At 37.6% G+C, this 121,896-nt stretch overlaps 3 protein-coding genes, 1 long non-coding RNA gene and 1 pseudogene across 10 annotated transcripts; all 5 read left to right on the forward strand.

Moving 5' to 3' along the window:
- Nucleotides 1–2,155: 2,155 nt before the first annotated feature.
- Nucleotides 2,156–7,894, forward strand: LOC127951839 (uncharacterized). The gene is made up of 3 exons (XR_008152751.1): nucleotides 2,156–2,323; nucleotides 6,462–6,567; nucleotides 7,624–7,894. It is a non-coding gene; the product is annotated as an uncharacterized LOC127951839 (long non-coding RNA).
- Nucleotides 7,895–11,100: 3,206 nt separating this feature from the next.
- Nucleotides 11,101–26,823, forward strand: LOC127951759 (serine/threonine-protein kinase BRSK2). Of its 3 annotated transcripts, none has more exons than XM_052549758.1 (19): nucleotides 11,101–12,405; nucleotides 13,786–13,880; nucleotides 14,255–14,340; nucleotides 14,508–14,648; nucleotides 15,613–15,729; nucleotides 15,811–15,844; nucleotides 15,962–16,030; nucleotides 16,229–16,375; nucleotides 16,900–16,931; nucleotides 17,512–17,676; nucleotides 17,909–18,006; nucleotides 19,918–20,068; nucleotides 21,606–21,666; nucleotides 22,130–22,733; nucleotides 22,811–22,859; nucleotides 24,786–24,909; nucleotides 25,017–25,230; nucleotides 25,311–25,400; nucleotides 26,392–26,823. In XM_052549758.1, exons 1-19 carry the CDS (start codon nucleotides 12,318–12,320, stop codon nucleotides 26,607–26,609), a joined length of 2,583 nt encoding a protein of 860 aa, XP_052405718.1. In that variant the 5' UTR covers nucleotides 11,101–12,317; the 3' UTR covers nucleotides 26,610–26,823. The 3 variants fall into 3 exon arrangements, with proteins under 3 accessions (XP_052405718.1, XP_052405719.1, XP_052405720.1); XM_052549759.1 differs by having other exon boundaries at nucleotides 11,102–12,405; nucleotides 22,451–22,733; XM_052549760.1 differs by lacking the exon at nucleotides 14,255–14,340 and having other exon boundaries at nucleotides 12,389–12,405.
- A 23,883-nt stretch (nucleotides 26,824–50,706) lies between these two features.
- LOC127952278 (carnitine O-palmitoyltransferase 1, liver isoform-like) lies at nucleotides 50,707–81,392 on the forward strand (annotated as a pseudogene).
- LOC127951856 (uncharacterized) lies at nucleotides 75,227–77,065 on the forward strand. The gene is made up of 8 exons (XM_052549934.1): nucleotides 75,227–75,779; nucleotides 75,890–75,960; nucleotides 76,064–76,240; nucleotides 76,409–76,449; nucleotides 76,520–76,582; nucleotides 76,666–76,716; nucleotides 76,788–76,923; nucleotides 77,022–77,065. The coding sequence occupies exons 1-8, from the start codon at nucleotides 75,610–75,612 to the stop codon at nucleotides 77,030–77,032; spliced, it is 720 nt and encodes a 239-aa protein (XP_052405894.1). The 5' UTR covers nucleotides 75,227–75,609; the 3' UTR covers nucleotides 77,033–77,065.
- Nucleotides 81,393–84,444: 3,052 nt separating the features above from the next.
- LOC127952366 (uncharacterized) lies at nucleotides 84,445–109,076 on the forward strand. 5 transcript variants are annotated; one of them, XM_052550753.1, is made up of 15 exons: nucleotides 84,445–84,614; nucleotides 100,322–100,408; nucleotides 100,633–100,704; nucleotides 104,010–104,069; nucleotides 104,408–104,515; nucleotides 104,616–104,739; nucleotides 105,003–105,023; nucleotides 105,386–105,424; nucleotides 105,969–106,019; nucleotides 106,572–106,610; nucleotides 107,060–107,080; nucleotides 107,250–107,270; nucleotides 107,847–107,886; nucleotides 108,046–108,069; nucleotides 108,235–109,076. In XM_052550753.1, the coding sequence occupies exons 2-15, from the start codon at nucleotides 100,379–100,381 to the stop codon at nucleotides 108,353–108,355; spliced, it is 771 nt and encodes a 256-aa protein (XP_052406713.1). In that variant the 5' UTR covers nucleotides 84,445–84,614; nucleotides 100,322–100,378; the 3' UTR covers nucleotides 108,356–109,076. The 5 variants fall into 5 exon arrangements, with proteins under 5 accessions (XP_052406713.1, XP_052406714.1, XP_052406718.1 ...); XM_052550754.1 differs by lacking the exon at nucleotides 84,445–84,614 and having other exon boundaries at nucleotides 94,642–100,408; nucleotides 108,239–109,076; XM_052550758.1 differs by lacking the exon at nucleotides 84,445–84,614 and having other exon boundaries at nucleotides 94,644–100,408; nucleotides 107,188–107,270; nucleotides 108,239–108,343.
- Nucleotides 109,077–121,896: the final 12,820 nt, after the last annotated feature.

Consider the following 121,896-nt stretch of genomic DNA (forward strand, 5'->3'; position numbering starts at 1 on the left):
ATCGCGTAACATCTTTAGTTAGACAGTCGGGTATTTTTTTTGATCATTATAATTCAAGGAACAATAAAAAACAATACGTTGCAATGCTTAACTTTTTAAATAACAGTTGAGGAGGTGTGTTGATGAAGAGATCCGTAAAAGTTTCAGATCTTTAGAAAGTAACAACTGCTTTTGTTGCAGTTAAACGTATCCACATGCTCTCGGACACAATCGGATAGGCAGCTAGGCTAATACAAAGATAGGTACATTTACGAATTTTTATTTAATGATAAAGCCATTTTAGCCTTGATATAATAATAATTTTGTTTATTTAGAGAACATAATAAAAGAGGAAAAAGTGTAATAAAAATACTAAACACTAAAAATAAACTGCAGCAATAAAAAGGTTAAAAATAAAATAAAATAAAATAAAAAATAAAACTGTAAAACTTGCATTTAGGATACTTTAGGATACGTTTCGTCCCGCGGAATTTTAGTGTATTATTATTGTATCCAACTGTAATTTGGACTTTTTTTTTTATTTAAATTAACCAACTGTGAAGTGATTAGACATTTAAAGTTTCTGATCTGATTTATAGTCTATGTGAAGGGGTAAAACTGTTTGAACAGATGAGGGGTGGGTAAGTACCTAATGAAAGACTCTTATCTGCCGTCGAATAACAGTATGTTGTATCTTGTTTTTTATTCAGTTTTCTCTCGAAAACCTAAATGTAAACAGGTTACTATATTAAAACCTATATCAAATCACCACTATTTTGAATATTGATTCAAATGTGTCCCCCTTTCTGGCATCAAAACTCTTAAAAGCCAAATGGATTTGCTTGATTTAGCTTTTAGTCAGGCTGGTCTGAACACCATATACAGTAGCTGAGAGTTGGAATATTAGTTCATATTGAAACTTTATTCATATAGAAATAGCTTATTGCATTTTAATTAGTGCTGTAAAACGATTAATGCAATTAAAAATCCAAAATTTGAATAAAAAAAGTTTTTGTTTACACAATAAAGCCTATGTGTGTGTAGTGTATATTTATTTTGTATATATATAAAGATATATATTTTATTTTGAAAATATGTTTAATTACATCATATTTATATTCATATAAATATATTTAATAGAAAATATAACATTTTCTTATACATGCATGTGTGTGTATTTATATATACATAATAAATATACACAGTATACACACACACACACACACACACACACACACACACATATACTGTGTAAACAAAAACTTATTTTGGACGCAATTAATCGCGATTAATCATTTGACGGCACTAATTTTAATGATCTCCTATATGACATCCATTTAGAGTGAATGTAGTGCACAATTCACAATAAAAATTAAGTTTAAAGGTAAAGTTATAAAGGCAGAGGAAAGTTGTCAAATGTGTTCATTTTTATGTTTTCATTTAACCATTTTACATTTATTCATATATCTCGATTTTACACTTACATTTAGTCATTTTGCAGATGCTTTTATCCAAGTGGCTTACATTTAGGGATTACATAAAGAGAGATTCAAACAGACACAGGAAGTGCTTGTAATACCAAGTTTCAGGTATTGTTCAAATAAGTACAAACTAGAAAGGAAAGGAATAAAGGAATAAGGGAAGGATTTTTTAAAATCTCGTATTTATTCCAGTGTACTAGTGCCTATATCCATTTAAATCTTTAAGAAACAATAAAATAAGAAAGGAAATTATTTGCAATTTAAATGAGAAATTTAAATGAGATGAAAATAAATATGATTAATAAAGAAAGAAATAGTGTAAATTGGTGCACGTCATGAAAACATGTTGCCATTAGTGGGCGCCCGTGCACAGTACGTGATATCACACAAGAAAGTAGTGCAGCTTTTCTGTGTGTGGAAGCAAGTTAAGTTTCTCTGCATACTTTCCATTGGCTCAGCACACTTCATTACACACTGTTGCTTTAGGTGCAGAAAAAAAGCACAATAATTTGCTTTTTCCATATTAAGTACCATTCTTTCAAAAGTTTTTTTTTTTTTTTTAGTTTTTTTTTTATTTGTTTTGCTGAATAAAGTTGAACCAGATCACTGTTTGATCTCTTGCTCATATACATATGTGCCTTCTCACGTTCCCCCCTCCTTCCTCCCCCGTGTACTATGTACACTACCCCTCCCTCTGGCCAACTCTAACTCTCCATTCTCTCTTTTTCTCTTGCACATGCAACCACAGGAGCGCACGGATCACACCAACACCACAGAATCATGTCTGACTCAGAGACTGCAGCTCCTGCCGAGACCCCTGTCCCAGCACCCTGTGTGGCCATCAAGACAGATCTAGACAAATGGTAAGTGACTGGATGGTGTATGGTCCATAAAACCGGTCCATTGCAACTCTGTATAGACCGAATTAAAATGTATTAAATTCTCATACTCCAAAATGTGGATTTATTTCCACATAGATTTATTATAGGCTAATTCTTAATTAGTTAATATTGGTGATATTCAATAGAATTATGATACGCAGTGTTAATACTGCATCGTGATGGCGATCCAAAATGGAGGGAAGAAAGGACCTTGTGGCGAATATGAGGTGGAAGGTTCGCGCAAAGGGATCCAGTGTTTTTAATAAGATGTAACTTAATTAAGCTTAGTGAGTTTTGTAAATGGTTTGATTGGTGTCAGTTTGATGCGAGTTGGCAGCAGCAGTGGGGCCGCTCATTAAGAGCATTCTGGGGTTTTTCTTCAACTTCAGTTCTTCCTCACGGCTGATTGGCTGTTGGGAATGTGTCTACGTCATGCTTTTCCTCCTGCTCGTCCTGCCATCCCTGATTTCCCCTCTCGGTCTTCGCCATTTCTGTCCCTGCAGTTTCCCTGGCCTCGCTTTTCACGTTTGAGTTTTGACCACTTAAATGAGAGCAAAGCACTGATATTTACAGGTGAACCTTTTCTCTGGTTTTCCCTGCCCTCCCACTAATGGGTTTTGCTGGTTTTATATCCTGCAAATGAAGGAGATTGTGAACAGTGATGAACATTCATGCAGTATGCATACGCTGTCCTTCCTCCTATGCAGGGTTTCATTGTGTTCCCTCTCTCTTGACCACTGACACCAGCCATTGCTCAAGCTGTATTTTGACCCTAGTCCCCACAACAGCCTAAAAAATGTAGACTGGCTGCTTTTGGTGTTTGTAGTGTCGACAGGCCTGGGCAGCATGAGAAAGGAGATAAGGTTGCACATACGCTGACCTTTGGTGTGCAAGGACTAGATAGGGAAAGGGTGTGTGGGGGTGAGAATTTGGTTGAATAATGTGTCACCGTTTCATCTGAAGCAATGGCCATCACAGTCACCTTCATTTACAGCAGTGCTTCTCAACTCCAGTCTTTGAGACCCACTTCGCAAGATATTTCAGATGTCCCTGTTCAACACACCAAAAAGCTGATGAGATGAATCAGGTGTTTTAATTAGAGAGACATCTAAAACATTCTGGTATGTGGGACACTGCTTTAGTGCATATAAAACCAACAAAATCCACTGTAATCCAAAATGGATTTAAGGGGGGGGGGGGGGGGCATTGAAAAATGGAGAAAAGATGCATCTGTAAACATTAATAGTTTCCTCTCACATGAGCAGTCACCGCTCAAAATCACAAATCGAGACTGGGACGCTGCAGGGACAGACACAGTGGAGACTGATGGGAGAATGGCAGAACTATTAACAGTTAAATGATGTAAGCAGGTCAGTTTCTCATTGACCTTTATGTGACCATTTTGACCAGCAACTTGCATGTGTTGCTGACTAGCTGAATGTTTAACTTTACAGAAGGCGACCTTAAGTAACGTACACCACATTGGTAATTATAGTGCCCTCGTACATGGTAATGCATACGTGTGTGTGTGGTGTGTGTGTGTGTGTCATTCATTAAACAGTGTGACGTACTATTGACTGGATCACTTTATACCTGGTCTAAGCATGTCACAGTGGCCATTTTGTCAGTTTTTTTGTCATGTTAGTCCACAAAGGGGATTCATTCATCATGTCTGGGCTTTAAACCCAGAATAAGATTAACCCCACAATCTAGCAGTTATTCACTAGGAGAATACATATACAAACATACACATACAATACATATGCCTGCTTATTGTGGTACAGTGTACAATTTCTGACCTTATGACCTTGAGATGTTCTCCATTTTGTATAGTTTCAAAGTCTGTGACTGAACATCAGCCTCAAAGTAACCGTACCGCAATTGGGTCCTATAAACTATCCTTTCAAGAATGTAAATGTAAATCACAAATTAATCTTTTACACTTTAAGCTGATTTTTCCCTCTCATTTGTGTTAGCATGCCTGCTCTTGTAGCGGTTGGAATGCATTGTTCTAGTTTTGTAGAAGCCCCCCTCAGGGTAAACAGTGTTACTTGATCTATCAATAAACAAAAGCATCTGCTTTATCAGCATAAGATTGCTTTTTTACAGGATTTCCATGTGGAAATAAATCAATTCCATATGGATTCAGTATTTATTAGATTCCAGTTGAATTATTCTTTGGGTCAAGTAAAAATATTTCCTATTTGTTGTGTTTATGATCCGAGCACTCCTGAGCCGTGCCCTTTTTCCTTTTGCATTATATATGGGAGGACTGGCCATCATGTGAATTATTCAGTCTTCATTTTGGGATACTTTTTGGTATCAGTCTAATTTTACACCTCCAAGACTGACAGATTTCAATATTTGACTGGTAATAAATATGGTTTGGTTCATTTAATGCACATTTGTAACACATTTTAAGATCAATTTATCTATAGTTCACGCCAAAAAAAATGAAAATTCTATCATTTTTTACTCACACTCATGTTATTACAAACCATTTATTCTGCAGAACACATATGTGACTCTGGAAATTTTAGGTATTTCTTTTATGCCAAAAATCGTTAGGTCATTAAGTAAAGATCATGCTCCATGAAGATATTTTGTACATTTCCTACTGTTAATATATAAAAACTAAATTTTTCAATTAGTAATATGGATTGCTAAGAACAACTTTTGGACAACTTTAAAGGCGATTTTCTCAATATGTAGATTTTTTTTTTCTACTGAGATTCCAGATTTTCAAATAGTTGTCCTAATAACAAACCATAAATACATGGAAAGCTTATTTATTCAGCTTTCAGATGATGACTGGTTTTGTGGTCCATGGTCACAAATGATAATGTAGGGAAGAATGTTGGTAACCAAACATTGGACAAAAAAATATTTTATATTCCACAAAAGAAATCAATTCATACAATTTAGTGGAAAAGGTGTGAGTGAGTAAATGATGAACTATCCATAGCACTAGCTTTTAAAATGTGCTTTTGACACCAATTTTACACCACAGATATAGTGAAACAGATATAGTTCAACATTTGTCTCCCAAATCAAAAGGTCTTTAAACACACCCATGCTCTGGTTCATATGACACAGTTTTCCAGAAATTCATCACCTTTTGAAAACAAACTAGCTTTTAAATGGACCATTCTTCGAGCCAAAAAGAGGGTGGTTTTCCAGTTGACGAGAAATGGTTTTGTGATCTCTAATCATTGGTTGTTGAGGATAAACACATAATCTGACCCTGATTGTTTTTTTGTCAGTTAGTCTTGTGCTTCACAATGGTCCATTCTCCCTTTGCATGTCTTCTCTCTGAATCTAGTATTAGTATTAAGATGGCTGCCTATGAAGAGGAAATGCCCTTGGCTCGTGAAATCCCCTCGTACATCCTCACACCAACATCACGTGGCTCATCTGAACCAGTCTGCATATGGCGCTTTATATTTAAATCGACCAGCTGTGTGTTACATCACCGCTCTCTGAGAAAAGACAGAAAGCGAGGAAGAGCATGCTTATGTCAGCATGCGAGATGCAGCAGATGATCTGTGGGGGAGGGAGAGACTAAAATCATTTTCTCTCCGGGGGAGGGGCTCTTTTCCTCATAAGTCACGACATCTCCCTCTTTTAGCAGGAGGCATGTCTCTTTTCCATTACCTGCTTGCTTTGTCACGTGGCTCTATCTTTCACTGGTTCAGCTGGATTATCCACCTCCCTCTCTTTGCATCTCTTTCCCCCTTTACTCTGTCATTCCTACCCTTGTTTTCGCTCCATCACTCTAATGCAGTGTGTCAGTGTCTGCCGTTGTTTGGTGTGGAGAGGCTCAGATAATCTCATTCTTACAAATGCATACATACTGTCTCATTCAGTCGAAGCAGAATCCAGCCTCTCATGAGTGCACATTTTCTATGACTTTGCGGAAACAAAAGACACAATCAAAGTTATGTAATTTCTTTATAGTGTGTGATACAGAACCTTGATGCTTGATCATGAAGTCTTGCATGCTTCAGAGGGACAAATCTGAATTTTTGTGTTGTATTTGTGATATGTTGATGTGAATCAGAGTGTAAGTGTGTGTGTGTGTGTGTGCTGACGTAATGAGCGTGTTTCCTGTGTGCTACAGTGTAAAGGAGAATGGCGAGGAAGCGTGTAAGGAGCTAATGGAGGCGTTTGCTGCCTGTGTGAAGAGCAATGCTGAGGCGTCATGATGAGCTCAACATGCTGGAAAAGTAAAGCACATTCACTTGCTTCATTTCCCTTTACTTGATCAGATGAGTATTTTATTTATGTCAGATCAGCAGATACATTATGTACTATGTTTTCTTTTCTAAATATGTGAATATGGCTGACTGATCAGTATTTCAATTTAGTTGGCAATTGTCTAATAATTAAGGATGCACAGATCTAATATATATATATATATATATATATATATATATATATATATATATATATATATATATATATATATATATATATATATATATATATATATATATATATATAACAACAACAACAACAACAAAAATATTGTTTCCACGTTTGGGTGAGAACCGATAATTGGGTTATATTTATATTTCATACACAATGGTAATTCAAAGTGCTTTACATAAAAGAAAGTAAAATAATCATGAAGAAAAATAATAACAAAAATAAAACAAGCAATTTCAAAACTTTTAAAATGATTAAAACATTTACTTAAAATGAATTTAAAAACAGTTAGAAAATTATGTTACATAAAAAAACAGCGAAAATATAGTGCAATCAGTTCGGACATTGCACAGTGCTTAAAATTAGTTTTGTTAAAGATAAGTTAGAGTACTGTATCATGGCAAATTTAAATGAAATGTAATGTGGGAAATAAAGTATTCAAGAATAAATGTCCAACATAGACTATAATGTTAAATTATATTCATAAATTACAATATTGTTTAAATTTCACTTTTAAAAAATGTGTCAAGTTTACTTTACTTTACTGCCTTAAAATGTATGTTAACTTGACAATTATTTTAGATTATTTTAGATCAAATTAATTTTAGTGTAGTCAATCTTTTCAAGTCAGTGTTACTTTATTACTAACCAATTCACTCCACAAATGTTTATGTTGTTGTATCAAGTGAAACTATGTCAACTGGAAACACATATTTAATATTCTTAATATTACCATTTTATTGGTTATTAATTTAATCTTAAGCACATTTGTTCTGCTCTGTTTTATGATTGTCTTCATAATTTTTCATCTTCATTTGAAATGTATGATTCTCTGTATTTCTGTTTGTTTTTAGCGTTTTACTGCACTGAGTCCTCCACCTTCCCAGCATTCCCTGCAGCTCATGGCACTGGACTAAATGATGGGGTTTGGCAGCAGAGACCATATTTGTGTTTCTTCCCTTCTCTACCCCCTGTGAAGCTTAAACAGATTCCTCCAAGCACCAACCTCCCCTTCCCTCCCCGTTCGTGGCTGATTGTATTGATCTGACCTGTAGACAGTTTGAGAGTTGATGTAAATGATGTGTCTCAGATGCTTTCAAAAATGGAATAAAGATTTTAAAAATGGTTCGATATTTCTAACTGACTTTGTTTGACAATGTTTGTTTTCGTACTTAGGGAAACCCCTAAAAACAGCTTTCATTAACTTTCTTAGCAGATCCTGTCTTGCCAAAAGTGACTTCTAATGAGTCCCTGTGGTTTTATTTATAAAGAAGTCCAAAACTTTGAGATGGATGCAGTGAACTGGACTGTAGACAAGGATTATGTAGGCTTCTGTAATGGGTTTAGGTGAACTAAAGTAGGAGATTAAGCTTTCCAGTGTCACTAATACTCTAAACTCCTCACTTTGACTCTTTAAGAGGCACACAAATACACCCACCCAAATCCCCAAATGCACTTATCTCATCAGTCAATCAATCAGATCTTATGCTCATTCATGAGCTGATCTATAAGCAAAGCTGGAAGTGTGAAGACTTGTTCTATAACCAAGACTAAAAATCCCCAGGGGTTGTACTACGCTCAAACATGCTGGTTTGGTGTAAATTAAACAGCACAAAACAAGAAATTCAAGCTAATTATCAAAGCAAAAGTCTTGTCACACCAATTTTACCGCTTGCATAAGCAGAGACAATTTTGGGTGATGTCTCCATGAATCACTGCTCAAATGTGATCAGATCATGCAACCATCTCAACCAATATCAGAGCAGTAGGCTGGGAAATATTGGATAAGGATTGAGGTTTGTGAACCACTGGGGGTTCATGAGTTGATGAAAAGCTAGTCATTAAATAAATCATAAAAATATAAAATTATGACATTTCAGAATAAAGTAAAGAATATTTTAGAATAGCTAATTCGAATTTTTTTATGTGAAAAATAAATAAAACGAATTACCTTTTTTTTTTACAACCTAAATGCGTGATTTGTTACAATTATACTTACCCGACATTACCACATTTCCAGCCAACATCCTTCTGCATCCTCCATGCTGAAGAGAGATTTCAGTTGTCATAAGACTTCAAGAAAATAAAGGGAGGACGGTGTGCTCCTGCTTGAAGCCCTGCCAGACAGGTAAGAGTAGGGGATAACTTTAGAAAACGTTTCAAAATGCACCTATAAAGGTCACTGAATGTGTTTAACCTTGAAAACATCACGTGAGGGACGATATGAAAATGTTGAGAGTTGGATATCCAGGTGAATCTGCAGGAATCACATCTGTCTGCTGATCTCTGTCAAAAAAAACACAATTAGAAACCCTGAACTGTGTCAGCAGACGTGTAATCTTGTAATGACTGAACACAGCATAGGTACTTTAACAGTTCATGTCTCAAATGTAAAATATAGAATAATACGACTCTAGAGCAACGCCCCCTGTTGTCTACAAATGCCAGATACAGATTGGAATCAAAGATACTCCCAGTACTTCGCTATGCCTAATGTTTTGGTGAGATTAAGAAATAATACCCCAACATAAATTGTTATTTAATAGATTGTTCAGTAACTTCTTGCTTGTAGAACACGCCCCATGTGTTTGTCTCTGCCCCCTTGTGTTCAAACATTACACTGCAGGGATGGTGCTAGGTAAAAGTGCATTTCTACATTTTCTTTTCTTTTCTGCTCTAGCTTGCTCCCTAATCTAACTTTCTAATAAACCTGACAGTGAAAATTGTTGGATCTCTGACGAATTGTGTTCCTTTAAGTCACTTTGGTTACTGTTTTTTTCAATCTTTACTTGTCTGAAACCTGACAAGTACACTAATTCTCGGCCTTTGACTCATTTTTCAATTTCATAAAACACTTTTTGCAAAACACAATCCTCTGTAATATTTTTTTCACTTGCTTACATTTTCAAAACTTTACATCTTTTTTGGACACACAAATGCAAGAATTGCAAACACAAAATGCAAAATGCCTCACATCTTTTACAAAATGAAGCACTGCATTAAAAATATGACAAACACATCTCAAAAGCAAACATTTGCAAACACCTTTCCCATAATATTACAGTTTTTTTTTTTCAATTTCTAAATGACAGTGAGCACAACTGGAGCTACATGTGCAAAACTTGAACTACAGTCTGCACTGTACACTGCACTGCACAGTTCACATCACCTGCAAAACTGATTCCAAGCAACACACTTACAGTTTCAGTGACTTCATACAAAGTCATATTTTCTTCAAAGAAAATAGGGGACATTCTTTCACATGAATTATTTACATTTTTAGAACATAATTCTTTAAGGTAAATGAAAATGAGCAGTTTGCTTCAATAGTCTGCAGTAAATTTACAGTAATTACAACAATTACAGTAATGAGAAAAAAAAGGTTGAAACTAAAAGTTCATACTGTAATTCGAACAAATAATGGAGGGTCTAACCCTGAAATTGCAATCAGCAGTATTTGAAATCTCTTCTGTTTTGAATGTGTGCTTCACAGTTTTGACAGCAGTGTGTTAGCATTTGAACAAAGTGCTGTAAATCCACAGTGTTGTGCAGGTTGTAGTTAAAGTGTGTAGAGTTTTGAAAACTGTGTTCAAGTAATGAAAAACGAACTAGAGTTTGGTCCACATGAACTGCTGCTGTGCAGACTGTAGTTAGAGTTTTGCACATGTGACTCCAGTTATGCTCACTGTCGTTTAGCAATCGAAAAAAACTGTAATTCCTGTCAGATTTGTGTGTTACATAGAGAAATATGTTGTGTTTTGCAAAAAGTATTTTACGGAATTGAAAACGGAGTCAAAGGCCGAGAATGAGAGTATGGTTCTGCAGATTTGGTGTGTGGTTCTGCTGTTTGAGTGTCAGCTTTCAGAAAGTGTGTAAAGATTCTGTGTAAGCAGTTGAAAAAAACTGTAATATTATGGCAAAAGGGTTTGCAAATGCTTCTTTTGAGATGTGTTTGTGATATTTTGAATGCAGTGCTTCATTTGTGCTTCATAAAAATCTGCTAAATGCATACATGGAAATGTAAAAAGACTGAAAACTACTATGCAAAAACCCAACTAGTCCCATCAAAGATGGATATTCCTGCAAGCCTGTGACTGCTTTTTTCTTCTTCTCTTTTTTCCCCCTAAAAACTACAATCTAGCCTAGATGGGACAGCTAGTCCATAAATATTATGATAACACGATCTGAAAATATGTACATTCATCAAACAATGGACAGATGCTGCACAATGACAATAATGGGTTCAATAATAATGTGAGGGGCGGACGTGGGGTGGGGTGGGGGGCTATGACGAGCATGTTCAGTGGGAATCTTGTGAGGGAGGGGACGCAAGCAGCGCGGAACCCGGATGCTGATGCTGCTCGTGTCGGATGGGGAGAAGCAATACAGGGAGAGTTCGAGCTAAAAACCAGAGAAAGGCCCACTGACAGAGGGACTGCTATCCTCGCGGTCACAAGGCAAGGGAAGCGAACGGATTAAAGCCAGGCGGCTCGAGAGGATGACTCCGCGCGCGGTATCCGAGGCGACGGGAGGAGAGCGCGAGGAGATGCTGTGATGCGCTGCACATAGCCAGCGCGAGGGAGGGTGGAGGAGGCTCCTGCGATAGTTAAAGATGCTCGCGGTTTGACCAGGAATGTGTTCCGTGCGAATAAAGCCGGGGATTTCTGCGCAAACACTATAGCGCAATGCACTCCTGGATTAACTGACGGATTCATGTGACGGAAGACGCAGAGGCTTTCTTCCCCGAAAGGGTGGCTGTTTTCTCCCGTGCAGTTCTCCCGTATTTCCGGATGTGAGGCCTGGAAGATACCGTAGTTTATATCAGGCACGGGACGCTCATACGCTGCATCCAAACATTAATTAAATAAAAACGAAACATTTTGAAGAGTCAGTGACAAAAGAAAGAGACTTAGAATAATAGGCGTAAGGTGTTACAAACCGGATGCGCGAAATGTGGCCAAGTTTTTAATTAATAAATAGATCAATTGCAGTTTGACAATAACGGGAGGCTACATGAATATTTATTTTAAAGATGAAATCCGGCGAAAATAAACCGATGACTGAACCAGGCTACCAAATACTCCTGTTAGGCTATCTTTATCTGTCCTCAATATTCATAATCATTGTGCTGTCGTCCGCAGCTATTATCTGATCTAGTCATAGTGTCTTCTCGTACCCTGACAGATTTAATCGTGTCCCCTCATCCTTCTTCCAGCAGCAGCTGCAAACACAGGCCGTGTGGATCGCAATAGCTGCTACAGTTTGGCGTGTAGGCTCGGCTGGACACGCATTTCTCTGTTCACTTTTGATATTTTCTGACGGAACATGTTACCGATCCGTTTCCACGAAGTTTAAGGAGTCCCGGCAGATGTTTGGGAGTAGGCCACGGCACTGACAGCACGCCTCAGCATCCCTGTGTCATCGCTCACCGTCTGTGATGTCTGCACGGCGGAGCTATTGCGTGAGCAGGACAGACGCCAGTGGATACATTGTGAGAATACACTGATCACCCCCTTTATATCGTGACACAAAACCGCGGTCGAACGAAATGTCCAGTAAGGAGGTGTCTGGGAGTCAGGCAGCTCAGTACGTCGGGCCCTACCGACTGGAGAAGACGCTGGGGAAGGGCCAGACAGGTACGAGCAGTTCCTCTTAGGTTAATGCATTGGAATCAATTCTGCCCTAGTTCGCGCGACTCATTATATTAGTAGCATAATCTATTGAAAGGCTGGTTCGTTCGGCAATAAGCAAAGCGGTTAACGTGGGTGCTTCAGCTGATGAAATGTAATGAGGCAAGCAAGCAAGCGACAGTAAGGGCAGTGTTTGATGAAGGAAGATTATTTCATCCTTCTGGCGTTTTGTTTTCGAGTCATGAGTGGCAGTGATTCATTCGTGCTGTTTTGAAGCTTGAATGCTTTTTTTTTTAAAAAAAAAAATTATATTTATGTTACTAGTACTTGTATTTGTTGTCTAATAGTGACCGTTAGTTGCATTTCTAACGTTCATTAGATGCTAGTACTTTTCCTAGGCATATCTATTTAATTATTTAAGGTTGCTAGTAGACTACTCTTTTGCTATCCCATTAGAGACAGATCACTGTTACTTGGATCTGTGGTTCAACTTGTCACTTTCCACCTTAGCTGGAACCTGTTAAGGTTTTACAAGTAACTGTTCAATAGGTTCTCACCAGTTACTTTCCCAATAGTTATATCTATTCTCACAGTTTTATTTGATATCATGAAAACTAGTAACTACCCAAACTGTTATACCATTTCTTTTTTTTACTTGATGCAGTTTTTTTTTTTTAGGTTGTACATGTTGTAGGTAATGAGTAGTCCGCTACTTTAGTTCAATTACACAAGTAACAACTTAAATACATACGAGGTAGTGTCTAATCATAAAGTACTAGGAAATCTTGAATTGGTACTAACTTAAAATTTGCTTACAAATTGCAGTTAGTTACCAGTAAGAAACAGGTAAAGCAACAAATGAGAATCTGTATTATAGTGTAAAGTAAAATGTAAAATAATTCCTGTCACTATTAGATTGCTAGTAGCCTAATTAACAAATGTACTAGTCATGTAAACCTAGATACTAGTTAGTTTTAAGGTATAATAATGGCTTGCAACCATTCTGTTCTGAATGCAAAGGCCACTAAGATCGTGTTTGTCAGTATATTGTTGCCTAAATAGGATATGAATGTTCACAAGAATGATATAGATCTACATACATTAAGAAGTAGATGCTTTATGAGACTGTCTATGAGCAGTATGTACTGGCGTTTTTATGTTATTTTTTTGGAGTGTGCATAAGTCAGTAGTGTTTTTCTTAGTGCTGCTTTTTTCAGGTGTAATGGTCTGTAAATGGGAATTGATTACCTAAAATTGTGCTGTCTGAATGTCGCAGACATATGCTGTCTGCTTTTCAGTTTTAACAAGCGCAACTCATCTGGATTTGAATGTTGTCCGTTTTTAAAATGCACCTGTAAAGAATGACCATCTGTGTTCCTCCTGCAGGTCTGGTGAAGTTAGGAATTCACTGTATCACAGGACAGAAGGTGGCCATAAAGATAGTTAACAGAGAAAAGCTATCCGAGTCTGTTCTTATGAAAGTAAGTTTTGTGCACTATGAATTTACAATGCAAATGTCTAAAAGTTCTAGTTTTTCTCGGTCGCCTCCTGCTTATGTAGCATTTTCTCATTTACAGTAAGTAGTAGCACAGAAGCTGCATAACTCCAACTGCTTTATTAACCACAGTCTTTGCTGCATCTGCCCTAATGTTCTGTGCTAAAGAAATGCAAGACTCTTCCTGCTAAGCCATTTTTGTCCGTGTCTACTGTTGATTGTCAGACTCTTGTTAACATATTGACTATATTAGTTCTAATTGAAAGAGATCGTCTTTGCTTGGTTATTTCCTTCATCAAAGTTGTTCCTTTTTCCTATTCAACTCTCATTCAATGTTCCTCGCTCTCCCTGTTTCTGCAGGTGGAGAGAGAGATAGCTATTCTTAAACTAATAGAGCACCCTCATGTCCTAAAACTGTATGATGTGTACGAGAATAACAAATATCTGTAAGTACTGCTCTGTTTCTCCACACATCTGAAGCATGTCTGGCCTTGTCTCGTCTTGTCTACTAGACTTATCACATCCTGCATTCTCTGGAGGTGTGATGTGTGTACCATTTCATGTGCATCTATCTCTGTGCATTTGTGTCATAAATGTCTTTCTTTTTCTCTAGGTATCTAGTGCTGGAACATGTATCTGGTGGGGAGCTGTTTGACTACCTGGTAAAGAAAGGCAGATTGACCCCTAAAGAGGCTAGAAAATTCTTCAGACAAATCATATCTGCTCTGGACTTCTGTCACAGTCACTCTATATGGTAGATGTCTCTTTTTACCTTTTTTTATTTAATGTGCGGAACACACAGATTCTTTAACAGGCACATTTTCTCATAATATTTGTGCATAATCAGCATTCTATAGATTATGTGAATGTGAGTGCAGATGAAAACTTAGTTATGAACCCCAAGCTGACTTGCATTTTATCCAAATATGGGTCATTCTATATGTACTCAGGAACTCTACCATACATAGATTTGGGTTCAGCACATTGTTTTTTTTATTATAGGAAATTAATCATTCTATTCAGTAAGGGTGCATTAAATTGTTCAAAAGGCATTTATAATGTTATACAATGTGTCTACTTCAAATAAATGCTGTTCTTTTGAACTTTCTTTTCATCAAAGTATCCTGAAGAATATATAATGGTTAACACAAATATATTAACCAGCACAACTGTCTTTAACATTGATTAGAAATATTTCTTGAGCAGTAAATAATCATATTAGAATGATTTCTGAAGGTCACGTGACACTGAAGACTGGAATAAAGATGATGAAAATTCAGATTTGACATCATTGGAATAAATTACATTTTAGAACAGATTATAATAGAAAACAATTTCATTTGAAATAATGTTTCTCAATATTACTGTTTATACTGTATTCTTGATCGAATAAATGCAGCCATGGTGAGCATGTTAAGAGACTTCTTTCAAAATTATTTAAGAAATCTTACCAACCCCAAACTGTTACCAACCCCCAACTTTAACGGGAGTGATGATAGATAAAAAAAAAAAAGAAAGTTAAGCATTTGTAATTGTGTTACAAAACTTGTGATTTATTTGATTTATTCTTGTTGCATGTTCTGCTGGGTATGCATTATGCAACGCAAAAATAGGTTATTCTCACTGTCTAAAATAATTATGGTTTCCTATACTTACGGAAAAATATTACAGTATACAAAAATATATTACAATGCTGTCATTAAATTGTTTTTTTTCAGCCACAGAGATCTCAAGCCTGAAAACCTCCTGCTGGATGAGAAGAATAATATCAGGATTGCTGACTTTGGCATGGCCTCCCTACAGGTTGGGGACAGTCTGCTGGAGACCAGCTGTGGGTCAGTAGTTTTGTCTTTTTGCGCTTTTAATACTGTATTAATGAAGATGAAATATTAATGCTCTATATTATGTATCTGCAGATCACCCCATTATGCATGTCCTGAGGTCATCAGGGTAAGGACAAAGCTCTTAGAGCAAAAGCACCATATGTTTTAACGTATAAGTCTCACAGATTCATATTATACAATCAGCCAGTGCTTATCTGTACTTAGTGTTTTTTTCGATTCACAGGGAGAGAAATATGACGGACGTCGGGCAGATGTGTGGAGCTGTGGGGTTATTCTCTTTGCTCTGTTGGTGGTAAGAAGCTTGCTGCATCTTATTTGTGTCATTTCTGACATTTCCACCCACCTTTAATACCTTCCTTGCATGCCTTTTTTATTTAATTAAAAAAAGTGAATGGCTGGAAAATATGTGTTTTATGTCTTAAGTTTTATGCCATTGACTGTGGGCATGTTGCAGACTTGATGCTCTCAGTTGTAACATCTCACCTCACAGGGAGCGTTGCCCTTTGACCATGATAACCTGCGTCAGCTGTTGGAGAAGGTGAAGAGTGGGGTATTTCACATGCCTCACTTCATTCCTCCAGACTGCCAGGCTCTCCTCCGTGGCATGATTGAGGTCAACCCTGAGAAACGCTTCACGGTATGCAACACTTCTTTTTATATAGAAATTGTCTGCACACTACTATTCACAGTGTTCAAAGGGGTTTTTAAGAGGCTGCATTTATTTGATCAATAATACAGTGAAAACAGTTATAGAGTGAAATAATATCACGATTTCGAATAATTGTTACCTATCCAAATATATTTTAGAATGTTTTTTATTGAAAATGTCATTACTCCAGTCTTCAGTGTCGTATGATCTTTCAAAAATCATTCTTATATGCAGATTTGGTGTTTAAAGAAACATTTCTTATTATGTTAAGAATAGTTACAGTTGTACTAAATATTACTATTAAATATAAATATTTTTGTAGAACCTGTGGTAACCTTTTAATTTAAAAGACCGTCATTTAAAATAAAAGTTAACGGTATACGTCATAAATTAATTTAAAACATCTTAACTGTCACTCTTATAAATTTAATGCATCCTTGCTGAATAAAACTATAAACTTACTGTATTGCCAAGGAATGCTAATGATAATTCTTGTGTTTTTCTTTTCTCAGTTGGAAGAAATACAAAAGCACCCTTGGTATCAGTAAGTATCATGTGAGGTACCTTGAAAAGTTCAAAAAAGAAAACTGTTCACTGACTGTCATGCCATGTCAACACAAAAGGAGAATTTGAAAACTATTTGAGCAGCATTTTTTCTTACATCAACAGTTTATAGTATGTCTGTCAAACTCCAAAAAGCCTATCATGATTGTTTTTTGCAACAATCAGACTGAATGTTCATTTTGAAGAAAAATCTTGCCGTCCTGTCTAGAGTTCAGCCAAATATCATCATTTACATCATCAAATGTCACAGGTTCTTGACCTTCTCATGATCAAATGTCATTAACATAGAGGTTTGTGTCATACGTATGAGGAGAAATAACTTGAGTCTGCTCTTCACACAAAGCTATCATATGTCAACTGAAGATCTGGAATATAGCCTATGCATCATAAGAACCACGTTTATGTCACTGTGGTCACTGTGCAGTGCAAAAAATTTACTGCCTTGGTTACACGGAACTATTCCAATAAAAGTGGATTTTATTTTATGTTGTTGCATGTAATGCCCACAATGTGCACTCCACATTGACTTGCCTGTGCGTCTGTGTGTCGTCCTGTCTCAGAGGGGGCAGGAACGAGCCGTGTCCAGAGCAGCCAGCCCCGAGGCGTGTGTGTGTGAAGAGGATTCTGTCTCTAACAGATCTGGACCCTGATGTTCTGGAGAGCATGCACTCCCTGGGCTGCTTCAGAGACCGTGTCAAGCTCACCAGAGACCTGCAGTGTGAAGAGTGAGTCTGAACTTCAACACATCTCAGCCTGTAATTCAGAAAAGAATAATGCACAAACTCAAGATTTCAAGGAGATGATCTGATGGTTCACTCAAAAAAAAAAAAAGATATTACTCATTCCACTCCTGTATGCCTACTTCTGTGAAACCCAAGAGAAGATATTTTGAAGAACGCTTCTGTCAATACAATGAAAGTCAGTTTGGTTTTCTGACTTGCAACTCTCCCTTCCCAGAGAAAACCAGGAAAAGTTGATCTACTATCTTCTGTTGGACAGAAAGGAGCGCTACCCTAGTTATGAAGATGAACATCTTCCACCCAGAAATGATATTGGTGAGTGAGCTTTTGCAGTTCAGGCCTGTGTGTGTTGCTGTCATGTTCAACACCATGAGAATAGCTGGTAACCTAGAAAGCACGCTGGTGCTTTAGGCCTGAAAGTTAGCCAGTTTTATTTAAAGGCTCTAAGGCAAACATCAGTGATTTGTTAATGTAACATATTGAGGGCTTGTTCCCAAAATAAACAGATCAAGACCAGACTAGGACTAAAAAGACACTTCAAGGTGGATGATCATCATCATTAGGAGGTTGACAGGGAAGTCGTAGCATGTGTTTGTTAGGGCAGGTGCTGCAGGCTGGATCAGAAAGGGACTTCCTAATGTATACAGAACAAATGTTCTGTAAAAAGTAAAAAAAAGTCAAAAGTTGTCCATCTGGCATTGATGCCAACATGATTTTTGACATTTCTATTTACTTGCATACATTTTGTTAATAAAGAGGCTTATTGTTTGTATGGTGTGTCTCTCCCTGGTAGGGCTACACAATTAATAATAATTAAAAAAATTAAGGTCCCACTTTATATTAGGTGGCCTTAACTACTACGTACTTACATAAAAAAATAAGTACAATGTACTTATTGTGTTCATATTGTATTGTAAAACACTTTTGCTGCTATTGAGATGGGATAGGGGTAAGGTTAGGGAGAGGGTTGGAGGTATGGGTAAGTTTAAGGGTGGGTTAAGGTGTAAAGTATGGGTCAACAGTGTAATTATAAATTTAATTACATAAATTAAATACAGATGTAATTACATGTAGTTTTTTTTTTAAATGTAAGTACAATGTAAAAACATGTATGTACACCATAAGTACATTGTACTAAATTATTAATTAAAATGTAAGTACATAGTAGTTAAGGCCACTTAATATAAAGTGGGTCCAAAATTAATAATCAAAATAATTCACTTAAAAAAAAAAAAAAAAAAAAAAAAAAAAGATCAAAGCATTGCTTATAATGCTCTCTGAGAAAAGCAACACTTTTATACATTTATGTAAATGTAAACGTTACAAGCATTTTTCCACGAAAACAAAAGCTTGAGGGTTTAACATGTGAAAGTAAAGAAATTAGGATGGAAATATATTACCAAAGAAATACAGTGAAATAATTACTACAGTCTTTAAAAATAAGCTAGTAACAAACAATGATATAAATAATAAAAATAATACTATTCTTCACATTGAAAATGATCCAAAAAAACCAAAAGTATGAATGTAAAGTCGACTGATACATTATCAGCTGAAGCTGACTAAAGAGATTTGAGTTGCCTTTAAGTTTCAGGTACAATGTGAAAATTAAGAGAAAAGATTTTTTATTGGATTTTTTTTCACTCAGTACACTTTTTTTTACTGAAATAATTTAGTCCCTTTTGCTTCAAAATTTAAGCTGCAATGAACTGTGAGATGTTCAGTGTTTATTGTATCACAGTGCACATCTGACAGAATCTTGCCAAAATTTGAGAAAATAATTGCAATCAGATTTTTGGACTAAAATGTGCAACCCTATTATGTTAGTCCATAACTTCACTGTCATGCCATGATTCGTCTCTCATAATGCACTTGTTGTATTCAGGTATAATTTACCCTGTTGCTTAGAAGCATTCCGTCTCTCATTAAGACATTGAAAAGGACTTCTTTTTCAGCTTCTATGCTAATTTCCCTTCAAACGCTGTAATACAGATAATCCGTGTTGCATTGCAGTTGTATATTTTATATATAGTTTTATATATATATATATATATATATATATATATATATATATATATATATATATATATATATATATATATAAAACAAACCTTAGATTCCATCATGGATATAGTAAGGTTTGTAATGTGAATTGTTCATGAAGAGCACACAGTAGATGTTTGTGTTACAGTGGCTGTGTGTGTGTTGTTGTGGTTGTGTGATCAGATCCTCCCCGTAAGCGGGTGGACTCGCCCATGTTGACCCGTCATGGGCGCTGTCGGCCGGAGAGAAAGAGTCTGGAGGTACTGAGTGTGACAGAGCAGGGCTCTCCAACACCTCCCCGCAGAGCACTGGATACCTCTGCACATAGCCAGAGGTACATGCCAACTGTTTGATAACTTTGTATTAACCTTCATCTGAAAGTCAAGCATGATGTACCACATGTGTCCTCTGTTCAACTTCAAGTGCCTTTCAGATACAATACTGGGTAAATTCACTGATGACTTGCACATATTTGGTGTGATAGGCCTATTTTAGCACCATTTTTTTTTACTATTACAGTAAATATTGCAACTTTAACCATGCGCTCTTGTGCATTTATATATTTTTTTTTATATGTAAGCTAGACTCATAATAGATGGAACTTATTCCCCCCAAAAGCTGTTTGCCTCTCATAATTTATTTAAAAAGAAATGTTTGTATGCATGTTCTATTGATCATTATTCATGGCAGCAGTGAAAAGGAATTTTACATGGATGGTACTGTTACACTCTCCCGCTAGAAGGGAATGAAGAAATGCTGGAGATAATAATCCGAAATAGAGAAAGGAAACCAAGGAGACATCCAACAAGTAGAACTGACAAAACAAACTGAAAGGACTAGGAATTTAAACACATGACAACTGGGAAAACACAGGTGCATGGAATGACTAATTAAAGGGAACACAGTATACATGGGGAGGGAAAACACAACAAAATGAGTCTGGGGCGTGACATAACTCCCCCCTCCCGGAAGGCGCATCCCATGCTGTAACAATTCTATCAGGGAGGGATGAGCGGGCAGACAGAGTCCATGGTGGAGCCGACGGAGGGAGGAGCCATGGAGGAGGAGTGGCTGCCGACCAATGGTGACGGAGCAGGTGGAGGAGGAGCCCAAGGCGGAGACAGATAGCCAACAAGCTAGGGGGATGCCTAGGTTCAGGGGGCCCAGGTTGAGGAAAAAAGGGGGTAGTTCAATCTCCAGTTCAGACTCCCAGTCTATTAGATCCACCTCCCAGTTTTGGTACCAACACCGCTCCATAATAAATACTAGCAAGTTAAAACATTCTTGATCTCAGACAATTACTGTATAAATATTGTATTTTTTTTGCAGTATCTAAGTGAAAGCTAATGAAACAAATTTAAGAAATTGAAATCAATGTATGTGTTATGTTTAGGCACATAGAGCTCAGGAAAATCTGCAACAGCAAGTATTATCTTATTTTCTTTCATGTTGTTTTTCGATCACGTAAAAGCAAAATGACAGCTGTGATTAAGGTAAATTGCTAAAACACCCAAAAAAACGTTTTAATCTTCCACAGTGTGCGCTGCTAGCTAGTACAACACAGCACCTGGACTCTTGTGAATGCCAAACATTGCTGGCCCCGTCTCTCATAGTCAAAATGAACTTGTGGTTGTGGCATACCATGTAAAATATTCCTAATTCATCAAATAAATGACCGAAGGATCAAAAATATATATCCAGAACCACAGAGCAGAAAATACAGATGAACAGCAGTATAAGTTGGTGCTAGTGAATTCCTAGTGAATTCCCTACTAAGACTTGTACTCACACTAGAGGTGTATATCTAAGATAATGAAGATATCTGTGAATATAAAGGGATGTTTGACTGATATGTCCTGGCGTTCTGACAGGTCTCGGTCAGTTAGCGGAGCTTCAACAGGCCTCTCATCCAGTCCCCTCAGCAGCCCTCGAGTAAGTGACTCCACATCTTTAACTGATACTGGATTAGAAGTAAAATACTACTATGTAGAGCTAATTTTACAATGGTGAAAGTTTTCGTGCTTGTTTTTGATATTGTGCTATGAATAGCAAAGCTGAACTGGATTCAGCTGCTCTTTTTATGTTCATCTATCTCATACTGTCCTCATACTGGAGTCATTATCCACACCAAACACACACACACAAATGTTAAGAGCTTGTTTTAACTTGCATTTTGCACCTCAATTAAAGACCTAACATTCATTACTAATTGATACTAGATTTCACGTGCTTCTCTAAAGAGCTTTGCATCATTTTCCTAACTCTTCTCAGTTTAATTCTAATGTTAATAATCATATACCATATCTTTCATTAACGCTCATGACCATTGCTGTGTCCATCTCTCCATTCCTCTTTCCCTCTCCATCCTTCTGTCCTTTCTCTTCCTACCTGTCAGAGCCCAGTTTTCACTTTCAGCCAAACTGAAGTCACCACTGCTTCCACCACCCAGTCCAAAGACCCCAAAGCAGGAAGTTCCACCACCGCCCGGGTGTCCCAACGCGTGCCTGACCAAAAAACCCAGACCCTACCCACAAAAGCGGCCTCTGACCGCCCCCACCTGCAGTCTATGAAGTCCCTCCCCCTGCAGACTCCTCCGTCTCCTTCACCCTCCCCCTCTCCAGTCCTGTCCCCCATTCCTCGTTTCTTCTTCCCTACTCCTTCTGTCCTGAAGTCTGTCACTAAGACCATCTATCCTAACTCTCCCCATGTGTCGCAGGTCACCCCACAGGGCTCCCCACTCCCCACCCCTCTGGGGACCCCTGTGCACCATCCCCAGCACCCCCCTCCCACCCCGCCCTCCTCCTCCTCCTCTTCCTCCTCTTCACGAGCTGAAGGAGGTGGTGGTGTGGGCGGTGGTTCCATGTCCCTAACCCCGCCCTCCAGTCCTGGGGGAAGTGGTGGAATGGCTGCCAGTAGTTCAGCCCACTGGAGGACTCGCCTCAACTCCTTCAAGAACAACCTGCTGGGTTCGCCACGCTTCCACCGTCGAAGGCTACAGGGTGAGAGGAGCATCGCCAAAGTATTGCTGTCATTGAGTTAAATGTCATAGTAAAAATGTTTTTATTTGTGTCAATAGTTCCTACGTCAGAAGATATGTCAAGTTTAACTCCAGAGTCCAGCCCAGAGTAAGTATTTAGAGGAATAAATCAGTATTTTCACCAACCCAAATTTTTTTAAACCAGTTATTTCTATCTTTTGCTGTAGTGTGTAAGAAGGGAATATCACTTTACTTTTACAAACATTGCAAATATTTCAAACATTTTTGCCGTTAATTGTAATGATCCAGTAATATTTTGGTTTGCACACAGAGTCTGAAAACAGCCACAGAGAGGATAATATTTCCAAAGTTTTCACTGACTAATGTAAATGTATTTAGTTTTTGATGGCTGCAACGCATTCCTAAAAAGTTGGGACAGAAGCAAAATAAAAGTGAAAAGGTTACAGAATATCCACGTTAAACTGTTTTGAAACAGTTGACAGTAAGCAGTGAAATGGTAAAAAGTCAGGGTATAAATATTGGGTATAAAAGGAGCATCTCAGTCTTTGCAAGCAAAGCTGGATCATGGCTCAATCGCTTTGTGGCAATTTTAATGAGAGAAGTGTCAAACAAATCAAAAATCACATTTCACTAGGCAAAATTGCAACAAATTTAGGTTTTCATCCACTACCATATGTAATATTGTGAAAGGATTCAGGGAATCCAGAGAAATCACAGGAAACCTCAGTTGAATGTGCTTGACCTTTGAGCCCTCAGATGGCATTGCATGCTGCAGTGTTAAATATAGCCACATGAGCTCAGGAGTACTTCAGAAAAACAGTCTGCTGCTGCATTAAGAAATGCAACTTGAATCTCTATGTGGCAAGTGGGGCGGGGCCGAGAGGCGTGGGAACGAGGAGTGAGGCCAGGTGTAGTGATTGAAGATGAGCTGCACCTGCGCCCCACCGCTGGTATCGAGTCCCACGTAGGAGATGGAAGGATATGAAACTGGAGCGACTATAGTGAAGGACGAGAGTGGACCAGGCCTGGGCCATATTTTATGTTTGCTTTTTATTTTGTGTACTATTTTTTATTTTAGTACTATTGACATGGAGGCATATATTGGGATTGTACAGAGAAATATACTGCCATCAAGATGATGTCTTTCATGGGAAGTCCATGGTTATTAGATCAAGATAATGCCTGCTCTCATTCTGCATGTGATAAAACAGTGTGGTTTGTAGACCCAGAGAGAATATGTCATGAAAAGGAGAATCAGACAACGATGATCAAAGCCTGCTGAGCTTCTGAAGTCTTGTATCAAGTGAGTTTGGAAACAAATGTAACTTGCAAAACTTTAACAATTAGTATACTCAATTCCCAAACAATGAAACATTGTATTAAAAGGAAAGTTGAGGTGACAGCATTAAACATGCCTCTGTCCCAACTTTTTTGGAGTGTTTTTCAGCATCAAAATCAAAATTTGTACATTTACAAAATACATTTATGTTGATCAGTGAACACTTTAGAATTTTTTTCTTTGTACTTTTATCAGTTAAATAATGGCGAAAAAATAAATAAAATAATGCAATTTTTTTTACTATATGTTCTATTATATACTATAATAGTACATAACACTGAAATTACACTGTGCATTGTAATGTGATACTAAAATTCAATAGGAGCATTTAAAACCACTGGTTTAACTTTTTTTTTGTGTTTAATTTTACATCAATTTACACAAAGTAGAATTTTGATAATAGACATGTATTGGTTATCAACCATATAATGAAAACAGTTACTGATTTTTAACATTGATGCATTTTATGTAAGCAATATGTCATACGCTCAATGTTGCTACAGCAAAAACCTGCTCCTATGATCTAGTGATCTAGTGTTTGTTCTGAAGCTTTTTCAGCATTATCTGGCTACTTTACCTTGAATGTGTACAGTTCTAGGAATGAAGGCAGATGAGAAGACTCTGCATTTTCAAAGAGAACATTCTTGTATAATATATGTATGTGAACTATATATTTTGTATATTTATCTGCATTTTTGTCATATTTTTCTATAGGCTGGCAAAGAAGTCTTGGTTTGGAAATTTCATCAGTCTGGAGAGGGAAGAGCAAATATTCGTGGTGATCAGAGACAAACCACTAAGCTCAATCAAGGCTGATATTGTCCATGCCTTTCTATCAGTTAGTATATTTTTAATGTTAGGTGTTTGCTTTCCTCACTTCAGATAAGCTTTGTTCATTCTCTTCTGAAGATTCAAACTTTGATGTACATCTCTGCTCTCCTCTAGATTCCCTCCCTGAGTCACAGTGTCATCTCTCAGACAAGTTTCCGGGCGGAGTACAAGACCTCTGGAGGTCCGTCTGTCTTCCAGAAACCTGTCAAATTTCAGGTTGACATCGCCTTCTCTGAAGGAGAGCGAGAACGAGAGAGGGAGAAAGAGAGAGAAAGGGAGGGAAGGAGGGAGACTGGCATCTACAGTGTCACCTTCACCCTATTATCAGGTATTTAGGAGACGAGAGAGCCAGTGTCATGAGTCTGTACATGCTGTCATTTCTACAGATGTGATGATAATGTTTTTCAGGTCCTAGTCGCAGGTTTAAAAGAGTGGTAGAGACCATTCAAACTCAGCTGCTCAGTACACATGACCAGCCCTCGGTGCAGGCGCTTACAGGTGAATGTTCCACGCACACTTCCACCCAAAAACATAGAATCATACAAAATAAATTAAATCAGATATTTTAATTCATTTTAGTTTAGTTTTTGCCACATTTAATCTTAAGCTATTTTTTTTTTTTTATTTACAGGGGTGCACGTGCGCATGCCTGACCAAAATAAAAAATGCGCTGTGTAAATGAGTTCAGACGGCTCATTTGCATAACGTACTTGACAGCTGTTAATGCACAATTACCATTTTAGGTGGACAAACTGTAATAATGTATAAGATTTCTATTCAGACTGAAAGCATACATCTAGGCTGCCGGTTTTAAAGCACAATGCATAAAATTCATATATAAAAAAGTAAATATTAGCATTTTATTTTTAAGTTTTATATAAAACAATTGAATTGTTTATTTAATGTTCTCTTTATTTTAAATATAATAGCATCTTCACACTTTTTATTGTTATTATTTATTTTTTAAATTTAAATAACGTGCAATTACATTATTATCATAATTATTAATCTTTTTATTTTTTATTTTTTTTTAATAATTTTATTTAATGGATCCAATGTGAAGACCACAATAAAAAGTCTCAGTGCTCTTGTGAGAACCAGGCTGAAAAACTTATGTGCGCCCCTGATTATTTGTGTACATTAGTTTTTAAGCTTAGTAGTATATTTTTTTAATTAAAATTTTCATATTTTAGGGCAGCCAAGGTTTATTATGGTAAATGTTATATTTAGATATTAAAACACATGGTTACGCATGCCATTTTAATGCATAATGCAGAAAAAATGATAAGGTTTATATACCATGTACCAAAATCTAAAACTAAAATTAATTTGTTGCCATTTTTAGTTTGGTTTTATAGATCTTTAATCTTTAGTTTTTTATTAGTGAAATGTGAAGGTTTCACATTTTAATGTACCATGTATACAAATCTGAACTTAAAATTAATTTCTATTTTTGATTTTAGTGTACTTTTATTTTTATTTCTCCCAGATGAGAAAAATGGGCTTTCGTCTCGCGCACCCAGCACACCGACCCGACAGAACTCCCGTCGCTCGGAGGGCGGAGGTGATCGCGGTGAGCGAGCAGAGCGCAGCGATCGAGGAGAAGGGAGCAGTATTGGCGGTAGTGTGAGTGTACTACAAAGAAAGGGGTCTGGGAAGGATAAAACTCGCCTCCTGTCCTCAAATGGGACCCAGTCTCAACCCTAAGTGAACTAATCAGACAAGCTGTCAAGCGGGTGGGAACAATCCCCGCTCTTGACTCCCCCCAGACATGACTCCCTCATAGTCCATCTGCACAGTAGACAACAACAGGTATACTCAGCCTTGATTCTCACATCACTAGCGGAAACCCTGGGATCCAACTGCGACAATAGGAGAGTCAGGAGTCTATCCACATGGAAGTGTTCTTTCATGCAAATAATCTTCTGATGAAAAAGAATTACGATCAAGTATCCTTGTTAGGAACAAAGGATTTGAAAAATGAAAGCAAGCTGTATCACTTAATAGAAACCCCAGCTATAAATTATTTCATACTCTACAAACAAGGAGATTGACATCCGGTGGACATCTAATGGCAACAAACTATACAAGGAGGAACAAACACCAAGTGGGACAAGAAAGAATGTCTCCAAAACGTATAATCATCCTCATCCTCATCATCATAATCAATGATCCATCAGAAAATCACAATGAGCTGTTTGAGGTAGAGAAAAGCAAACATTGTGGGAAAAAGTGGGAAGTTCTCCATTCCTTACACCACTTGGAACACAAAAAAGGATTTCTAGAACACTATGTAAAGAAAATAATAGGGATCTTTAGAATGGCGATCTAAATTTTGTAACACAAGTCCTGTGTGACTATACCTTCATGAGCCGAGGACGGATAAGGCCTTTAGTGAGATGTTACGTGTTGAAGATATAGGCTATGTTTAACACTGATTGTTCAAGCTTGTGTTGTAGATCCTGAACTCTGTGATATGTTGTGGATCTGAAATCAGTCAGTGTCAGAAATGCAGTGGAGAGCTGCCCACTGGAAGCTGCAGTTGGCAAAATTTCCAGTTCTGAAAGTATCTCAGATTCATCCCACTCACTAAGCAGGGCACGGAGGGATGAGCAGGCATCGAGATTTCCCATGACATGTTCACACAGAGACCGAACAAGAGGAACAAAATAGCCAGTCACTCCTTTGTGTCTTACAAAGAGATAGTGTGAGAAAAAATGTGAAAGCCTTCACCAGTTTCTCATGTGATTCCTGGTAGAACTTCCATCATAAATAGAAGTCCAAAAAAGTATTTTTTGCTTTACATTTGAATATTTATATTATAATATTTCTAGCAACAAAATTAAGTGAATTTCAAAAAAACAACATTTTAATTAATTAATTTATTTAAATATATTTATTTCAGTGAATATTTATTTATTTATTTATTTATTGGATTAGTGTTGATGCTACTAATGTCCAAACGACAGGGGTGGAATAATTTCTAACTATAAAATGGCAGAAAACTTCAAATATTTGATATCAGTGCTGCAAATGTCCTTTTGAAAACCATTTGAGTAGCCTTCGTTTACCCATCTCATTTTCATTTCATTTTCAATAAAAAAGAAGAAAACTCCCAAAGGAGAAAAAGCTGGAGAAAAACTTCATCCAAGCAATGGCTCCATGCCTTGGACGTCTCCCACAGGAAAGAGACTTCAAAACCCTCCAGGATGTATGACGTAAAGACTGAAGTGAACCTTATGAAAGCAGAGGAACAAAACAGAGGGAATGAGAAGAAGGCCCGCTGTGTTCACTCTTCATCTTTGAGAATGTTACTCAGACAAGAGCCCAAAGTTTCGGACTCGTGCGTACCAGGCCAGCCCTTCGTACGAAATGCGAGCAGTATTCTTTTTTCACACATGCACACACACACTCCTTTTCAAAACTGATCTTGTAAAACAAAATGAATGATAACAGGACTTTGAAACTGGAATGCAGTGTCCTAAAAAGAGAATTGTATTCAAAAAAATAGTTGTCCCTTTCCTCGCCTACCCACGGGAATCAGTGAAGTGCTGTCTTAAGTGCAGACTCAGGATCAGTGGGGCTTTTAAGCTCATTACATGTGTGAATGGGGGAGAACCTGATCCTGAATATCCACTTAAAAGCTCTCCAATGAGCCTCTGCTCTGAAGCCCAGAATCTGACCATAATGCTTCACTCTCTCTCTCTCTCTCTTTCTCTCTCTCCATCTCTCCCTCCATTCCACTCTTTTCCTGACGCAAGGAGCACTAAATGCAAAGCAAGGTTTTGCTCTGGTCCTCCCTCTGCCACCATCCCGCAGCCATCACATACACTTCTGCCCAAAAATAGTATAGCTGAAGACAAAGCTTCGGACGGTTCAGACATCGAGCAGCTCCTGCATCATCCTGAATTGATTTCCCATAGCACATTGAATATATTTCACTACTGTTGAATGTTTAGGTGCATTGTTCATTAGATATAATAGGGGGTATGTTCTTATTTTAGTACACATCAAATGCCTTAAAGCCACATATACAAAATGGTCAGCATGTGCGCTCTCAAACTTGCCCGCTTGCAGAGGCAGAGAAAACGCCAGAGCAAAACCCAGAAGATGTTCTTTGTTCAGTTCTGTTAGTTCTGAGGCAGGGTAAGTCTGGGAGTGTGCAAATACAGACTCTGAATGAATGTGAAATACACTTCACATGGTTTCTCTGTGTTCATGACATTCTCCTGCTCTATGTGTCCATCCTCTCCTCCTCCTCCCTTTCACATAATGCACTGAATGATATTCTGTTTTTGTTAATCGCCTCACACATACAGCACACGTATCACATTTCATATGTATTGTTAGTCTTCACTTATTACCATACATTATATACCTCGTCCTGCTCCTGACTCCCAGTCATAGAATTATACTTTAGACCACCCCCTTCCCTCTTCTCTCATTATATACATACACCCTGCCTGCCCCCAATGTATGCTCCCCCCTCCCCCCATCTGTTCGTTGTAAACAGAAAATATTACTCATATCTTCATTCTTTATCCATTCTATATTCATCTGATGATTATTGATTACCTTTGTCGTCATTACTGATAACTCCTCTTAAGATTGTAAAGCTGTACTCTTCCCCATCGCGCACAGTAGGAACTTTTTTGTAAGAAATGCAAGTCATTAAATTGGAAGGGAAAAAAATAATGATGAGAAAATAAATGTCTGTGTTATAATTCAAAAAATGAAAGTGCACTATTATTATTGCCTGTGATAAAGAACAATAAACAATACAAAAAAAAAAATCTCTGCCATTGTTTCCTAATTACCTTGTTTTGCTCTTCATTTCATTTGTTAATAATTAATATTTATGTTGTTCTAATATATACATCATTTATATATATATATATATATATATATATATATATATATATATTAGTGCTGTCAATCGATTAAAAAAAATTAACTAATTAATCGCACAATTTTTTTAAATTAATCGCGATTAATCGCAATTAAAAGACTGAAACTTTTTGGATATGTAAAATGTAAATAATTAATGTAAACTCAAGACAACTATTTAAACTATTTAAATTCAAAATATGATTGTTTATTGGAATTTTTGTTTAACTTGTAACACAGATTTTCTCATGTAAACAACATACCTGCAATAAACCATCAATATCCTCCAAATTAACTGTTGGCTTGAAAGCCATATTTATTACAGAAATAAAAACACAGGCATGTAAGTACCATTTGAATTTCAAAACAATCAATGCCAATAAAAAACAAAAATGATTTCTATGTTGAAGTCTAAGTGGACTGCAAAAAAATTCCAAAGTATAGTCATTGCCAGTGCTTTAAGTGGGCCAGTACACACCGGTACTCAGTACCGCCACTTCCAATATAGCTCTTGAGCGTACCACCACCTCTCCGTGCGCCCAGAACGTGCTTGTAGCGTACCGGTACGCTCATTTGGACATCTGTTTTAATAGAGGTTTTAATCTTTTACCTGCACTGCCGATTTTCAGAGCGCCCTTTACAATGCAAGCTTCCTAATTCATCCCACCCAGAGCAGAAACTACATTACCCATTCACCCTTAAGTTATACAAGTGAATAGCGCATGTGTCGCTTTTCCCACTGTTAAGTGTCAACAACTCAACGTGGCCGGAGAAGGTGTGTGAAACTCGTTGTGAGTTATACTAAAGCAAAATCTTGAGTATTTATTGTCTGATAAACATTAAAAACTGTCTGCGGAGGTTGAGTCGTCCTGCAGCCCCCGCTGGCTGTTCATTGGCTGCAGCATCTTTTTTCTAAGTTCTAAAAAAATACTGTAGACGGCAAGGCACAAATTTAGATATTAATTTATCTAATTAATCTATAGCCTATGCACAAAGATAATATGATCTTTTTGTCCCCTTTTTGTTTTAAAGCTTGATGAAGAGAGAGAGCGCAAGTTGCTGCAGCTGAGGAGGACATTGATGCACGCGTACAGGAGTGATTGACAGTTCACGGCACTGTGTACAAAAAAATACTCCGCTACACAATTATTTCGTTATTTTCGTTTAAGCTTATTAACGTTAGCGTTACAGAAAGGTCTGATTTACGCACTGTTACATTAGTCATTGTTTTTTTTGTTGTTTTTTTAAACAATGACATTTGAGTTCATGATTTTAATGTTGCTGTTTCTTGTGGCAGACTGAATGAAGAGTAATGTTTCTTGTGGCAGACTGAAGAGTAATCCGGCAGAGTTTTATACTGAAACTTTCCATCTAAAAGTCCTTCCTTGGTCTTATCCATATTTCTTTGCACGTTGAACACACATAGGCCACAACTGGAAATAAAAAAAACTGCAACCACGTTAATTGCGTTATTTTTTTTTAACGCGTTAAATATTTCAAATTAATCGAATGCGTTAACGCGCTAATTTTGACAGCACTAATATATATATGTGTATGTGTATATGTGTATATATATATATATATATATATATATATTATAACAACATTTTTGTTGTTATTATATACATTGCTGCTTGAAAGTTTGTGAACCCATTACAATTTTCTATATTTCTTCTGAAATATGACCCAATTCATCATCTACGGAGCCCCGCACATGACACACAGGAATAAATATAAGGCTAAATTGTGTGCACAATTTACTAATTTGTTCCCTCAATGTAATAAAAAGTGCACACGATTACTAGCATTCCCTCAATTTACTATTGCGTTCACTCGTTTTTTAAATTGTGTGCACAATTTACTAATTCGTTCCCTCGAGTTGCTAAATCGCATGCAAATTGAGTGAACACAATAGTAAATCGAGGGAACGCAATACTAATCGTGTGCACATTTTAGTAAATTGAGGGAACGAATTAGTAAATTGTGCGCACAATTCATTTATTTTTTCTTGCATGGCATATACGGGGCTCCGTAATCATCAGTTTCACACAGTTCTGAAAGTAGACGAAAAAGAAACCAATCAAAAATATGAGACAAAAATATTTTCTTTATCATTTATTTATTGAGAAAAATGACCCAGTGTTACATTTCTGTGCAGTGCAAAAGTATGTGAATCTATGATATCAAGTGTCCCCAACTAAGCAAGCCAGAGGCGACGGCGGTAAGGAACCAAAACTCCATCGGTGACAGAATGGAGAAAAAAACCTTGGGAGAAACCAGGCTCAGTTGGGGGGCCATTTATCCTTTGAGCAGACAAAACCAGTAGTTCAATTCCAGGCTGCAGCAAAGTCAGATTGTGCAGAAGAATCATCTGTTTCCTGTGGTCTTGTCCCAGTGGTCGTATTATTATTTTGTTATGTGTAAGCCAGGTTAAGAGATGGTTCTTTAATCTAAATGTAAGAGTTTAGGCGCTAAATAGGGAAAGGATCTGCCGCCCGCAGTTGATTTTGTGTTTTGAGAACACAGCTGATGTGGAGGATTATAATGTAACAAGAGCTCATTCAAATACTGAGGTGGTAAACCATTCAGGGCTTTAAAAGTAAAAAGCAAGATTTTAAAATCTATACGATGTTTGATAGGGAGCCAGTGCAGTGTTGACAGGACTGGGCTAATATGGTCATACTTCCTGGTTCTAGTAAGAACTCTTGCTGCTGCATTTTGGACTAGCTGTAGTTTGTTTACTACTGTAAGTGTGCAGAGCAACCACCCAATAAAGCATTACTATAATCTAAACCTTGAGGTCATTATCGCATGGATTAACATTTCTGCATTTGACATTGAGAGCAAAGGCCATAATTTAGATATATCTTTTAGATGGAAAAATGCAGTTTTACAAATTCTAGAAATGTGGCCTTCTAAGGAAAGATTGCTATCAAATAGCACACCTAGGTTCCTAACTGATGACAAAGAATTGACAGAGCAGCCATCAAGTCTTAGACAGTGTTCTAGGTTATTACATGCAGAGTTTTTAGGCCCTATAATTAACACCTCTGTTTTTTCAAAATTTAGCAGTAAGGAATTACTCATCAACCAGTTTTTTATATTGACTATGCATTTAGTTAGTTTTTCAAATTGGTATGTTTAGCCGGGCTGCGAAGAAATTGTAATGGAAACAGGTCAATTTAGCTCAAAAGGAATCATTTAATAATTTAAAGGGAATTTGAACAGAATCACTGTTTCACGGCTGATCACTGAGACGCCCTGCGATTCAGTGAACGAGCCGTTTAACATCAAATCTGCGCTGGATATTAATATCCAAACAATAGTGAAAACACTATAAATTAGCACAGCAACAAGATCGGCAGTTTAAGACATTAACTTCAATATGAATAAGGCTTTATTAGATAAATCTAAGACATATAAACTAATCTAAACATAAACGCACGCACACACACATTCACACAAGTTGCAGGAAGATCGAAAGGTAGGGAAAGATGAGTTTAAGAGAATGGAAATATGGAATCCCAAGTTTACAGCAATACGTTAAATTGCATAGACATGAACAACCATCAAGCACTTAATTAACGCTCACATTGAGTTCCTCAATGGGGTTAAAATTATATTAGATACACCAGCACAAATGTCTGAGGGTACATTGCCTTGGTTTCGTGTGAAAGGGAGTCGCTAAATTGTAGTCGCTGAAGTGACGTCTTGGGAAGCTCGTGGTTGTTGGGTGTTGGCTGAAGGTGCAGAGTCGTGTGTGCTGGTTGAAGGTGAACGGGCACCCGAGGTCAGGCGTCGGAGACTCGACGTTACAAAACTTAACTCAGAACACAAAACTCTCAAACGGAAAAGAAAAGAAATAAAGTTTGACGAGACAAGGTTGTGTTCCTTCTCATCGTGGCTAAGTAGCAGCAGGCTTGCAGGCCGAAGCACGTTGGAACCGCGCTCAGAGAACAGTGATTACTAAACAGCATGGCTAGAAGCTAAAGCTACAAGCTAAAAGCTAAGAGCAGGCATGAATAGTAGCAGAAGCAAAGCTAACAACTAAAAGCACAGACATGACTAATAGCAGAAGCACAGCTAGAGACTAAAAGCAGACATGGCTAATAGCAGAAGCACAGCTAGAGACTAAAAGCAACAATTTTATGGTGTCCTAAGTATTTAAACTGGCCTGTTGGCCACACCTCAAATGTTGTCTTGACCAATCAGATATTGTCTTGGCTCGGGGGTATCATAAATCATATGATTATCTTACCAAGCATGTGGTCCGAATTTTCCTGCCTTGCAGGGTCTAATTTTGGACATGATTCCTATAACACGAATATGATGTATTTGACAAATAAAAGATTGTCTGTGCTAATTCAAGCAAGCAAATTCGATCACACACATACCAAACATAATTATGAATCATTAAGCTATGCTGTAGTTATTAAAAAACATACACAATAAGTGATTATAACATGATAGTCAAATGTGTGGGTTACACATAAATGAATATGGAGTGAAGCGATGGACTGATTCATTTATAAGTCTTTTTGAGTTCATTCTGGTCCATATATATGTACAAAAAGCAGTTTCTTTGCCATTCTCATGACAAAGACTTCTGTGGAGACCAAAGGTTCAAAGCCCTTCCCCCTTCGTCCCCTTGGAATTATAAGGTTCTATCTGCGTTCTGAGTAGTTTTGAGATATTGAGCTTTAAAGTTTTTGTGTTCCATAGACTTCTGTAGATAGAACATTTTTGTTTTTTCAATAAAAAATCCCAAAATGTACACAACTTAAAATAAAACATCACATAATGTAAATAAATTGTCACAGAATAAGAATATGTGAATAACTCAATTTTGACAAAAATGTCAGATGTAACCTTATAATTCCAAGGGGACGCCTTAGGAATTTCAGTCTGGTTCTGCTAGGTGGGGGGAAGTCAATGGAAGTGTTTAACTCGATATCATGGGTTTACATGTGATGTCCAGCGTTGCATTTCAATTATGAACAACAAATTTGACAATCTCTTCTGCGAATTAAAATTGTCAATAATTGTTCTAGTGGTGTTAATGTTGAAAGCTGTTGTGTGAACAAGTTGGTTGGTTGGTTATCTTCCTTTGGACTTGTGGCACAGAATGTTTTATGACTTCCTGAGGAATTTGGCTCGTGTTCCAAACACAGCTTTGATAGACTCTTTAATTTTTCTGGTTCAACTCATTTCTGTTACAAAATATAGAGCTCAGTACCATCACCATAACAGTAAAAGCTAACACCATGTTTCCTGATGATATCTCCCAAGGGTATAATGTAAAGCATAAAGATTAACAGCCCTTGTACTGAGCCTTGAGGTACTACGTATCACTTGTGATCAATATGATACCTCTTCATTCACTGCTACGAATTGATGGCGGTCAAATAAGCACAATTTAAACCATGCTAATGCACTTCCATTAATGCCTTTAATGTTCTAGTCTATGCAAAAGAATGTTGTGGTCAATAGTGTCGAACTCAGCACTAAGATCTAATAGCACTAATAGAGAGATACAATCACGATGTGATGATAAGAGCAGGTCACTTGTTGTAACTCTAAGGAGAGCAGTCTCAGTACTATGATACGGTCTAAATCCTGACTGGAAATCCTCACAGATACCATTTTTCTCTAAGAAGGAATATAATTGTGAGGAAGCTACCTTTTCTAGTATATTGGACAGAAAAGGGGGATTTGAGATCGGTCTATAATTAACTAGTTCTTTGGGGTCAAGTTGTGGTTTTTTGATGAGAGGCTTAATAACAACCAGTTTGAAGGTTTTGGGGACATATCCTAATGACAATGAGGAATTAATAATAGTCAGAAGAGGATCTATGACTTTTGGAAGCACCTCTGTTAGGAGCTTAGATGGAATAGAGTCTAACATGCATGTTGCTGGTTTAGACGATTTAACAATTTATACAAAATTTCCTCTCCTATAGGAGACAATGAGTGGAACTGTTCCTCAGGGGGTCTATAGTGCACCGTCTGATGCGATACTGTAGCTGACGGCTGCTTGGTGACAATTTTATCTCTAATAGTATCGATGTAAGAAGTAAAGTAGTTCATAAAGTCATTACTGCTGTGATGTTGGGAAATGTCAACACTTGTTGATGCTTTATTCTTCATTAATTAAGCCACTGTATTGAATAAATACCTGAGGTTATGTTTGTTTCCTTCTAAAAGAGAGGAAAAGTAATTTGATCTAGCAGTTTTTAATGATTTTCTGTAGGATAGATTACTTTCCCGCCAAGCAATACGAAATACCTCTAGTTTTGTTTTCCTCCAGCTGTGCTCCATTTTTTGGACTGCTCTCTTTAGGGAGTGAGTGTGTTCATTATTCCATGGTGTCAGACTGTTTTCCTTAACATTCCTTAAGTGTAAAGGAGCAACTGTATTTAAAATGCTAGAAAAGAGAGAGTCCATAGTTTCTGTTATATAATCAAGTTGTTCTGAGGTGTTGGAGATTTTAAGGAATTCGGATACATTTAGTCTTTTGTGGTAGAAGTGATGGTTCTACAATACTTGTAACAAGAAGTAGAATTTACAGTTTTAGCTATATGAAGAAAATACTAAACTAAATCTAGATCTGAGATATCATCGCTTGGCTGCATAATTTCAACACCAACAACATCAATTCCATGTGACAGCATTAAATCTAGAGTATCAGTGTGTGCCCTGTTTTATTTAGAGAACAGAGATATATGAAAGTCTGATCATGTTTGCGGAAGTGAATCATTGAACCAGCAAAAGGAGATATCTGAGGACCTCAGAAAAAGAGTTTCTGTTTGTCATCATGCTGGAGAAAGGATACAAAACCATCTCTAGAGAGTTTGGACTCCACAAATCCACAGTCAGAAAGATTCAAGACCACTGTTACCCTCCCCTGGAGTGACTGACCAACAAAGATCACTCCAAAAGCAAGACGTGTAATAGTCTGCAAGGTTGCAAATGAACCCAGAGTAAATTCTAAGCAACTAAAGGCTTTTCTCACATTGGCTAATGTTAATGTTCATGAGTCCACCATCAGGAGCACACTGAACAATCATGGCAGAGTTGCAAGGAGAAAGCCACTGATCTCCAAAAAGAAAATCACTGCCGTCTGCAGCTTGCTAAAGATCATGTGGACAATTGTTTACTGAGGCCAAAAAGTAGTATGTGAGCACTTCACAATGTTAAAAGGCAAAAGTCATGGAATGGCTGGGTATTTGTATGCATAAACCCTATAGAGTATCTAACAAAATGGACCATAAAGTCAATATCTTGGTTAATCAAGGAGAGTACCCTTACCTGAATAGAGACGGTCACACCTGCATTTTTTCTTAAACTAAAAAGAGAAAAGACAAAACAATTAGCATTTATAGACATTTTAAGAAAGAAAATCAACCATTTACCTGTTGAGAGTGTGTTGACAGTCTGTGTAGTTAGATGGTTGAGCTCCAGAAAATCAGTAATGAGGTTCTTTGACAGTTACAGATTAAAAAAAAATGTGGGAATAAAGACCTCTAAACTTTAACAACAAAAAAAACCATTTCCACATAAAAGGGTGCTTCATGATGCTATGGTTCTAAATAAACCCATTACTGCAGGTAAAGAACCTTTAAAGAACCATCTTTTTTATTTTTTTAAGTGTACAAAACCAGCACTGGCTCTGCACCCCTTTACCTAAATTCAGTAGTTCAGACTTATGTGCCTCTAGAAGCTTGCCTTCTGCAAGTGAATGATGCTTTATTGTGCCAAGAAGCACAAATTCTCTTTCACAGTAAATATTCCCTTCTGGTGGAAGGACCAGTCCATCTTCAAGAAACGACCAAATGCACATCTTTTCTATCTTTATTTGACCATCTAACTCTAGCACTCTCTATTTTCTAATTCTATTTTATCTATTTGTTTTCTTTTTTATATTTCCTCTAACACTAGCTTTCTATATTCTTTTTCACACACACACACACACACACACACACACACACACACACACACACACACACACACACACACACACACACACACACACACACACACACACACACACTTAAACTTAAGCTATGTGTTGGGATAATTAAGACAATTGGATTTTATTGCTCTTTTGGTCTTGATTGCTTCTGTTGTCCTCATTTGTATGTTGCTGTGGGTAATGCCTTTGCTAAATGAATAAATGTACATGTAAAAGACTTTCAAGATGATAGATTTAATGCTATAAATAGCTGTACCACATATGTCAAGGGCTGTTGTTTATAAATGCAACACTAGGGGGCATTGATGTCTTGGTTGTACTATAGATTCATGAAGTTTGCCCTCACATTGCCACAACTAGCAGGTTTACTAGATGTCACTGGTGGTATATTGACAGCAGATTCCTTTTGTGATCTTCATTATATTGATATTTATGCCACAGATATTGTTCAAAGTTCTTTCAGTCCTTCTTGGGTTTGCAAAATTAGTTTTAATAAAAGGCGGAACAGGTACAATAAAACAGAACAAAAATTTGCGGAAACCAAATCAGACGAGTGATAAATTAAAAAAGTATATAATGTGTTACTATGTGTGCGCGTGCATTCGCCTGTGATTTAGAAGATTTACATATATCTAAGATTTACGTTTATATTTAAGATTTGGATTTAGCATTTATACTTAATTAAATTTGATAATTTTATCATTTAAGTTTTATCATTTTTAATTTAACACTGAGATTTATTTGCCTCTATATTTAATATTTAAATTGAAAATTTAGAGTTAAATAGAAGTTGCTTAAATAATACAGTTTGCATCATTTTTGTGTTAAAATCCAGAAAATCCTGCATTAAAATATTTTGTTCAATAGTTTTTATTTCTAAATAATCCTTCTGTTAAAAAAAGGTTATAAATATGATTTCATTCTCAATGATTGACACACAGCAACAGTACATAACTGTAAAATAAATGAATAGAAAAAAATATTTGTAACTTATTATTTATTTATGTGGTATTTTGGAAAACCTTTTTGTGACACAAAAATCTTTTATAAAATTAAAATGTCTCAATTTGTTGTACCTTTCAAGGAGAAACAATAGAGAAATCTTATTGGTTTGTTTAATAATGAATACACTGTGAAAAAATTGTCAAATTAACAGTAACTTACTGGCAACAATTATCCAGTAGATGCTGTATTTCATTCAACAGTAAAAATACTGTAATACTAACTACAGTAGTGTTTAGCTTACTGTAATATTGAATTCAGCATTTTACTGTATTTTTTGTACCATTACAAAGTACAGTATTATACTGTTGATTTTTAATAATACTGTATAGTATTATACAGTTATGAAATGTTATTTTTTATAGTGCTACTGTATAACGTTTAGAATTTGTAGAAAACCTGTAAAAGTGTTATTTCAACTGCTGATGGGAAAAAGGAAAAATAACAATTGAAGCTTTAATTGCACAAAACAGTTTATTTAAAATTTTTAAACAATACATTAGTAAAAAAAAGGCAAAAATCTAACTAACAAATTAAAAGAATAACAATTTATGACAAATCATTAAAATAACAGAACGACACATTAGTAACAATAGTATATAATACAATAAAATGTTTTTTAAAAACAAGACTAACAAAAAAAAAAGACAGAACAATACATTAGTAATAATAATAATAGCATATAATACAACTGTGGCGAGTGGGGCGGGGCCGAGAGGCGTGGGAACGAGGAGTGAGGCCAGGTGTAGTGATTGGAGATGAGCTACACCTGCGCCCCACCGCCGGTCTTGAGTCCCACGTAGGAGATGGAAGGATATAAAACTGGAGTGATGACCGTGAAGGACGAGAGAGGACCAGGCCTGGGATATTATTTTATGTTTTGGTTTTTATTTGCGCGCACCAGTCGTCCGCGAGGGGCTGGTGCGCCGTTTTGTATTTACTTTTGAGTATTAAAATGATTTTTGATTGTGCACCGGTTCCCGCCTCCTTCTTCCCGATGAATATGGAGATTTGCATATTGTTACAACAACATTATGTTTTAAAAACAAGACTAAAAAACAATTTATAATTAAAAATTGAAGTAACTGTGACAATGCAACAAAAATCTGTTTTTAAACACAACTTATTAATTTATAATTAGTAATTAAAATCAATGAACAATTCATGCAAAAATTAATAGGTAAAATACAAACTTACACAACACAGTAGAACAAAGAAAAAAGGTGAGGATGAAGGCCAAGTGAGGAGGGCTGGTGTCATGTGGAAAAAGTCACACTTCTGATAATCCTGCAAGAAATGATAAGCACAAATCAATCGTTGAGGCCAAACACAACTAATCTTCAAAAACCTCACATTATCAACACCTTTAAATGGTGGGATAGAAGCAGTTTCATCAGCTTCAAACTTGTTGGTATCACTCACTGCCATTATAAAATTTGGATTCGTCAGGATATTCATTAATATATCTCAGACTGTGTGTATTTTCAGTTGAAAGTGAACTAATCCGTTAAAAAGTAATTCACAGTGTGATGTATCTGGTTGCCAAAACAGAAAGCAATAATGTCAAGCAATTTTACACTTACCTCAGGAAAGACATTTAATGAATATATAAACTGATATGATATGACTGATATGAAACATTTTATCAAGATAATTTTTGTCCATTTCAATCAGCCCTATGAAACAGAAATGAGTGTAAACTCCATGAATAAAATGAGCACAGCACACCTGCAAATCAAATAACCCCACTGCTGTTTCGGTGTGTCTTTCAGAAATCAGGTATTGTTTTACTTGTTTAAAGAAATGTTACAATTATAATTTAATATATATATATATATAAATTCTGTGAGTTATACAAAGCATATTTGTTAAATGAAAACTGTGAAGGGGACAGAATTACATACCCTAGTCGTCTGATCTTTTTTTTTTTTCAAGATAGAGTCTCATGAACCTAATAACATCCCTCTCGCCTGGTGTTAAAGGGTTTATTACTCACCCTCATGTCGTTCTACACCCGTAAGACCTTCGTTCATCCTCGGAACACAGATTAAGATATTTTTGATTAAATCCGATGGCTCAGTGAGGCCTCTATAGACAGCAACGTCATTGAACATTGAACTTGAATCTTTTGTTTCGAATCAGTGATTCGGAGCGCCAAGGTCACGTGATTTCAGCAGTTTGGCACATAGACATCATATAGGTAGACGCCCTATTGGCTTCTGGGCGATGAGATTTGTGGCCGCCATCTTGAACCGGTCTTACTCCTAGTTTCGTTGCGTAGCAGCAGTTAAGATGCCAGAGCACTGTGCAGCATTTTCCTGTTCTAATCGGCGGACCATCGCAAGTACGGCTCGGGATTACTTTTCACAAGTAAGATTTAACATTACTATTGTACTATTGGTTGTAGTTTGTCCTTAAATCCATAGAATTGAGAAGGAGCAAGGATCTTTGATAGTACTGTACTGAAATCGTAGCTAGCTAACGTTAGTTAGACTATGTATCTCCCTCCCTCAACTCAAGTGTTTCCCACATAATTTACTATTCAGATCAGAAAGAAGTTCGAAAAAGCAGTTGTTAGATGCACGAAACTTACTTTTAGCGTTAGGTAACGTTAAGTGCCTATTACCAACACCATCCAATCTGAAGTTAATACATACATTGTTCGACAGAACATAATAACTGTTATTTGTATTTGCGCACTTGATATCAGGAAGTAATGTATATTAAGGTTGCTTTGTTCATATTTTCTCTGTTCTGTAAAGTGTATTTGAGTTCTGTGTAAAGCGCTATATAAATATGTATTATTTTTATTATTATTATAAGGTGCTGAGAGCTGCAGAGAGGGTGATCTGCCAAACTTCAGCAATACAAACTCCTCAGGTGTCAACAGTCACACACATTGTGTGGGAGGAGATTGGGACAGATGATGTTTTCCTTCCTGAGGAGAACATTGAGGAGACCCAGTTTGGCATTGACAAGCATCAGTCTGATATGTTGTCATTGGTTGTGTCTGTGTTTCTAAAGATTAGGCTCCACCATGTTGACAAACTCTACTCTTTTGAACTACAGAAAGGGAGCACGAGAAAGAAGCTCTGCAAAACAGTCCTCTTTCAGGGGTTTTAGTGTGTGTGTGTGAGTGTATGAGAGAGAGAGAGAGAGAAAAGTGTGTGTTTGTTTGCGATGGAGAGGGAGGGAGGGAGGGAGAAGTGTGTGTGTGTGAAGCCCCTTTCACACTGCCATTCCGTCATATACACCGGTAAAGTGTTCTGGCAATTGTTCCCGGGTCGCTAGATTTTGCACTTTCACACTGCCAGTGATGACCCGGGATATGTGCGTTCACACACAACCCGTGAAGATCCCGTAAGGACACATGACATCAGGGCGTGACGTTTAATGTACGAGTCGAAAAAAAAATTAGGCACGTTATACTTTCACTGAAGCAAGCAGACGATCTTTGTCAGCACGGAAATTGAGGAACAAACTGATCTCTGCTTCATTACAGTTTGCACATATTTTTCTGTCGCGAACGTTGATCTTCCTTCAAAACAGCCGGTAAAAGGGTCGCGCGATAACGCACGTCATCACTTCGACACGGCATTAGACCTGGCTTTTGTTCACACAGCGCTCGTTCCGGGTTGAACTCGGCAATGTTACTAGGTCCCCGACCCGGGTTCAATGCGGGAATCAATCATGGGACGTGGTTGCTTTCACACAGAAGGCGACCAGGCAATGTTACGGCAATATGCCGGGTCCAATGTGCAGTGTGAAAGGGGCTTCGAGAGAGAGAGAGAGAGAGAGAGAGAGAACCAGAGAGAGTGTATATGTCACAAATTATAATAAATTGTTTCTTCAACTTATTAAATATCTTATTTTACTGCAACTATCTGTTTCTGCTTCTTTTTCATATTTATAGTGTGTGATTTATAAATATTCTACCTCACATATTTAGATTTTGGGCGTCTGGTCACTTATATCTTATATCAGAATATAATATGTTACTGTAAAGCCTATTATGAATATTAAAATACGCTGAACCATGTGCCCTGTATCATAGCTGCATGAATGACCTTTACAGCAAAATAACCCACGTCAAAATAAGTTAGGTATTCAGTGAGATATGATTAATTTAATGCGCTGACAGCTCATTGCACCTGGCAAACAAGTTACACTGAGTGGAGCTGGCGACCGGTCCAAGATGGCGGCTCCACGGCTCGTTCGTGCCAATAGGCAGTAGCGTTCGATGGGGCGTCTACCTATATGATGTCTATGGTTTGGCATTTTGACACGCAATTCAAATCACTGCTTCGAAACAAAAGATTTGAAGGAGTGTTTTGAAATTGCCCATCACTAAATATTGTTGAAAATTCGTTATTGTATTTTTAGGTGCACAAAAAGATTTATCGTCGCTCTATAATATAGGGCTTGGGCGCCAAGTTGCATTCTGGGACGTGGCGGCCATGTTGCCAGCTTCGGGAATGTAAACATACAGCCAGTTGAACGAGAAGAGCAGAGTTGGGAGAAAGAAAAAAAATGTCAAAATCGCGAAAAGGTTGTGGGATTTATAGGGATACGCTAAATAGGGATGCCAGGGACCGGTATGTGTACAAAATCTGCACTATTAACGGTTTGGATCCATATGAAATTCCCAACAAATAGTGAAGTACAGACGAAGACTTGTCGCAGCACTTTTGCATTACAGATATCTTCGGCTACCTTGTTTGTTTTGTGAGCGCCTACACTTCAGAATAGTTCCGAAGCTACAAGTCAAGTCTCATGTACAGTTCACAAATGGATGGGTTCAGGAGCTGCAAATCATAGAAACGGAACAGCGGCAAAACAGTATACAGTAATGCGGTAAGCTGCACTCTGAAGTTACCTAGCTGCTAGTTTAGTAACCGTTAGTGCTAACAACCATTCACACATGGACTTGTGGTTATGGAGAAAAGCTCCATAACATCACCAAAGAGGCCGGAGGGAGCAACTGGAACGTTTAGGAGCGTCCTACGGTCCGCGTCTTTCAGGACAGCTAGGGTAAGCCATAGGTGCCTGTAAAGATGACCATGAGCTCCATGAAACGGCTGAGCAGAGCGCTTAGTAGCAATCTGCGCGAGATCAGTTGCCGCGCGCAGATCCCTGATGCCGCCATCTGCCTGAAACACCTTGAGTATTGCCCTGGCATGAAGAGCAGAAGCTGCACTCGCTCTTTCTAGACTGTGGTCCGAAACCAAAAGCAGAGGGAGACGGGCACAGGTGTGCGGTAACAGTCTCCTCAACAGGGGGGAGGGTTTCCGCCCCGTCCACGTGCGTGATATGGCCTGCGTAGCAGAGTGGGTGTGCGCCGATTGGGGTGCAGCCCACGATTTCACCACAAGCTCTTGCATGCCTAAATGCCGTCTGGTAGCAGCTCGACTGGAGGAGCCACGAGTCTAGTTACCTATCACAGGCTCGTCAGGTGCGTTGCAAGCGAGACCCAGCTCCGTGACGGCCTTTCCGAAGACCCTGACGAGCTCCTCCTGGAAGTCTCAGGGCCCTCTTGGTCGGGGCGATCCCACTGAGAGGCCCAAACCTTTTTCGACGTCGAAAGCGACATGAAGTCGTTTTCCTCGCCAGCTCCGAAGAGGACGAAGTTCGCGGGGCGGAAGCTATAGTCCACCACGCCGACGTCAAACTCGTCTTCAGGCGGGGGAGGGCCCACCAGCGGCCCGCTGTCTTCCAAGCCACTCTGGCTCTGAGGGCGCGCACTGGCAGCTCGGCACAGTGGGCGCAAGTGTGGTCCGTGTGAGAATCCCAGGCAGGTCACACAGAACTGGTGAAGGTCCGAATCTAGCATTAGCAGCCATCGGATGCGGAGAGGAAAAACAGGGTGAGTAGTCCTCTATTGCAACTTCCACGATGACTTAGATAAGACTTCTAGCGTGAATTCTGATGTAATTTTCGCGCCCATGCATTTTATACTGCCCGCTAACCCGCCAGTATTTGCATGCTTCATGTCATTTGGCCAGCTGTCCCCAGCTGGCGTTAGCCAATAAGATTTCAGTGAAAGTGGAGAAGGGAAGAGTTCGCTGACGTAATGTCTCGTTCCCGCCTCGAGAGGGAACAGATGTTTTCAAAGCATCGTTTGCTTACTTGAAAACAACCTTAATGTGATGTTGGGCTTTTTAAGATAGCGTGGTTGTTGTGAGAGCACGATTTCACGCCAATCTGTAACTAAAGTCACGTTAGACCTAGCTTCACAAATCGCTTAACGTTAGTTAATGCAGCAGTTTTATAGTACGAATTTTTGCACGACGAATTTTTGTCAGCAGAGGGATAGCAACAAAAAGATGAATGTTGAAATTTCCCGTATTTTGGATGAGTAACTCTAGAAATTTCCCTTATTTTCAATGTTGACTTAAGCTATATAAATTAATATTCAGATGTTATGGACTCCGTAGTCGCGCCTCGAAGCGGTGTAAAGTTAATCCATTCTCATTTTATTTTACCCATGGCGATTATCTATTTGGCAGTGTTCACACACTCCTGAAGGGAGTTTATTTATTAGGTGCAAAGTTTTATTAAGCCTAGTATGTCGTACCTTTAGCCTTGCTAAAATGATCTCCTCTTTATTGTTTCTTCTGGCTATCCTTCCTGTACCCACATTTTGCTGTAAAATATAGAGATGTCGCCCTGTGTTTCCTGTATCCCAACTGTTCTGCCACTCCTTAATGATGTTTCGTTTAATAATTCCATTTGCTTCAGACTTACTGAGTGGAACACACAGGACCTCCTCCTGCATCAGCGCCTGTTTTGCTAATGTATCCACATCTTCATTTCCTTTAATCCCTCTGTGTGCCGGAATCCACATAAATGTTACCTGCATGTTCATATTTTTAATTCTGTTCAATATTTCATAGATCTCATTTACTAAATCTTGTCTGCTGTTAGATGTAAATGACTGCAGTGACATTAATGCAGAGCATGAATCAGTACATATAATAACTTTTTTTTTATTTTATTTTTTTACTTTTTTTGCTATTACAATTGCCAACATCTCAACTGTATACACTGATAGATAATATGAAGTCCTTCTCTAACCAGAGACATGTAATGTAGGGATACTAAAACCAAAACCTGCTTTGCCTGTATTAGGATCCTTGGATTCATCTGTATATATTTGAACATATGTTTGATATAGTGTTTGTATTCTATCTTCCACCAGTCCTGCTAAATTTCCAAATCCTTTTTGACCCTGCATTTTTCCAGGAAATATAAATCTACTGACACTGGAGGAAACAACCAAGGTGGAGTCTCTGATAATGGCACTGTCGGGATATATCAACCTTGATTTAATGTCATGTCTTCAGCTATTTCTTCACATCTCCATGCAAAGTATCCCCGTTTAGCTCTTTCACTCTCCCATCATGGGAGAAGTATCTTAGTTGTAGGATGTCGATCCCCAGAATGCCCTTGTAAATTTATCCAGTAGTGCATCATTAACTGCTTACGTCTAATGTGCAACGGCATTTCCCCCATCTCAACCTGAAGAGCAGCCACATGAGTTGTTTTCATAGCCCCACAGCATAGTCTTAGAGCTTGAGCTTTCACCACATCAAACTTCTTTAATGACGTTTTTGCTGCCGATCCATAAGCAATGCAGCCGGAATCTAATACTGATCTTATCAATGCTATATGCACATTTTTACTAGCAGGCCTACTTACCCCCCATTCTGACGCTGTTAAGCATCTCATCACATTTAGTATCTTTTTACACTTGGTATTTACCCTTCTGATATGTTCATTCCATGTTAACTTATCATCAAACCACATACCCAGAAACCTAAAAACTTTTAATTGCTCTATTTCTTGCCCATACATCTTTACCTGAGCTTCAACCCCTCTCTTTCTAGTGAAAAATACTGTCTTGGTTTTCCCAATTGCAAACTTAAATCCCCATGCAATTGACCATCTCTCCACCACATTAATTGCCTCTTGTATTTTACCTTTAATATGATTAATGTTCCTTCCCCTTTTCCATAAGGCTCCATCATCAGCAAACAATGACTGGCTGATATCCCCCTGTACTTGTGAAAAAACATCATTAATCATTATGGAAAAGAGTATAGGGCTAATAACACTGCCCTGAGGAGTACCATTATCTACCATGTATCTTCTTGAAACAGCTGTCCCAATTCTTACTTGTATACTTGTCTCATCCTAGAATCCCTTAATCCAATTATATGTCATACCTCCTATTCCTATCATTTTTAATTGTATCATTACTCCCTCCTTCCAAACATATCATAGGTTTTTTCTACATCAAAGAACACTGCCATTACAGATTCTTTATTAACTTGAGCTTTCCTTATCTCTGTTTCCAAACACATAACAGGATCCATCATTCCTCTACCCCTCCTAAATCCACTCTGATGAGATGATAAAATTCCTCTACTTTCCATATAAAAAGATAATCTATCTGTAAATGATCCTTTCCATTACCTTTCCTACATGTGATGTAAGTGCTATTGGTCAATAATTCATTGGGCTTGACAAATCTTTCCCTGGTTTCCTGATAGGAATAATTACTGCTTCTTTCCACCCAGCTGGCAATTTCCCTAAATCCCATACTTTATTATAAAACCCCAGCAACTTTGTAGATGCTAAAACACCTAAATGTTCTATCATTACATAGCAGATATCATCTTTACCCGGAGATGTTAATCCAGATATTTTTATTGCCCTTCTCATGTCTCACATCTTTTGCTCTACCAATTTTGTTACAGAAAGTCTGCCAGCTTTGCTTTTTTGCTTTTCGTATAATTTTCCTAACCTTTGCTTGTGTTTCTTTATATTTAATCAAATTATGAAAATTATGTGTTTTTCTTAATACTCTGAGTGCTTTATTCCTTTCTTTCACTATTTTCCCACACTCCTCTGTCCACCAGGGAACTGCCTTTCTTTTCTTCTTCATTAGCTCATTCCTCACCTCCTCCCATGTCAGCTCCCTGATATCTAGGTGATGAACTGCTGCTTTTACAATTATTTGTGTTCTCTCCATTTTATATTTAACCTCCATAGTTGCATTTATCACCCCTGCTGTGAAAGTGACTAACTTCTTTAGATCAACCGTTACTATCTCTTCCTTATCTTGGTCTGGTACTTTTGTATTTTGTCTTTCCTCTCTGTTATCACTCTTACTAACCATATTCATAGCTTCTGCATATGAGATCTTATTTTAAATTTTAGCTCATTGTACTTCCATTTCCCTTCTCATCACCTCACATCCACCGTAAGCCACACTATGACTACCCCCACAATTACAACACTTTGGTTGCTCGTGATTACAATGACCGTACTCACGATCATCTCCACATCTTGCACACCTTCTTCTGCCTTTACATGTTATTGCTGTATGGCCAAACCTTTGACAGTTATAACACCTCATTGGCTTTGGAACATACTCTCTTACACTATAACTCAAAAAACCTAGTGTTACATTCTTTGGGAGCACTTCCTCCTCAAACTCCAGAATCACAAACTCACTGTCCTTCCTCACTCCCTCCCGAGTTATCTGCATCCTTCGGACACCTTTTAGTAATCCTCCTTTAAGATTTGCTTTGATTTCCTCCATTGTAACCCCGACTGGTACCCCCCATATCACTCCCTTACTCCACATGTTTCCTTTTTCAATTTGACTTGTACTTATTACTTTAAACCTCCCAATTTCTTTAATCCTTCCAGCCCGCTCTCTCTGTTTTTCATTTTTACAACCGATCATTAGATTACCATCTCTCAAATCCTTGGCTACTATAATATCCCCGAACTGGTTTCTCAATACAGTTGTTCATTTCACCGGACTTATTGACGAAATTCCCCTCTCCTCACCAAATATCAATATGATTTTAATCTCTAGTCCTTCCATACCATTATCTTTTATTACTTTCCCATAATCCTCATTACTCCTTGCCCTCTTTGTACTGATCCCAGCAAAAGTATTTCCTCTTTTGTCCCTCTTTTTTTTTTTTACCTTCTTGCAGGGCTCTCAAGTTTTGAACTGAGTTCAGAGTGAGATTTTGGCGGCGGCCGCGATGGCGGCAGGGGTTTGATGGGGATGGGTGTCTGATCTCATAAATGACACACATTCTTACAAATAAAATAATATTTATTTAATTCAGCATTTATTTGTGTGTGTGTGTATGTGTGTGTGTGTGTGTGTGCGTGTGAGAGAGAGAGAGTGAGAATGGTCAGTGTTGTTTATTGTAGGTGTTGTTAGCTGGTTTTGAGGCCAGGGGTTGGTGGCTCCCACTTGAAGCACTGTGGTTCCAAGCCAGCCATTTTTACTGTCATGATGGATGACAGGATTCCGTCAGGTGCTAAGCTGTTCCTGGTTTTGGTCTTGTTTAATCCCACCATGGAGAAAACCTTCTCAGCATAGGCATTTGAATGAGGGAGCACTAACACCAATGCAGCTATTTTAGAAAGCCTCCCTGCTTATGTCCCTCACACCTTGATGGACACAGGAGTTCTCTTGTCTGCAGACTAAGCACCAGTAAAAAGAGCTGGTGGTTCTCATTGTGATGAATGGCAATCGGGTTGACCACTCCTTCTTAAAGGAACACCTATAGGTGGCTGCTCTACTTAACCCTCTCCACTGTTTCCTCTATGGTGTCCTCCACAGTCTCTTCCATGGACCCATCTTCTATTGGCACCCTTACTGCCTCCTCCACTGCCTCCTCCACTGTCTTCTCCACAGTCTCCTCCTCTGTCCTAGCCACCTTTTTAGGGAGCTGATCTTTTAGAGCAAAGCATTAAAGAATGCTCATTTGCCTCTTCCCTTAAAATATAATGAAATAGCCTAGGCAAAACGTTTTCAAAATGGGGACCAGGATGTTGTGCAGTAAAAATAAAAGGAAAGAAAAAACTAAAAATAATTCAAACTGTTATAGGTACTGCCATACAAGTATTATGGATAGGCCCATTATAGAAGTCTCTTGTATAAAACTGTCAGAGTAGCCCCACATCCTCTTCAACGTGTAAAGTTAGATATAAAAAATAATAGTGGGCTAATAATAGGCGCAAAAGCTACGGTCGACCATGTACGATGGCCAAAATTGTGTGCGTGTCGGGGTCATAATAACCATCAGACCAAAACATATCTTAGACTGTTTTGAAAAAATTTAAAATTCATATATTGATAATAAAAAAAAACATATAGTCAAAATCGGGGTCATTGTCTTGGCAAGTCAATGGAGTTGGACAAATACTTGTGGTGGGGGGGGGGGGGGGGGGGGGGGGCATATGTCTGGACACATGTATTCCCCAGCAATGGTGAGATGACTTAATAAAAAAGATGACTTAATAAACTAAGTGAGATGACTTAATAAAAAAATACATTATTTCAATTTTTATTAACCTTTTATTATAAACATTAAGGGCATTAACCCAGGGTTCAGTAATGTACTTTCTGAAACATCCACTTAGAATACCAATGAAAAATTCTTAACCTCAGGAAGAATTATGAGCAAACGTGTGAAAATGTGAAACAAGATAACCCAGGATTCTGTTTAATCAGTGTGTAGAATGACCCAGGGGTAATTGTTTCAAGTGTGGAAGGACATATCCACCTAGTTTTTCCTGTAAGAGCGGAACACACACGTTTAACTATGACTCCTTCTCTCTCGTGTTTTCCTGTTTAAACCCTAGTTAGGTTGCTGTCCAGTGGAAAGCCATTACTGTGCAGCTATCAGACTTCTTTACCACACCTGGCTGTACCTCTCATTGAATACACTTTGGTTAATACAATGTAAATAAAATGTGTGTGAGTTATGTGTATGGATCTGTGTTTGCTGGGAATTGATGACTAATTAAAATTGGCAGGGTTTTGAATGTTTGGGCTTTGTTAGTTACCAGTGAATGCTATCTCAGCTGTTATTTCTGTTTCAGTATTTTGATTAGCCTCTGCTAGATATGGCTGGTATTCATTGAGTGACTGGACTTGCTGCTGAGTTTGACAAAAGTCTGGGTAAACACCTACAAAAATTCCTGAAAGTGAAAGCGATGTGGGCCACGAACTATGTACGTGCCAAAAATTCTGAAAAATTAATTTGAACACGAATAGATCTTCTGCAGTGAATGGGTGCCGTCAAAATGAGAGTCCAAACAGTTGATAAAACATCACAATAACTGAAATGGAATCAACACATCTCTAGTCAATCAGTTACCCTCTAGTAAATAATAATTAAAAATAATGAGTGTTTGTATTCATTTCACAAGATGTTAATTAATAGACGGTTGTGTGGATTACTTGCAATTTATTGTAATGTTTTTATCTGTTGTTTGGACTTCCATTCTGACGGCACCCATTCACTGCAGAGGACCCACTGGTGAATATTGAAATAAGTGATGTAATGTTAAGTTTCTCCATTTTTTTTATTATAAGGAAACAAACTCATCTGCAGCTTGAATAGTCTGAGGGTGAGTAAATTTTCTAGAAATTTTCATTTTTTGTTTCACCAAAACAGCTTTATCAGCTTTATGCCAATTGTTTTCTAATGTGAGCTGAAAAAGTCGCTTTAAATTGACTTGACCTTTTAAAATAGTTGCAAATGTATGATCCAGCCTTCTGTTAAATAACAACCCTCCAACAGAAGCTTTCAAGCATTTTTTAAAGCAATGTCCTGATACTATCATAGCCAACTGTATGATCATGTAAATTGAGTGTATGTATAAAATCAACACAGCAATATTACAACATTTTTTAGATCTTTCATTTGTAATAGAGTTATTTTGTTTTATTATCGACATTTGTTTAGGATAATTTAATATGTCTAATTTAGAGACAAAATGTGAATCATTTTTTTTTTATCATACAGGTTAGTGACTGGTGGGAAGAGTAAGTTTATCTCTGGAGTATTTATTATGGCATGGTGTACGAGTTTACAATATTGCTAATTGCACCTTATCATTCTTTCAATATCCTAATGATATAAAAACCAAAAAAAAGCAATATTTCATCCTGGGTAGATACAGTCAATCCTTCAACATTTGCTTAATGCCTATTATTTAGCCACAGGATTTCCTGTATGTTTCAGCCAAAGCTAATCAGAATCAGGAAGCTCACAATGGGATTACCCTCACAGCCCTGTTTCTGTATCGCTGCAAAGTCAGTAGAGAGGAACTCAATCCAGTATGTGACAAAAAATTGTTTTTAAGTTACATTATGTTTTTGTCATTATTTTGTTTTTTGACATCCATGGGTACTGTTAACTGTCAACTACCTAAATGTATAAAAACTATGAATTATTAATCAGTTGTAAACACAGCAACCACTGACATGCTGCTGTACTGTTCAACTGGGAATAGACTTTAAGATCTTGTACTTTGGTTCACCTAGAGTTGTATTCCTGGTACATTCATACCCCTGTGTTCAGCTCAGTGTGCATGCATGTTTAACATCACACTCATGCTGGGAGAGGAGACACACACACACACACACACAAATACACATAAAAAGTAATCTTATGTCTTTGACATAGTCTCTTGACCTCTCAAATATGCTGCAGCACTGGCAGGTCAGTGAGTTTGGTTTTACCAGGATGCCTGCTGACACCCAGAGAGAGATCTAGTACCAGATTCAAAGGATCTTAGATGAGCCCTGACCTCCTTCTCCAGGAGAGGACAAACTAGGGGCACTGAGAGCAGGAAGCAGGTCAAATCATCAGAAAATCTATGTCAGTGTCTGCTTTCCAGCAAAGGATGTCATGGGATTTTATGTCAAGTACAGGTAACCATAGAATATAATTATATATTTATTATATAATTATATATATCAATTCATTCTTGATTGCCCATTAGACAACAAATCTGAACGAGCATTTGAGCATCTGTGGATCTTTAACACATGGCTAGCATATTATATCATATAGTTTCATACTGAAACAGAAGCTTCCAGAAACTTTCAAAGACACGAGCACATTTTTGCCTGGATTTTGAAAGAACTGTGTTATATTTAATCATGCTCAAATGGGTTATAACCCTTTGAAGGTATTGAATTTTTTTTGAGTGGACTGGACTTTCCGGAGAAAGGCTCTGTCTGACTGGTTCATCATTAAAGAAAAGTGTGAGATTAAGTGACAATGGCCAAAAAGCAAATGCAATCTATTTTTGCTTATAATAACAGTTACATCAGATTACCTTTGCTCTCTCTCACTATACAGCATGTAGCCTATGAGCATTACTGTATATTAAAATACCAGGACAACGTGAATATTCCATTAATTCATAAAGAGATGGCAGTGTTTCTAGATAGGGTTACATTTGAGAGTGGTTGAGTTAGAAAACAGAGTAAATGAAGTAGGAAGGGTTGGGCAAACTTTTTGCCTCAAGGGCCACACTGGGTTTTTAAATTTGACAAAGGGCTGGCCCAGTAGCAGATTATAGTAGTTAAGTTATATTAACTAATATAAATAACATATGAAAGTCAATACATAAAAAAGTAAAGATTACCCATCTAGCTTATTTAGTTTCATTGAGAACGATGTTGATGATCACCCTTTTTTGGCAGCGCATCGCAGTTTGGTGTTACTGTAGTTTACCTGTGGCAATTCTCAGGACCGATCTCAGGTGTTCATCAGTTAACTGGGATCTGTGGCTTGCTTGATTGATGTCCAACATGTTGAACGTCTGCTCACACATGGAGGCAGAGCCAAACAAAACCAGTATTTTCTGTGCCAACTGTCACATGCTTGGAAACTTGGTTTAATTTAAAAATTAAGAGCTGTGCTGTCTTTTATTTCATTACTTTCATTCAGTGCTAATGAATAGACTACTGTATATTTGCTTGTCAAATCTTTGTCAATTAGTTGAATACAGTGACTCACTGTTATACATGATAAACTAATTTGTTGAAAAAATTGTTTTGCTCTCTGGACAAAAGAGCCTCGCAGACTCTGCCATATATTCTATTAAAAAACTCCCCTTCGTAAAAAGGCTTGCTGGCTTTTGCTAATTTGACGGCCAACAAATAATTTGCCTTGGTGCTTGACTCCTAAATAGTAGCTTGTTGAAGAAAAATATTTTACTGAGCCTGTAAATTGGCTGCTAACCTCTGAGCAGTAGCCATCCTTTCTTGCTCTGATTGGTTGCTAACATAGTAAGCATGCTTGGAAAAGTGGTGACTGATATTGTATTCTTTGAAAACCTTAACTGTTTCTTGGCAAATCTATCTCAATCTCAATTAGGAGTGTCAATGGACCACTTGAGAGATAGGTGGCGGTAGTGCACTTATAAGTCTGCGGTCCGCCATCAAACAAGAAGAAGATGCCTCACTGGCCTGCTGCTGAGAATGCGCTCAGGAGTACCCACTCGGGAGAGTTCTAACAGTTTGGACATTGCGTGAATCAGAGGTAAAAAAATGATATAAATACTGTTCAGTTTCTTGCACAAACTGATCGCTTTGTCTTTACACATCAGTCTATCGTCTATACATTATAAGACTGATATACTGCAATGGTTTGTGTTCTACTGAAGAAACAAAGTTACCTTCATCTTGAATGCCCTGGGGGCAAGCAGATAAACCTAAAATTTTAATTTTTGGGTAAACTATCCCTTTAAACTTTGTCGTCAGTCAGTCATTTCCCATCATGCTTTTGATCATGGCACCTGATGACTAATTAAAAATTTTTGTTCCCTGTAATTTTGCTTTATTTGATGTTTGATTCATCGCGGTTTCACTCTTACATCATACTCCGGGGTTCCCTTAGTTATCTATGCATTTGCACATAGGGCTTTTAGAGGGCACACAAAAATACAGATTAAAATGCACTTATATTTAGATTGTACTGCATGTTAACTTGCTTAATGTGCCCAAGATGCTCTTTATATTAAGCCCATACGGCTTACTAACAAAAAACTATGCTTCTAACCACAGGTCGAGAGCTGTAGTTCCTACCACATAAGTTTGCGATGCGGTTTGAAAAGTGTTCGTTTGAACATGGCGGTAAAGTTCTTCTTGGTTTTAATGGCGGCTGTCACCAACGCAAATAGGTGCATTACCGCCACCTTCTGCTCCGGAGTGTGGAAAAGAGTTTTAAATTTTATTTAAAAACCCTGTCTCTCTTATAAAATCAAATAATTCATTTATTTCACTTGCCCATTTTATTAAAACCTTAAACTTAAGGAGGAGACTGTTCCTGTTGGAGGCTTGACAGGGAACTGAGGTACGGGTGAGTGCTTTTATTGTGTAGTTGATTGGCTCTGTAATGCGGGGCAGGTGTGGCTGGTTAATAATCAGAGGATAGTGAGCGTTGGTGATTAGTGGAGACCGGGCTTGCCAGATCCCTGACAATGAGGGAGACCATTAGTTTTTCAACATAAATTTGAGTGCCATAGCAATATTCTTCTTTCCTTGACTTACCTATAAACTTTATATAATGACTTACTTTGTTTATTAATCTCCATTCAATTCCACTCCACTTACACATCACATGATGTTTAACACCTTCTGAAATTTCTCCGCTATTTTATTTATATTTTCAGTCTCACTTCAGTTCAAGTTTTGCATCAAAATAAATACCTAAAAACTAAAATACCTTCACCCCTTTATAATGATTTCTCATACATCTTCAAACTCGCTTCTGGAATAGCTCTCTTCCCTACAGAAAATTGTTTTACTTTTCTCCACTGAGAATTTAAATCCCCATTCATATGTCCATGCTTCAAAAAATGTTAACCTTTCCATTATCACCCTTTCCAATATTTTACAGACATTCAAAGTAAGAGCTATCGGTCTATAATTAGAGGGTTTTGATGGATCTTTTCCTGGCTTTCTTATAGGTACTATTATTGCTCCTTTTCAAACTTTCGGAAGTCTTCCTTCCTCCCTTACTCTATTATGTAATTCAACATTTTTTCCCACATCCCTATCTTTACGATATCTTATATATATGTGACCTGATCCTTTTCTTGGAGATGAACATCATTTTATTAGCGTTACAAATTGCTTTCATTCAAGCTTTCTTGAATAAACTAGATGATTATAATTATGCATTCTCTTAAGAAGTTTAAAAGCCTTATTTCTAGCACTCACAGCTTTAGTACACTTGTCTGTCCACCAAGTCGTTTTTCCTTTACATTTTGGAATTGATTCGGATGCTGCTTCTAGTATTACTGCACATACCTTTTCATTAAGGGTGTCAAATAGATAACTATCTCCTGCCCTCTACCCCATAACCCCACATCAATATATTCTTGATCCCTTCCTTTTCCTAGTATTCTATATGATATTTCATGTTTAATAAATGTTGCACACCCACCACTAATTCCCTCTTCCCTATCATCCCTATATCCTTGTAGAACTAAATCTAAACACAGTTTCAACAAAGTTTCTTACATCCGGGTTTATACTTAAATCCTCAATAAAATGCTTGAATTCCTGACCGTTTGCTATCAGAGATCTTGCATTCCACTGAATACTCCTCACCGGCCTTCACAAGAAGACTATTACATAGCTGCAGCTCACCCAGAACAATGCTGCCAGGATTCTGACTAGAACCAGAAAATCTGAGCTTATCACACCAGTCCTCAGGTCCTTACACTGGCTTCCTGTTACAGTTAGGATTGATTTTAAAGTACTTCTACTCGATTATAAATCACTCAATGTCCTAGGACCGAAATACATTGCAGATATTCTCACTGAATATAAACCTAACAGACCACTCAGATCATTAGGATTGAGTCAGTCAAAAATACCAAGTGTTCACACAAAACAAGAGGAGTCTGCCTTTAGTTATTTTTCCACCCGCAGTTGGAATCAGCTTCCAGAAGAGATCAGATGTTCTACATTATCCACTTTTAAATCTAGACTTAAAACTCATCTGTTTAGCTGTGCATTTACGGAATGAGCACTGTGCTATTTCCAAACTGATTGCACTGTATTTTACATATACACTGTATTTTTTGTAAAATCATTTTCTGTTTAATTGTTTTAAATTCATTTTAAATCAATGTTTCAATCATTTTCAAAGTTTTTAAATTCCTTGTTTAACTTTGTGGTTATTCTTATTTATTTTGTATCATGATTATTTTCTTTTCTTTTATGTAAAACACTTTGAATTACCATTGAGTATGAAATGTGATATATAAATAAACTTGCCTGGCCTATTTATAACTCTGGAATAAATGTTGCTATTTTTTCTTTGAAGTCATCATAAATTCTTCCGGAACTGAAACCACTGACTGACCTCTTTGCTCTTTAGTTTGTCCTTTAACCTGTTTTGCTGCCTCTGCATATGTTAGCTTCTTCTCCACCCTCCCTTTCTGAATCTCCATTTCCATTTTTAATGCTTCACATCCTCTGAATGCTGCCTTAAGTGCCTCTCCACGGTTGCAACACTTTGGTTGTACGCCTTCCTCACACTTGCCATATTCATGGTTTCCTCCACAACGAGCACAATTACACTATTCCCAACATCTTGTAGCAACATGCCTAAACCTTTGGAAATTAAAACCTCTCACTGGTCCCGGTATATACTCTTTTGAAATTCTATTACTACTGTTTCAGTGTCTCTTCTGTTTCCATATGTGCCTGATTTTATACTTTGACATTTATTGTCTTCCCTCCCTTTAAGTTACGTTTTAAACTCTTTCATACCTATATTAAGAGGAACACCAAAAATGATCCCTTTTCAACGCCCACTTTTACTTTTATCGCCAACTCTGCTTGTGCTGACAGCTTGAATCAATAAACCTACTAACCAACTGGAAAAAAATCTATACATATTATTGCCTATAATGCACAAGGCTTGGATTTCAAGATAATGCCTTTTTTGTTTTTATACACAGAATCCATATTTTTCATGTTTTATATACTATACCCACTTAAATTAATTAAACTCTGACACCATTTGAGATAAAGGTATCACACCAACTTGATACCTTTATCTGAAATAGTGTCGGTCTAACTTTTTGAAACATGTTGGTAACGACGGAACCTGCGACCATAGTTGACTAACGAAGCTTTTGGGAAACACACCCCTGGTCGTCTTGGTGTCAGATTTGTCACTGGCAATAATAAATATTTACACTGGAAGAGGTAATGAAAATGAGGAGTGAATTTGCACCCCTGAGGTAAAGCAAAATGTAGTACATCCTTTCATAAAACATTTCATGGTGATTGCACTTACAAATTATATAATTATTATCTTGATTACTTTTGTCATTTAAACCCAGTATGACACAAAATATTCAAACTGCTCTTTTCCAAAAAAAAAAAACTGACCAGGATAGGGGCTGTTTTACTCCATAAAATACCTGAATATATCCTAACAATAGTCTACGTAACTTATGCCTTACATTCAAATTATTCTGAAGTCATTTTAAAGCTTTGTGTGATGTTTATATATATTAACTATATTCCCCCAGTTCAAGTTTCTTTAGTATAACTTGGAGAAAAAAGTTTCCATCAGTCATGTGTGTGTGTGAAGGTCGATTGGGGTAAGAGGTCGGGGAGTATAGTGAACGGAGTACCATGCCTTAATTATGTGTGCAGTGTAGGTTGATATGCTGTTTTCAACAGGGCGCTCCACTGTATTAATATACTGAATTTGAAGACTCGCTGTGTGTGAGTGGATGAACTGATTTGGATCAATGCATTTTGTCCCGTGCCTTTTTCAAGCCATCCTCATTCTTGCACCTCTGCCAAGTTATTCTGCCAAGTTATTTAGTTATTCCAATTTTAATAAAGGAAGTGTTCTTTCCTCTGGTACAGTGGCTGGTTTTTGAGTTCTATTTGACAGACATAGATTTCAAAAAGGTTCATTACAATATGTAATTCATCTAATCACGAAAGCTCAACCCATCATCCAGAGAAAGTGCTGAAAGGAGGTTTTGTGATGATCACACAAAGCACTGTTTCACAGAGCCTAGAAATAGTGCTACAGAGATATACATCAAAGAGTTTTAAACAGCGGGTGTGGGATGCAGAACATCAGTGGCTTGAACCTGAAGAAAGCAGCTAATTCAGCAGCAAGATATAAGCACTCACTTAGTTCTGTTTAATGCTACTGTTTTTTTTCTCTTTGAAAGTCTATGCATGTGGGAAAGTAATGAGATGACAAAAGCCTGGGCAAGCAACTGTGCATCACGCTTAGACAGGAAATGCGAAGATGCTGTGCACTACTTTAAAGATAAAATGACCTTTGCTTGAATGCAAGAACGATACTTGCAATGAAAGCAATTTTATACTCTCTGTATTTTCTCTCACACTCTAATGCTAGTTTGTAACTGCTATATAAAGTACTCATCCTCTCAGAGTTTAATGGAGAGCAGCCATTCGCATCACCTCTATGAACCTCAGCCTAGAGATTAATAATGCAAACATGAAGCAGTGCTCGTCTCTGTTTTGACTATTAGGATCCATCCCTTACATAGATGTCTTTCATTTTATTTGAAAAGGCATACTATCTGTTAATTAATTGGAACTCTTTAATCATGTAATGATTACTTAATACATTACTAATTCCTTGCTGAATTGTGACCTAAAATGTGAATCATTCTACTGTTGTGATGGCATTTGTTCACAAGCTGACACTCACACTAATTAAGTGCTTTTCAAATGAATATTTCAATATTGCCTATAACGTGCCCATTTGTCAGTGGTCATACATGATGCTACACCTAACTGAACGTGATAGGAACCTTGACCAGAAGGTTTCAGATTTCATGATTAAGATATCATGTAAATACATAAATACAAAGATTAAAAGCAGCAAAATTTGTTAATCCTTCTTTATTTATTGATTTTAAAAATAAAATAAGAAATTTTACAAACATTTGCTCCTGGAGCTCAGCTAGAACAGTGAACTAAATGTTTTCCTGATAATAAATATAGTGAAGTGACATTCAGCCAAGTATGGTGACCCATACTCAGAATTTGTGCTCTGCATTTAACCCATCCGAAATGCACACACACAGAGCAGTGAACACACACACACACACACACACTGTGAGCACACACCCGGAGCAGTGGGCAGCCATTTATGCTGCGGCGCCCAGGGAGCAGTTGGGGTTCGATGCCTTGCTCAAGGGCACCTAAGTCGTGGTATTGAAGGTGGAGAGAGAGCTGTTCATGCACTACCCCCACCCACAATTCCGTCCGGCCCGAGACTAGAACCCACAACCCTGCGATTGGGAGTCCAACCCTCTAACCATTAGGCCACGACTTCCCCATATAAGCTTGAAAATATGGTAGTATAGGGTATGATAAATTGATATGTTATGATAATTATCACAATAAATTTCACATTTTTATTACCTTGTATTATATACTGTTTGATTTTCATTAAAATTAACCACTGGTCTTCAATAGTAGCATACATTTAGATAATAATAACCACTCAATACTGTGGTAAAAATGTATCTCTTTCTAGGTATTTTTTTATGAAAAACAGTACAGTACATGAATGCACAATCGCTATTACTTAATCACAAAAATACTGTAATTATATCCCCTTACTCCTTTAATACATTTCTAATGATTTTCCCACATTTCTGCCAAAATACCATGGTGCAGTTAGTGTTACATAAGTAAATCCATGTTAAATGAGGATGTTTTTAGATTGTGCACCGTGTTTCTTCTGTTTGTTAGCCTTGTTTCTTCTGGCTGTAAACTATTTAAGAGTCAGAAAAAATCCTATTTTTTAAATATTTTCAAATTCATTTTTTAGGACCTTTTACAGTTTATCAACAATAGATAAGCAGCATGGGAAAATGCATGTTCTTCCTGATTCAAAGTCAAATATAACCGTACTAACATTCTCAAGATTAAGATCTCACTGAGATGTCTACAAGGAAGTTTTTCGGTTATAAGTGCATGTTATCTGCGATAGTTCAGTAAAAATGCTTTAATGAGATGTTTGTTTTGTGTGGGTCTTTAACTGATTTTCTTTGTCACTGTCCTGTCAGGACGCCCTGGGCTCAGGTGAAGAAGCAGTTCTTCAGCTCTGGAGTAAATAAGCGATCATTGGAGTGCATTGAAAAGCGGCATACTTTGTCACACTGGATGATCAGGAAGAAGGCATGATGGGGGAAGATCCCCCCGTGAACTTGGACCGCTATGCCAAATCCCTCCTTCGCCGAAAATGCTATGACAGGTGGGAGAGCAGCATAATGTGTTTGCGTGTCCAGGACATTGCTTCACTTTTGTCCTCCTTAACTCAGGTGGTTTAATGAGTCATTTTCTGTTGTGGTTTATAAGAATGGAAAGAATGTGCTAAATGCAGAACATTCTTGGTCCGATGCTCCTATAGTGGCCCACCTGTGAGTAAGTGTGGGAGTCTCCGAGCTATAATGAACTGGGTGTTCATCGTACATCAAATGTCATGGTTCAAGTTTCAATATCAGTCACCAACCCACTGCCTGTGTCATTTTGGGTTCTGATATTAGAACATGTAAATCAAGTGTCCGTGGGTGTTCTTTTTGGACAAAGACCACTTTGATGACCTCCCCAGCAGCTTTCTGCAGAAGACATTACATTCACACCTCCTCACATACAAAGTGTGTGCATCAAATGTGTGATGTTCTTTAAGGAGTTTTAATCTTGTTTGGGCTGAATGTTTTTCAGATTGCATATTTCACTCAATTAGTTCACACTGGCCACAGACACATTTCATGTGGGTTACACGGTGGATGGGAACTGCAGGGGAGGGATTGAGAGCTCCTCACTGCTCCCCCCCCCCCCCCAATGCTTGAGCTGGGACATACTGAACCACTGGAGGCAAGATGAAAAGCTTTTTCTTTTCTTGCTGTACGCTTTCTGTGTTCCTTATCAAACCTTGGCATGTTACTCATGTCATGTCACACATCAGGTTCTTCATTCAATCTGCCAACCATCTGAGGAGGAGTGCAAACCATGCATGTATGCACATACTGTACACATAACATCTTCCTTCTTCCTTCTCCTCCCTCAATGTTCATGATGTTTTGAAGATTCATCGACAGATTCAATGCTATTCAACAGCAATGTGTGTCTGTGTCTGGTTAAGGATGATAACATGAACAAAACAACTCTAGTTCATTATCCTTATCAGTTGCTGCAAAACAGGCAGTGAGTTTATGCATTATTGTTTTAATAATCATATGCCCACTTTAGTCTTTGTTTGAACCATAAAAGCAGTGCTTTTTTCCTGAAAGCAACTATTATTTGAGAAAGTTCATGCAAAATTGCCTACTAAATCTCGTCAGATGGTAGATACATGTATGGAGGCACTTATGGTGCATTGTAATTTTAACTACAGTTGTGGTCAGACGTATTGGCACCCTTAGAGTACATTTTCAAAGAAGGCTGTGAAAATAAATCTGAATTGTTTATCCTTTTGATCTTAAAAAAAGAAAACATAAAAAATAAATTACAAAAATCTAATCTTTCAAAAAGTAAAACAATCAAAAAGTGTAGGAGGGGATCACTTTAATAAATAAATGTTTTGTTTCTCTAATAAATGATGGCAACAACTATTATATAACTAATAATATATGAAATTATTATTGGTAAACGTAAAATGTTTTGTTTGTAGTCAACCTGGGGCCTGTTTCAGAAAGGATGTTAAGTGTAAACTCTGAGTATGTTAACCCTGAAAGGAGAGAAACTCTGGGTTTCCCATTTCAGAATAGGAGGTTTGTCAAACCCGATAACACATCACGTTAGAATTTATTTTCAATAAAAATGAAGAAAATGTTCTAAAAGTGGAAGTAAAGTGCCTAACGAGTGTTAAATAATAATAAGTGTTTAGAATTTTAATAAATATAATTATTTACAATCTTTTACAATTGCATCCTGTTAATATACAACAGTACTGAGGTGCAAATAGTGTGTCTTTCAATATGAAATAGAATCTAATTATTATTTACACTATTGCAAAGAATTGTTACTTTTAAATGGTAAATAGAATATATCACGATTTTCATGAAATGTAAACAGCATCTAGAGCTCATTGTATGTGTTCCTGTAGCTCAAGTGGTAGAGCATTGCGTTAACAAGTGTAAAGTTGGGGGTTCGATTCCCCGTGAACACATGATAGGTAAAAATGTATAGCCTGAATGCACTGTAAGTCACTTTGGATAAAAGTGTCTGCTAAATGCATAAATTTATTTGTATTTAGCCTACTGTAAATAGGATCTATCATGAAGAAAGTATGTTAATTCCACTTATTGTAAATAGCCGCTGCCATATTTTTCTTACCCTATTGGCAGATCATTTGGGAAATAATACAAATGCACCTAAATTATATATATATATTTGTATATATTATATATATTTGTATATATAATATATTTGTGTGTGTGTGTGTATGTATATAAATATATAAAGCCAACACCTGGATACTTTAGGCAATTTAGAAATCCTAGAATTAATCAAAAGAATAGAAATGATGAAATATCAGTTGTGTTCCTTAAAAAATAATAATGTAAAAAAAAAAGACTTATTTATATACAAAAATTGCATGAACTAATTTAAATGCTTTTAATATGCTACATTTACATAGCATTTTAATAAAGCAATTTTTATGTCTGTTAATTAATTAATTTTTATTAACTAGCAATTAATGTATTTATTAATTTAATGTTTAGTTATTAATTTCATATTTTTTTATTTTTGACTAAATGCAGTAAAACAATAATAATAATAAATGGTACACCTATAGTGCACTAAAGTGATAAAGGTTTTGAAAATATTTGTTTAGTGCAGTGGCGCACGTATGAGTTACACAACTTTTTTTGTACAGTTCACAGCCAGGCAATCTTATCTTGGTGTAATCTGATGTTCCCGTATTGAAGGGAAACCTATATGAATTTCATATCTTCAAGGTTCAGTAATGTTGCACTGGCTCATGTATGTATGCAGGTTGTTTGCTTTTTTTATATAAAAATGTAATCCCTTAATCATTCTGTATATTCTGTAGTTCACATGCAAATAAGCATTGGGGATTTCAAACAGGATGTGTGCTCTCTCTTACTCAGATGTGCACCCTCAAACTGTCACGTTACACATGAGCACCGAAGGAGCAAGGAGAGGAGAAGTAAATAAATCAAAAGGGTTTTATTAACAAATGCTAGGTATCACAGGACTCAACACATCAGGAACACAGAATGACATTTGACAGCTGACAAAAGAACTAAAAACAAAACTCACTTAAATACACAGGGCAGTTGGGGAAGAACGAGACACACCTGGAACTAATGAGACAATATAATTGGAAACACCTGGGAACAATGAACTCAAAACATGAGGGACAAAAAAACTGGCCCAGAGTCTGACACAAACCTGTGCACTCAAATCCATAACTGACTGGTGAAATAACACATTACCTTTCAGCTGTAACAAAAATAACGGATCCATCTTTGTTAGCATTTTCAAGCTGATAATGGTCAGTGAATTCACTTTATTTTATTATTTAGCCTAATGGTCATTTTAATTAAGTGCTTATTGTCACAATCTGCTACTATGTTGGATTGAGGAATGAGGAGTACAGCACAAGGTACAGTTGTTGCATGACAACCTCATTTGAATAAAATGTTTTATTTGGTTTGGAGTGAAATAGAGTGTGGGCAGAAATATAAATTGGTGCCTATGCTAACCAATTTTCTGTTTTCTCCTTTTTTCGCTTCAGGCTGCTTGACAGATCTGTCCTATTCTTTATGTTCAATGTGTGTCATGTCAGGTCATTCCCAAATTAACTTAATTAACTTCCATATGAAATCAATTAAAAAAAGCTCTGGTTCCGCCTTCTGCTCAGCTCCAAATCATGTGAGGACACCTGTTTTGCATCCAGTTTGCATGTCTTACTATCAGCCATGATTATTCGGTAACACTTTTTTTTCCTAATACTGTTTCTTACTTACTACATAACTAATAAGGAATTATTGAAGAACTAACAGGTGATTATTCATTAACACTTAACTCACTAGTGTTAACTACTAAGAATGATGTGTTAACTAATCAGTATGTAATACAATTTTATGATTGTGTTAAGTAACAGTTAGCTAATCAGTAACTAATATATTCTGTGATACCTCCTGAAGAACTACTATTAATTATCTACTAGTTAAGGTTCAAGAAAAATAACTATGAAGTAACTACTAAAGTGTTACCGATTATTCTACTCTGTTAAATAAAAGGCTGTTTATATGCTGAACTGTTTTCCAGAAGCCCACTTGTAAGAGGCTGACAGCTAGCTGAACATATAGGCTACTTGTTTATTTAGTGACACTTAACCTAAATTTAAAAATCTTTATTTGACTGTGGCAATTAATACTTTTATTTCTAAACCTTTATTTATAAATGGCAACATAATATCACACTCTACAATATTTCTATAAATAAATTTATGACAGCGACCCTTCCCCTTTAAGCCCGTCACTGTGCGCACAGTTAGAAAGCATACTGACATCATCCATTGCAATGAGGTCAACCATGCAATTAGAGCATGCTGCAGTTCCACTTTTCACCACAGATTTACATTGTAAAATATGTGATGCACTATTGATTTCAAGAGGGCACCGGCGCGACTACCCACTGCAGAAGCTAGAAATGAATTTGAGTTTCAGTATGCTGAATACATTTACACTTTCTTATTTTTGAATTTTATATAGAGGTCTATGTTTTGGGTGAATATTTCTACTCACCTGCCCTTACAGATGAGCCGTGCCACAATACGTAGGCTACCTGAAGCAACATAATAAAAACACAGCAATAGCAATACATGCCTATATCAATGTAATAAAAAAATGCCAGGTTTCGCGTATTGAAACCATATTTTAGTGCACCTCAGAGGTCATTTATCTTTAAAACTGTGGTGAAATGTGCAGTAAGGTAGGCTACGTAGAAAAAGGTGTTACAGAAAAATACCACAGAGACATGCTCATTCAAACCGAGGGGGCACGTGCCCCCTTTTAATTTTTTGAGCCAAGTGGATTTTGAATGCAGCTTTCAAAAGAAAGAGAATAGGCAAATAAAATATTTTTATATTTGATACGATCACACTTGCGTGATTAATTCGTTTAGTGTGGCATAACACCAGCAGGTAAATTCATATCGGTGTTTGCTGGCTGGCACTGAGCCAGAGACAGCTGCTTTTTACAGCACTGTGCATTATATCCAATCACACACTATTCCGTTGAGCTTAGAGGCATTCGGATAGTGCTGATGTCCGTACGATGTAAGACATTCAATTCACAGTAATTATAATTGGAGTTTTTTTGCTTGAACTCTTGCTAGACTGAAATCAGTGAAAATATTCTTTGATAATGAAAATGTTCTTTGCTCTCATTCTGTACAATGAAAGTGTTATAATTAGTAACTTTACAAGGTTTTTATTAAGTTCATATTACAGTTTTTTTCAACTGCTTATACACAAAATTATTACTTGTCACACAATTTCTAAAACCTGACACTCAAACACCAGAACCACACACTAAATCTGCAAAACCATACACAAATTTTTGGCCTTTTACTTACTTTTCAATTTCGTTAAACACTTTTTCCAAAACACAACAATTTTCTATGCAACACTCAAAAATCTGACAGGAAGTTTCTTGATTTCCTTTTATAAACACAACCAATCAAAATGCCACACTAATTCATCAGTGCCTCACACTAACTCCTCACATGTGCAAACACTTGTTGCTTTACTTAACAACAACCAATCATAACTTTAATAGTGGCCTATAAATAGGCCAAAGGTCAAGTAATAGCTTTTGGACAATGTCCTCTTCCTCACCTTGCTCCCCTTCCAACTCCTCTTAGTCGAACTCGTCCTCTGGCTCTCCCTCCAACTCCTCTTACTCTGTCTGCATTGTTTGCATCCATTGTCCAAAAGCTATTACTTGACCTTTGGCCTATTTATAGGCCACTATTAAAGTTATGATTGGTTGTTTTTAAGTAAAGCAACAAGTGTTTGCACATGTGAGGAGTTAGTGTGAGGCACTGATGAATTAGTGTGGCATTTTGATTGGTTGTGTTTATAAAAGGAAATCAAGAAACTTCCTGTCAGATTTTTGTGTGTTGCATAGAAAATTGTGTGTTGTGTTTTGCAAAAAGTGTTTAACGAAATTGAAAAGTGAGTAAAAGGCCAAAAATGTGTGTATGGTTTTGCAGATTTAGTGTGTGGTTCTGGTGTTTGAGTGTCAGGTTTTAGAAATTGTGTGACAAGTAATAATTTTGTGTGTAAGCAGTTGAAAAAAACTGTAATGATACTAGAAGAAAACACAAGGAAAGAGGGAGAGAAAAAATATAGAAAAGAAAAAGAGGACACAAGGCAGTTCAAAACACTACACAATAAGAGAATTAGCGAGTGTTAGTAATAAACATGGGATACAGAAAAAAAAGGGTAATTTTGAGTAAGGGGTAATTGGCTGATGGCTTAATAATAAATCGTGGCTGAGGGTGATAAAATAATCAAGTAACTGGATCTCTCTCTCCCTCCATTATATTACAGAAATCTGAGATTGAAAAAGTATATAAATGGTTTCCGTATATATATATACACACACACACACACACACACACACTTTACCTTTAAGAATGTATGTTATACTTTCCATTGACAAACAAAAGGACATGATGTTGATACACTGTGCAATTGGTACAAATGTAATGGCTGGCTTTTCCACTTTCTTCCAATACATAGGTATTAGACGCTTTGCTTGAAGTATATATACAGGTGCTGGTCATATAATTATAATATCATCAAAAATTTTATTTATTTCACTAATTCCATTCAAAAACTGAAACTTGTATATAATATTCATTCATTACACACAGACTGATATATTTCAAATGTTCCCAAATTCAGTAACTCAGAAAATTAGAATATTGTGAAAAGGTTCAATATTGAAGACACCTGGTGCCACACTCAGCTAATTAAATGGTCTCTCCGTATAGTTCTGTAGGCTACACAATCATGGGGAAGACTGCTGACTCGACAGCTGTCCAAAAGACAACCATTGACACCTTGCACAAGGAAGGTAAGACACAAAAGATCATTGCAAAAGAGGCTGGCTTTTCACAGACCTCTGTGTCCAAGCAAAATAATACAGAGGTAAAGGGAAGGAAAAGATGTGGTAGAAAAAACTGAAAAAAAAAAACAGTGTACAAGCAATAGTGACAAAGTTATGTTCTCGGATGAAAGTAATTTTTGTATTTCCTTTGGAAATCAGGGACCCAGAGTCTGGAGGAAGAGAGGAGAGGCACACTGTCCACTTTGCTTGAGGTCCAGTGTAAAGTTTCCACAGTCATCGATGGTTTGGGGTGCTATGTCATCTGCTGGTGTTGGTCCGCTGTGTTTTCTGAGGTCCAAGGTAAACACAGCTGTATACAAGTTTTAGAGCACTTCTCAAACTCGCCAGTCTGATGTTAGTCATGATGTTAGGTGTGGGTAGACTAATACCTGTTTTGCCTGCCGCCTACTGCTTCATTATGCCAAAAAGTGTAGTTCACTTAGCCCTTTTCCTGTCAGGGTGGTAGCGGAAGAGAAATCAGTTGCAGGGATAACAAAGGTTTGAGTTTCAAATTCAAAACCGGAATGAAGCCACAGTCTGAGAGGATAACCAGAAGATATTCCAGTCGAATCCAAGAAGGTAAATGTCAGCTCAGCAGGAGGCCTCTAGGGGAGGGGTTCCTGAGCAATTGGCAGAAAGTAACAGCACAAGAGCAACAAGACAGTTCAGCTCTAGAGAGCCCTGGTTGCCCACTGATAAGCAGGGGCTCATCAGCCAGTAGGGCCCATACGCCAACACCGTGACCTATTCCAGTCGAGGCAACTCGGGCCATCCAATCACGTTGTTCCTCCTCTATCGGCCGGTAGTGCTCATCCGTTCCAATACAGTGAGGTGCTCTGGTTGTGCAACGGCTCGAGACCTCCCGACCGGGTGTCCCAAATCACATAGTCCAATACTAGCAGCCGGTAGGGCCTCTCTCTCCAAATATGTTGCTCCCACTGGAGTTCATAGGCTCTTCCGACCTGCCAACCAGCTGACTTTCTAAATATCAGCTCCGCCAGATCTCAAAGCTATTGTGGGGGGATCATTAGTCTGGCGGCTGTCCTTTCCGCTTTTGTTTTTTGGAGGGTACTCTAGGTTCGGGCCATTCCCGAGCTCGGAGCCCTTCCCCGGACAGCACGCCAAATATGCATTATAAAACTTCAGCTAATTATATATAAGTGTGAACTCGTGAATTTAATGCAAACAAACAATCAGACGAGTAAACACGGTCTGCCTTGTTGATTCAATTCATATCTAACTTCTCATAGTCAGGTAAATACTGAATTTAATTCCTCAGAATTAAATGCAGTTAACCAGTCAGATGAGTGAAGACGTCTGGTTTGGTAAGATTCACATCAAAACAGAAAATGATGTAATACACGCGTTGCCTCAGCAGCAGGCGAGCCACTTAATCACACAAACAGTATTAATCTCCTCGGAGATAAATAGCTGCAGCTGCGAGCTCACAGAGGGGAAGGAACCACTGCGCGTGCTTCCGAACCTCGAGGATGAACTCTAGATCTTTTAGAAAATGGGTGGATAAAGGAAGAGCCATCTTCAACCGGTCCCCAAATATGCGAGAAGTACAGTCAGCCCCCTTATTTTTCCCCGAGAGCTGACTGCGCGAGCTGTGTTCCTCGTTAATGCTGCGCGTTATAAAGTTAAGGCATAATATGGTTGTGAAACTGATGCTTGTGCAACTGATGTCTGTGCAACTAATGTTTATGCAGCTTATGTTTGTGCAACTGCGAGCTCATCGACGCCCTCCGTTTCAATCTCCTCGGAGAAAGAAAGGTGGTGCGTCACGGGCGTTACTCGGGGGAAGGACCGCAGCTCGGGCTTCTGAACCCAGAGATCGGGCAGATCTGGCGGGTGAGGTAGGAGATAGGGACGCGCCCATCTCCATACCCTCCAGCAGATCTATCTGCGAACCCAGCGAATGCAGCCACAGCTCCGCCTTGGCGAAAGCGGGACTGACACCGCGATAAATGTAATTTTATTAATAAGATTCGAGAGGAGCGTGTCAGATACTTAGCCTAACCAACACAGGTGGACCATAATCAAGTAATCAATCCCATAGTATAAATATCGCTGACTTACCTCTATCCATTGATGGTTTATCAGCATTTTGGTCCGCATGCATAGCACCATGTCCCAAAACCGAGATTCCTCGTCCGAATACTCATCCAGCTCTTCTCCGGCCCCATCACCGCAGCCAGCCGGCTCCAAGGCCACTCCTTCCCGGCGTGGCAACCAAATCATGCCCCAGACTCCAACCCGTGGGCGCGGTACGGCGCGAGCAGCCACTCGCCTCCCAAGACGCCTAGGCCTACCTTCGCCGCCTCCAGCGAGAACCGCGGCTGACTCCCCCATGTCTTCCTACCGCTCGGCCGGGCCTATGATTCCGCCAATCGAGAAATGGACGGTTGTCGAGTCTGTGGCAGGCCCTGTCCAAAACCAACATCATACCTTCAAGCAAGTTGAATAAATCCGAACTTTACGACTTGTATGCAAACTCTCTAAATAATAACATTTCTCCTCAGTCAACCCCAATACCAAAGAAAGGAAAAAAGAAAGGAGTACCTCGAAATACGCATCAAAGCACTCCACCATCCTCCGCCGCAAGGCCTAGCTCCGGGGTGCCCGCTATGTCGGCTGGAGCCCAGCCTCCCACTGCGGCTTCAATCCCAACAGCACAGGGCCCTGAAGCTCAAGGAGGCTCCTGGCCACCTCCTCCACCCATGTCAGCCCCATTGTACGGAACTTTTAATACTGACCCCGCAGCCCAGGCAAGCGCTTGGCCGAACAGTTCACCAAATACAGCGCCACCTCCCACTTCTTCCAGCTTCGGGCCCGAGGCTCAAGCTAGCGCTTGGTCGAACTGGCTGTCACATTATGCCCCGCCTCCCCCCTCTCCAAGCCCACTGCTCATGCTAACGTTTGGCCGAACTGGCCGCCTAACACAGCCCCGACTCTCGCCCATCCAAGCTTCGGGCCCACGGCCCAAGCAAACGCCTGGCCATGTTGCCACCATCCTCCTCCAAGCGAAATCCACCCATTCACTCTTCACGGCTACACCAATGACCGCCCCATCAAACGCCCTCGCCCTCGAACCTCTCCAAGTGACTCACAGCATCCGAGCACAGATATTAGCAGGTGGGGATGTAGATCTCTCGTCTCTCCTTTCTCTCCTGCCCACTACCGATTCAACCTGCCAAATAGACTGCGGGGATTTCTTAGTCACGCAAAAAAATCCAAATCCCCTTTAATCTCGATTACTCTCCTTCTACGAATTCACCATTGCATTCAACTGTTTCACCGAGATAATCTGTTCAGCCTTCCCCCACAGGTGATGCGAACTCAATCACTATTTGTCGATAATAGCCGAACCCGCGTTGTCCTATGGAGGGGGGCACTTTTACACTTACCACAAGCTTTTTTCCGCTAAATGCGCTATCCGAATCACTCAGTGGAACCAGTGCCCTTATTGGGGAGCGATCGACTCCGACTAGGACACCCGCGTATTTCTAGGCTGTAGGAGCATTTCGTGCGCAGGCTGCAGGTCCGTGGCTCACTCCACCATAACCTGCCCAAAATAAATCCGGACGCAACTCAACACTCTGATACTCCCCCGGCAAAATCCACCAGCTACATCCCAAGATCAGCGACCTCAGCAAACTCACGTCTAGCCCAACCAGGAGCAGAAAGCACGCAGCTATGCATCGCTTTCAACAGCGGGAGATGTATCAGACAGCACTGCCGCTACCTACACTGCTGCAAGTTCTGTGGCGGTGATCACGTACACATAGTTTGCCCTGTGTTTAAAGCCGTGAATAAAAAATCTAAAAATTACCTATCGACTCCTGTGAATATCTTTCGCATGACCATCGAACTAGCACACCATCCCGACAAAGAATTTACAAATGATCTCCTGTCTGGCCTCAGACACGGTTTTAACCTGGGCGTCATATGCGAGCTTTCCCAAAACACGGTCTGCCATAATCTCCAATCCGCTCTCGCAGAGCCCGACATAGTAGTTAACCTTATCAAAAGTCGAGTCAGGCTTCATGATCGGGCCCTTCAATAAACCCCCCTTCAAAACGTTCAGAGTCAGCCCAATCGGAGTTGCTACTAGAAAATTTTCAGGTAAGAAACGCTTAATAGTAGACCTGTCATCTCCGCATAAATCCAGTTCCGAGCATCAATAGTTTGATACCTCTCGATGAATTTTCACTCAAATACCAAGACATAGATCAGGCAGTCGAACTGATTAAAATGGCGGGCCGAGGAGCCTGGCTAGCAAAAATAGACATCATTTCTGCTTTCAAAGTGATGCCTATCCATCCGGACTTTTGGCACCTGTTCGGGATACGATGGCTAGAGAAGTACTATTTCGCCGTCCGGTTAACCTTCGGATGCAAAAGCAGCCCCAAAGTTTTTGATATGCTATCCGAAGCTGTTTGCTGGATCCTTTCCAACAATTATGCAAGCCCATATATTATCCATCTTTTAGATGACTTTCTGGTCATTTCATCGCCCAAGGCAAACCCAGCCGCCCATATCCGTTTGATGCCGCAAGTACCAAACACACAAATAAACCCTCCCTCCTTCCTACAGTCGTCAAGGCTTACCCGTCTCTTGCCGTGAGTAGCAAACCTCCCATAAGACGCCGACGACAGCCTAACGACCACACAAACCTACCTTTTCCATCCTACGGCCTGCGAGGCTCACCCAGTTGTTTTTGGGGAACAGGAAGGATGCTGGCAAGAGCCTCCTGGCCACCTATCGTTACGTTTTCTGTCCCACATCTGGAGAGACTTACCCTTTTGATGCATGTGCTCCCTTCGGACGCCGGCGAGAGCCTCCCAGTTAGACAACCTTACCTTTTCCTTTTCTGTCGTCAGTGAGGCTTACCCGTTTGATGCGCGTGCTCCCTTCGGACGTCGGCGAGAGCCTCCTGGACAGACTTCCTTTACATTTCCACTCTACGGTCGGCTAGGCTTACCCGTTCGATGCGTGTGCTCCGTTCGGACGTCAGTAACAGTCTCTCGGCCACGCAACTTACCTTTCCATTTGACAGTAGGCGAGGCTTAACCGTCCGGCGCTACGAGTCTCGTCCTCTCGCCAAATCCTGCTAAATAAAAAAAATAAAAAAAACTCTCAGCTACCCTCACATCTTTTAACCCCGCCTGGCGAGGCTTACCCGTTCGATGTTCTGAGTTTAATGCCCCATCGGATGCAATGAGAGTCCTCCCAGTCGGGTTTTCCTTTCCAAACGCGATCTGGATTCGCCTTTTAGATGTCTCATCTTAGCTTTGCTCTTTGACTATTGCTTAGTCTTTGAGGAGCTAATAGTGACAAACATTTTCATAAATGATATTACTCCGATTATTTCACATTTGTGAGATCTTCGGAAATACAATACATACAGTTACAACACATTACACATACCATCTGAACAATAATGCACATGAACTCATATAAAACATTTCAGAACGTGAATATAACTCATTAACACTTAATTTCAGAGAACTTAATATTATATTATAATGAAACTCACCAAATCCGGGGGATTTCAATACACCATTAATCAGTAGCCTCGGGCTCTACAGGGCTCGCAATCGTCTATAATCCACTCCAAAATCAATCATTTATCACTAGAATGATCCAAATAAGGTTAATATGAGGGTTACAACATCATACAAATTTGTATCTACGTATATTAAGCAAGGATGAACTTTATATTTGCCTCCACTTAGATTTCACTCGCGATCTTTGAAACTGGTACTCTCTTCTCTCTGCAATTATGCGTCTCATTTCAGTGACGTCATACACAGCGCCCGTTTTTCTTTTTTCTTTTTTTTGTTGACAAGGACACACTTTAATTATTATATAGCATTTAATTATATAAAATGTTCATTACACACCAGAACAACTTTTACAACACATTATGTTACACATATTAACACATAAGCCTATTTCAGCATTTTGAGTGAGAATATAATTATTACAAATTATATTTATTTTTCTGATCAGCTCAATCTTTGACCTGGGTTACACTGACAGAACATGCACACACAGAGACCTCGACACGTTATGTGTAAAGACATATTTAGTAATAAGGCCTTCCATACTTTATAGCTTCCTGGTCACTTACGTCACCCTGACCGTGACAACACGCTCTTTCATTAGACAGATAACACATCAAAAGTCCAATAGGCCAATAGTTTATTTAATCATATAATTTAAATGTAAATGTTTTGGTACAGTGGTTTACCAGAAAAATTTGAAATGTCACGTCATGCCGAAAAAGTTGCAGAATAGAGCACATGGCAAACAACCAAATGGCAGCCATGTGCTCCAGACAGACCAGGACACAACATAAACAAACCCAGATCAAACCGGCACCTTGACATTCCCATACAACTTGCTAATATCAATGATAAACAGAAGTCAGAATGTTTCCGATGACGTGCATACTGCTCCTATCATTCATGAACCTTCAATTTGACCTATCCTGGCCATAGATTTGCTGTAACAAAAGCCTCCTCACAGTCTACTAGTCATAATGATTTCAGCAAAGATCAGAATAAATCAAATTTAACAATGTATTATTAGTCAGGTAAAATTGTACCATGCAAATTACATAATTAAACAATAAGAAGCCAATTTAGAAAGGCATTTAGATAATGCAATTATGAATCACAATGTAACCGTGTGGCAACCCGCTCCTGTACATAGACACTGTAACCATATGGGAAACAGCCAAGGGTTCCACGAATAAGATAAACAAATTTAACATATAGTTACAGATTGTCTAAGATGCAAAGCACTAAGGTGTTTTATGTGCACATTTAGTAGCACCAACAACTATACAGTGTGCTCTATGGGCATAATGTGTTTAATCCATTTGTGCCCAAATTTTTCTGAATGGTTTCATACATATAGACATGTTAATAGTGTCTTATGTGTACATGTTCTGCATTTATTTTCATATTTTAATGTGTGGCAAATATGTGTGCAAATGTATGTGTCCCTTCAATGTCAAATTTTAATAGGAGGAAAGAGAGCATTTAGCATCAGACTCAAAATAGCTGCTTTCAACAGATCAATCCCAATAAATTATAATGCATAAAAGTTGAAGAACATTCGATGCCAACCCAAAAAAAGGCTGCATGAATCTTATAATCTCTTGAATATAATAACACAACAAATCCACTTGTCTTAAAATGATGCAGCCATTAAGATGCCCCAACAGGGTATTGTGTATCAGAAAGTAAAAAAAAAAAAAAAAAAAAATCTATATATCTATATATATATATATATCTGCATAATAAAAAAGGTATACCTGAAAGAAAATTACACATTTAAGTAAATAAATATAAATAGTATGAAGAAAATATTACATTATAAAAAGTATACCTGAAAGGAATTTTTTTTTTTTTGGCCCATAGTATTCAATGGCTGAATGTACTGTCAGGGACCAGTTAAGCTCGGTCCCATCCACCTCACAACGATCACTCTCCCCAGAGTACTAATCACCCACACCTGCACACCATTAGCATCCTCATCACAGCGCACCATAAAACACTCACCACAGCACCAGGGGGCTGTTCCATAAAAGCAGCTTAGAAAAGCAGGGAATAAAGTCCAAAACCTGACTTGAATGAGCCGAGCTAAACATCCGCGCTTAAATTGGTTCCATAACAGTAAGTTGAGGATCATGTGATTTTACTAATTTGAGTCAGGTTTAAATAGTCTAGATAATTGCGCGTGCATGCCATTGTTTAAAAGTCCTGAAAAGTCGAGCATGGGTCAATCAATTTACTGTGGGCTACCATGGCAACAAAAGGAAAAGATAGAGCAGCGATGTTCACGGCAACGGAACAGCGTTTGCTATTGGAAACATATGAAGAATTTAAAGATGTCATCACCAAAAAAGGCAATACAGCGGCAATAAATAAAGCAAGAGAGAAAGGTTGGCAGGAAATTGCTGATCGTCTCAATGCGTAAGTAGCGGTGTAAGCTATTTAAAATAATTTATCAACATTGAATGTGTGTCACAATACATTGCAAAGTTTGTGTGTGAATAACAGTAACGTTAATTGCTTTCACGCAGCAGCAACTTAAGTGAAGGAAAAAGAACCTGGCAGCAGGTGAAAATAAAATATAAAAATATAGTTCAGAATGGTAAGTAAATCTAATGGGATGTATATATGTAATCAATGCCAGCTTGAAGTTACAACTATTCAGGTTTTTTTTTTTTTTTTTATGTATTTTTTTTTTATTGCAGCGACCAAAAAGAAGACTGAGGTTGCTGGCACTGGGGGAGGGCCACCACCAGCCAGCTTCACTCCTGCAGAGGAGCTGGCTTTGGAAATTAATAAAGGGAGGCCCGTCCTTGAGGGAATAGAGGGGGGGACATCATCTAAAATGATATCACATAGTATAAGGAGTGAGCATATAAAAGGTGTGTGTGTTTTATTAGCATTATTCCTCCCTGACTAACTGATTTCCTCCTTCCTTAGGCATTGTAAACCTAAGTACATCATAGCAGTAATGTCACGTAGAAGTACTTGTGCTACTGTAATGGTATGGTGCATTTTGGTAAAAAAAATATATATTTTTTTCTATCAAGATTCTGTATGCTGTATGGATCCACCAGACATCATGTTGCCTGTGAGTATGAGACCTTTTAAATAAGACATGTAAGCAAATGATTTTAACTGAGTTTAATCAGTGGTCACAGGGAGAAGTGATGGGAGTTGAAGCGGATGAGGAGACTGTGTCTGTATGTTCAAGGAGGCCTGAGGTAGTCACAGGTTCCATGTGATACTTTTATTGACTATAAAAAAAGTGTACTTGTGTGATACAATGATCATAATGTGTTTTCAGGATGCTGACACTGTTCTAGAGCCCTCTCAGTCTGGGACCACATGTGACAAAGTGAGTATTAAGAAATGAAAACAATGTGACAAGAGTATTCAATGAAATAACTTAAATCTATGTTGCTACAGAACCCAGAAAACATAAAAGGAGTGTATAAACGCTACCTCCTTAAACAAATGGAAGTGATTGATATCGACATCCAGTATAAAAAACTGAAGATGAGGAAGTTGGAGCTGGAAATTCAACAGCTACAGAAAAATGCAAGTAGAACTACCATTTTTAAAAAAGGAAAAGGAAAAAAAAAGACCTTTTTGATCACTTTCCACAACATTTATTTGTGTGTTTTCACCCCTAACAGGCAGATTCACTCTGAATAAAGACAAATCACATTATATACTTTGACTTCTGTGTGTTTGTTCAACTAAGGAGAAAGTTGAGGGGCCAGTGGAACATTTTAAAGGCTACACATGTTTTAGATCATATTAAGCAAAATAATTATTTGCATATGTGTCTCGTATAAGTCTGCCTGTTTCGTTTTCTTCCAATACTGCCTCATTGCCCCAGTCTTCCTCTTCAGCAATCCTTGGTTGCCTCTCTCTCCTCAGACAAGCAATGTCATGGAGCACTACACAAGCAACCACAATGTCACATGCCCTAGGTGGAGTCACTCTGAGGTGCTTCAGGCACTGAAACCTTGACTTTATCAGCCCAAATGCCATCTCTATACGACCTCTTGTGCGTGCATGGGCAATGTTGTAGCAGTGCTGTGCCTCTGTCTGGGGCTCCTGCATAGGGAGTCAAGAGGTAAGGCAGGCATGGGTATCCCTTGTCTCCCAGCAAAACTCCTGAGAATTCTCCTGCATAGACAGAATGAATATAGATATATAATGTTTTTTTTCTTTTTATAAGACTTTTTGCGATTTAAGTGATTACTAGCATACCTCTTGCTAGTTGCTGGTAGAGAGCTGAGGCTCTAAAGATTCTGGAGTCATGCACAGAGCCTGGCCATTTGGCCTCTACATTTGTGATGATGCAATCTGCATCACTAATCTAAAATAAATTTAAACCTGTAGGTCACTACATTTTAATTGCAATGAACTAAACACTGGTGCCCAGTTTAGTACAGAACACTCAGTGCTAGAGCATAGCCTTCAATATCGTCTCAGTGGGACCGTACCTGTACATTGATGCGGTGTACTGATTTCCTATTCACAAAGTCCGCTTCATGTGGACCAGACGGACACTTAATACGCACATGGGTGCAGTCCAATGCACCGATAACATTTGGGAAACCTAGGAAAATTATTTTTTTAAGTTTTCCCATGTAAAATCAACAGTCAAGAAATATTTCCATGTTTTATAGTTATTTGAACTTACCAGCTATTACCAGGCATGTTTAATGGTACGAATAGCTTTGTGGCCAGGGAATGTGATGAACACATTGAGTAGTCTTTTTAAAGAAAGGTACACAGTTCGTACAGAGCGGCAAACTGATGCTTTGCTGATATTCTCTGCATCTCCAACTGTGTACAAAAATGTTCCACTGGCAAAAAAGCGAAGTGCAATGCACACCATCTGTGGGACTGTGAGCGCTCTGTTGCGGTGTCTATTATTTGCAATGTATGGGCTTAGTAATCTACAAATATATGCAATCCCATCTCTTGAGAACCTATATCGCTCATACAGGTAGCTGTCATTAAAAGCCAATGGGTCTGACCTGTCTCTGAAAGTTCTCTCTCTTTGAAATGCCCTCCGCAAGACTATAGCTCCCTCATCCACCACCTCTTCTATGAAAGGACATGCCATGATTAAGTTTGGAGACGAGTTCAGCTCCCTATTTATATACTTTTAATTAATTACCAAACTCATTAACCAAACTCACCAATTAAACACACAAGTTTTGAACATTTCTTAGTGTATTTATACCTTATAATTTCTTACATTTATTAGTAAAGTACATTTCCTTATTTATTTATATTTAAAAAAAAAATATTAATAGTGGTTAAGTAAAATAAAATTACATCGAAATACCAGCAGGTGAGTATAAATGGTATGCTCGTTAAGTCTGAACTCAGACTTAGCCTGACAGTTAGCCTGCCCCGGACCAGGTTAATTTGCCATCATAAGTTGCCGGGGGAACTGAGTTTGAACTTTTTTAAGTTTGATTTATGAAACCGAATCTACCAAAAATAAGCCTGACTAACCGAAATAAGCCTGGCTTATACTCTAATCTTGGTTTATGGAACAGCCCCCAGGTCAACATCAAGCCTCCAACAGGAATATACCTTATGCTGACCTGCTGATGCACCAAGGATTCGAGATGTAAAGTATATTCACCTCTGAAACACTAACCTCTGGGTTGTTGCTTGCAGGAATCCAGCTTATCCCCCTGTTACCTGTGATCCGGTGCTCATCTGAACTTCCGGTGTTTCCCTCTGAGCTTGCTTGATTGTGTCCACATCTGAAAGAAAAAGACAAGGATTAACGTACTGGGACAGCTTGGCATTGACATATCTTCAGTAGATGTTCTCACCTGCATTCAGCCCCGCACGGAGTAATCTGCACCGAACCTGCACCAGAAGTCACTGAATGCTCCCCTTGATTTAGAAAAAAAACATGGTGTTTGGATTCACTTACCTCTGCCTCTTGTATATATCCTGACAGTAGAATGTGTTTTTATATAAATATGTAAATTCCTTACTTATTTGAATTTAAGCATTACAATGAAATCATAAGCTACTAGTTGTAAATAGAATTAGGGTCCTTGACCAATTCGAATGAAACCCATCCAAACGGGATAAAGGGGCCTCAATATTTTGCCCTTTACAAGACAATGTCATAAAAGGGAGAAAAATATAATTTACAGCAATTAATGTTTTAGCTCTTTATCTTTCCATTCTTCCTTTTGTGTGAAATTCCCGGAAGCTTGCTTCCTGGAATTAGGGGTAGGAACTTGAAAGCCTACTGTGACCGGAAAGAAATCCCCTATACCCCCTCAGGAGACTCTCGCACACTACATGGGGGACTACATAATCCCACTCTTTTACTTTGACATGACGACAAAGAATTCTTCAATTTCAATTGGTTCTGTGACCCAGGGTCACACCAGGGTGGAGTCAGATAAATATTCTCCCAGAACCCCAAAGACCAGGAGATCAGAGCCCATTGTTTTGTGATATGGCCTTTTGCATTTCCTAAGGAAATTATTTCACTCCTTGCTTATGTGTAGTAAACAGATTAAATGATTATGCTCATGGCCCATTATAGATCAACTAACATGATCCATACAGGTGCCAAAGCATTTGCTTACACATATTTGAGAATCGAGATATTTCATGAAATATTTAACAGGGTTGGGAATATTTTAAATAATAAAAAAAAAAGCCAATATCAGTTATGCAGCGCTATCGTGACCTCTGTGTTATCACAAGTATGATAAATATTTTTGACTTCATCACTGATACAACATACAGCAGTGTTTTCAGAGAACCTGAAAGAATGAAGTCCAATCAAAGACATAATGATCTCCTCTCCCTGCTGTCTTTCTGTAGGTTCAGATGCAGGTGTCAGAGTCTCTCTCTGCTGCGCAAGCACTGGCTGATGATGTGGATTATCATGTGTTTTCCTTCAGATAATTTGGGAAAGTCCGATCAAGAAACAAAAAAATAGCCCAGATCCCTTTGTGCAGCTAGCCCTGAAGCTGCCCTACTACAGTGTACTTCATATCTTCATCATGACAAAGCGAAAGCATTGATGATGGTAAGCATGCGTGAGAAATACTGAGGGTCAACATTCCTAATAGATCAATTTGTCTCATTTGTTCTGTTCATACTCCTATTCAGCTTGCAGTACAGTTCCAAAAATATAATTTAAATAACAGGAAGTTGTTTTCTAGATCACTGTCTCATTTGTTATTTGACCTTTAGGACCAAGGGACTTTCTGTCTGATGTACTGTACAAAGCCTCCATAATTCGTCTGTTTTACGAGGGTCACATTGAGACCGTACCATCCTGTTCCAATGAAAGCTGTGCCTTTTTCCTTGCACTGGAAGCAGGAGAGGTTAAGTCAATACTTTAAATGCTTCCACATTGTTCTTTCTACATTTTGGGAAATTTTTGAAATATCAACTTTGGAAACCCCATTGTTCATCAGTAGTAAATAAAATCGCTTTAAAAATGGTCAAATAAAATATTTTTGTATTAGTTGATTGGCTAATTGATATAGAAAATGATTTTGCAAAATAATCAAGAGAAGCAATTTGTAAATATATATATTTTTTTTGCATGCAAAATTTAGTTTTTTTTATATTTCTTTATTTATTGTATAATTTAATTTAATTTATACATTTTATTATTTTATTGAATTAATTAAAAATGTCTGTTTGATTCTGTTTTTTGTTTAAATCCACTGAGTTCTTAATTTTATTTTTTCATAATTACTTTGTGCTGTCGTGTAACCTCTCGCATGGCAGTTATTTCATATCTGAAAGGCTGCTGAGAAGAATCAAAACCTCTACCGCCTGGCCATGACTGGATCTGGTCTTAAAATACCTGAGGGGGAAGTATCTTTTCCTTAAAGAGGGTATTTTGTCTGTATTGTGAAGACTGATTCATTTCACGCAGTCTTCGATGAGAGATCATCTTTATAAGCCACCAAAAAAATGTCTTGCATGCTTTTCTTCAAAGATCTTTTCTTTGACCACTCCAAAATCACCAGTGAGTCATCAAACACTCATAAGATGTAGTTTAATGGCATTAAATAATACATTGAATCAATCTCTTACTAAAGTGTTGCGTAATCATTATCTTGGCAGCTGATTTTTTTATTTATTTAAAATGTTAATGTTTGAGGGCGTTCATGGCTAAATGGATGTGTGTGCATGAAGTTGTTGGTTCATATGTGACTTGCAGGTGTTGTCCGAGGCCTGGTGCCTCTTCACTTCTCAGACCCCTATGCAACAGGTGGAGTTTTATTTGTTTACTTTATTTGGTCAAACTTCCTGAGTTCATCTCGCTGGGAGAAGGCTTTGGTCCGGTGAATAACCGTCAGCACACACATAAACAGACAGACACGCTCATGAGTTCACTGCGTCCATGTTTTGTTCCTCTGTAAGGTGGCTAGTTTCCTCACCATTATGGGGCGAGGAAATGATCAACTTCCTTGTGTCCTGCAAGCATTCCTGCACAGAGACTGTAAGAGCAAAACAATCCTATATCATTACATCCTCTTGAACTTAAACAATTTTTTTTTAACGGAGCTACATCAAGGTCATTTTCAATACTATTATCTTTTTTATTTTATCTTCCAACAGCATATTTATCGTTTTTGTTTTGCTATAGACCTAGATTTTGTTAACTACAAGACAAAATAATGATGTGCTAAAGCAATTGATGAGACTGTGAATGCATACAATTTATGGTGTATATCTTAACCCAAATCTGAACAGTGTGGAAGGGGTCCAGTAAAACAAACGCACTGTATAAGGCATATTTCTGCATCCATGCCATTTTAACTCATCAACTCTAAACCACTCCTGATGATGTTTTTTCACCTCACTTTCCAGTTTGATGGACAGACTCCGCAAATATGAGATTGAAGGCAAGACAGATTGTTCCGTTGTATACCACAGGGGAGCTCGCTCAGGCGGCAGTGACCAATGAGCCAGATGTCTGAGATTGAAAGCATAATAATAAAATAAAACATTAGGCAGGCCTAAACCACCTTTCTCAACAGGTCTCTGCAACGTATTAGAATGCATCCGAGGAAGCTTGCCATTTCAAATAAAAATCATACATATTGTGTCAAACTGTTTAAAGTAGTAAAGCGGTACTTGTATTGGGAGAGACTGTAATAAATAATAAAATTTTGCTGTATCATTTTAATAACATTGACTTTTCCAGCCATTGACATATGGAGTGGAGCCCATCTATCGATATCACAGGAAATCTTCTTCATTAAAGGGTTGAAATTAATTCTTACCGAGTCTTTTAAATTTGGGGAAAATAGAGTTCCTAAACATTCCCTGACTTAGGTCATTGGAACAGGGTGAAAAGCTGAGGCAGGGCAAAATGCAGTCAGTGCAAGGGCTTCCGATTTACACGAATTCACCGCTTCCACTATTTATAATACTAATATTTAACAGGCATTTGGTGTCTTGTTTTGAAGGATAAGTGATTTATTCCAGAATGTTTATATAGCATATTAAACTAAAGTGTGGTTCATTTTTCTTGTTTATTTGACTCTCATAAGCTTGGCTCACATATCAGTCAAGTCACGATGGATCTTATGACTCTTCTCAACCCAGACTTCAAGGAAGCCTCAAAAGTGGACCCTGACAAACAGTCGTAAATCCTGCTGTGTTTATATGAAGATGGGTTTATACTGATGCCATTATTTGCAGTTTATATTAAATTATCTTCTGTTTGTTGGATTTGAGTTTGTTATATAGGGGACCTATCTCAGTTTCAATGTTGAAAATAGATTTTCAGGTTTTGTTAATTCCAGCTGGAGCAGTTTTGCTGTATACCTCTCATAAATCACTAAAACAGGTTTCCTGAGGTATTACAGCTTGGCTGTCTGTGTGTGACATCTGTTGTATCTGTTTGTAATATCTTTAGTTATTTCTTTGTTTTTATGATTATGAAAAGAGGCTGTTTGGTTAAAACCTGTGTCTGGGTGAAAGTTAACAAAACAACTTTATTGGCAGTTTTAATACTAATGTTTTTTTTTTTTTTTTTCTGCTGCTCCAGATGAAATTGTTTTTCTACTGTTTCCCTCCCCCTAAAACCTATATTGTGCCCATTAAAAACAGGTATGATGTGAAGTGGTTTTGATTTGTAGTATTCACATCTTTCTTATCTACCCCTAAAAGGTGTATTTTAGTACCTTTGGTAATTATCTGAACCTAGGTACTACTACCAATCTTTTATAGGTAAATATTAGAAGGCTGTTCCTTTAAAATTACTGTTCCAGTAACAAGTTATTGTACCCCAATGGTAAAGTTTTTGCACATTTTAGTGTTATAGAGTGTTATAATGTACACTTATGGTGTAGTTGTTAATGATCCAGATGTTAAATGGGTAAACTTGCCATGAAGCCGTGGTATATGAATATTGATTAATGTGCTTGCTTAGGGGATGTATTATAGAGCACAGTTGTGTATTAGATGTGGCTTTTATTTTCTAACACAGTTTAAATAAATTATTAGATTGAATACCTTTTCTGATCCTTAAAATAATTTTACAGAAGGAATAACAGTATCTTATAATTTATATTTTTTATATTTGCTTTTCAAATGGGCTCCTGCGTAGGAACATCTGAAACGTGTTCAGAGCACAGTATGACCTTCTTTTACTTCTGTAGGGGACATACAAATGTGCTTTTTACTTGCAGGTAAATAAGATAATAATATGTTATTGCTGTGAAATATTAGATATTCCTGTTACATCTGTCCAAGTACCATATATAATTAACCCTCTGACCTGTTAGGTAGTTAAAAACAAAAGAGAAAAGTATGGATTGACGCAATGGATTAGAAAAAGGCAAACCTGTGTACTTCTGTTTCTACTCATCGTAGTGCGCAAAACTTCACACTTGTCGATATTCACAGTATCACCTGTCTTATTGCTTAAATGAAACATCCTCAGTTTTATTAGTTAAAGAGTCTCCTACAACAAATGGTATAGATGTGGAAGAAGGTGGGGACTTTCTTCACTTGTTCATAAGCGACTGCACATAAACTTGTGGTTGGTCTAAAAACAGTGGTGTACATCGCACGCTGAGCCCACGCTTACATGAGAGCATCGTTAACTGCGTATAAACACTGTGAAATTCCAATTGGTCACTGTCTTCTGCTTCCTCGGGGGATTTTAAATTCCTTGTAACACAAGGGGGCTTGCTGCTTTAAGACGCAAAAACGAAAGTATGTTGCAGATCAAGACAAGGCTGCTGAAAGGTAAGGAGTGTATTTGAGAGTGTGCTGTGAGATGCATGGTTTTCAAACCAAAACCTCCTCTGCGATTTTATTATTATAAAATAGCATAATAAATACATGAATTTTATTTAGTTCATTTTTAAATATGCATACAAAATATGCATTTATTAAATAGCCTGTTGCGAAATCATCGTTGGTGACGGTATTGCATTGGCAGCTGAGATTTCTCCGTCACATGACATTTGCAAATTATCCACAGCTTTAGGGACGTACCGTGTGCGAGTGCCATACGGACGACCAAACGCTAGATTTTTTGTGTGACGCGAGGTTTAAACCTGTCCTATTAATGCTGTAGACATTTCTTCTCCGCTTAAGGAAAGTATTTCTGCAATCACGTATCACTATCACGTCGAGCTTCAGCCAGCTAAGTTTTTTTTTTAGTACTAAATGGCTTTTTCAAGTATTGCATGCTTAAATGGCATCTAACTTAACGAAATGTATCCTTTACTTGCCAGTTTTTCATATTAAGTTTTCTGTTTGACAAATTAACTACCCGAGTAAATTCTGACGTGAGTGTCTGCACGTTTGATTCTGTCAAACAGATTGTGAGCAGAAAATGAATGAGGACGATTTGTGTCGAGTGAACGGGGCTTGAGACCTTTCCATCGGAAAGTCGACAAGTTTAACTAAAAGATAACACTAGCACACAGTCTGTAGAACAGGATACAGTGAGAAATATGTCGATGACGGTTAGGCGTGTGTAAATATGTATTAACAACAAACAGGGTCTCTTTTCAGTGAGTAGCACATCTTTTGATGGGGGTGGTTGGGTGGGTGTTACGTATGTGTCTTATCATGCCTTGATTTAGAATTATTTAATTAGGACCGAAAGGTCAGACTTTGCTTAGAAAAAAAGTCTCGTCACTTAAGACGAGACTTTTAGATCAAGAAATTATGTACAGTACAGAGCATAAAGTCATGGTGCAGCGGAAAATAATTATATTGTGTATGACTACCATGAGCTTGGAGGACTGCATCCATACGTATCGGCAATGACTCAAATAGCTTATCAAAAAAGTCATCTGGAATGGCAAATAAAGCATTTTTGGGGGACTCCCAGAGTTCATCAAGTTTCTTTGGTTTCATCTTCAATGCCTCCTCCTCTATCCAACCCCAGACATGTTCAATAATGTTCATGTCTGGTGACTGGGCTGGCCAATCCTGGAGCACCTTGACCTTTGCTTTCAGGAACTTTGATGTGGAGGCTGAAGTATGAGGAGGAGTACCATCCTGCTGAAGAATTTGCCCTCTCTTGTGGTTTGGAATGTAAATGGTCAGCAAGAATGTCTTGATACCTCAGGCTGTTAATGTTGCCATCCACTCTGCAGATCTCTTACCTGTCCCCGTACTGAATGTAACCCCAAACCATGATTTTTTCCTCCACTGAACTTGACTCTTTTCTGTGTGAATCTTGGGTCCATGCAGGTTCCAATAGGTCTTCTGCAGTATTTACAACGATTGGGATGCAGTTTAATAGATGATTCATCTGAAAAATCAACCTTCTGCCATTTTTCCACAGTCCATCCTTCCTGCAAGCTGTGGGCCTCGGCAAATGCAACACGTTTTTTAGTTGTCTTCTTTTTAATGCTGATTTCTGAGTTGCAGTTGAAAAAGGGCTGGCCTTGGTCTGTCGAACCAACAAACAGTCCTCTCAAACTGATGTCTTACAGGGTCTGTCTGACCTGGGCCTGTCATGACCTTCACCAGTTTCTTCAAATCTTTTTCTTATCCTCTCCACTTGACGTTTAGATATATTATAGACGTCTGCCACCTCAGCCGGAGACTTGGTCTCCAGGCTTTTGTTGATCAGCACTTTGGTCTGTGGTTGAATCTTTGGCATACTTTCAGAGGTCAGGATGCATTTCAAATGAAGGTTGGGTGTGCTTGGGGTTCTTCTTCTACACACCTGGGAATGTGTTAATTACAGTATTTGTCACAGGTGATGCTCTATAGTAACTCAGGGTAAAGGGGTTATGATTTTGCTTGAGCTATGAATAAAATCGAAAAAATATTTTATTTGTATTAACTTATTATTTTAGTACAGTGGTTTTCAACCTGTGGGCCGCTGGTATTGGTATTGCAGGTGGGCCGCCAATTACTATTATAATAAATAATAATATTGTTAATATATGTAAAAAGTCATTCCTTAATAACATCATTTCATATATAGAATTAAATAAAAAAAAAAAAAGTTATATTAAACTGTAACTATGCTTCCACTATTCGAGCTCGCTGATTGGTTTAAGAATAAACCGCCAATTTATCTTAGATTATATATGCTACAGAACAACAGCAGTTTTTCCAAGCGGTGCCAGCCCAAGTTATTTTCTGTTCATTGCCAGTTCATTCAATAAAGACAGTTAACAATCTAGTTTCTGATTACTAAGCTAACATATGTGTTTGGTTGTGTGGGCCGCGAGTTGAAAAAGGTTTGGAACCACTGTTTTAGTAGATAGAATAAGTCAGTTTTGGGCTAAATTAATAATTTTTTAAGCCCCATATCCTTTCAACTCGCAACACATACTGTAATCAAATTATTTTCGTTATTTTCCTGCTTTAGCAAATTAACAAATATTTGTTGATGTGATTGTTTTTTTATTATAAATATTTGTTTTTAATATTAATATAATAAAAATGTGGTGGACTGAGTCCTTTTTCTGGCTGAATTGGACTGGCAATTTGAAGCGATGGCCTTCAGTGTGGCGTGGGATGCAGTATTCCGTTTAAGCATGTACTCAAGCCTTTAAAGGGGTCTTATGATGTGATTTCAAGTTTTCCTTTCTCTTTGGAGTGTTACAAGCAGTTTGTTAATAGATAAGATCCCTAAAGTTGCAAAGACTAAAGTATCAAACCCAAAGAGATATTCTATTAAATGTTAAGACTTGTCCATGCCACACTAAAACACCTAGTTAACACAAGCATGAATTCTGAGTATGGGTCACCATACTTGGCTGTATGTCACATCGCTGTCACTTTCACTTTCACTTAAATGTTTAGGCAAAGAAAGAAGCGTAACTTTAATTCTGGATGTAGTATTGTTGCCATCGCCATGTTGTGAAGATGCTGAGTGTTTCGTTGTGAAATCGAAACTACTTTGTTTGGCCTTCCAAAATAGGACACAACTAGAATCAGTGGTTAAGTTTTATTTACAACACTGTTCCAGAACACCAGGACTCATCTAACAATGACAAACCATGGTTTACTTCAAAACTAAAACATCTCCGGCAGGCCAAAGAAGATGCTTACAGGAATGGGGACAAAGTGTTGTATAAACAGGCTAAATACACACTGGAAAAGGAGATCAGAGTGGCAACAAGGAATTACTCTGAAAAACTAAGGACTCAGTTCACTTCCAGTGATTCAGAATCAGTGTGGGGAGGTCAGAAAGTGATTATCAACTATGAAACACCATCCCCAGCATTATGGATAATTAACAACTGGCAGACAATCTGAATGAGTTTTACTGCAGGTTTGAACAAAACACCCCCCATCTTCACAAAGATTTTCAACAGATCACTGGAGCTGTGTGAAGTCCCTTCATGCTTCAAACACTCCACCATCATCCCCATCCCAAAGAAACCCAAAATGACAGGACTAAATGACTAGAGGGCTGTGGCTCTGATGTCTTTGGTCATGAAGCAATTTGAAAAATTCATGCTGGCCCATCTGAAGGACATTACTGGACCCTTGCTGGATCCTCTTCAATTTGCCTATGGAGCAAACAGGTCTGTGGATGACGCAGTCAACATGGGACTGCATTATGTGTTACAACATCTAGACAGACCTGGGACTTATTTGAGGATCCTGTTTGTGGACTTCAGGTTTGCCTTTAAGACTATGAGTCAAAACCTTCTCCTGCCCAGACTAACTCTGAAGTGAAGTGAATCAACAGCTTCCTTACAGATAGGCAGCAGCTAGTGAGGCTGGGAAAACTCACATCCAGCAATCAGCACTGGAGCTCCCCAGGGCTATGTCCTTTCCCCACTTCCTTCACACCAATGACTACAAAAAAGACCCCTCTGTCAAGCTGTCAAGCTCCTGAAGTTTGCAGACGACACCACACTCATCGGCTTCATTCAGGACAGTGATAAGTCTGCCTACAGACATGAGGTTAAGGAGCTGGTTGTCTGCTACAGTCTTAACAACCTTGGAGCTCAACACACTCAAAACACAACTGTGGAGATGATCGTGGACTTCAGGATAAATGCCCCTGCTCTACACCCACTCACCATCATGAACAGCACTGTGACTGCAATGGAGTCATTCAGGTTCATGGGCACCACAGTCTCTCAGGGCCTGAAGTGGAACATTCACATTTACTCCATTTGGAAAAAGACCCAGCAGAGGCTGTACTTTCTTCACCAGCTGAGGAAGTTCAACCTGGCACAGGAGCTGTTGAAACAGTTCTACTCCACCATCACTGAATCTGTCCTCTGCACTTCAATAACTGTCTGGTTCGGCTACCAAATCTGACCTCAGTAGACTACAGAGGGTAGTTCGGACTGCTGAATCATTGGTACAACCCTTACAAACTCTCCAAGAACTTTACTCATCCAGAGTGACATTCTTTCACATGATTTATTTAAATTTTTAGAACATAACAATTCTTTAAGGTAAATGAAAATTAGCAGTTTGCTTCAATAGTCTGCAGTAAATTACAGAATTAGAGTAATGAGAAAAAAAGGTAGAAACTAAAAGTACAGGTCCTTCTCAAAAAATTAGCATATTGTGATAAAAGTTCATTATTTTCCATAATGTAATGATAAAAATTAAACTTTCATATATTTTAGATTAATTGCACACCAACTGAAATATTTCAGGTCTTTTATTGATTTAATACTGATGATTTTGGCATACAGCTCATGAAAACCCAAAATTCCTATCTAAAAAAATTAGCATATCATGAAAAGGTTCTCTAAACGAGGTATTAACCTAATCATCTGAATCAACTAATTAACTCTAAACACCTGCAAAAGATTCCTGAGGCTTTTAAAAACTCCCAGCCTGGTTCATTACTCAAAACCGCAATCATGGGTAAGACTGCCGACCTGACTGCTGTCCAGAAGGCCATCATTGATACCCTCAAGCGAGAGGGTAAGACACAGAAAGAAATGTCTGAACGAATAGGCTGTTCCCAGAGTGCTGTATCAAGGCACCTCAGTGGGAAGTCTTTGGGAAGGAAAAAGTGTGGCAAAAACGCTGCACAACGAGAAGAGGTGACCGGACCCTGAGAAAGATTGTGGAGAAGGACCGATTCCAGACCTTGGGGGACCTGCGGAAGCAGTGGACTGTGTCTGGAGTAGAAACATCCAGAGCCACCGTGCACAGGCGTGTGCAGGAAATGGGCTACAAAGAAGCAGCACTGGACTGTTGCTCAGTGGTCCAAAGTACTTTTTTCGGATGAAAGCAAATTTTGCATGTCATTCGGAAATCAAGGTGCCAGAGTCTGGAGGAAGACTGGGGAGAAGTAAAATGCCAAAATGCTTGAAGTCCAGTGTCAAGTACCCACAGTCAGTGATGGTCTGGGGTGCCATGTCAGCTGCTGGTGTTGGTCCACTGTGTTTTATCAAGAGCAAGGTCAATGCAGCTAGTTATCAGGAGATTTTGGAGCAATTCATGCTTTCATCTGCTGAAAAGTTTTATGGAGATGAAGATTTGGTTTTTCAGCACGACCTGGCACCTGCTCACAGTGCCAAAACCACTGGTAAATGGTTTACTGACCATGGTATTACTGTGCTCAACTGGCCTGCCAACTCTCCCGATCTGAACCCTATAGAGAATCTGTGGGATATTGTGAAGAGAAAGTTGTGAGACGCAAGACCCAACACTCTGGATGAGCTTAAGACCGCTATCGAAGCATCCTGGGCCTCCATAACACCTTAACAGTGCCACAGATTGCCTCCATGCCATGCCGCATTGAAGCAGTCATTTCTGCAAAAGGATTCCCGACCAAGTATTGAGTGCATAACTGAACATAATTATTTGAAGGTTGACTTTTTTTGTATTAAAAAAAAACTTTTATTTTATTGGTCGGATTAAATATTTTTAATTTTTTTGAGATAGGAATTTTGGGTTTTCATGAGCTGTATGCCAAAATCATCAGTATTAAAACAATAAAAGACCTGAAATATTTCAGTTGGTGTGCAATGAATCTAAAATATATGTAAGTTTAATTTTTATCATTACATTATGGAAAATAATGAACTTTTATCACAATATGCTAATTTTTTTAGAAGGACCTGTACATACTGTAATTCAAACAAATAATTTTCAGGGCTAATCCTGAAATTGCAATCAGCAGTGTTTGAAATCTATTCTGTTTTGAATGTGTGGTTCACAGTTTTGACAGAAGTGTGTTAGCATTTGAACAAAGTGCTGTAAATCCACAGCTCTACTGTCTACACCACTGAAGCGGTTGAATTCAATGCATCTTTTTTAATATTGAGTGTCAACCAGACATTGGTGGGCATTTACTTGTATTGCTATTTTTTACATGTTCTGTGTGCTTAAAGGGATATTTCATCCCAAAATTACAGCTCCTGTATAAGCAGCACCAAACTTGTGAACATGCATCGACTTACACAGGAGTAAAAAAAAACAAAAATGGTTGAATAAAGTAATTTTTGTTTCTTTGTGCACAAATACTGCAGTATTCTTGTAGCTTCACAAAATTAAGGTTGAACCACTGATGTTACATGGACTATTATATCGATGTCCTTACTTTTCTAAGCCTTGAACTTGGTAGTTGCGTTGCTATCTATTGGAGAGTCAGAGAGCTCTTGGAATGCATCAGTAATATCTTTAATTAATGTTCTGAAGATGAACAAAGTTCTAACGGGTTTGGAATGACTTGAGGGTGAGTAATTATTGACAGAAAATTTTGGATGAACTATCCCTTTGAAGAGTATCCGGAAGGCCATTATTTTTTGTGTGTGTGTGATTGTGTGTGTGTGTGTGCTACATGTTTATTTAAGTAGATCCATTTGCTAGGATGACATAGCCTGACTACGTCAGACCTCCTACTTCGCTCAATTTCATTTCGCTTCTGTACTCAGTCTGATACAGCATAGACATCATATAGGTAGACGCCCCATCGAACGCTACTGCCTATTGGCACGAACGAGCCGTGGAGCCACCATCTTGGACCGGTCGCCAGCTCCACTCAGTGTAACGTGTTTGCCAGGTGCAATGAGCTGTCAGCGCATTAAATTAATCATATCTCACTGAATACCTAACTGATTTTGATGCGGGGTTTTTTGCTGCAAAGGTCATTAATGCAGCTATGATACAGGGCACATGGTTCAGAATATTTTAATATTCATAATAGGCTTTACAGTTACATATTATATTCTGATATAAGATATAAGTGACCTGACGCCCAAAATCTAAATATGTGAGGTAGGATATTTATAAATCACACACTATAAATATGATAAAGAAGCAGAAACAGATAGTTGCAGTAAAATAAGATATTTTAATAAGTTGAAGAAACAATTTATTATAATTTGTGACATATACACTCTCTCTGGTTCTCTCACATACACACACACACACACACTTCTCCCTCCCTCCCTCCCTCCCTCCCTCCCTCCCTCTCCCTCACACACACAAACACACACACTCTTCTCCCTCCCTCCCTCTCTCTCTCTCTCTCTCACACACACACACACACACACACTCTTTTCTCTCTCTCTCATACTCTCTCACACACACACTAAAACTCCTGAAAGAGGACTGTTTTGCAGAGCTTCTTTCTCGTGCTCCCTTTCTGTAGTTCAAGAGAGGAGAGTTTGGCAACATGGTGGGGCCTAATCTTTAGAAACACAGACACAACCAATGACAACATATCAGACTGATGCTTGTCAGTGTCAAATTGGGTCTCCTCAATGTGCTCCCCAGGAAGGAAAACATCCTCTGTCCCAATCTCCTCCCGCACAATGTGTGTGACTGTTGACACCTTAGGAGCTTGTATTGCTGAAGCTTGGCGGATCACCCTCTCTGCAGCTCTCAGCACCTTATAATAATAATAAAAATAATACATATGTATATAGCGCTTTACACAGTACTCAAATATACTTTACAGAACAGAGAAAATATGAACAAAGCAACCTTAATATACATAACTTCCTGAAATCACGTGCGCAAACACAAAAAACAATAGTAGTAATAATAGTAATGTTAAATCTTACTTCTGAAAAGTAATCCCGAGCCGTACTTGCGATGGTCCGCCGATTAGAACAGGAAAATGCTGCACAGTGCTCTGGCATCTTAACTGCTGCTACGCAACGATACTAGGAGTACGACCGGTTCAAGATGGCGGCCGCAAATCTTCTTCTTCTTCTTCTTCTTCTTCTATTTTTACTGGCGGTTGACAACTTGTTGTATTACCGCCACCTCTGGACTGGAGTATACCCACCACTTATATTATCTCTAAACTTTTAAATTCTTTTTAAAAGCCCTGTACTCTTTAAAAAAGAAAACAAAATTTGACACATCTTATCAGAACTTCTATCTAAAATATTTCTATAATTAAATATTATTTCATTAGCTTCTACTTGCTCAATAAACCTTTCCCTCTCATTCTTATATTTCTGACAATAAAACAATACATGCTCTACAGTTTCTGAGTTATTTCCAAGACAATACTCACAGATACCATCACCATGCTTTTTCATTAAAAATAATGTACTGTCAAGTCTGGTGTGCCCAATCCTCAACCTGGACAACACCCCTTCTTCATGTCTAGTTCTACCTGACCCTGCATTCTTATTTAGGCCTACTTTAGACTGTAAGTTAAAAAAATGTCTCCCACTTGATTCATTTTCCCAACAGCGCTGCCATATTTAAATAGTTCTTGTTTTAATAATACTTTTAACTTCTGCTTTACTGTGTTTTATGTAAACATCAATGATATCTTTATCTGCTGCTCTTTTGGCCCATACATCAGCCAGCTCATTCCCCTCCACCCCTATGTGTGCTGGAACCCATAAGAAGGAAAACATTTTACCCGCCTTTTGCAACCCACTCGCTAACTGCAATACTTCAAGCAGAATGTCTTTCCTGGACCCTGAATGGGAATTCTTGATACTTACAATAGCAGAACTGGAATCAGAAGCTATGACAGATTGTCTATTCCCCCCATTACTTTCTACCCATAACAGGGCAAGCCATATAGCTACAAGCTCTGCCGTATATACTGCCAAATCATCACTTGCCTATTTCCTACAGCCAAACCCAGCACAGGCACCATATGAGCCACTCCCACTCTTTTATCTGATCTTTTAGATGCATCTGTAAAAATAATCCTGTCATTTCTGTAGTCTTCTGTTATATATCTATTAACTATCCCCTTATCTACTCCACATACCTGCTTTTCTTCCAGCAGCCCTAAGTCCACTTTTAATTCCTCAAAAGTCCACGGGGGAACTGTAGAGTATGGTACTGTCATACAGATATTAAGAGCACTTAAACCCATACACTCAACTTTTTGTTCAATACCCCACCCAGAGCTTTTTACTTTTTTATTTAATCGCTCTTGACAATTTCTTAGGGTTATGTGAGCAATATGATCCTCTCTATGACCTTTAAGATTAGCCCAGTACACTAGGGCCAGTTGATCTCTTCTTAAATTCAAGGGCATCTCCCCCACCTCCACTTGGATGGCTGCCACCGGAGAGGACTTGACTGCTCCACTGCAAATTCTCAAGGCTTGGTTTTGCATTACATCCAGTTTATGTTACAATGACTTGGAGGCTGATCCATATGCTACACTCCCATAATCGAATACTGACCTCATTAAACCAGTGTAAATTGTTCTCAAAGCTGCACGAGACGCACCCCACTCAACCCCACACAAGCACCTCATCACATTTAGAATTTTCTTAGATTCATCAACAATCTTCTGGATATGGAAGGCCCATGTCAACTTCTTGTCAAACCATACACCCAAGTACTTAAAAACCTCTACTCTTTCCAGCTCTTTTCCTGACAAGCTAATCTTAAATTCCGGTCTTATACTCCCCTTAGAAAAGAACATAACTTTTGTTTTTTCTGCTGATATCCTAAATCCCCATTGAACTGCCCATTTCTGAACTTCATTTACTGCTCTCTGAATTTCCTTTACTATGAATTCCACATTCCTCCCTTTCTTCCACATGGCACCATCATCAGCGAACAAAGCTACTCCATCAGGCCCCTTCACATTTTTGAATATCTGATCTATTATTATATCAAACAATATAGGGCTTACAATACTCCCCTGCGGAGTGCCATTCTCAACTATATATTCATTACTTAATTCTCCATTTATTTTATCCCTTAGACTTCTTTCAGCCAAAAAAGCTTTTATCCACTGGAGCATTCTATCACCAATCCCCATCTGCTGCAACCTGATCAACAATCCGTTCGTCCACAACATGTCGTACGCTTTTTCAATATCGAAGAATACTACCACCACTGCTTCTCTATTTACTTGAGCTCTTCTTATACCATCTTCCAAACATACTATTGGATCCATTGTACCTCTACCTCTCCTAAAACCACTCTGGTAGCTCTGCAATAACCCCTTTGACTCAACCCAGTAATTTAACCTATCGTTTACCATTTTCTCCATAGTCTTACCCACCTGCGAAGTTAAAGCTATAGGCCTGTAACTACTTGGATTATGAGGATCTTTACCAGGTTTCCTAATTGGCACAATTATAGACTCTTTCCACTCCTTAGGTATCCTTCCCTCCAACCATATCTTGTTAAATAACAGCAACAGCTTATCTTTCCCTATTCCACTCAAATTATCCAACATGTCATAACATATTGAGTCTCTCCCGGGCGCAGATTTTATTAATTTTCTCAGGGCAATATTTAGTTCTAGTCTAGTAAAAAATTCATTAATACTACCTTCTTCCTCATTCACAATCCCATCCACTTTCGAATATCTTAACAATGTCTCATGCCTTCCTTCCTTTTCCTCCAAACTGAGGTTATCTGAACTATGAACCCTAGCTAATGTTTTAGCAATCACTTCCGCTTTATCTTTACTCGTCACCACTATATCCTCTCCATCTATAAGCATAGGGTACCCATTATTTCTATCTATTCCTTTCATTTTTTTAATCATACCCCAAATCCTCTCTATAGGAGTAGTGCGCCCCACAGCATTACAAAATCTCCACCAGTATTCCTTTTTTGCTTTCTTAACAGTTCTTCTCACCAAAGCTTGAGTTCTCTTATACTCAATAAATTATTGAAAATTATGTGACTTCTTCAATTTCCTAAAAGTTCTATTCCTTTCTTTTACTGCCTCCTGACACTCTTTTGACCACCATGGTACTATCCTATTTAAAGGCCTGGACTCTGCCTTTGGAATAGTTGCCCCTGCTGCATCCACTATACTTGAACTAATTGCCCCACATAGCTCTTCAACACTCATACTTCCTTCAATAGTTGACATCCACTCATCACAATAACTGCTGACAATAACTGCGAACACACTACACTTTATATTTATATACACATACACTTTATTTATCTAACACACATACTTAGTATACACTTAAATTTTGCACATAATACACATGTACATACATAACTGCATTTTGTAATATACCTGCCTACAATTGTCAATTTGTATATTGTCATTCACTATCTACTTATTTGTATTTTTTATTCTTTTATTATGTGTTTTATGTTCTGTCGCTGTCATTCTGTTGTACTGTGGAGCTTCTGTCACGAAACAAATTCCTTGTATGTGTAAACATACCTGGCAATAAAGCTCATTCTGATTCTGATTCTGATCACTGACTTCTCTAAACTTCTCCCAATCAGCTTTTTCTAGTATCCATCTCCCGCCTCTTTTTTCCCTGTCTTTTTCCAATTCCACCCCTACCTTCACTCTGATGGGGTAATGGTCACTCCCAATTGTCGTCTCCTTTAGTACTTCCCACCCACACTTATCTGCTATATTCCTAGAAACTATTGTCAAATCAATAGCTGACTCTGTTCCTCTAGACACGTCTAGCCTAGTTGTAGAACCATCATTAATACAAACTAAACCCTCCTCCTCAATAAACTCTTCTACGACAATCCCATTACTATCATCCCTATCACCCCACAGTGTACTATGTGCATTAAAATCCCCACACTATATGACCTTTCCAGTCAAATCTTTCCATATTCCTTCAAGCTGTCTCCTTTCCTATTGTCTACATGGATTATATAAATTAATAATTACAATTTTACCAGTATTTGACCATACTTCAACTATAATATACTCCAAATCCTCTCCTTTCCTTGCTTCTCTAAACTGGAGACCCCTCTGAATGAATGTAACTACCCCACCTCCTTTACCAGTGACTCTGTCCCTTCTTACTGATATATACCCCTTTATCCCAAAGTCTAGCCTTGGGATCAGCCATGATTCTTGTATACATAATACGTTTGGTTTCACCTCAAGATCTTCTACATACTTTTTGAACTCTTGCCCATTAGAAATCAAACTCCTTGCATTCCATTGGATTATACTAAATACCATTAAGACTATCCTTAGCATGACTAACTTTGAGATGACTCCTCATCATCATTAGCTTCAGAATCCTTAAGACAATCTACAACAAACCCCCATTCCAACCTTTGCACATTCAAGAACTTTTTGGCTGATTTAACAATGATCCTGATCCTATCTGTTCTACTACTTGTTTGAGCAGCTCCATTAACAACATCTGCCATGAAAAGCATAAAGTCCAATTTCTTTACTATCAGTGTGTCTTCTTGAATTTTTTTACATGCTATACTCTCTCCTTCCATTTTGTTATTAACCTTCTTTGCCTCTGGAAATAGTTTAGGGACTTGCTTTACTGCCTCCGCATAGGACATTCCTTGTTCTGCTTTCATCCTCTGAATTTCTCTCATGCGTTTATACACCTCACATCCTCCATACGCTGCACTATGGTCGCCACCACAATTGCAACATTTTTGAGTTGCCCCTTCCTCGCATTCACCATACTTATGTTCTCCTCCACACTTACTACATCTAATCTTCCCTTTGCATACAGCAGCCACATGCCCATACCTTTGGCAATTGAAACATCTCAATGGAGGTGGGATGTATACCCTAACATTATAGCTCATAAACCCAATATACACCTTATCTGTGAGTTGTTTTTCATCAAACGTTAGCAATATTGACAGACTATCACTCAACACACCATCCTTTTTCATTTTCAACCGTTTCGCTTCTTTTACTTTCACATTTTTTATGTTTCCCAACACCTCATTAATTGAATCTTTAACTGGGATCCCAGTAATAACTCCTCTAATCAGCTCCTTGTCACTGGCTATGACCCCTCTCACTCCTTGGCCATTCATCTTTCTTATTTTAACTGCTTTCTTCTGTTGGTCCTCATCAGTACATTCTACGAACAGTGATCCATTTCTAAATTTTTTCACATTCAATACTTCCCCTATCTCCTTATGTACACATTTCGTTAACTGTATAGGACTCCAATCAGAAAAAGAACCTCCCTCCTTTATAAAGGATATAAATACCTTATATACCACCTTCCTTTCAGAGATGTATATATCCTCATCATCTTGTTTACTAAATTTCTATTTCTTGCGTTTTGGCCTACCTTCCTCTTCATACCCACACTCAGATTCCTCCATCCCCCACTGCTTACTCCGTCACTTCCTACAAACAACTCCAGTCCAGTCGGCCGCAAATCTCATCGCCCAGCGGCCAATTGACCCCTTTTGCGCGGACGTCACAGGTACGTCACGGCGCTAGCTGGAGGCAAAACAAACGGAAAACTGGAGGCGGCTAATACAAACCAACACAGGGTCGGCTACTCAAAGAGCTTAAAATGTCGTCTTGTTGTGTTGTTGGTTGCCAGAATCGACGGAGAACATTTTATATACATTGTTGTGATTAATTGTGACCGGAATTTAAGAACATGGTAAGAAAGAATAAATACAGAAAGTTTATAATTAATTTGCAGTCTTCGGAATTTTTATTTCTAGAAAATATTTACATCTTAATAATAATTTTACTGTAATGTCACGCTTTGTTTAATCTAAGGATTTATACGACCTCAGTTTATCTTTACTTTACACTCTCGGTTTCTCTATCAGGTAAGTGTAGATGTCAGGCCACTCAATCGGAGGTAACGTTAATCCTGTCAGATCGTCCATCCAATGAGTGATTGTGTACGGGTCGACCAATCTGGTTCCGTCCGTTAAAGTTAACTTTTTCAAATAATTATCGCGGTCCCGGACAGTGAGTGACCTCAAATATTCAGATAAAGCAGATATATTCAGATTTTCTCCAGCCACTGTTAAAAAAACAAGCTAAGAAAACTCGCTAGCTACCGTTTGTTCAAGTGTTGAGGGGAATCTTTCTGCCTCCAGCTAAGCCCCGCCCACACAAACTGTAAAAGGGTCTATTCGGTTGTTAAGTGATGACGTAAGAAGCGCTGCTTCCGGGTCCAAGCCTCAACTCGCTTCACTTGAGAATACTACCTCAGCAGCCGTTTATGAGCACTGTTTATTCATATTAATTATTTAAGCTAAACGCTTTCAAACTTACGGTATACACTACAGTCTCCGTGCTCACAGCGTCCCAAACTCAAATAATTTTTTATATATTTTTTTAATATTTATATTTTCATTGTCTGGCTATATGGGACTTCAGTATGGAGTTAAAGGTTAAGATTATAACTTTTTCGCTAGTATTCTATCACATTGTGAGTTTATATTAGCACTTTTTGTTGTTTTCTCGTGGTAACTGATAGAGCGTTTGGACACGGAAGCGCTGCTATGTGATGTCAGACTTAACAACCGAATAGGGCGTCTACTTATATGATGTCATATGTGATACAGCGTCAAAGTTTTCTGTTTGCCACCGGTCTGGAAACAGCCGGGCCAATCAACGAACAGAGGGCGGGCTGAGAGCTGTGACGTAGATGCTTAGCGCCGAGTTTTACATTGTAGGTTAGAGAAATTGAAAACCGAAACGACCGCAGAAATGGGAAACGAGACACGGGATGCAATTCGCTCTGTTATGGAGAACATTCAACTCTTTTTCAAACTGCAAAAGTCGTTTACAGCCATGTTCACTCCTGTATTTCGCTCGCATCATCATGTGTTAACAACAGGTTTACAGTGGAAGTTCAATCATAGATTTGAGTTCGATGCATGATGTCTGTGCTTCGATGCGGCTGCACAGGCGCATAACATACGTCATAACTAAACGTATCTGATTGGCTACGGGTAACCAATGATTTTAAACTTCAGACAAGCGCCCCCTAGCGAGAGAGAAAACACTTCTCTATTATGCCATTCCAGACTCTGTCTACGAAACAAAGTCAAGTAGCAGAGTCTGGTATTACCAGGCTAAGGATGACATAATAGACACAGTTCATTTGCCTGGATAAAGCAATAAACTAAACTTTTTTTTGAGTCCATTATATAATAAGTTTATTGTGGATTTTAGATTATCAAGGAACAGTGCAGACTAATGTATTTTTAAATATGTTGGTTTAATTTCCAATCATGTTGTTTCTGACAGCACTTGAGAAATATTGCTGTTATTATATAATAATATAATCCCTCACTGGTGTTGTCTTTTCTTAAATAATATCTCTTTCTCTTGTTTGTTCCCTATGTTATACATCCAGCAAGGCAAAGTGCCGTGTCTTATGGAGCTAAACTCTGATGTTTAACAAAGCACCGTAATGAGTGGGAAAGTCTGGATATTGATCACTGTGAGTTATAATCAGTCTTTGCTAATATATTAGTGAATGTTCTTGGAAGAGGTGTTGTGTGGCTGCAGTTTATTTTTTTATTGCACCTTGTTAAAGATAGCCCAAACTGATTTATGATAAGTAATCTACATACAGTGTTTACATAAGATGCTTAACATAAGATTAATTATTTCAGATAACAGTTGTCCAGATGTGGGACTTGATTTTTGGCATTTCTTTCATAGGCAGTTTCATTAATCACCCATGTTTACCATGTCCAGTCCAAGTGTATGGACCGAGACATCAAGGCACATCTGGTGAGTCTATCCTTTGCGATTTTCTGCACATGTTGTCCCAACTAAATCTGAGGCTCGTTGCTTTTATCCTACACATTTGTGAATTTTTAATTTGGGAAAGCATCCAGCAATAAAATGCTAATTTTAAGTGTTTTCTAAAAAAAGAGGTTACTGCCATAGTATGTAAAGTCATGTTATGTGTTCATAACAGCTAACATCTCACAATATGTAGCTGTGTTATCCTTCTTACAACTAAGTGTTTTATTTATTTATTTATTTATTTGATAGTGGGAAAAAATTTATTTTGGTCTGTTCTAATTCTACACGGGTCTAATAATTCTACACAGAATTCAGTACAATCTAAAAAGTACATGGTAAATATATGTTTCATATTAAGATTAAGATTTTTAGAACTATGTCGTTATCATTATCTTTATAGTTATCGTGCTTGGTGTGAACGGCCTTTAGCTCAGCATCTTCTCCTGGAGTTCCTGAATCGAACAGAACTGCTCTGATCTGTGATCAGTGATCTATATAGGGTGACGATGTCACAACGTCAGGAATTGAGTGAGCCAATGAGGAATGGTACCTTTTGGAGGGAAGTTTTATAACTCTTTGTCTCTAGTATGGTGTCTTGCATATGAAATTAGATTGGGAGATTCAAGAGAAGAATATTTAAGATTCTTATAAAACTAATGTGTTGCATAGGTATCAACATATAATATACACAGCCTCATAGATACCAAACATCATACAGATGAGGTTATATTAACTAGTGATCTATCATAAGCATGCATAAAACGTGCAATACACAAAAGACAATATACAAGAATAGTAACAGCATACACAGTTCCCTAAAGTATATTTGTGTTCATTCAAGGAAGAGTCCTTTTTTATAGCAGTATATGTCTTTTTAGAGAGAATTTAGGAGGAAGAGTCTCTCCACGTACTCTTAGGTCGTAAACGTTATCTGGTCTGACTAAGGCTTTTATTAATCATGGTCAGAAACAGACAAGATCAATCACCAGTGTCAGGCATAACACAGATAATCCAGAGACATAGACATATTTCCAGATAGAGGTTGAGGCAGGCAGCAATCAGCAAAAACAGAGTCGAAAAAAAGAGCAATGGTCAACAGGGCAGACGGCAGAGAATTACAGGCGGTACAAACACAAGGAAACCGCTCTGAAATGTCAGACTGGGCTAAACAAGACTTCTCAATCACTGAGAGTCCAAACACAGTATATATAGGGGAGTGGTAATGGGGAACACCTGAGGCCCATTTCACTAAGGAGGTTCAACCAACTCTGAGTTTAAACTTGGACTGCCAATAGAGTAAGAAAAATACGGTAGTGGCTATTTAAACTAAGTGGAATTAACATACTTTCTTAGCGATAGATCTTATTTACAGTGATATTTACAGAAAAAATGTACAGTGAAAATCGTGATATATTCTATTTACCATGTAAAAGTGGCAGTTCTTTGCAACAGGCTAAGTGTAAATAATAATTAGATGCTAGTTATACTATATACTGGCAAATAAATTTGCACCTCAGTATTGTTATACATTAACAGGATGCAATAATAACAGATTGTAAATGATTATATTTAGTACAATTATAAATAGTTGTATCATTATTAAACACTCGTTAGGCAATTTACTTCCACTTTTAGAACATTTTGTTTATTTTTATTGAAAATAAATTCTAATGTGACATGTGATGGGAAAAGGGAGAAGAACGAGCTTGGCAAAAGCCGGACTCTAACCCAATCGATCGCGTTACAAGCTAGTTTTCTGTGCCCAAAACTTTACTGCCTACAACATTAAAGCCGTTATTCAAATGTGTCGTATTTAACCTTATGTGTCGATGGAGGGTGGAGCTACAGTAGATTTGCACTTAGTGATAGACACTCAGAATAATCTTGTTTTCCATTTGCATTAAGATTATTTTTATTATCAGACTGGCATATAAATTTACTTAAGTAAAATGCACTTAATTTAGATCCCCCAGGAAACAAGATTAAGTATCTTATATCATTTTCTTATATAAAGAATCAATCTTTATTTTATTTTATTTTTTATATTTGTACTTGGGGGGGGGGGGGGGGTAGGGGCTTAGTAAGAAGAACATTTTTCCAGCGTGCATAAATGAAGTGTTTAAAAAGGGGGAGGAAACTGAAAGAAACTCTGGGTTTATCGAATAAAACCTGCTCCTGACCAGGTTAGGTTCATAGAGTAAGTAGTAACTGACTCTGAGTATAAGTTAGCTCTCCTTCAGAAACGGCGTTGACTTACCCTGCTTTCTTGGGTTTGACAAACCTCCAATTCTGAAACAGAAAACCTAGAGTTTGCCTCAGTGCATGGTTAACATACTCTGAGTTTTCACTTAACCTCCTCTGTGAAACGGGACCCAAGTCAAATGTTTTGTAGTTTCCTAAATTGTGCTCAGCATACAAAGTTATTACATTTATGTTTAATTCTAATCTGACTCCATTTTAGTAGGACCTCGAATTTAGGTTGAAAGGCAAATTGGTAGTTTGTTCTATCTCTAATTATTATTATTATTATTATTATTATTATTATTATTATGACATTTGATTATTCTAGTTAGCTCTCTACTTTATATTTACTCATTCATTAGGAATCTGTGTTGCTCAGGGTGTATCATGCTGGCTGATGTGCATGTTCCCCACGATGAAAACCTCTCGAGTCTGATCGTTATTCAGAGGTCATGACTAACTATTTAATAGGTCATCTATGCATACTGTGGGCTCATTCTGGCTACAGAAGCTCCCTGACCCTTTTGCTTCAATTCTTTAAATACAAAACTAAAATAAAACATCCCCCAAAGGAGGCATTTTACAGGGTAATTTACATGGAAGACCCTGGGAAAGGGCACACCCATTACAGTAAACAAAATATCTCTTAACTCATAGGATCTGTAATATTTTTATCTACTTTTGTAATATTGAGACCATTGTATCAGTTGCACTGAGACATTTCAAATGATACCAGACAGGACTGTTAGTTCACTTGCATTGGCATTTTCATGTAATCATTTTGAGCAGGCTGAGTAGAAGGAAGCAGGGGTGAAGGGATTTAAAATGAAGCAAATGAACAAAAGGGAAGGAAGTCTCTTTCAGCTCCACTTTGTGGCTTGTCTCGAAGATGCCCCTGTATGTTTGTATTGTCTGTTTCTCAGGAAATCAATCTTTCATCCTTACAATGCTGAATAGGACTTTGAATTAATTGATTTTGCTACCATTTTGACTGTACATGATCCCCTAAATATGTACTTACTGTATCTTCTCTTAAATGCACATAGGATGAGTGGTTGTTGAAAGAGCACGTGTTTCTGATGAAGGTGTTCTCGCCTGAAATGAAGGTAAGAGCAAAGAACACAAGGGGACTTTTATTTACGTATTTACTTTATTTAACTTTATTTACTCTTAATATTGTTATAATATTGTTATAAGTAGTAGTTGTATATTGTGTGTTATTATAAGAAGTATCAGCTTATTTAAATGTTTCTTGTTATCCCAAATGTATTGTACAGAAAAAGACACAACAAGAGTATATTAACTTTAGCCAGAAAACTGTAATTTCTCTTATCAGTTTATACTGATAAGTATGGATTTTAGTTTGAATAACTGAGTTCAATAATTAATAATAATAGTTATGTCATGGTTATTTGTCACATTATTTTCCTGACTATTTTTCCAGGAACATGCGCTTCTATCAGTGATAAATACCCTGTGTTCATACTGGATAAATAATAAGGGAAATAATAAATTAATGGTTGTACAAACTTTTGGCATGATGCTGTCAGATGTGAGTATGCTGCTTACTCTACCATATTCTGTCATTCTGTTTCAAATATCAAAATGATTCAGTCACATTCACTGCATAGTTTCCCTGTTTCTCTCTATAGCTAGATAAAAAATATGAAGACTTTTGTGCAAATCTCAACTGCACGGATGCTTACACAGTACGCATCATTGACACAGCCACTTTTGGAGAAATGTATAGAAATTCTTGCAATGGATCTGTATCAGGTATAGTAAGACATTTAACCTCTCATCATTTATCCTTTTCCTTTAGTCTTGCTCTTCCTTAATTTATACATAATATAAACAATGGCCACCATAAATCTCTGGCTAGGCAACACTTATTTGTAGCTGAATGCATAGAATTAGCCAGAATATTTATAAAACAAACTAGCTAAATTGCATGAACTGGATATATAATGTAGAATGTTATTAATAATACATGTTTGAAATGCCCATTTAGCTCACTTTCTCTCTTTTTTTCTACTTAGACCTGAAGTGTCCATCAAAGAGTAAGTTATTTTACATTGTCTCACTTGCAGTATATCCATGATGAACTTTTTCGTCTACTCTTTGTAAAAGCAAAAAAAAAAAAAAAAAAAAAAAAAAAAAAATCAGTAAGCAGACAAAAAAAATAAAACATGAACTTGTTTAGGCAATAGCTGATTACACACACACATATTAAAACTGTGATTTTAAAATGTCTGGATCTTTCTAGTAACTCTTACTATAATTTTAATTATTCCAAAGAAACTGATTTGTTTAGCTCATACAGTATCACATGTAAATTTCTGAGTGCTGTAGTACAGAAATTGTTGAATTATTATGCTGAAACCTTCTAGAATATATCATGTTTTGTATCAATATCACACAGGCGCACCTTTAACAACGATCAGCCCAACTCCTGAATCCAGTAAGATAACTCAAGTTTCTTATTTCACATCTCAAACACAGATTTTCTAACTGCCATTCACAAGTATTTAAATTAAAAACAGATAATAAGTTAATGTACATCAAAATAACTATTTATAAAATGATTAACATCAAAGTTTCATGTCAGATCTAACTATCTAAAAGTACATGAAGGAAACATCATCCACTAAACTAATCTAATTATTAAAAAGTGACAACAAACAAAGTATCTCGCTTTGACAAGAATGTCTTTTTTTTTACTTACCGAAGTAGATGTGAAACTGAAGATAATGGAAGGGAAGAGAAAACAATACATAGAGTATATCTCCTTTCTGAGCACATGTTTTATAGCTAAGTGTAATATAATCTGTTTTCTAATTAATCAGGCACAACAGTCCATTTAATCACCACAGATCATGAAAGTTCAATATTGTATTGTTTCATATTCACATCAACACAGAGTACAGCACAGATAAGATCTGCCATGTTTTTTGACATGACATTTGAAATTTTTTGACATTAAACCAAATGTTCTAATCTCATAGGTATAACATCTTTAACAACATTGGTCAGCCCCAAAATCACTGCTCCTGAAAGTAAGGATCCCATTAATCTTCTTGGATTACATACATACGAGTATTTGCATGTAATACACTGAGCATTAAAGGCTTACTCCACCCCAAAATGAAAATGTTGCCATTAATCACTTACCCACATGTCGTTCCAAACACGTAAAAGCTTTGTTCATCTTCGGAACACAATTTAAGATATTTTGGATGATAACAGGGAGCCTTGTGACTGTCCCATAGACTGCCAAGTAAGTAACACTGTCAAGGTTCAGATAAGTATGAATGATTTTACTTGGCAATCTAAGGGACAGTCTCAAGTTTTCATCCAAAAAAATTGTGTTCTGAAGACGAATGGAAATTTTATGTGTTTGGAACGACATGTGGGTAAGTGATTAATGACAAGATTTTCATTTGGCATGGAGGATCACATTCCTTTAAATTCAGTTAATGAAACCAACAGAAATTGAACAGGAGATTTATATGGGGACATCAGATTTATATGACCTGCTTTTACTGTGTGTGTGTGTTTGTGTGTGTTGTTTTGTTCACTTTTTAACATGAGTCTGCAATATTTTGTAGATGTGACAGCAGATCCACCGGGGCATACAGAACTCATCAGTAAGTTTGTCTCTTGTGAGAGCAGGTTCATCTGTGACGAGCAGCATAACACCTTCAGCATACACTCATCTGACATATTGTGCATTCAGAAAGTTTCATATTTGCACAATTCTCATTTGTTGGTGAAATACTAATTCAGAAAATAATTGAATAAGTAAACCCAAAATGTATTTGTCTTTCTATACATACCAGGTTGCACCTAATGAAGTCACCACAGCTTGTGTATTGCCACAAATTACTTATTTTACTAAAATAGCCATTTACTAATTACTAATAATTTTATGCATAGCTACTAGTTTTGTTAAATAAAAAGTGAATATGATTTCTTTCAGCATAATCTTTAACATCACAAGCCATTTTTTTTAATGAATGCCATATAAGCCATTATCTTTAAGTTGACACTGGCTGCTAGATCTCATGTTTTTGTATGGTTTTCCCTTTTATTACAGATAAAGATGACGATCAGTGGGGTAAGTGTCAGTTCTGTGGGTCTTTCTGACCAGTTATTTTTGCTTTCCAGTCTTCTCTCTTCCAAATAAATCTCAATGAAAACTGACATTTTCTTTCTTCCTTCAAGCTACCATTAAAACTGGACTCCTTGTTGTGTCATTTCTGCTGAATATTGTTTTACTCTTGAAGGTGTTTCTCATGCACAGGAAGGTAAGACTGTCTAATCATTGATTTGATTTGTGAGTTTGTATAAAATTAAAACAAGTTTTTTGTATTTGGGTAAGGGGGCATGGTTTAACTTCAAATCAATTCTTCTGGCTAAAATACCCGTTATCTATCCATAATATTGCTTTCTCCATGAAAAATACTTTTGTCAGAGTAAGAAGAGGATTATGCACAGATCAAGCACGGTTTAAATGTTGAAACAGCCCAAAACAGCCCCAAACTAATTTTAATGCAAGAGGATAACACGGGATGGACATTTTCACAGGAGGAAACATTATTATGGATTATAGATTTTTATTTATTACAGATTAATAATTTAAAATTTGAATTAACTGAAAATCCTTAATTTGCTTGCATGGCAATCTTTAATGGTATTATTTTAAGTTTAACAAAAATGTTTATTTTGGATGCAATTGATCGCTTGACAGTACTATTTTACGTTATATTTTGAACCTTTGTTAATGAAACCAATCAAGTTCTTATGAGAGCAGCTTCATCAGTGATTGAGGTCTTCAGTATACATTCAGTGATGGCTTTCATTTTTCTTTCCTTTTTTTTCAGTTAAAAACATCCAGAGAGATGACAGACTTGCAGTTGAGAGGTAAACATCTGATTTAGGGAACACCATTTTTGTAGATTATGCAAAAGGCTTCAGATGAGATGGATATATACTTTTACAGTATACTGTATGTGTCCAGTCTTGGACATTCATGTTTACAAGAATGTTTACATTATTCTTCTTTCTCCTTTTTACTTGCAGAAAATTAATAATTTTAGCACTTTGGTAAGCTGTTTTTTTGTCACTCATCTATTTTTTAATCATAAAGTTTCTGTATTTATTCTTTAATAAAATATATATAATAATATATAATATTATAATATATAATATTATATTATAAATATATCTAATTTTATAATCTACATCTAATCTTTTTTTCTCTTTTTCAAGTCAGTCACGTGTTTACGTGTTTCTCCAGCTCCATACTGCAGTCATTCTCCAGTCATCTCTTACTGCTTCCACACTCTCTATGCTATATAAGGCACAGTTCTGTTTTTATAAACATGTGTGACTGACAATATGACTGACGTTCCCACAGCTTGTGTATTTTTCAGATTGTAATTGTAATTATCTTAAATGTGCCTCTGTAAATGTCATCCATTATCTATCAGGTACTCCTGTTCATGGTTTTCTGGCCCAGGATGATGTGGAATAAAATGGTCTGTCTGTCTATCCTACAGATGTTTTCAGAAATACTTTAAATATACCATAATTCGCAAAAGAAGAAACCCTCTCTTTTTAACACTTTATTTTATTCAGCTTGGTATTTATTATCAGTTTTTATTTGATCTACTTACACATCCCCAGTTCTTTTTGTTCTATCGATAATATATATATATATATAACTAGTGCAAAAAGTATTGGGGGAAAATAATCTATCCTCTTTAGCATTCAGGTCTTGAATGTTTGTGCCAGATGGGAACAAAAAGTATTTACAGACAAATTACAGCTGCAAAAAAGAAAAAGTAATATATCCTGTTTTCTGGAGTTTATATTTTATTGTGTTGTTTATTTTATACAATATCTTTCTATGTTTATATTTTGCAATGTTTGCGTGTAAGAGAGGACATGCATAATATATTTCTGGGTATCTCAGAAGTCAGAATGTAAATTTTATGTTAATGATCTTTGTGCCTTTGTGTAAAATTGACATTTGTTTTCTGTCTCACCCAGTAAAACGGGAAATATGACCATGTGTATCTTAGACCTAATTAAATGTCACTAAAAACTTTCATCTCAGTCATTTTCATAATTTTGTGTCTTCCTTACCAAGAAGTAGTATGTGCTCCCTTCTCTCCCTCTCTCTCTCTCTCTCTCTCTCTCTCTCTCTCTCTCTCTATATATATATATATATATATATATATATATATATATATATGTATATTTGTATTATCTTCTATTTAATTAAATCAGGCACCTGTCACATCTAGCACGGCACATACACATTGGCTTGCATCATTTCTTTCTCCTTTGAGGAGTAAAGCTGGTCTAAGCAAGGTACTTTTATTTTGATATCTACAACAAAGGCTGTTCTTGCAGCAGAGGGTTCCATTCTAAAGAATAATAATAAGAAAGACAGAAAACTGGTACAATGCTGGACAGAGGAATGTCAGCAGGCAGTGAGGAATAAAGCATTCAGAATAGACCGTTAGAGCATTCAGAACCCACATATATGCAGCATTTGATACAGTACAAGAAAGCTCATGCTATAGTGAGAAGAACAGTACATCAGGTTTAGGAATTCTTGCGATGGAATAGGAAGAACAACACTAGTGGGAGAGGTATGGGGTATAATAAAGAGGATGGGAGGAGACGAAAGGGAAAAAATATTTATAGTAACAGAGGAAGGAACAGCAGTGTCAAATAGGAAAAAGGCAGAGAGCATGGACAAAGAATTTGCTAAGAATTTGTCACAGTTTAACAAAGATAGAACATTCATTCTGCAACATTTTGAGAATTTTGTTGAGGTAACAGATTATAAAATGTTCTCAAAAACACATTGGCACAATGCTTCAAGATAACAAATGAAGAACATTATCTCAGCTACATTAGCAGAACGTTCATCATTGAGGCTTGAGGTCATGAAATATTTTAATAAAACGTTCTTCTAATGTGACGTTTTAACAAAGATAGAACATTTTATCCGTAACATTTTGAGGATGTTTTGAGGATTTTGTTGAGGTAACATTATAAAATGTTGTCAATAAAATATTGTGACACAGTTTCAAGATAACAAAAGGAAGAACATTCTCTCAGCCACATTAGTAGAACGTTATACGAACATCATTGACGCTCGAGGTGATGACATTTTTTAATAAAACATTCTTCTAATATGACGTTTAACGAAGTAAGAGCATTTTACCTCCAACATTTTAAGGATGTTATTCTGGTAATAATTATATAATGTTGTCAATAACACATTGACACAATGTTTCAAGAAACAATGTTTTCAAACAATAATTGACTGATTTAAAGGAGGGAAGAAGCGCTTCCAATCGTGTTCTTGTTAGCAGTGGTTACCTGCATAGAAACACGTGCAGCTATCATCCCGTTGCATCAGGATGGCCTCAATGCTGTAGAAGGAAGGAGTATTAATTCAGTTCTACCAGAAAGACTCAGGAGGTGAAGATAAAACTCAAAAGTATCAATTTACAAAAATAATAAACAAATAACAGAATTATTTTGGTGTAGGCCCATCTTTAGCAAACACAATGAGGTGTGAGTAGAGGGCTTTTATATTCCTTGTGCGGATTGACTACATCTAATTGTAATGTGACGTGGCATTAAGTCTTCTAAGCAGAACTTGCGCTGACACTTCCGCTTCTACCAGAAAGACTCAGGAAGTGAAGATAAAATGCTAAAGTATTTATTCATGTATTTAAGACCAATACATAGAACAGAATTATTTTGCCGTAGACCCCATCGGTAGCTTGAAGGCAGGACGGAGCATACCCCCCCAAAAAAGAAGAAAATTAAATATTCACCAGACGAAGTATTTCTTACAATATCCTAGAATATATGGACAAAAAGAAGAAAAGGTAAGATTTAATTAGTCATAATTAAAGTGATTATAAAAGCACTTAAGAATGCCGGACAGTGATGCTGAGAGTTAGGCCATAGAAAAGTCTCCGATGGGCCACAATGAGAATGGCCCCGGCGTGCCACAGAAGATGGAGATGAAGATTGCCTCAGATAGGCAACAGATGGAGATGCCCAGATGGGCCATAGTGAAAAGCAAAGAGGCCGTAGAATAAAATGTCTCAGTAGGCACAGAGGAAACACCACGGGATGGGTAACAGAGGGGAAGGCCACAGAAATAAAGGCCAAGTTAAGCCGCAGTAAACCATAGAGGTTGTTGGGAGTAATATGAATAGGTATTGTACCAGCACCAGTAATTGCACATAGATTACCTTGAGGAGAGCTTGATATTCTATGAGATGGTTTGTGGTTTAGAGCTAATGTAGGATTCAAAAGCAGAGGATGACCGTTTTCCAGTAGCTTGATATCTGATGTTTAAACTCTACATTCAAAAGCAGTAGTGGCTAGTGTATAGAAGCGGTGACATACCACCAGTGTTGTGCCAGTTCATACTTAAAAAGAACTAGCTCAAAGTTCAGTTCACACAGATGATAACGAACTAGTTCATGTACATAGTTCATTAAAAAAAAAAAATGAACTAAGTTCACATATCTAAAAACTTACTAGTTCACGTTCATTTGTTAAATTAGGCCACTATCTTACTCAATAGAACCTCTTTACCATCCATTACCAGCTGCAAATCACTGCCACTCCAAAACTAATCAAAATTATTGTACCAATAAACGAGACAATTATTATAGCCAGGAGAAAAATAATGTTGAGATAGAGAATATATTTACCCCTTAAATAATGTGTAATCATGATATGTAGAAATTGGAAAATACAAGGTACAACTTCAACTTCAACGGTCAAAATCATGTCTGACCCGCTTCATGTCTCATATTGCGCATCCTATCTTACTCGGTCGTGCTGTTCACTTTTCATAAATCAACATAAATGAAAAAAAACAAAACATTATAATATTTTAACAAATATGAAACGCGCTTCTTTTAATGGCTACAACAGTATAGTATGCCTACATAGCCTACTCTCTATTTGTACAAATTTCTGCACATTAATTTAATTCTGAATTTTGCACACACAAGTTGAAAGGCATTTGTTCAAATCAAGTTCACGGATAATTGTGCGCGCATTTATTAGCCTAATCATTATGATACTAAAATCCTAACAAATAGGCTATGCTATGTACAAAAAATCAGATGAGCCCATAATATGAACGGTTAAGCATTTTCCTCCCATAGAAAACTATTATAAACACACTTAATGTGGCTTAATGCAGATTAGAATGTCCCCTTATTATGTCGAAATAACGAGATATCGATACTAGGCTACTGTGTCCACCGTGGTCTCCTTTTTGATCAGCGGAAACGATTTTTGCTTGTTTGGGATCTGACTGTCCAGCATATTTGAAAAAGTTAAGCAAACTTTCCTGTCTTTTCCCCTGCGTGAAACGATTGTGAAAGCCCTTGTAAAACCTGCCTTTTCAAATGTGCGTGAACATGAACTGCGAAAATATTTTGCTAAGAGTATTATACTGTACCTTGAGTATTATGCGAAATAGTTAAGAGTCTGATCTTGATGGAAATCTGATGAGGACGATCATGTACAGTACATGCAGCAAGCATTGAGTAAGAGACCATTAGTTTAGGTCAAATGATAGAGGTAGAATTAAAGTTCTAGCAGTGACTTAGAGCATATACATAGATACATAAACATTCTTTAGGCTAGACTCCTGCGCACACTTGATAGAACTCCATCTAGCTGCCGGAACCGGCAGAGGAACCTAGAAAATGAGCCAGATCAGCAAGACCATAAAAGGAAGAGATGTTAAGGGAAGTTCCCGATAGGCTGTGATATGTGAAGTCCACGATGGGCCGAACTTCATAAACCATAATGGACAAACTTACCTGATAACCACCATAGTAGAGTTATGCAAAGTTCCACAATAGTCCATGAATAGGTAATGAATGCCACTAAAAGCCAAGACACTCAGGATTGGTGCAAACTAAACTGAAACTTACCTGGCTAGACAGCTAAACTGGCTTCATGGTACAGGTCCCAGATCTCATTGGGGAAAAATATCATGCTGGAAATCTGAACTGATTTGGACTTGGTAATGTGTTACAAAGGAAATTGATCAACCTAAAAAGGGCTGAATTTAAAGAAACCCCGAAAAAATCAAAATGAAAGAAAATTATGCAGCAGGCTAGTCCATTACTCAGTAGTTTGTATGGACCCCACATGCTTGTATGCATGCCTGACTACAGGCATTTCAATTCTCTGTATGTATCTGCTGTACATGTGGAAGAATTGACTTTACTTGATCATTTCAGTTATCAGAATTTTTCTCATTTATCTTGTATTCATATATACATTTCAGTTGAGCTCACTGGGATGACCTGCTTTATTGAAAAAAATTAGAATACAAATGGATTAAACTCATACACTGTATAAAAACGTGTGTAGTGTCCATGACGTCACCCATTGGTTTTCGAAGAGCGTTTTTTTTTTTTTAAGCCAATTGGCATTTTGGAATAAAAACAAACCACATTTACACTGGCGGCGTTTCAGAAACGATCTCCGTCTACACTACATTACTGAAAATGCATGTCACATGACCATTCATGCACCCTGGGCATGCATGTAAAGGTATAAACAAGAAGTCAGTGTTAGTCAAGTTAGTGTTCATGTAGCTCAATTGATAGAGCATTGCGCAAGGTTAGGGGTTCAATTCCCCGGGAACACAAGATAGGTAAAAATGTATAGCCTGAATGCACTGTAAGTCGCTTTGGATAAAAGCGTCTGCTAAATGCATTAATTTAATTTAATTTAATTTAATTTAATTTAGTTGCTAGTCACTGGCAGTTTCAACAATGAGCATGATGGCGAGGAAAAGCAAGGACATCTTTGTGTGGACAGACGATGAGGTGGAATTGTTACTAACTAACTAATGATTACAAGGTGGCCACAGCGGTCGAAAATGTTGATTGGGAGTCATGCCAAAACAAATGCAGCGATGTACTCAACAGAGACATGATACGATTACACGGTCATCAAGGATATGCAGAGATCACGTAGGCAGCCATGCCACGAAAGTCTCCTTGTTGGTCCGTTTACACTGACATCCAACCCTGGAGTTTTTTAAACTAAAACGGGTCAGCAGCATTTTCAAAAGTCTCCGTTTTCGAATGTGGAAAACACCGGAGTAGTGTAACCAGAAGTATCCAGCTGCAAACTCACAGCACCACCAGCGCCGAGAGGACCCCGCAGCCAGGACCGGAAGTGAGGGGCGCAGAGTAGTGCCACTTAAGGTGTTGGAGCTTTTATTACACACAAAACGTCATACTTTTGTTATAATGATGCATTAAGGTACGGATACAGTACAATAAGCATTTTAAAACATGAATCTTGTGTAATATAATTGTATAGTTATCCATTTCATTGTATTATGAGAGTTCCTTCCTGATCATGCTGTTGAAAAAAGTAATGCTTGACACTTATGGGCATTTTATATAAAACATCCTTTATTTGAATATCAAATAAATATATTGTAAATAAAATATATTATATTGAACTTTATTATTCAAAAATATATATATAAAAAAAAAGAAATTGGGGAAAAAGAAGCCAACGATTCTTTTAATCGTTTTAAAAGAAAGGAAAATGTAAATAAACTTCAAATTTACTCTGAGGCCCGTTTTGTCATGGCATTCTTGCAAAAAAACCTCCATGTCATCCATGAGCTCAAACTGAAACACAAAGGGCTCTTTTGAATCTTCCGTCTCTTCCCGGAGATTGTTGAGGGCTTTTTCTTTCGTGGCCTTCATCTGTTCGGATGAAAAGAGGCTCCTCCACTGGACCCTTGAACAGATGGCTGTTGGAATGGAGCATTCCAGAGCTTTATTCATGTGCCAGATTATTGGGTGCTCCTTTATTAAAGAAAGTTAAAGGAAAATGTGACTTTAATATTTCTAATAAATGTGTGTTAAGATATATTATAATTATAAATAAAATTATATAAATATATATACACACTGCTTCACTGCTGCTAAGCGTAGCTTGTTCTCTTCTTTCGAGTCTTCTAGGAATTTCTGCACTGGGATATACATATCTTCTTGATTCATTTAAAATTAATCATAGGAGGGTTAATCATAGGAGGTTTTTGTTCCAAAAATACTCCTTCCGGTTTGTCACAAGTTTCTGAAAGTTTTTTTCGAGTATGGCTCTGTGTGACGTTAGATGGAGCGGAATTTCCTAATATGGGTGCTAAGGGCACATGTGCCGGAAGAGCGCGCGCTCACGTATAGCAGAGCACTGAGAGGCTGAGCACAGACATTCATTCACTGATCAGAGCGAGAGACTGAATTGTCACAAAAGAAGTGTGTTTTGGTTGCCAGGGCAAGACATCCCTGCACAGATTACCAAAAAAAAAAAAAAAAAAATCAGCATTAAGGGACCAGTGGATGGAGTTTATTTTTACAGAGCATCAACGGAGTTGTGCAAGTGTTTGTGTTTGTTCCCCTGCATTTTGAAGATGCTTGTTTTACAAACAAGGCCCAGTTTGACGCCGGATTTGGACATTGTTTATTTCTTAAGGATAATGCAGTCCCAACGAAAAAGGGTCACGATCGTGTGTTGGAACCGCAGGCGGTGAGTAAAACTGCTTCAAATATCTCTGTGTTGTTAACACTAGAACTACCAAGGCAGTCATTTTGACTGTTTTAAAGATTTACAATGTAATAACTTTGTTGAAATAAAACCCATATAACTACATTTCCATGACTTTTCTTAAATTAATGTAAATTTTATTTTAACATTGTTATTTTATTAAAATTACAAAACACAAAAGAGTTCTGAGTATTTCTACCTTAAATGGCCATAGCGGTCAATTTGACCGCACATATTACAGGCGTTGTATCTCCTCAGCGCTTTTTCCCGCCGTTAAAGATGTGCGTAGCTGTTGCCTAGCAACCTTTCTCTGGCAGTTTTGTATGCTTTTGCTAAGCTAAAACTTAGCTTTACCGTCAAAATGGCAACAAGAAAGAAAATGACTGTCACTGAGGCTTTATCCTTGCTTGAGAACATTGATGATGCAGAGTCTGATGGAGGAGCAGAGAGCGATGTCTCTTGTTCTCTTGACAGTTCGTCTGACACTGATTCAGTTTTGTGTTATGATGTTTATTATCTGTCCTAATATAACAGAACTATTTATTCATTCTAGATTTCATTAGAGGCTGCATAAAATTGTTTCCGATTCGTGTGGTCCAAACATTTCCGATAATGCTAAAGCATTGTAAACTCCAAAAGTCAAAATGTATTGAATAAAGACAGATGTAATCATTTCCAAAATTCACAATGTTTTTATCTAACGAAATATTTTGCTTCATTTTATATTTGTTGACATTTTGACTTTCAAAAACAACATTTTAACTGCGGTGAAAAACTTTGATCTCCAGCTTGCCGGATGCAAATTGCGGAAAGCAAATTGCAGCATGCACTTTTGTGGGAGGTCTAGTAGCTCTTACACAATAATATCACGAACATATTATATTATGTATGCTTAAATTACCCCACATTTTTCATAAAACATGACCATAGAAGCTTTGAAGTAAATATAACATGACAAAAATGACATTCACTGCTGTCTGGTATGAACAGTCAAAATGACCGCTATTGGCAGTCCTAGTAGTTATAGAATTCCGGTAGTGCTAGTGTTAACTTAGCTATCGGCGCGTAAGCACATCAAGTAAACAACATGGGATGGGGTACTGATTCTTTAGCTCCGCCCACAAGTCACAACTCCAGGCGCTCGTGTTTTTCCGGGAAAAATCGCTACAGACTATCTTTCTCTTATAAATATGATAAAATTAAAGACTTTTTGGAGTTATGAAGGATGCAGTACTACTCTATAGGTACTCAAGATTAACAGGATATTGAGTGAAAACGAGCATTTCACCCTCCCTTTAAGACCTGGACAGTCTTGTACTCTTACTTCCTGTCGCTCGCACATGCTCTCATCTCAGGTGGCCAAGACCGCAAGTGTGGGTATTTGGACAAAGCTAGAGAGTGCATTTTTAATACTTGCATGTCAAGCACGCATGCGAGTGGTGTCATAGGCTGTAACCGATTATGGTCTATTACTGTATCGATGTAGAATAGTCCATGCAACGATTAATTCCAACACCCCAATGAACTGGCAGTGGGCGGGTTTCACAAAACAACAGACATTCCGCCCGGATCATACATTTTCAAAGGAGTAAAACTGACTGTAGAATTGTTTTTTAGATAAACAAGTATGTTACAAACATACAAACATATTGTGATATTTTTATGCTTTAGTAAAGTCAAAAACTTACAAACATTATATTTTAGTATAAGACTTAAAGGCTGATTTTTACTCAACAGGTCTGGAAGTTTGCTTGATTGGGGGCCAAGCGAAATGAGTTTGCATGCATTCAAAGCGTACTTCTGGAAACACCGTGATGAGGTCATATCTTCACCACACACCCAATTTTTTTAGTAGGGGACTAAAATAAATGTATTATTGTATGAACTAATATACTTGATATCTATTGAAAGAGAGAAGAATGCAAAATGTATAATATGACAATAAGCATAAACCTAGAAACTAGAAATGTCAGAATTCTTCAATTTCTTCAATCATTCTGTGTGTGTGTGTGTGTCATGTTAATCAGACTGTTAGATTATATCATGATCTCTGTCAGATATTATTGTGAGTTTTCCTCTTTGCAATCCCTTCTCCCTTCTTACTCGCGCTCTTCCATAGATGTTTCCTTTTAAGGTTGGGTGTGAGTGTTGTTGTCCTCTTTCTTACTTCTGCCCTCACTTTCTGTCTCCTTGGTTTGCTCCCTCCTCCCATCTGTGCTTTCTCTCTTCATTCTCTATTCTTATGTCTCTTTACCGCAATGTATACCGGCATGTGCAGATGATACATAGAGTTGAATCGGTGAAGAGTGGGGGAGGATCCTTTTGGGCCCAGGTTGTTGAGTTCAGTATGTCCTTTACTGAAAGTTGGAATGTTCCATGTCCATACTATGTCCAGCATTTGCTGAAGGTATGCTTACCTCAGATATAACGTTGTGTTGGCTCATACTCAAAACATAATCTATATCTTATTGGTTGAAAAGATTGTACCACCCTTATTTTGTCCTGTATAAAGTCAGTGTAAAACAATAAAAGATTTGAAGTGAAGGTATATTCAGATTTTGAGTCTGCTGTGTCTTTTCTTCCCACGGCCGTGAATACTTCAAAGGGACTGAGAAAACTTGTGGTGGTGGCGATGAAGAACGGTACCATTCTAATACTTATAGTATTTTGACACAGACTTATCACCTTTATTTTCTAACTCAATAGGCCTAGCTCTCATATGTAACCCATTGTAGAATCGCTGCTGTCTCTTTATGAATGAACGGAATATTCATGTCAGACAATGTGAAGTAATTAATAGCAGTGACCATTCAGACTAGGGCTGTCCTGGGATTTCAATATAGTGCTCATAGACTATATGCTGTATACAGGGGCGTGTCTAGAGCATTTTCAGTGGGGGGGCCATGCTGGGGTACTGCCTCCTAATGGGGTGGCCGCCACTGCCCCAAAAAAAAAGCGAAATTCTAAAGTGTATTACGTATATTCTATTGATTTTATTATTATTTTTAACTTGAATAAAGTTACTTGTAAACAAATGCAGTAATAAAGCACATTTTTGATTACTTTAGTTTTTGTCATCCCTGTATATATCCATTAAGTTAAATTTGAGAATACATATATATATTTTTTTTTTCATTGAAAGAAACTCCCTATATCTTTACTTCTTTTCATGGCTTGCCACTGCTCTCTTCCCTGCCTTCAAAAGAAACACTTATGTGTGTCTGTTTTTCTCAGTCTCAAAAAAAAAAATTCAAATTGTAAATGAAATGCACAGAATGCATCCACAACATTTCATGTGTAAATGGCTAAGTTAGGCCTGACAATTTAACTGACTCTCTAACTGACTTACTCTCATGCATTAACAAGTAACGTGTCACCAGACAAATATTATTATGGAACATTCTGTGCATATTGTCATTTGGTGCAATCTTGCTATATGTGGTCACTGTCACAAAATAAACTGATACAAAATATGCAAATCAACATGACATGTTTATTTTTTGATAGCCCCCCATCGTATTTTACTTTTATTGTGTTGTATTAAACGTTGACTGAACATTCGATTGAAATCAACCACGACCAACGCGAGCAGAGCCTGACGGGGTAAAAACATTGATCTGAGAAAACCATACAAACATTTTAAACCATACATAAAGGTTACCTTCCAGCTCTTTGTTTGGGGTCTTGTGATGTGTCGTTCTTGAACCCGAAGACTTGTCAGACACGAGGTGAGTTAATCACAGACTGAAGACCCAGGTCAAGAATTAATTAAGTCCAAGATCGCGACGAGCATTGTTTCTCTGAAGACGCTGCACTTCTTTGAATCCCGAACTTCAGTAGAGTTTATAGACTGATTTGCCATAAAATGAACCAATCACAAGACATCTTATAGGTGGGGCACCTGGGGTGGCCAATCGAATTTCAGGGGGGGGCCGGTGCCCCCCCTGGCCACCACGTAGACCCGCCCCTGGCTGTATAGCAACTTTGATAGTGATGAGGGCCAGCATTTTTTCTCCTTTATACCATGTGGCCACATTACTAATCCAAGTTCACACACCTTTTACATCGTTTTACTCAATTTAATTTTTATTAAAGGAAATTAAAGTATAATTAATGTATTTCGTTTTTAAAGATTTTATTAACTATCAAACTTGTGCAGTTAAGCTAATTCAAAAGGAAAACTTTGTTGTCACAACAAATAAACATCTCAATTTCATTGTCTGTAAATTTGCAACAAACAAATGTACAGAGGTAGGCTACTATTAAAAGGACAGTTAAAAATGGCTTATTAAAAATAAATAAATGAATAAATAGTTATTCCAAATGGTACCATAAAGTAACTTGGTATCTACAGGATTTTTAAAATAAAAGTTAAGAGCTTTAAAGACATTTTAAGACCTGCACTTCACATTTCAACCTTTAAACATTTTTTTAGGAAAGGGGAAGAGTCAAAAGTATAAATAATTATATTAATTTAAATAATTAGGCTATCGTTAGATAATTATTATATTAAATTACAAAAGTACATCTTAGTGTCTTAACTGTTTAGATTTTTATACAGCATTAGCTTTCTGTCGAACCACTGGTTCACATTTAAAAAACATGTATCAAAAATAGCATACGGCTTATTGAAAAAGCAAATTCGTCTCTGCAGCAGGTTTCACTTTCAGAACCTCAAACATATAGCAGTTTCCCTGAAAAAGCAGCCAAGTTTATTCAGGGAAATCATAGCCTTTTAAAGTTTAATCTACATACTAATCTATAAGGATATTTTTGTCTTTCTGTCCCCAAATTTAAGACCTCTAATAATTAAGACTTTGTATAAGTTTAGAGCTTACATGGACTTAAATTTAAACAACTTAACTGAAGACTTTTAAGGACCCACAAAAACCATAAGAGCATAGTTCAGTGCAAACATTTCTGTCATACATTTGTCAAAAAGTTTTGTTGACAATGCACTTTACCTTTGATATTTGACACAAATGCAACTCAGGGGCCTGTACCATGATGGTAGCTGAACAAATTCAGACTTACATGATTAGTTTTGAGTTGACAAAACCAAACCTCTCCAATCCGGCTTTGCTGGTACCATGATGCTGTTCATAAACTTTCTTTATGATCAGGCTTTGATCCTGAGTTTGTGGAGCGCGTGCACATGAATGTGTGACATCACTGGCGAAGAGCCAAGCACGAGCCTTGCAAAACAAAGCAAGTTTGATTTACTTCTCGCGAGAGACCCATTGAGATTTTAAAACTAAAGGTTAAAGGTTTTGCTAAAGGTTAAGAGATTGAAGAATATGACAAATGTAAACTTCATATGAAAAATGAAGGAGGACAAATAAAATAAATAATATTACTCTATCATTGCAGTGACAAGTGAAACTTGTTAACTTGGTTTATAAATTTGAAATATATAGTGATAGACACTCGAACATGTAAGGTCAGATTTTTTTTTTCTTTTTTTATTTTTTTATAGTGCAATATTTTGATACTCCAGCTTATTTATATTGCATGATATGTATACATTAATATTTATCCCCATTTATAACCATTAAATTTTAATAGCTTTCACAACTTTTTTATTTAGTAAGGATAAATTCAATTGAAGGTGACAGTAAATACTTTTTCATTAGTTACAAATAAAAGTTGTTCTTCCTATATATCAACAAATCCTGAAAAAAATGTAGCATTGTTTCCACAAAAATATTAAGCAGTTCAACTGTCTTTAACATTAATTCAAATAGTAATAATAATAACAATAATAATAAAAAGTGAGCCCCATAAATATATTCAAATAGAAAACTAAAAATAGTTATTTTAAACAGTAATAATAATTTGGTCATACATATTTTTATACAGACCTTTGGTCAAATAAATTTAGCCTGGGTGAGCATAAGAGCTTTTATTTTATAACCATGTAAAAACCCACCCACAACCCACAGCATTTAAATGTTATTCCAAATTATATTTCATATAAACCTTTAAATTAAAATAACTGAATTCAGCTTTTATCTAAATATATTTAATAGATATATGATAAAAAAATAGTTTGATGTTGTGATTAGCAACAATCATTAAATTCGTTTTTTTTTTTTTACCTAAACACAAATATCATGTTTTTATAGTTTATGCAATGTGACATATATTTAAAATATTTTTAAAATTGATCAGCCAAGTCTGAAATGATCCAGCGGGCAATACTAAAAGACATTGCGGAACGTACAGTATATGACGGTTTCAGTTTCGTATAAGCAAAAATGGATTTGTTTTATTATTTTTTTCTTT

Source organism: Carassius gibelio, chromosome B3 (genome assembly GCF_023724105.1).
Source record: "Carassius gibelio isolate Cgi1373 ecotype wild population from Czech Republic chromosome B3, carGib1.2-hapl.c, whole genome shotgun sequence".
Taxonomy (NCBI): Eukaryota; Metazoa; Chordata; class Actinopteri; order Cypriniformes; family Cyprinidae; genus Carassius; species Carassius gibelio.

Coding starts and splice junctions, on each gene's coding strand:
- LOC127951759 (XM_052549758.1), top strand. CDS start 12,318: ATGTCCAGTAAGGAGGTGTCTGGGAGTCAGGCAGCTCAGTACGTCGGG. Junction 14,341..14,507: donor TACGAGAATAACAAATATCT/GTAAGTACTGCT, acceptor CTTTTTCTCTAG/GTATCTAGTGCTGGAACATG. Junction 17,677..17,908: donor AGAGACCTGCAGTGTGAAGA/GTGAGTCTGAAC, acceptor CTCCCTTCCCAG/AGAAAACCAGGAAAAGTTGA.
- LOC127951856 (XM_052549934.1), top strand. CDS start 75,610: ATGGCAACAAAAGGAAAAGATAGAGCAGCGATGTTCACGGCAACGGAA. Junction 75,780..75,889: donor ATTGCTGATCGTCTCAATGC/GTAAGTAGCGGT, acceptor GCTTTCACGCAG/CAGCAACTTAAGTGAAGGAA. Junction 75,961..76,063: donor TAAAAATATAGTTCAGAATG/GTAAGTAAATCT, acceptor TTTTTATTGCAG/CGACCAAAAAGAAGACTGAG.
- LOC127952366 (XM_052550753.1), top strand. CDS start 100,379: ATGAGTGGGAAAGTCTGGATATTGATCACT. Junction 104,740..105,002: donor TTGCAATGGATCTGTATCAG/GTATAGTAAGAC, acceptor TTTTCTACTTAG/ACCTGAAGTGTCCATCAAAG. Junction 108,070..108,234: donor TTAATAATTTTAGCACTTTG/GTAAGCTGTTTT, acceptor CTCTTTTTCAAG/TCAGTCACGTGTTTACGTGT.